The sequence below is a fragment of the Drosophila arizonae genome, chromosome X (genome assembly GCF_054131065.1).
Source record: "Drosophila arizonae isolate 15081-1271.41 chromosome X, UAZ_ARI_1.0, whole genome shotgun sequence".
NCBI classification, from domain to species: Eukaryota; Metazoa; Arthropoda; class Insecta; order Diptera; family Drosophilidae; genus Drosophila; species Drosophila arizonae.
In genome coordinates, this window is record NC_142927.1 from 24,455,683 (window position 1) to 24,583,470 (window position 127,788).

At 39.7% G+C, this 127,788-nt stretch overlaps 4 protein-coding genes and 2 long non-coding RNA genes across 10 annotated transcripts; 4 read left to right on the forward strand and 2 right to left on the reverse strand.

The window, feature by feature from the left end:
- Positions 1–3,405: 3,405 nt before the first annotated feature.
- On the reverse strand, positions 3,406–65,106 carry LOC149268043 (uncharacterized). 4 transcript variants are annotated; one of them, XR_016271000.1, is made up of 4 exons: positions 65,026–65,106; positions 64,562–64,927; positions 64,214–64,482; positions 3,406–4,078 (listed from the first exon to the last, which is right to left on the reverse strand). It is a non-coding gene; the product is annotated as an uncharacterized LOC149268043 (long non-coding RNA). The 4 variants fall into 4 exon arrangements; XR_016270998.1 differs by lacking the exon at positions 3,406–4,078 and adding an exon at positions 51,527–51,904; XR_016270999.1 differs by lacking the exon at positions 3,406–4,078 and adding an exon at positions 51,527–51,904 and having other exon boundaries at positions 64,214–64,500.
- On the forward strand, positions 40,381–51,539 carry LOC149268044 (uncharacterized). Its single transcript, XR_016270997.1, has 9 exons — positions 40,381–42,021; positions 42,077–43,862; positions 43,918–45,036; positions 45,092–46,846; positions 46,902–48,274; positions 48,330–48,841; positions 48,897–50,644; positions 50,700–51,211; positions 51,267–51,539. It is a non-coding gene; the product is annotated as an uncharacterized LOC149268044 (long non-coding RNA).
- Positions 65,107–67,331: 2,225 nt separating the features above from the next.
- Prosbeta2R1 (Proteasome beta2 subunit-related 1) lies at positions 67,332–69,351 on the reverse strand. The gene is made up of 3 exons (XM_018014163.2): positions 69,147–69,351; positions 68,903–69,082; positions 67,332–68,145 (listed from the first exon to the last, which is right to left on the reverse strand). Exons 1-3 carry the CDS (start codon positions 69,221–69,223, stop codon positions 67,461–67,463), a joined length of 942 nt encoding a protein of 313 aa, XP_017869652.1. The 5' UTR covers positions 69,224–69,351; the 3' UTR covers positions 67,332–67,460.
- Positions 69,352–73,455: 4,104 nt separating this feature from the next.
- On the forward strand, positions 73,456–74,693 carry AgmNAT (Agmatine N-acetyltransferase). Its single transcript, XM_018014170.2, has one exon. It carries the CDS (start codon positions 73,632–73,634, stop codon positions 74,283–74,285), a length of 654 nt encoding a protein of 217 aa, XP_017869659.1. The 5' UTR covers positions 73,456–73,631; the 3' UTR covers positions 74,286–74,693.
- Positions 74,694–75,885: 1,192 nt separating this feature from the next.
- On the forward strand, positions 75,886–108,893 carry LOC108618136 (uncharacterized). 2 transcript variants are annotated; one of them, XM_089472909.1, is made up of 7 exons: positions 75,886–76,014; positions 76,445–76,636; positions 99,780–99,909; positions 103,027–103,141; positions 104,098–104,258; positions 104,325–104,464; positions 104,565–108,893. In XM_089472909.1, exons 2-7 carry the CDS (start codon positions 76,529–76,531, stop codon positions 106,620–106,622), a joined length of 2,712 nt encoding a protein of 903 aa, XP_089329035.1. In that variant the 5' UTR covers positions 75,886–76,014; positions 76,445–76,528; the 3' UTR covers positions 106,623–108,893. The 2 variants fall into 2 exon arrangements, with proteins under 2 accessions (XP_089329035.1, XP_089329036.1); XM_089472910.1 differs by having other exon boundaries at positions 75,976–76,084.
- On the forward strand, positions 76,647–98,407 carry LOC108618239 (surfeit locus protein 4 homolog). Its single transcript, XM_089472911.1, has one exon. The coding sequence runs from the start codon at positions 86,627–86,629 to the stop codon at positions 87,311–87,313; it is 687 nt and encodes a 228-aa protein (XP_089329037.1). The 5' UTR covers positions 76,647–86,626; the 3' UTR covers positions 87,314–98,407.
- Positions 108,894–127,788: the final 18,895 nt, after the last annotated feature.

The window sequence follows — 127,788 nt, forward strand, 5'->3', positions numbered from 1 at the left end:
TATTCGCAGTACATTCCCCATATGGGCAAAGTTGCGTTTCCGATCGCCCAGATTGGCTGCTGGCTAACTATAAGCGCATATAGAAAGATATGGAATGAGGTGTTTATTTGATAAGTAATGGAAGAAATGTACATTTAAAAAAAATCAAATTAGTTTCGGCTTCAAAAAATCATTGTATTTGGGAGTCATAGGTTCTTTTATCTCTTGCTTAAGTATTTAGATTCAAGTTGACGCAGTTTATTCACGTTCTTCCAAAATATTTACTTCTTTATTTCCATCGAAACCAAAGTCTTCAGATTCATTATTATTCGCCTTCAAAGTACAGTTTCGACATTGGAGTATATCCCACCGGAACCAGCCATTTTCAGCGGCTAGCTTGGACTCCACGCAATAGCGAACTATTCGGAGTACATTCCCCCTATGGGCAAGGTTGCATTTCCGATCGTCCAGATTTTCTGCTGGCTAACCATAAGCGCATATAGAAAGATGTAGAATGAGGTGTTTTTTTTTTTATAATGGAAGAAGTGTACATTTTTAAATTAAATTAGTTTTGGCACCAAAAAATTATTGTATTTGGGAGTCATAGGTTCTTTTATCTCTTGCTTAAGTATTTAGTTCTGATTCAAGTTGACGCAGTTTATTCACGTTCTTCCAAAATATTTACTTCTTTATTTCCATCGAAGCCAAAGACTTCAGATTCATTATTATTCGCCTTCAAAGTACAGTTTCGACATTGGAGTATATCCCACCGGAACCAGCCATTTTCAGCGGCTAGCTTGGACTCCACGCAATAGCGAACTATTCGGAGTACATTCCCCCTATGGGCAAGGTTGCATTTCCGATCGTCTAGATTGGCTGCTGGCTAACCATAAGCGCATATAGAAAGATGTAGAATGAGGTGTTTTTTTTATAAGTAATGGAAGAAGTGTATATTTTTGAATTAAATTAGTTTTGGCATCAAAAAATCATTGAATTTGGGAGTCATAGGTTCTTTTATCTTTTGCTTAAGTATTTAGTTCTGATTCAAGTTGACACAGTTTATTCACGTTCTTCCAAAATATTTACTTCTTTATTTCCATCGAAGCAGATTCATTATTATTCGCCTTCAAAGTACAGTTTCGACATTGGAGTATATCCCACCGGAACCAGCCATTTTCAGCGGCTAGCTTGGACTCCACGCAATAGCGAACTATTCGGCGTACATTCCCCCTATGGGCAAGGTTGCATTTCCGATCGTCCAGATTGGCTGCTGGCTAACCATAAGCGCATATAGAAAGATGTAGAATGAGGTGTTTTTTTTTATAAGCAATGGAAGAAGTGTACATTTTTGAATTAAATTAGTTTTGGCACCAACAAATTATTGTATTTGGGAGTCATAGGTTCTTTTATCTCTTGCTTAAGTATTTAGTTCTGATTCAAGTTGACGCAGTTCATTCACGTTCTTCCAAAATATTTACTTCTTTATTTCCATCGAAGCAGATTCATTATTATTCGCCTTCAAAGTACAGTTTCGACATTGGAGTCTATCCCACCGGAACCAGCCATTTTCAGCGGCTAGCTTGGACTCCACGCAATAGGGAACTATTCGGAGTACATTTACCCTATGGGCAAGGTTTCATTTCCGATCGTCCAGATTGGCTGCTGGCTAACTATAAGCGCATATAGAAAGATGTAGAATGAGGTGTTTTTTTATAAGTAATGGAAGAAGTGTACATATTTTTAATTAAATTACTTTTGGCATCAAAAAATCATTGAATTTGGGAGTCATATGTTCTTTTATCTTTTGCTTAAGTATTTAGTCATGATTCAAGTTGACCGCAATTTTTTTACGTTCTTCCAAAATATTTTCTTCTTTATTTCCATCGAGGCCAAAGACTTCAGATTCATTATTATTCGCCTTCAAAATACAGTTTCGACATTGGAGTATATCCCACCGGAACCAGCCATTTCAGCGGCTAGCTTGGACTCCACGCAATAGCGAACTATTCGAGTACATTCCCCCTATGGGCAAAGTTGCATTTCCGATCGTCCAGATTTTCTGCTGGCTAACATAAGCGCATATAGAAGATGTAGAATGAGGTGTTTTTGTATAAGTAATGGAAGAAGTGTACATTTTTGAATTAAATTAGTTTGGCAGCAAAAAATCATTGTATTTGGGAGTCATAGGTTCTTTTATCTCTTGCTTAAGTATTTAGTTCTGATTCAAGTTGACGCAGTTTATTCACGTTCTTCCAAAATATTTACTTCTTTATTTTCCATCGAAGCCAAAGACTTCAGATTCATTATTATTCGCCTTCAAAAGTACCAGTTTCGACATTGGAGTATATCCCACCGGAACCAGCCATTTTCAGCGGCTACTGGACTCCACACAATAGCGAACTATTCGGAGTACATTCCCCCTATGGGCAAGGTTGCATTTCCGATCGTCCAGATTTTCTGCTGGCTAACCATAAGCGCATATAGAAGATTAGAATGAGGTGTTTTTTTTATAAGTAATGGAAGAAGTGTACATTTGTGAAATAAATTAGTTTTGGCATCAAAAAATCATTGAATTTGGGAGTCATAGCTTCTTTTATCTTTTGCTTAAGTATTTAGTTCTGATTCAAGTTGACTGCAGTTTTTTCACGTTCTTCTATAATATTTCCTTCTATATTTCCATCGAAGCCAAAGTTTTCAGATTCATTATTATTCGCCTTCATAGTACAGTTTCGACATTGGAGTATATCCCACCGGAACCAGCCATTTTCAGCGGCTAGCTTGGACTCCACGCAATAGCGAACTATTCGGAGTACATTCCCCCTATGGGCAAGGTTGCATTTCCGATGGCCCATATTTTCTGCTGGCTAACCATAAGCGCATATAGAAAGATGTAGAATGAGGTGTTTTTTATAAGTTATGTAAGAAATGTACATTTTTTGAATTAAATTAGTTTTGGCATCGAAAAATCATTGAATTTGGGAGTCATAGGTTCTTATATCTTTTGTTTAGCCGCAGTTTTTTCACGTTCTTTCATAATATATCCCTCATCAGTATGTATGTGGGACTGGAAACAGGGTGAAGGCGTCGTCTTCGGCGCAATCCAGATTGAGGCGTAGGATTTATCCATTACATCCCATGTAACAGTGTCCTGTGTTATTATTATTATTATTGTTTTTGGCTGAGGAAGTTAAAAATGCTTCATCAACCGTCCATCAGGTCCGTCACACAGGCTTTTGTGGCGGACTGTATGACTGCTTACCGTTAAAAAAAAAGACACTTCGCCGTGATCGTTTCATCCAGGGGATAATTTTTTCGGTCCATCTTCCATACCTAAGCACTCTTGAGCATGGAAGTCAACCAGTATGAGTGCTACTGTCACGATTAGAGCTGCTCCCGAGAGTAGGCGGTAGATAACATCGCCTTCCGCGTTACTTCCGCATTTAATAATTTGCGAACGCATTAACGTTTGTTTCCCCAAGAATAAAAAATAAATATTAATGGGTTTTCCTCAATGTCTGAAGCAATTGAATTTTCGATTCATTAAAGTTGATATGTCCACTTCCTGATCTGAATATCAGGTTGTCAGCACTGATGGAGAGCCCTACATCTTACTCCTTTCCTTATTCTTACATGTGTTTCATTGTGGCCTAGAGGTTTCGGAATATGAAATGGACTGAAGTCCACTAGAAATAAAAAAGCGAACGAGCTGCTTTGAACATTTCAAGTAGCCTCATATGTGTTCTTGATGTATGTGTCCATCCCATCCCAATCGATATCAACGAAATATTGGACTGCGTAGTCAGAAATTCCCTCAACTCGAATAATTTTGTCATCGTTAAAAACAGTATGTCCATTAATTGTTTGAAAAACAAAAAAGTCGTACAAGAAATTCAACTGCAACTTCATATATTTATATATAGCTTCGACGAGATCATAGATAATGGATAAAATTAGATCCTGCCGCTTATTGTGTAATATTTAATTGAGTCCAATTCCTTCATAACATTTTCACCTTCCATCATCAAAGAGACATTCTTCCGAGGCATCATTTAACATTTGAGCGGCTTTAATCATATTTCTTCCGTTATCAGATGTTATGCTGCGTGTATAAATGTTAAAATCTTTAATGACATATAGTATGTATATTAAAAATTGTATGTAATTTAATTTTAAGCTGAATTATTGATTCAGATTTATTCCGTAGTCTTCTAGGACTTCAACTATTTTTTCTTTTATATATATTCCAGTGTGTCAATATTATATAGGCTAACGTGGATTATTTGCGAATCGACACCTAGAATGGCCTTATCTATTCTAGTGTCAACATCGATTTTGAGCGACACCAGCTTTCCCTTTACTAGAGCCCATATGTTGTTTTTGATAGACTGCTCTATTATAGACATACAAGTCAATACATTTCGTGACATTATTGGGTTCATGCCTAGAGAGTTGCAAATGGGATCCATTATTTCCCTTAACCCAACACTGTCGAGGAACAGAAATGGTTTTCACTCGTGTGATATGTCACTTTTCTTTTTTTTTTCACATTGTTGTACTTCCGTGCCCTCATTATTGTCCCATGCTTGAAAAATTTCAGCATGTTTTGTAGTCGAATGCTTTTTTTAAATTTCTAGCTTGAGTGCCTCAGAATTTTAATCCACACACATTACAAAGTGGCTTATTATACCCTGAACCCATTTTCAATGGGAAATCAGGGTATAATGGTTTTGTTAAATGTATGTAACAGGCAGAAGGAGGCGTGGCAGACCCCACAAAGTATATATATTCTTGATCAGCGCGACGAGCTGAGTCGATTTGGCACTGCCCGTCCGTCCGTCCGTCCGTATGTATGAACGCGTCGATCTCAGAAGATATAAGAGCTAAAGACTTGAAATTTATTTTCCTAGGTCCGTGTATAGCACGCGCATCTCGAGTTATGCTTTAAATAGCATTATCGAAAACCATCTTTAAAGCTAGAGTCTCCAAATTTTTTATGTATACTTATATTTATTTTATACAATTTCGATTTTTGTCAAAATTTACTCCCCACCTCTAATTCAACTCCTCACCCTCACATTTGTAAAAGGCGTACTTCAAATACTAGGGACTTGTGCTTTGGCAAAAACATATATATCATACAACATACATACAACATACACATACGAAAAGGATGTGGTTGGCGCCTTCCACATGCCCTCGCCCGCACCAGGGGCACTCGCCATTTTCCTCGTGACCAAAGCGCTTCAAATAGCTCCGAAAGCATCCATGGCCCGAGAGGATCTGCGAAAGATAGAAGTTAACCTCGCCGTGTTTGCGGTTAACCCATGGTTCGAGCTCCGGGATGAGCTTGTGCGTCCACCGCCCTCTAGCTGAGCTATTCCACTTCCTTGCCATCGTGCAATGCTGTTCGCCCTGATAGCGTTGTGTCGCACAGACGCGTGCGAATTCCGCTCCACGGCTTCGGCGACCAGGTACTCCAGTGGCACCATGCCGGCTATGACAAGCGCCGCATCATCGGAGATAGTCCTGAAAGCGCAGCTGACTCTGATTGCGCTCAGTCTGTAGATCGCACAAATGTCTTGACCATATTGGCGCAGCATAGAGGATGACAGACCTAATGACGCTCATTAGAATGAATAGAAGAATATGCTTTTGTGTGTATGCGTGTGTGTGTGTGTGTTGCGTGTGTCTTGTGTAAGCAGAAAGACAGGAAAAATGATTGAAACAGCTATTGCTCGAAGGGTTCAGGGGATCTCGTAGTCGGGAGGTCTTGACTACAGCTTTCTTACTTGTTTTATTGTGTATTGTATTTAAAAAATGTATGCACTTCTTTATTTAGCCCTCTTTAAGTAACTTATCTTCTAAAAATTTCCTTTAATCTGTCAGCCATGTTTTGTGCCGAATGATTGGTTGCATTTTTTAGTTTTGACTGCAAGTGATGCGGTCTTCATGAAATATTCGTTTCACATTCGCACTTGATCTCCACAAATTGCAAGTCCCTGCAACGTCGGCCACTTCCTCCAACATCTGTATAACTTATCTGCGGTTGTTTTTTGTCGTTGTAAAGATCCGGCAGTTTGTAACGTGGATCTAAAGTGTAAGAGTAGTGAGCAAATGTTTCGTCTTCAACAATGCTGTACGGTTGCACATCCTTTGCAACCATCGCAGCTAATTTGAAGTGTTTCCACTCGCCTTATACTCTTTTTGGCACACTTCCGAAAATTTGTTGTTCTTCTTTTGCTTCCATCACCCGTATTCGTTGTCGAACATGTTTGCACTATCGGTTCAGTTTACCAGTACTCTAGGCGCACCGGGCTCAAGGCGCACCGGGTTCAGTTTCCGGGTGCGCCTTGAGTACTGGTGGCTTATTGCAGTTACAATTTTAATTTCAATTTCATATAATTTTCTTATTATTATATTCTATGGAATAGTGCCCTGAATTGTAAAAACAGTATACCATAGAAAAAGGCAAGTCTTAACTTGCATTTGTTGCTCCAGGAATAAAAAAATTAATTTTAATGGATTTTTTTCAATGTCTGGGCTCAGTTGGAAATGCCGATTTTATTTATTAATTTATACATGCTACCTTATATTTTTTTATTTATAATAAAATCTACAAGTCGCTTATTTAAGAGTAGTCTGCGATGCTTCCGACTCATTATATTTAATATAAATTAATTATAAGTTAATTGAAAATTAAAATAAAATTAAATAGTAAGAATTTAGACCGGGGTCTTTGGTTTGCTGCGCCATATGTATGTATGTGTGTTTGCCGAACAGCGGAGAAAGACTGTGCATCACTGAATACTTCTGGTGAACATGCGGTATGCGTCGCTATCGATGAACGACTCTCTCGTTGTGGTTTCAGTTACGCATGTGTGTTTGTGTTTGTTGTGCATGCCTGTGTTGTGTGACATGGTGGCTGTGGTTTGTTGCGCCTTGTGTGCGCGTGCTGCTGCCAAGGCCGAAGTGCAGCTGGCTCTCTCGTCGCTGGTCGTCTCTGTCTGTATCTGTATACATACGTATCTATCGCTTTAAGTTATTAAATATAAATATTATCATGGTAATTAGTACTACTAATTTAGTATTTGGATTAAGGCTCAAAGCTAGAAGAATTTTTGAAGAATTTCAAAAAAGCTAGACCTAGCCATAAATAGGCCAAAATGGCAACACTGTGTGCGAGTGCACGCTTTTGGTACGCATGTGTGCGTGTACTGTCGTCGATAAAGAAGAGCGACACTCTCGTGTCGCTTTTGTGTCTGTGTGTAAGTGCTAATGGTGCGCATGTGTGCTTGCGTTGTCTCGCAGTGTAGACTGTACGTGTGTGTGTCACCATTGTTTCGCAGTAGCTGTGGCTGCGTCATTCGCAATGTACATACATACATACATATGTAGCTTTGCATTGTAGTTAAGCCTTCGTAAACGCGTTATTTTCAAAGTAGAGCCAAGGGAAAAGTAGTAGATCGCTCACTGGGCAGATTATAAGCATTATTAATAATCATACGAACTACTATTTCTACTTAGTATGTACATGCTATGAATCTACAAATCACAAAATTATCCTACAAACTAGCTTCTTCACAATGTGCGATGGGTCGCCAGCGACATGACATGGCCTTAATTGATCTAGCGCACGTAACAGCTCGAGCACAGCCAATTTTATCGTTACAACTTAAATTTGCTGCTTGCTATTCTAAAATTATTTTAATATTTTTAAGAGAGTTTAAACCTGTCTCCTTCGATGTCTGTATGTATATGTATATACATCATCAAAGAAATTTAAATAAATTGGACAGCTATATCATTTCAAAAATTGATCGGAAATTTAATCTTCTCTGCGCATTTGCGAGCAGAGTAATGCTTAATTTAAAAAATATATGTATATTTGTATCTTTTGAAAACACACGTTTTTCTTTCTCTGGGCTGACATCATAATTATCGGAAGGGCAAAGTGTTTTAAAATTTCTGCACCATGAATAAAATTTTACAGATAAAGGCATATAGACCTATGGGTACATATGAAATATAATATTGCTTTTTGAAATGCACAATATTTAGAGGCTGGTGCTCGCTATCTAATCACTCCTTTAAGAATTCGATGGTTTTGTTTCCATTTGCATGTAATTTTTTTTAAAGACATTTTTATTTTCATAGCAATGTTGGTGCATTGATTTTTTTTTTGTTAATTAAGGTGTGTATAACGAAGTGATGCTCATTTGAACATTGACATTGTTGCTAAGAAAAATATTTATAAATGATACACAGACTACTTTAAAAAAATCCTTGATACCGAACCCAGTTGAACCTTAAAAGTTATACTCTTCTATAGTCCAAGATGGTGTGGCTATAAATGGTGTGTGGCAACCGTATTTTCGCCCTATCTTATATCTATCGTTTATCTTTTCATTATTTGAAAAACTCCCAAAGCGAAAAACACAAGGTCCCTACACCATTAAATCAACCCTTCAAAAATCATTGTTCATTGTTCATTCCTACATTAATCACAATATTCTAATAAATCCATTTCAACTATAACTAAACAAGGGTCTCAATACTACTTATGCTAAATATTGTGTTTTCTTTAATTCGTTTACTTCATGTACCTTGGCTGAATTTCTATTGTAGTGTAGTTACTCAAATTTATTTTTATTAATTTATTTTTGTTATTTTAAATTGTGTTTTATATTTTTATATATTATTTCAATTAATTAATTTATTTATTTTATTTATGTATATCTATATCTGTTTGTTATTTTATTATAGCTGCGTATGGTTGTTTATAGTTGGCATTTAATTTTTTAAATTTAATTTATATTTATATATTTTTTTTATTTATTTATTTAAATAAATTCTTATAGTATTGCCCATACTACAACACAGCCCAAGCGCTATTGGTGTTTTCTGCGCAGTTTGCAGAGCGCGTGGCTATACAGCCAAACGGATTCTGCTATGCTTCCATGCGGGAAAAAATCTGTCTGATTTAAAATTGCATTGGAATTACAAAAAGTAGTAGCTCTACGACAATATGCCTTCGCAAAGTTGAATTTGATTTACAATAAATGGCAAATTTAACAAAATTTTAATTGAATAAGCTCAGACATTAAATGTTAGCTAAGCCGAAAAATAGTAGAAACCCTAATAAGTCATATTCTTCTTAAATTTCACAAAAAATTATGTCTGGTCTTTGAATACTGACAATTTGAAAATCGGCTACCAAAAGTTTAAATTTGAAGATACGTGCTTTTCGAAAATGTTAGCTGACTTTAACAGTGAACTGTTATTCAAAATTTTAGGTACATTACCTTAAGGTTTGGAGTTTTATTGATATGTCAACATAAAAATAATTGTAGATTTTAATACTTTAAAAAAACACGATTAAGTACCCGAAAACGCCTAAATTTCCCATAGTGCAGTGATGCGACGAGCAACTCTCTCGCCGCTGGTCGTGTCTGTGTGTCTGCGCAACAGTCGATACCGAATTTCGACTTTCTCGTGGTCGTTTCGGTGTGTGCGTGCGTACCTTTGTTGCGCATGTGTGCTTGCGTTGTGTAGTCACCGAATATATGTGTGTGTGTCAGCATTGTTTCGGTGTTACTGTGGCTTACTACGTGGTGTTGTAGCTCAGGTCTAATGTAGCTTTGCCTCTTTGCAGCTCTGCTCGAATTTTACCAATGAGTTTCAGTATAAATAAGGCTGCATGGCAGAGCCATCTCATAGTCGCATGGTCGACTTTGAACGTTCTCTCTTTGATGAGATGTTCACTCAGATCTCTATTTTAGTGAGCTTATTTTAGTGAAATAAATTAATAAACTTATTTTTCCGGCTGGAGGCGCAGGTGAATTCAAAGGTCTATCAGACATTTGGGCTGCGATACTTAAACGCTTACCCAGATGTTTTGAGTAACTACCTAATTCTACAAACGCATAATCGAAAACTCTGCCCAGCAAATCTGTGTGATGAAATACTTAAACGCTTATCCAGACAATTGAGTGACCACCTAATTCTACAACCGCTGAACTAAGAACTCTGCCCGGCAAATCTGTGTGATGAAATACTTAAGTGCTTATCCAGACTATTTAGTGACCACCTAATTCTACAACCGCTGAACTAAAAACTCTGCCCGGCAAATTGTGTGATGAAATACTAAAACGCTTATCCAGACAATTGAGTGACCACCTAATTCAACAACCGCTGAACTAAAAACTCTGCCCGGCAAATCTGTGTAATGAAATACTTAAGTGCTTATCCAGACTATTTATTGACCACCTAAATCTACAACCGCTGAACTAAAAACTCTGCCCGTCAAATCTGTGTGATGAAATACTTAAACGCTTATCCACATAATTGAGTGGCCACCAAATTCTACAACCGCTGAACTAAAAACGCTACCCGGCAAATCTGTGGTATGTAATTTTTAAACGCTTATCTAGACGATTGAGTGACCACCTAATTCTACAACTGCTGAACTAAAAACTCTGCCTGGCAAATCTGTGTGATGAAATACTTAAACGCTTATCCAGACAATTGAGTGACCACCTAATTCTACAAACGCTGAACTAAGAACTCTGCCCGGCAAATTTGTGTGATGTAATACTTAAGAGCTTATCCAGACTATTTAGTGACCACCTAATTCTAAAACCGCTAAACTAAGAACTCTGCCCGGCAAATCTGTGTGATGAAATACTTAAACGCTTATCCAGACAATTGAGTGACCACCTTCTACAACCGCTGAACTAATAACTCTGCCCGGCAAATCTGTGTGATGAAATACTTAAACGCTTATCTAGACGATTGAGTGACCACCCAATTCTACAACTGCTGAACTAAAAACTCTGCCTGGCAAATCTGTGTGATGAAATACTTTAACGCTTATCCAGACAATTGAGTGACCACCTAATTCTACAAACGCTGAACTAAGAACTCTGCCCGGAAAATTTGTGTGATGTAATACTTAAGAGCTTATCCAGACTATTTAGTGACCACCTAATTCTAAAACCGCTAAACTAAGAACTCTGCCCGGCAAATCTGTGTGATGAAATACTTAAACGCTTATCCAGACAATTGAGTGACCACCTTCTACAACTGCTGAACTAAAAACTCTGCCTGGCAAATCTGTGTGATGAAATACTTAAACGCTTATCCAGACAATTGAGTGACCACCTAATTCTACAAACGCTGAACTAAGAACTCTGCCCGGCAAATTTGTGTGATGTAATACTTAAGAGCTTATCCAGACTATTTAGTGACCACCTAATTCTAAAACCGCTAAACTAAGAACTCTGCCCGGCAAATCTGTGTGATGAAATACTTAAACGCTTATCCAGACAATTGAGTGCCCACCTTCTACAACCGCTGAACTAAAAACTCTGCCCGGCAAATCTGTGTGGTCTGAGTGACCACCTAATTCTACAACCGCTGAACTAAAAACTCTGCCTGGCAAATCTGCGTGATGAAATACTTAAACGCTTGTCCAGACTATTGAGTGACCACCTATTTCTACAACCGGTGAACTGAAAGCTCTGCCTAGCAAATCTTTGGGATGTAATACTAGCACGCTTATCCAAACTACTGAGTGATCACCTTATTCCACAAGGTCATAATCTGGCTGGCAAGTCTTTGAGATGAAATACTTAAACGCTTATACAAACTATTGAGTGATTACCTTATTCCACTAGGTCATAATCTGGCTGGCAAGTTTTTAGGCTGTAATACTTAAGCGCTTATCCAAACTACTGAGTGATCCCCCAATTCGAAAAGGGAAAATCTGTCTGGCAAATCTTTGGGCTGTAGTATTTGAACGCTTATCCAAACTTCTGAGTGATCACCTTATTCCACAAGGTCATAATCTGGCTGGCAAATCTTTGGGATGTAATACTTAGACGCTTATCCAAACTACTGAGTGATCACCTTCTTCCACAAGGTCATAATCTGACTGGCAAATCTTTGGACTATAATACTAAAACGCTCATCCAAACTACTGAGTGATCACCTTATTCCACAATGGCATAATCTGACTGGCAAGTCTTTGGGCTGTAATACTTAAACGCTTATCCAAACTATTGAGTGATCCCCAAATTCGACAAGGGAAAATCTGGCTGGCAAGTCTTTGGGCTGTAATACTTAAACGCTTATCCAAACTATTAAGTGATCTCCGAAATCAACGAGGGAATATCTGACTGGCAAATCTTTAGGCTGTAATACTTAAAAGCTTATCCAAACTACTGAGTGATCACCTTATTCCACAAGGTCATAATCTGACTGGCAAATCTTTGGACTGTAATACTAAAACGCTCATCCAAACTACTGAGTGATCACCTTATTCCACAATGGCATAATCTGGCTGGCAAATCTTTGGGCTGTAATACTTAGACGCTTATCCAAACTATTGAGTGATCCCCAAATTCGACAATGAAAAATCTGGCTAGCAAGTCTTTGGGCTGTAGTACTTGAACGCTTATCCAAACTATTGAGTGATCACCTTATTCCACAAGGTCATAATCTGGCTGGCAAATCTTTGGACTATAATACTTAAACGCTCATCCAAACTACTGAGTGATCACCTTATTCCACAATGGCATAATCTGACTGGCAAGTCTTTGGGCTGTAATACTTAAACGCTTATCTAAACTATTGAGTGATCCCCAAATTCGAAAAGGGAAAATCTGGCTGGCAAGTCTTTTGGTTGTAATACTTAAACGCTTATCCAAACTATTGAGTGATCCCCAAATCAACGAGGGAATATCTGACTGGCAAATCTTTGGGCTGTAATACTTAAACGCTCATCCAAACTACTGAGTGATCACCTTATTCCACAAGGTCATAATCTGGCTGGCAAATCTTTGGGATGTAATACTTAGACGCTTATCCAAACTACTGAGTGATCACCTTATTCCACAAGGTCATAATCTCACTGGCAAATCTTTGGACTCTAATACTAAAACGCTCATCCAAACTACTGAGTGATCACCTTATTCCACAATGGCATAATCTGACTGGCAAGTCTTTGGGCTGTAATACTTAAACGCTTATCTAAACTATTGAGTGATCCCCAAATTCGAAAAGGGAAAATCTGGCTGGCAAGTCTTTTGGTTGTAATACTTAAACGCTTATCCAAACTATTGAGTGATCCCCAAATCAACGAGGGAATATCTGACTGGCAAATCTTTAGGCTGTAATACTTAAACGCTTATCCAAACTACTGAGTGATCACCTTATTCCACAAGGTCATAATCTGACTGGCAAATCTTTGGACTATAATACTAAAACGCTCATCCAAACTACTGAGTGATCACCTTATTCCACAAGGTCATAATCTGGCTGGCAAATCTTTGGGATGTAATACTTAGACGCTTATCCAAACTACTGAGTGATCACCTTATTCCACAAGGTCATAATCTCACTGGCAAATCTTTGGACTCTAATACTAAAACGCTCAACCAAACTACTGAGTGATCACCTTATTCCACAATGGCATAATCTGACTGGCAAGTCTTTGGGCTGTAATACTTAAACGCTTATCTAAACTATTGAGTGATCCCCAAATTCGACAAGGGAAAATCTGGCTAGCAAGTCTTTGGGCTGTAGTACTTGAACGCTTATCCAAACTACTGAGTGATCACCTTATTCCACAAGGTCATAATCTGGCTGGCAAATCTTTGGGATGTAATACTTAGACGCTTATCCAAACTATTAAGGGATCCCCAAATTCGAAAAGGGAAAATCTGGCTGGCAAGTCTTTTGGTTGTAATACTTAAACGCTTATCCAAACTATTGAGTGATCCCCAAATCAACGAGGGAATATCTGACTGGCAAATCTTTGGGCTGTAATACTGAAACGCTTATCCAAACTACTGAGTGATCACCTTATTCCACAAGGTCATAATCTGGCTGGCAAGTCTTTGAGATGAAATACTTAAACGCTTATCCAAACTATTGAGTAATTACCTTATTCCACTAGGTCATTATCTGGCTGGCAAGTTTTTAGGCTGTAATACTTAAGAGCTTATCCAAACTACTGAGTGATCCCCCAATTCGAAAAGGGAAAATATGTCTGGCAAATCTTTGGGCTGTAGTATTTGAACGCTTATCCAAACTTCTGAGTGATCACCTTATTCCACAAGGTCATAATCTGGCTGGCAAATCTTTGGGATGTAATACTTAGACGCTTATCCAAACTACTGAGTGATCACCTTCTTCCACAAGGTCATAATCTGACTGGCAAATCTTTGGACTATAATACTAAAACGCTCATCCAAACTACTGAGTGATCACCTTATTCCACAATGGCATAATCTGACTGGCAAGTCTTTGGGCTGTAATACTTAAACGCTTATCCAAACTATTGAGTGATCCCCAAATTCGACAAGGGAAAATCTGGCTGGCAAGTCTTTGGGCTGTAATACTTAAACGCTTATCCAAACTATTAAGTGATCTCCGAAATCAACGAGGGAATATCTGACTGGCAAATCTTTAGGCTGTAATACTTAAAAGCTTATCCAAACTACTGAGTGATCACCTTATTCTACAAGGTCATAATCTGACTGGCAAATCTTTGGACTATAATACTAAGACGCTCATCCAAACTACTGAGTGATCACCTTATTCCACAATGGCATAATCTGGCTGGCAAATCTTTGGGCTGTAATACTTAGACGCTTATCCAAACTATTGAGTGATCCCCAAATTCGACAATGAAAAATCTGGCTAGCAAGTCTTTGGGCTGTAGTACTTGAACGCTTATCTAAACTACTGAGTGATCACCTTATTCCACAAGGTCATAATCTGGCTGGCAAATCTTTGGACTATAATACTTAAACGCTCATCCAAACTACTGAGTGATCACCTTATTCCACAATGGCATAATCTGACTGGCAAGTCTTTGGGCTGTAATACTTAAACGCTTATCTAAACTATTGAGTGATCCCCAAATTCGAAAAGGGAAAATCTGGCTGGCAAGTCTTTTGGTTGTAATACTTAAACGCTTATCCAAACTATTGAGTGATCCCCAAATCAACGAGGGAATATCTGACTGGCAAATCTTTGGGCTGTAATACTTAAACGCTTATCCAAACTACTGAGTGATCACCTTATTCCACAAGGTCATAATCTGACTGGCAAATCTTTGGATTATAATACTAAAACGCTCATCCAAACTACTGAGTGATCACCTTATTCCACAATGGCATAATCTGGCTGGCAAATCTTTGGGCTGTAATACTTAGACGCTTATCCAAACTATTGAGTGATCCCCAAATTCGACAATGAAAAATCTGGCTAGCAAGTCTTTGGGCTGTAGTACTTGAACGCTTATCTAAACTACTGAGTGATCACCTTATTCCACAAGGTCATAATCTGGCTGGCAAATCTTTGGACTATAATACTTAAACGCTCATCCAAACTACTGAGTGATCACCTTATTCCACAATGGCATAATCTGACTGGCAAGTCTTTGGGCTGTAATACTTAAACGCTTATCTAAACTATTGAGTGATCCCCAAATTCGAAAAGGGAAAATCTGGCTGGCAAGTCTTTTGGTTGTAATACTTAAACGCTTATCCAAACTATTGAGTGATCCCCAAATCAACGAGGGAATATCTGACTGGCAAATCTTTGGGCTGTAATACTTAAACGCTTATCCAAACTACTGAGTGATCACCTTATTCCACAAGGTCATAATCTGACTGGCAAATCTTTGGACTATAATACTAAAACGCTCATCCAAACTACTGAGTGATCACCTTATTCCACAATGGCATAATCTGACTGGCAAGTCTTTGGGCTGTAATACTTAAACGCTTATCTAAACTATTGAGTGATCCCCAAATTCGACAAGGGAAAATCTGGCTAGCAAGTCTTTGGGCTGTAGTACTTGAACGCTTATCCAAACTACTGAGTGATAACCTTATTCCACAAGGTCATAATCTGGCTGGCAAATCTTTGGAATGTAATACTTAGACGCTTATCCAAACTACTGAGTGATCACCTTATTCCACAAGGTCATAATCTGACTGGCAAATCTTTGAACTATAATACTAAAACGCTCATCCAAACTACTGAGTGATCACCTTATTCCACAATGGCATAATCTGACTGGCAAGTCTTTGGGCTGTAATACTTAAACGCGTATCTAAACTATTGAGCGATCCCCAAATTCGACAAGGGAAAATCTGGCTAGCAAGTCTTTGGGCTGTAGTACTTGAACGCTTATCCAAACTACTGAGTGATCACCTTATTCCACAAGGTCATAATCTGGCTGGCAAATCTTTGGGATGTAATACTTAAACGCTTATCCAAACTATTAAGGGATCCCCAAATTCGAAAAGGGAAAATCTGGCTGGCAAGTCTTTTGGTTGTAATACTTAAACGCTTATCCAAACTATTGAGTGATCCCCAAATCAACGAGGGAATATCTGACTGGCAAATCTTTGGGCTGTAATACTGAAACGCTTATCCAAACTACTGAGTGATCACCTTATTCCACAAGGTCATAATCTGGCTGGCAAATCTTTGGGCTGTAATACATAAACGCTTATCCAATCTTCTGAGTGATCACCTTATTCCACAAGGTCATAATTTGGCTGGCAAGTCTTTGGGCTGTAATACATAAACGCTTATCAAATCTTCTGAGTGATCAACTTATTCCACAAGGGCATATTCTGGCTGGCAGATCTTTGGGATATAATACCTAAACGCTTATCCAAGCTCTTGAGTGATCCCCTAAATCGACAAGGGAAAACCTGACTGGCAAATCTTTGGACTATAATACTTGAACGCTTATCCAAACTACTGAGTGATCACCTTATTCCACAAGGGCATAATCTGACTGGCAAATCTTTGGGATGTAATACTTAGACTCTTATCCAAACTATTGAGAGATCCCCTAATTCGACAAAGGAAAATCTGGCTGGCAAATCTTTGGGCTGTAATACTTCAACGCTTATCCAAACTATTGAGTGATCCCCTAATTCGAAAAGGGAAAATCTGATTGGCAAATATTTGGGCAGTAATACTTCAACGCTTATTCAAACTACTGAGTGATCACCTTATTCCACAAGGTCATAATCTGGCTGGCAAATCTTTGGGATGTAATACTTTAACGTTTATCAAAACTATTGAGTGATCCCCTAAATCAACGAGGGAATATCTGACTGGCAAATCTTTGGGCTGTAATACTTAAACGCTTATCCAAACTACTGAGTGATCACCTTAATCCACAAGGTCATAATCTGACTGGCAAATCTTTGGACTATAATACTAAAACGCTCATCCAAACTACTGAGTGATCACCTTATTCCACAATGGAATAATCTGACTGGCAAGTCTTTGGGCTGTAATACTTAGACGCTTATCGAAACTATTGAGTGATCCCTAAATTCGACAAGGGAAAATCTGGCTAGCAAGTCTTTGGGCTGTAGTACTTGAACGCTTATCCAAACTACTGAGTGATCCCCAAATCAACGAGGGAATATCTGACTGGCAAATCTTTGGGCTGTAATACTGAAACGCTTATCCAAACTACTGAGTGATCACCTTATTCCACAAGGTCATAATCTGGCTGGCAAGTCTTTGAGATGAAATACTTAAACGCTTATCCAAACTACTGAGTGATTACCTTATTCCACTAGGTCATAATCTGACTGGCAAATCTTTGGACTATAATACTAAAACGCTCATCCAAACTACTGAGTGATCACCTTATTCCACAATGGCATAATCTGACTGGCAAGTCTTTGGGCTGTAATACTTAAACGCTTATCCAAACTATTGAGTGATCCCCAAATTCGACAAGGGAAAATCTGGCTGGCAAGTCTTTGGGCTGTAATACTTAAGAGCTTATCCAAACTACTGAGTGATCCCCCAATTCGAAAAGGGAAAATATGTCTGGCAAATCTTTGGGCTGTAGTATTTGAACGCTTATCCAAACTTCTGAGTGATCACCTTATTCCACAAGGTCATAATCTGGCTGGCAAATCTTTGGGATGTAATACTTAGACGCTTATCCAAACTACTGAGTGATCACCTTCTTCCACAAGGTCATAATCTGACTGGCAAATCTTTGGACTATAATACTAAAACGCTCATCCAAACTACTGAGTGATCACCTTATTCCACAATGGCATAATCTGACTGGCAAGTCTTTGGGCTGTAATACTTTAACGCTTATCCAAACTATTAAGTGATCTCCGAAATCAACGAGGGAATATCTGACTGGCAAATCTTTAGGCTGTAATACTTAAAAGCTTATCCAAACTCATGAGTGATCACCTTATTCTACAAGGTCATAATCTGACTGGCAAATCTTTGGACTATAATACTAAGACGCTCATCCAAACTACTGAGTGATCACCTTATTCCACAATGGCATAATCTGACTGGCAAGTCTTTGGGCTGTAATACTTAAACGCTTATCCAAACTATTGAGTGATCCCCAAATTCGACAAGGGAAAATCTGGCTGGCAAGTCTTTGGGCTGTAATACTTAAGAGCTTATCCAAACTACTGAGTGATCCCCCAATTCGAAAAGGGAAAATATGTCTGGCAAATCTTTGGGCTGTAGTATTTGAACGCTTATCCAAACTTCTGAGTGATCACCTTATTCCACAAGGTCATAATCTGGCTGGCAAATCTTTGGGATGTAATACTTAGACGCTTATCCAAACTATTAAGTGATCTCCGAAATCAACGAGGGAATATCTGACTGGCAAATCTTTAGGCTGTAATACTTAAAAGCTTATCCAAACTACTGAGTGATCACCTTATTCTACAAGGTCATAATCTGACTGGCAAATCTTTGGACTATAATACTAAGACGCTCATCCAAACTACTGAGTGATCACCTTATTCCACAATGGCATAATCTGGCTGGCAAATCTTTGGGCTGTAATACTTAGACGCTTATCCAAACTATTGAGTGATCCCCAAATTCGACAATGAAAAATCTGGCTAGCAAGTCTTTGGGCTGTAGTACTTGAACGCTTATCTAAACTACTGAGTGATCACCTTATTCCACAATGGCATAATCTGACTGGCAAGTCTTTGGGCTGTAATACTTAAACGCTTATCTAAACTATTGAGTGATCCCCAAGTTCGAAAAGGGAAAATCTGGCTGGCAAGTCTTTTGGTTGTAATACTTAAACGCTTATCCAAACTATTGAGTGATCCCCAAATCAACGAGGGAATATCTGACTGGCAAATCTTTGGGCTGTAATACTTAAAGGCTTATCCAAACTACTGAGTGATCACCTTATTCCACAAGGTCATAATCTGACTGGCAAATCTTTAGACTATAATACTAAAACGCTCATCCAAACTACTGAGTGATCACCTTATTCCACAATGGCATAATCTGACTGGCAAGTCTTTGGGCTGTAATACTTAAACGCTTATCTAAACTATTGAGTGATCCCCAAATTCGACAAGGGAAAATCTGGCTGGCAAGTCTTTGGGCTGTAGTACTTGAACGCTTATCCAAACTACTGAGTGATAACCTTATTCCACAAGGTCATAATCTGGCTGGCAAATCTTTGGGATGTAATACTTAGACGCTTATCCAAACTACTGAGTGATCACCTTATTCCACTAGGTCATAATCTGACTGGCAAATCTTTGGACTATAATACTAAAACGCTCATCCAAACTACTGAGTGATCACCTTATTCCACAATGGCATAATCTGACTGGCAAGTCTTTGGGCTGTAATACTTAAACGCTTATCCAAACTATTGAGTGATCCCCAAATTCGACAAGGGAAAATCTGGCTGGCAAGTCTTTGGGCTGTAATACTTAAGAGCTTATCCAAACTACTGAGTGATCCCCCAATTCGAAAAGGGAAAATATGTCTGGCAAATCTTTGGGCTATAGTATTTGAACGCTTATCCAAACTTCTGAGTGATCACCTTATTCCACAAGGTCATAATCTGGCTGGCAAATCTTTGGGATGTAATACTTAGACGCTTATCCAAACTACTGAGTGATCACCTTCTTCCACAAGGTCATAATCTGACTGGCAAATCTTTGGACTATAATACTAAAACGCTCATCCAAACTACTGAGTGATCACCTTATTCCACAATGGCATAATCTGACTGGCAAGTCTTTGGGCTGTAATACTTAAACGCTTATCCAAACTATTGAGTGATCCCCAAATTCGACAAGGGAAAATCTGGCTGGCAAGTCTTTGGGCTGTAATACTTAAACGCTTATCCAAACTATTAAGTGATCTCCGAAATCAACGAGGGAATATCTGACTGGCAAATCTTTAGGCTGTAATACTTAAAAGCTTATCCAAACTACTGAGTGATCACCTTATTCTACAAGGTCATAATCTGACTGGCAAATCTTTGGACTATAATACTAAGACGCTCATCCAAACTACTGAGTGATCACCTTATTCCACAATGGCATAATCTGACTGGCAAGTCTTTGGGCTGTAATACTTAAACGCTTATCCAAACTATTGAGTGATCCCCAAATTCGACAAGGGAAAATCTGGCTGGCAAGTCTTTGGGCTGTAATACTTAAGAGCTTATCCAAACTACTGAGTGATCCCCCAATTCGAAAAGGGAAAATATGTCTGGCAAATCTTTGGGCTGTAGTATTTGAACGCTTATCCAAACTTCTGAGTGATCACCTTATTCCACAAGGTCATAATCTGGCTGGCAAATCTTTGGGATGTAATACTTAGACGCTTATCCAAACTACTGAGTGATCACCTTCTTCCACAAGGTCATAATCTGACTGGCAAATCTTTGGACTATAATACTAAAACGCTCATCCAAACTACTGAGTGATCACCTTATTCCACAATGGCATAATCTGACTGGCAAGTCTTTGGGCTGTAATACTTAAACGCTTATCCAAACTATTGAGTGATCCCCAAATTCGACAAGGGAAAATCTGGCTGGCAAGTCTTTGGGCTGTAATACTTAAACGCTTATCCAAACTATTAAGTGATCTCCGAAATCAACGAGGGAATATCTGACTGGCAAATCTTTAGGCTGTAATACTTAAAAGCTTATCCAAACTACTGAGTGATCACCTTATTCTACAAGGTCATAATCTGACTGGCAAATCTTTGGACTATAATACTAAGACGCTCATCCAAACTACTGAGTGATCACCTTATTCCACAATGGCATAATCTGGCTGGCAAATCTTTGGGCTGTAATACTTAGACGCTTATCCAAACTATTGAGTGATCCCCAAATTCGACAATGAAAAATCTGGCTAGCAAGTCTTTGGGCTGTAGTACTTGAACGCTTATCTAAACTACTGAGTGATCACCTTATTCCACAAGGTCATAATCTGGCTGGCAAATCTTTGGACTATAATACTTAAACGCTCATCCAAACTACTGAGTGATCACCTTATTCCACAATGGCATAATCTGACTGGCAAGTCTTTGGGCTGTAATACTTAAACGCTTATCTAAACTATTGAGTGATCCCCAAGTTCGAAAAGGGAAAATCTGGCTGGCAAGTCTTTTGGTTGTAATACTTAAACGCTTATCCAAACTATTGAGTGATCCCCAAATCAACGAGGGAATATCTGACTGGCAAATCTTTGGGCTGTAATACTTAAAGGCTTATCCAAACTACTGAGTGATCACCTTATTCCACAAGGTCATAATCTGACTGGCAAATCTTTAGACTATAATACTAAAACGCTCATCCAAACTACTGAGTGATCACCTTATTCCACAATGGCATAATCTGACTGGCAAGTCTTTGGGCTGTAATACTTAAACGCTTATCTAAACTATTGAGTGATCCCCAAATTCGACAAGGGAAAATCTGGCTAGCAAGTCTTTGGGCTGTTGTACTTGAACGCTTATCCAAACTACTGAGTGATAACCTTATTCCACAAGGTCATAATCTGGCTGGCAAATCTTTGGGATGTAATACTTAGACGCTTATCCAAACTACTGAGTGATCACCTTATTCCACAAGGTCATAATCTGACTGGCAAATCTTTGGACTATAATACTAAAACGCTCATCCAAACTACTGAGTGATCACCTTATTCCACAATGGCATAATCTGACTGGCAAGTCTTTGGGCTGTAATACTTAAACGCTTATCTAAACTATTGAGTGATCCCCAAATTCGACAAGGGAAAATCTGGCTAGCAAGTCTTTGGGCTGTAGTACTTGAACGCTTATCCAAACTACTGAGTGATCACCTTATTCCACAAGGTCATAATCTGGCTGGCAAATCTTTGGGATGTAATACTTAAACGCTTATCCAAACTATTAAGGGATCCCCAAATTCGAAAAGGGAAAATCTGGCTGGCAAGTCTTTTGGTTGTAATACTTAAACGCTTATCCAAACTATTGAGTGATCCCCAAATTCGACAAGGGAAAATCTGGCTGGCAAGTCTTTGGGCTGTAATACTTAAGAGCTTATCCAAACTACTGAGTGATCCCCCAATTCGAAAAGGGAAAATATGTCTGGCAAATCTTTGGGCTATAGTATTTGAACGCTTATCCAAACTTCTGAGTGATCACCTTATTCCACAAGGTCATAATCTGGCTGGCAAATCTTTGGGATGTAATACTTAGACGCTTATCCAAACTACTGAGTGATCACCTTCTTCCACAAGGTCATAATCTGACTGGCAAATCTTTGGACTATAATACTAAAACGCTCATCCAAACTACTGAGTGATCACCTTATTCCACAATGGCATAATCTGACTGGCAAGTCTTTGGGCTGTAATACTTAAACGCTTATCCAAACTATTGAGTGATCCCCAAATTCGACAAGGGAAAATCTGGCTGGCAAGTCTTTGGGCTGTAATACTTAAACGCTTATCCAAACTATTAAGTGATCTCCGAAATCAACGAGGGAATATCTGACTGGCAAATCTTTAGGCTGTAATACTTAAAAGCTTATCCAAACTACTGAGTGATCACCTTATTCTACAAGGTCATAATCTGACTGGCAAATCTTTGGACTATAATACTAAGACGCTCATCCAAACTACTGAGTGATCACCTTATTCCACAATGGCATAATCTGACTGGCAAGTCTTTGGGCTGTAATACTTAAACGCTTATCCAAACTACTGAGTGATCACCTTATTCCACAAGGTCATAATCTGACTGGCAAATCTTTGGACTATAATACTAAAACGCTCATCCAAACTACTGAGTGATAACCTTATTCCACAAGGTCATAATCTGGCTGGCAAATCTTTGGGATGTAATACTTAGACGCTTATCCAAACTACTGAGTGATCACCTTATTCCACAAGGTCATAATCTGACTGGCAAATCTTTAGACTATAATACTAAAACGCTCATCCAAACTACTGAGTGATCACCTTATTCCACAATGGCATAATCTGACTGGCAAGTCTTTGGGCTGTAATACTTAAACGCTTATCTAAACTATTGAGTGATTCCCAAATTCGACAAGGGAAAATCTGGCTAGCAAGTCTTTGGGCTGTAGTACTTGAACGCTTATCCAAACTACTGAGTGATCACCTTATTCCACAAGGTCATAATCTGGCTGGCAAATCTTTGGGCTGTAATACATAAACGCTTATCCAATCTTCTGAGTGATCACCTTATTCCACAAGGTCATAATTTGGCTGGCAAGTCTTTGGGCTGTAATACATAAACGCTTATCAAATCTTCTGAGTGATCAACTTATTCCACAAGGGCATATTCTGGCTGGCAGATCTTTGGGATATAATACCTAAACGCTTATCCAAGCTCTTGAGTGATCCCCTAAATCGACAAGGGAAAACCTGACTGGCAAATCTTTGGACTATAATACTTGAACGCTTATCCAAACTACTGAGTGATCACCTTATTCCACAAGGGCATAATCTGACTGGCAAATCTTTGGGATGTAATACTTAGACTCTTATCCAAACTATTGAGAGATCCCCTAATTCGACAAAGGAAAATCTGGCTGGCAAATCTTTGGGCTGTAATACTTCAACGCTTATCCAAACTATTGAGTGATCCCCTAATTCGAAAAGGGAAAATCTGATTGGCAAATATTTGGGCAGTAATACTTCAACGCTTATTCAAACTACTGAGTGATCACCTTATTCCACAAGGTCATAATCTGGCTGGCAAATCTTTGGGATGTAATACTTTAACGTTTATCAAAACTATTGAGTGATCCCCTAAATCAACGAGGGAATATCTGACTGGCAAATCTTTGGGCTGTAATACTTAAACGCTTATCCAAACTACTGAGTGATCACCTTATTCCACAAGGTCATAATCTGACTGGCAAATCTTTGGACTATAATACTAAAACGCTCATCCAAACTACTGAGTGATCACCTTATTCCACAATGGAATAATCTGACTGGCAAGTCTTTGGGCTGTAATACTTAGACGCTTATCGAAACTATTGAGTGATCCCCAAATTCGACAAGGGAAAATCTGGCTAGCAAGTCTTTGGGCTGTAGTACTTGAACGTTTATCCAAACTACTGAGTGATCACCTTATTCCACAAGGTCATAATCTGACTGGCAAATCTTTGGGCTGTAATACATAAAGGCTTATCCAATCTTCTGAGTGATCACCTTATTCCACAAGGTCATAATTTGGCTGGCAAGTCTTTGGGCTGTAATACATAAACGCTTATCAAATCTTCTGAGTGATCAACTTATTCCACAAGGGCATATTCTGGCTGGCAGATCTTTGGGATATAATACCTAAACGCTTATCCAAGCTCTTGAGTGATCCCCTAAATCGACAAGGGAAAACCTGACTGGCAAATCTTTGGACTATAATACTTGAACGCTTATCCAAACTACTGAGTGATCACCTTATTCCACAAGGTCATAATCTGGCTGGCAAATCTTTGGGATGTAATACTTAAACGCTTATCCAAACTATTAAGGGATCCCCAAATTCGAAAAGGGAAAATCTGGCTGGCAAGTCTTTTGGTTGTAATACTTAAACGCTTATCCAAACTATTGAGTGATCCCCGAAATCAACGAGGGAATATCTGACTGGCAAATCTTTGGGCTGTAATACTTAAACGCTTATCCAAACTACTGAGTGATCACCTTATTCCACAAGGTCATAATCTGACTGGCAAATCTTTGGACTATAATACTAAAACGCTCATCCAAACTACTGAGTGATCACCTTATTCCACAATGGCATAATCTGACTGGCAAGTCTTTGGGCTGTAATACTTAGACGCTTATCGAAACTATTGAGTGATTCCCAAATTCGACAAGGGAAAATCTGGCTAGCAAGTCTTTGGGCTGTAGTACTTGAACGCTTATCCAAACTACTGAGTGATCACCTTATTCCACAAGGTCATAATCTGGCTGGCAAATCTTTGGGCTGTAATACATAAACGCTTATCCAATCTTCTGAGTGATCACCTTATTCCACAAGGTCATAATTTGGCTGGCAAGTCTTTGGGCTGTAATACATAAACGCTTATCAAATCTTCTGAGTGATCAACTTATTCCACAAGGGCATATTCTGGCTGGCAGATCTTTGGGATATAATACCTAAACGCTTATCCAAGCTCTTGAGTGATCCCCTAAATCGACAAGGGAAAACCTGACTGGGAAATCTTTGGACTATAATACTTGAACGCTTATCCAAACTACTGAGTGATCACCTTATTCCACAAGGGCATAATCTGACTGGCAAATCTTTGGGATGTAATACTTAGACTCTTATCCAAACTATTGAGAGATCCCCTAATTCGACAAAGGAAAATCTGGCTGGCAAATCTTTGGGCTGTAATACTTCAACGCTTATCCAAACTATTGAGTGATCCCCTAATTCGAAAAGGGAAAATCTGATTGGCAAATATTTGGGCAGTAATACTTCAACGCTTATTCAAACTACTGAGTGATCACCTTATTCCACAAGGTCATAATCTGGCTGGCAAATCTTTGGGATGTAATACTTTAACGTTTATCAAAACTATTGAGTGATCCCCTAAATCAACGAGGGAATATCTGACTGGCAAATCTTTGGGCTGTAATACTTAAACGCTTATCCAAACTACTGAGTGATCACCTTATTCCACAAGGTCATAATCTGACTGGCAAATCTTTGGACTATAATACTAAAACGCTCATCCAAACTACTGAGTGATCACCTTATTCCACAATGGAATAATCTGACTGGCAAGTCTTTGGGCTGTAATACTTAGACGCTTATCGAAACTATTGAGTGATCCCCAAATTCGACAAGGGAAAATCTGGCTAGCAAGTCTTTGGGCTGTAGTACTTGAACGCTTATCTAAACTACTGAGTGATAACCTTATTCCACAAGGTCATAATCTGACTGGCAAATCTTTGGACTATAATACTAAAACGCTCATCCAAACTACTGAGTGATCACCTTATTCCACAATGGCATAATCTGACTGGCAAGTCTTTGGGCTGTAATACTTAAACGCTTATCTAAACTATTGAGTGATCCCCAAATTCGACAAGGGAAAATCTGGCTAGCAAGTCTTTGGGCTGTAGTACTTGAACGCTTATCCAAACTACTGAGTGATAACCTTATTCCACAAGGTCATAATCTGGCTGGCAAATCTTTGGGATGTAATACTTAGACGCTTATCCAAACTACTGAGTGATCACCTTATTCCACAAGGTCATAATCTCACTGGCAAATCTTTGGACTCTAATACTAAAACGCTCATCCAAACTACTGAGTGATCACCTTATTCCACAATGGCATAATCTGACTGGCAAGTCTTTGGGCTGTAATACTTAAACGCTTATCTAAACTATTGAGTGATCCCCAAATTCGACAAGGGAAAATCTGGCTAGCAAGTCTTTGGGCTGTAGTACTTGAACGCTTATCCAAACTACTGAGTGATCACCTTATTCCACAAGGTCATAATCTGGCTGGCAAATCTTTGGGATGTAATACTTAGACGCTTATCCAAACTATTAAGGGATCCCCAAATTCGAAAAGGGAAAATCTGGCTGGCAAGTCTTTTGGTTGTAATACTTAAACGCTTATCCAAACTGTTGAGTGATCCCCAAATCAACGAGGGAATATCTGACTGGCAAATCTTTGGGCTGTAATACTGAAACGCTTATCCAAACTACTGAGTGATCACCTTATTCCACAAGGTCATAATCTGGCTGGCAAGTCTTTGAGATGAAATACTTAAACGCTTATCCAAACTATTGAGTGATTACCTTATTCCACTAGGTCATTATCTGGCTGGCAAGTTTTTAGGCTGTAATACTTAAGAGCTTATCCAAACTACTGAGTGATCCCCCAATTCGAAAAGGGAAAATATGTCTGGCAAATCTTTGGGCTGTAGTACTTGAACGCTTATCCAAACTTCTGAGTGATCACCTTATTCCACAAGGTCATAATCTGGCTGGCAAATCTTTGGGATGTAATACTTAGACGCTTATCCAAACTACTGAGTGATCACCTTCTTCCACAAGGTCATAATCTGACTGGCAAATCTTTGGACTATAATACTAAAACGCTCATCCAAACTACTGAGTGATCACCTTATTCCACAATGGCATAATCTGACTGGCAAGTCTTTGGGCTGTAATACTTAAACGCTTATCCAAACTATTGAGTGATCCCCAAATTCGACAAGGGAAAATCTGGCTGGCAAGTCTTTGGGCTGTAATACTTAAACGCTTATCCAAACTATTAAGTGATCTCCGAAATCAACGAGGGAATACCTGACTGGCAAATCTTTAGGCTGTAATACTTAAAAGCTTATCCAAACTACTGAGTGATCACCTTATTCTACAAGGTCATAATCTGACTGGCAAATCTTTGGACTATAATACTAAGACGCTCATCCAAACTACTGAGTGATCACCTTATTCCACAATGGCATAATCTGGCTGGCAAATCTTTGGGCTGTAATACTTAGACGCTTATCCAAACTATTGAGTGATCCCCAAATTCGACAATGAAAAATCTGGCTAGCAAGTCTTTGGGCTGTAGTACTTGAACGCTTATCTAAACTACTGAGTGATCACCTTATTCCACAAGGTCATAATCTGGCTGGCAAATCTTTGGACTATAATACTTAAACGCTCATCCAAACTACTGAGTGATCACCTTATTCCACAATGGCATAATCTGACTGGCAAGTCTTTGGGCTGTAATACTTAAACGCTTATCTAAACTATTGAGTGATCCCCAAATTCGAAAAGGGAAAATCTGGCTGGCAAGTCTTTTGGTTGTAATACTTAAACGCTTATCCAAACTATTGAGTGATCCCCAAATCAACGAGGGAATATCTGACTGGCAAATCTTTGGGCTGTAATACTTAAACGCTTATCCAAACTACTGAGTGATCACCTTATTCCACAAGGTCATAATCTGACTGGCAAATCTTTGGACTATAATACTAAAACGCTCATCCAAACTACTGAGTGATCACCTTATTCCACAATGGCATAATCTGACTGGCAAGTCTTTGGGCTGTAATACTTAAACGCTTATCTAAACTATTGAGTGATCCCCAAATTCGACAAGGGAAAATCTGGCTAGCAAGTCTTTGGGCTGTAATACTTAAACGCTTATGCAAACTACTGAGTGATCACCTTATTCCACAAGGTCATAATCTGGCTGGCAAATCTTTGGACTATAAAACTTAAACGCTCATCCAAACTACTGAGTGATCACCTTATTCCACAATGGCATAATCTGACTGGCAAGTCTTTGGACTATAATACTAAAACGCTCATCCAAACTACTGAGTGATCACCTTATTCCACAATGGCATAATCTGACTGGCAAGTCTTTGGGCTGTAATACTTAAACGCTTATCTAAACTATTGAGTGATCCCCAAATTCGACAAGGGAAAATCTGGCTAGCAAGTCTTTGGGCTGTAGTACTTGAACGCTTATCTAAACTACTGAGTGATCACCCTATTCCACAAGGTCATAATCTGGCTGGCAAATCTTTGGACTATAATACTTAAACGCTCATCCAAACTACTGAGTGATCACCTTATTCCACAATGGCATAATCTGACTGGCAAGTCTTTGGGCTGTAATACTTAAACGCTTATCTAAACTATTGAGTGATCCCCAAATTCGAAAAGGGAAAATCTGGCTGGAAAGTCTTTTGGTTGTAATACTTAAACGCTTATCCAAACTATTGAGTGATCCCCAAATCAACGAGGGAATATCTGACTGGCAAATCTTTGGGCTGTAATACTTAAACGCTTATCCAAACTACTGAGTGATCACCTTATTCCACAAGGTCATAATTTGACTGGCAAATCTTTGGACTATAATACTAAAACGCTCATCCAAACTACTGAGTGATCACCTTATTCCACAATGGCATAATCTGACTGGCAAGTCTTTGGGCTGTAATACTTAAACGCTTATCTAAACTATTGAGTGATCCCCAAATTCGACAAGGGAAAATCTGGCTAGCAAGTCTTTGGGCTGTAGTACTTGAACGCTTATCCAAACTACTGAGTGATAACCTTATTCCACAAGGTCATAATCTGGCTGGCAAATCTTTGGGATGTAATACTTAGACGCTCATCCAAACTACTGAGTGATCACCTTATTCCACAAGGTCATAATCTGACTGGCAAATCTTTGGACTATAATACTAAAACGCTCATCCAAACTACTGAGTGATCACCTTATTCCACAATGGCATAATCTGACTGGCAAGTCTTTGGGCTGTAATACTTAAACGCTTATCTAAACTATTGAGTGATCCCCAAATTCGACAAGGGAAAATCTGGCTAGCAAGTCTTTGGGCTGTAGTACTTGAACGCTTATCCAAACTACTGAGTGATCACCTTATTCCACAAGGTCATAATTTGGCTGGCAAGTCTTTGGGCTGTAATACATAAACGCTTATCAAATCTTCTGAGTGATCAACTTATTCCACAAGGGCATATTCTGGCTGGCAGATCTTTGGGATATAATACCTAAACGCTTATCCAAGCTCTTGAGTGATCCCCTAAATCGACAAGGGAAAACCTGACTGGCAAATCTTTGGACTATAATACTTGAACGCTTATCCAAACTACTGAGTGATCACCTTATTCCACAAGGGCATAATCTGACTGGCAAATCTTTGGGATGTAATACTTAGACTCTTATCCAAACTATTGAGAGATCCCCTAATTCGACAAAGGAAAATCTGGCTGGCAAATCTTTGGGCTGTAATACTTCAACGCTTATCCAAACTATTGAGTGATCCCCTAATTCGAAAAAGGAAAATCTGATTGGCAAATATTTGGGCAGTAATACTTCAACGCTTATTCAAACTACTGAGTGATCACCTTATTCCACAAGGTCATAATCTGGCTGGCAAATCTTTGGGATGTAATACTTTAACGTTTATCAAAACTATTGAGTGATCCCCTAAATCAACGAGGGAATATCTGACTGGCAAATCTTTGGGCTGTAATACTTAAACGCTTATCCAAACTACTGAGTGATCACCTTATTCCACAAGGTCATAATCTGACTGGCAAATCTTTGGACTATAATACTAAAACGCTCATCCAAACTACTGAGTGATCACCTTATTCCACAATGGAATAATCTGACTGGCAAGTCTTTGGGCTGTAATACTTAGACGCTTATCGAAACTATTGAGTGATCCCCAAATTCGACAAGGGAAAATCTGGCTAGCAAGTCTTTGGGCTGTAGTACTTGAACGTTTATCCAAACTACTGAGTGATCACCTTATTCCACAAGGTGATAATCTGACTGGCAAATCTTTGGGCTGTAATACATAAAGGCTTATCCAATCTTCTGAGTGATCACCTTATTCCACAAGGTCATAATTTGACTGGGAAGTCTTTGGGCTGTAATACATAAACGCTTATCAAATCTTCTGAGTGATCAACTTATTCCACAAGGGCATATTCTGGCTGGCAGATCTTTGGGATATAATACCTAAACGCTTATCCAAGCTCTTGAGTGATCCCCTAAATCGACAAGGGAAAACCTGACTGGCAAATCTTTGGACTATAATACTTGAACGCTTATCCAAACTACTGAGTGATAACCTTATTCCACAAGGGCATAATCTGACTGGCAAATCTTTGGGATGTAATACTTAGACTCTTATCCAAACTATTGAGTGATCCCCAAATCAACGAGGGAATATCTGACTGGCAAATCTTTGGGCTGTAATACTTAAACGCTTATGCAAACTACTGAGTGATCACCTTATTCCACAAGATTATAATCTGACTGGCAAATCTTTGGACTATAATACTAAAACGCTCATCCAAACTACTGAGTGATCACCTTATTCCACAATGGCATAATCTGGCTGGCAAATCTTTGGGAAGTAATACTTAGACTCTTATCCAAACTTTTGAGAGATCCCCTAATTCGACAAAGGAAAATCTGGCTGGCAAATCTTTGGGCTGTAATACTTCAACGCTTATCCAAACTATTGAGTGATCCCCTAATTCGAAAAGGGAAAATCTGATTGGCAAATATTTGGGCAGTAATACTTCAACGTTTATTCAAACTACTGAGTGATCACCTTATTCCACAAGGTCATAATCTGGCTGGCAAATCTGTGATCACCTTATTCCACAAGGTCATAATTTGGCTGGCAAGTCTTTGGGCTGTAATACATAAACGCTTATCAAATCTTCTGAGTGATCAACTTATTCCACAAGGGCATATTCTGGCTGGCAGATCTTTGGGATATAATACCTAAACGCTTATCCAAGCTCTTGAGTGATCCCCTAAATCGACAAGGGAAAACCTGACTGGCAAATCTTTCGACTATAATACTTGAACGCTTATCCAAACTACTGAGTGATCACCTTATTCCACAAGGGCATAATCTGACTGGCAAATCTTTGGGATGTAATACTTAGACTCTTATCCAAACTATTGAGTGATCCACTAATTCGACGAGGGAAAATCTGACTGGCAAATCTTTGCGCTGTAATACTTAAACGCTTATGCAAACTACTGAGTGATCACCTTATTCCACAAGGTCATAATCTGACTGGCAAATCTTTGGACTATAATACTAAAACGCTCATCCAAACTACTGAGTGATCACCTTATTCCACAATGGCACAATCTGGCTGGCAAATCTTTGGGAAGTAATACTTAGACTCTTATCCAAAGTATTGAGAGATCCCCTAATTCGACGAGGGAAAATCTGGCTGGCAAATCTTTGGGCTGTAATACTTCAACGCTTATCCAAACTATTGAGTGTTCCCCTAATTCGAAAAGGGAAAATCTGATTGGCAAATATTTGGGCAGTAATACTTCAACGCTTATTCAAACTACTGAGTGATCACCTTATTCCACAAGGTCATAATCTGGCTGGCAAATCTTTGGGATGTAATACTTTAACGTTTATCAAAACTATTGAGTGATCCCCTAAATCGACGAGGGAAAATCTGACTGGCAAATCTTTGGGCTGTAATACTTAAACGCTTATGCAAACTACTGAGTGATCACCTTATTCCACAAGGTCATAATCTGACTGGCAAATCTTTGGGATGTAATACTTAAACGCTTATCCAAACTTTTGAGTGATCTCCTTATTCCACAAGGTCATATTCTGACTAGCAAATTTTTGGGATGTAATACTTAAATGCTTATCCAAACTATTGAGTGATCCACTAATTCGACAAGGGAAAATCTGACTGGAAAATCTTTGGGATGTAATACTTAGACGCTTATCCAAACTACTGAGTGATCACCTTATTCCACAATGGCATAATCTGACTGGCAAGTCTTTGGGCTGTAATACTTAAACGTTTATCCAAACTAGTGACTGGCAAGTCTTTGGGCTGTAATACTTAAACGCTTATCCAAACTACTGAGTGATCTCCTTATTCCACAAGGTCATAATCTGGCTGGCAAATCTTTGGGATATAATACTTAAACGCTTATCCAAACTATTGAGTGATCCACTAATTCGACAAGGGAAAATCTGACTGGAAAATCTTTGGGATGTAATACTTAGACGCTTATCCAAACTACTGAGTGATCACCTTATTCCACAAGGTCATAATCTGACTGGAAAATCTTTGGGATGTAATACTTAGACGCTTATCCAAACTACTGAGTGATCACCTTATTCCACAAGGTCATAATCTGGCTGGCAAATCTTTGGGATGTAATACTTAGACGCTTATTCAACCTATTGAGTGATCCCCCAATTCGAAAAGGGAAAATCTGGCTGGCAAATCTTTGGGCTGTAGTATTTGAACGCTTATCCAAACTTCTGAGTGATCACCTTATTGCACAAGGTCATAATCTGGCTGGCAAATCTTTGGGATGTAATACTTAGACACTTATCCAAACTACTGAGTGATCACCTTATTCCACAAGGTCATAATCTGACTGGCAAATCTTTGGACTATAATACTAAAACGCTCATCCAAACTACTGAGTGATCACCTTATTCCACAATGGCATAATCTGACTGGCAAGTCTTTGGGCTGTAATACTTAAACGCTTATCAAAACTATTGAGTGATCCCCAAATTCGACAAGGGAAAATCTGGCTGGCAAGTCTTTGGGCTGTAATACTTAAACGCTTATCCAAACTATTAAGTGATCCCCGAAATCAACGAGGGAATATCTGACTGGCAAATCTTTAGGCTGTTATACTTAAACGCTTATACAAACTATTGAGTGATCCCCAAATTCGACAAGGGAAAATCTGGCTAGCAAGTCTTTGGGCTGTAGTACTTGAACGCTTATCCAAACTACTGAGTGATCACCTTATTCCACAAGGTCATAATCTGACTGGCAAATCTTTGGACTATAATACTAAAACGATCATCCAAACTACTGAGTGATCACCTTATTCCACAATGGCATAATCTGGCTGGCAAATCTTTGGGCTGTAATACTTAGACGCTTATCCAAACTATTGAGTGATCCCCAAATTCGACAATGAAAAATCTGGCTAGCAAGTCTTTGGGCTGTAGTACTTGAATGCTTATCCAAACTACTGAGTGATCACCTTATTCCACAAGGTCATAATCTGGCTGGCAAATCTTTGGACTATAATACTAAAACGCTCATCCAAACTACTGAGTGATCAACTTATTCCACAAGGGCATAATCTCACCTAATTCTACAAGGGAAAACCTGAGAAGCAAATCTTTGGACTATAATACTAAAACGGTTATCCAAACTACTGAGTGATCACCTTATTCCACAAGGTCATAATCTGGCTGGCAAATCTTTGGGATGTAATACTTAGACGCTTATCCAAACTACTGAGTGATCACCTTATTCCACAATGGCATATTCTGACTGGCAAGTCTTTGGGCTGTAATACTTAAACGCTTATCTAAACTATTGAGTGATCCCCAAATTCGACAAGGGAAAATCTGGCTAGCAAGTCTTTGGGCTGTAGTACTTGAACGCTTATCCAAACTACTGAGTGATCACCTTATTCCACAAGGTCATAATCTGGCTGGCAAATCTTTGGGATGTAATACTTAGACGCTTATCCAAACTTTTGAGGGATCCCCAAATTCGAAAGGGGAAAATCTGGCTGGCAAGTCTTTTGGTTGTAATACTTAAACGCTTATCCAAACTATTGAGTGATCCCCGAAATCAACGAGGGAATATCTGACTGGCAAATCTTTGGGCTGTAATACTTAAACGCTTATCCAAACTACTGAGTGATCACCTTATTCCACAAGGTCATAATCTGACTGGCAAATCTTTGGACTATAATACTAAAACGCTCATCCAAACTACTGAGTGATCACCTTATTCCACAATGGCATAATCTGACTGGCAAGTCTTTGGGCTGTAATACTTAAACGCTTATCCAAACTATTGAGTGATCCCCAAATTCGACAAGGGAAATTCTGGCTAGCAAGTCTTTGGGCTGTAGTACTTGAACGCTTATCCAAACTACTGAGTGATCACCTTATTCCACAAGGTCATAATCTGGCTGGCAAATCTTTGGGATGTAATACTTAGACGCTCATCCAAACTATTGAGTGATCCCCAAATTCGAAAAGGGAAAATCTGGCTGGCAAGTCTTTTGGTTGTAATACTTAAACGCTTATCCAAACTATTGAGTGATCCCCGAAATCAGCGAGGGAATATCTGACTGGCAAATCTTTGGGCTGTAATACTTAAACGCTTATCCAAACTACTGAGTGATCACCTTATTCCACAAGGTCATAATCTGGCTGGCAAATCTTTGGGATGTAATACTTAGACGCTTATCCAAATTACTGAGTGATCACCTTATTCCACAAGGTCATAATCTGACTGGCAAATCTTTGGACTATAATACTAAAACGCTCATCCAAACTACTGAGTGATCACCTTATTCCACAATGGCATAATCTGACTGGCAAGTCTTTGGGCTGTAATACTTAAACGCTTATCCAAACTATTGAGTGATCCCCCAATTCGAAAAGGGAAACTCTGGCTGGCAAATCTTTGGGCTGTAATACTTGAACGCTTATCCAAACTACTGAGTGATCACCTTATTCCACAAGGGCATAATCTCACCCAATTCTACAAGGGAAAACCTGAGGGGCAAATTTTTGGACTATAATACTAAGACGGTTATCCAAACTACTGAGTGATCACCTTATTCCACAAGGTCATAATCTGGCTGGCAAATCTTTGGGATGTAATATTTAGACGCTTATCCAAACTATTGAGGGATCCCCAAATTCGAAAAGGGAAAATCTGGCTGGCAAGTCTTTTGGCTGTAATACTTAAACGCTTATCCAAACTATTGAGTGATCCCCAAAATCAACGAGGGAATATCTGACTGGCAAATCTTTGGGCTGTAATACTTAAACGCTTATCCAAACTACTGAGTGATCACCTTATTCCACAAGGTCATAATCTGGCTGGCAAATCTTTGGGATGTAATACTTAGACGCTTATCCAAACTATTGAGTGATCCCCGAAATCGACGAGGGAATATCTGACTGGCAAATCTTTGGGATGTAATACTTAGACGCTTATCCAAACTACTGAGTGATCACCTTATTCCACAAGGTCATAATCTGGCTGGCAAATCTTTGGGATGTAATACTTAGACGCTTATCTAAACTACTGAGTGATCACCTTATTCCACAAGGTCATAATCTGACTGGCAAATCTTTGGACCATAATACTAAAACGCTCATCAAAACTACTGAGTGATCACCTTATTCCACAATGGCATAATCTGACTGGCAAGTCTTTGGGCTGTAATACTTAGACGCTTATCCAACCTATTGAGTGATCCCCAAATTCGACAAGGGAAAATCTGGCTGGCAAGTCTTTGGGCTGTAGTACTTGAACGCTTATCTAAACTATTGAGTGATCCCCAAATTCGAAAAAAAAAAAATCTGGCTGGCAAGTCTTTGGGCGGTAATACTTAAACGCTTATCCAAACTACTTAGTGATCACCATATTCCACAAGGTCATAATCTGGCTGGCAAATCTTTGGGATGTACTACTTAGACGCTTTTCCAAACTATTAAGTGATCCCCAAATTCGACGAGGGAAAATCTGACTGGCAAATCTTTGCGCTGTAATACTTAAACGCTTATGCAAACTACTGAGTGATCACCTTATTCCACAAGGTCATAATCTGACTGGCAAATCTTTGGACTATAATACTAAAACGCTCATCCAAACTACTGAGTGATCACCTTATTCCACAATGGAATAATCTGACTGGCAAGTCTTTGGGCTGTAATACACAAAGGCTTATCCAATCTTCTGAGTGATCAACTTATTCCACAAGGGCATATTCTGGCTGGCAGATCTTTGGGATATAATACTTCGACTCTTATCCAAACTATTGAGTGATCCACTAATTCGACGAGGGAAAATCTGACTGGCAAATCTTTGGGCTGTAATACTTAAACGCTTATGCAAACTACTGAGTGATCACCTTATTCCACAAGGTCATAATCTGGCTGGCGAATCTTTGGGATGTAATACTTAGACGCTTATCCAAACTACTGAGTGATCACCTTATTCCACAAGGTCATAATCTGGCTGGCAAATCTTTGGGATGTAATACTTCGACTCTTATCCAAACTATTGAGTGATCCCCTAAATCGACAAGGGAAAACCTGACTGGCAAATCTTTGGACTATAATACTTGAACGCTTATCCAAACTACTGAGTGATCACCTTATTCCACAAGGGCATAATCTGACTGGCAAATCTTTGGGATGTAATACTTCGACTCTTATCCAAACTATTGAGTGATCCACTAATTCGACGAGGGAAAATCTGACTGGCAAATCTTTGGGCTGTAATACTTAAACGCTTATGCAAACTACTGAGTGATCACCTTATTCCACAAGGTCATAATCTGGCTGGCGAATCTTTGGGATGTAATACTTAGACGCTTATCCAAACTACTGAGTGATCACCTTATTCCACAAGGTCATAATCTGGCTGGCAAATCTTTGCGATGTAATACTTAGACGCTTTTCCAAACTATTGAGGGATCCCCAAATTCGAAAAGGGAAAATCTGGCTGGCAAGTCTTTTGGTTGTAATACTTAAACGCTTATCCAAACTATTGAGTGATCCCCAAAATCAACGAGGGAATATCTGACTGGCAAATCTTTGGGCTGTAATACTTAAACGCTTATCCAAACTACTGAGTGATCACCTTATTCCACAAGGTCATAATCTGGCTGGCAAATCTTTGGGATGTAATACTTAGACGCTTATCCAAACTATTAAGTGATCCCTGAAATCGACGAGGGAATATCTGACTGGCAAATCTTTGGGATGTAATACTTAGACGCTTATCCAAACTACTGAGTGATCACCTTATTCCACAAGGTCATAATCTGGCTGGCAAATCTTTGGCATGTAATACTTAGACGCTTATCCAAACTACTGAGTGATCACCTTATTCCACAAGGTCATAATCTGACTGGCAAATCTTTGGACCATAATACTAAAACGCTCATCAAAACTACTGAGTGATCACCTTATTCCATAATATCATAATCTGACTGGCAAGTCTTTGGGCTGTAATACTTACACGCTTATCCAACCTATTGAGTGATCCCCAAATTCGACAAGGGAAAATCTGGCTAGCAAGTCTTTGGGCTGTAGTACTTTAACGCTTATCTAAACTATTGAGTGATCCCCAAATTCGAAAAAGGAAAATCTGGCTGGCAAGTCTTTGGGCGGTAATACTTAAACGCTTATCCAAACTACTTAGTGATCACCATATTCCACAAGGTCATAATCTGGCTGGCAAATCTTTGGGATGTACTACTTAGACGCTTTTCCAAACTATTAAGTGATCCCCAAATTCGACGAGGGAAAATCTGACTGGCAAATCTTTGGGCTGTAGTACTTGAACGCTTATCCAAACTACTTAGTGATCACCTTATTCCACAAGGTCATAATCTGACTGGCAAGTCTTTGGGCTGTAATACTTAGACGCTTATCCAAACTATTGAGTGATCCCCGAAATCAACGTGGGAATATCTGACTGGCAAATCTTTGGGCGGTAATACTTAAACGCTTATCCAAACTACTTAGTGATCACCATATTCCACAAGGTCATAATCTGGCTGGCAAATCTTTGGGATGTACTACTTAGACGCTTTTCCAAACTATTAAGTGATCCCCAAATTCGACGAGGGAAAATCTGACTGGCAAATCTTTGGGCTGTAGTACTTGAACGCTTATCCAAACTACTGAGTGATCACCTTATTCCACAAGGTCATAATCTGGCTGGCAAATCTGTGGGATGTAATACTTAGACGCTTATCCAATCTACTGAGTGATCACCTTATTCCACAAGGTCATAATCTGACTGGCAAGTCTTTGGGCTGTAATACTTAGACGCTTATCCAACCTATTGAGTGATCCCCCAATTCAAAAAGGGAAAATCTGGCTGGCAAGTCTTTTGGTTGTAATACTTAAACGCTTATCCAAACTATTGAGTGATCCCCGAAATCAACGTGGGAATATCTGACTGGCAAATCTTTGGGCTGTAATACTTAGACGCTTATCCAACCTATTGAGTGATCCCCCAATTCGAAAAGGATAAATCTGACTGGCAAGTCTTTGGGCTGTAATACTTAGACGCTTATCCAACCTATTGAGGGATCCCCCAATTCGAAAAGGGAAAATCTGGCTGGCAAGTCTTTTGGTTGTAATACTTAAACGCTTATCCAAACTATTGAGTGATCCCCGAAATCAACGTGGGAATATCTGACTAGCAAATCTTTGGACTATAATACTAAAACGCTCATCCAAATTACCTTATTCCACAATGGCATAATCTGACTGGCAAGTCTTTGGGCTGTAATACTTAGACGCTTATCCAACCTATTGAGTGATCCCCAAATTCGTCAAGGGAAAATCTGGCTAGCAAGTCTTTGGGCTGTAGTACTTGAACGCTTATCCAAACTACTGAGTGATCACCTTATTCCACAAGGTCATAATCTGGCTGGCAAATCTTTGGGATGTAATACTTAGACGCTTATCCAAACTATTGAGTGATCCCCAAATTCGAAAAGGGAAAATCTGGCTGGCAAGTCTTTTGGTTGTAATACTTAAACGCTTATCCAAACTATTGAGTGATCCCCGAAATCAACGTGGGAATATCTGACTGGCAAATCTTTGGGCTGTAATACTTAAACGCTTATCCAAACTACTGAGTGATCACCTTATTCCACAAGGTCATAATCTGACTGGCAAATCTTTGGACTATAATACTAAAACGCTCATCCAAACTACTGAGTGATCACCTTATTCCACAATGGCATAATCTGACTGGCAAGTCTTTGGGCGGTAATACTAAAACGCTTATCAAAACTACTGAGTGATCACCTTATTCCACAATGGCATAATCTGACTGGCAAGTCTTTGGGCTGTTATACTTAGACGCTTATCCAACCTATTGAGTGATCCCCAAATTCGACAAGGGAAAATCTGGCTAGCAAGTCTTTGGGCTGTAGTACTTGAACGCTTATCTAAACTATTGAGTGATCCCCAAATTCGAAAAAGGAAAATCTGGCTGGCAGATCTTTGGGCTGTAATACTTAAACGCTCATCCAAACTACTGAGTGATCACCTTATTCCACAAGGTCGTAATCTCACCTAATTCTTCAAGGGAAAACCTGACTGGCAAATCTTTGGACTATAATACTAAAACGCTTATCAAAACTACTTAGTGATCACCTTATTCCACAAGGTCATAATCTGGCTGGCAAGTCTTTGGGCTGTAATACTTAAACGCTTATCCAAACTATTCAGTGATCACCTAATTCCACAAGGCCATAATCTGGCTGGCAGATTTTTGGGCTATAATACTTATCCAAACTACTGAGTGATTACGTATTTCTACAAGGATAAACTTTGTCTTGCAAATTTTCGGGCTGTATTGCTTGAACATTTATCCAAAGTAAGTAATACTTAGACGCTTATCCGAACTATTAAGCAATCAATTAATTCCACAGGGGAAAATCTGACTGTCTTTTCTTTGTGATGTTATACTTAAACGCTTATCCAAACTTCTGAGTGATCACCTTATTCCACAAGGTCATAATCTGGCTGGCAAATCTTTGGGATATAATACTTAGACGCTTCTCCAAACTACTGAGTGATCACCTTATTCCACAATGGCATAATCTGATTGGCAAGTCTTTGGGCTGTAGTACTTAAACGCTTATCCAAACTACTGAGTGATCACCTTATTCCACAAGGTCATAATCTGGCAAGTCTTTGGGCTGTAATACTTAAACGCTTGTCCAAACTACTGAGTGATCACCTTATTCCACAAGGTCATAATCTGACTGGCAAATCTTTGGGATGTAATATTTAAACGTTTATCCAAACTATTGAGTGATCCCCTAATTCGACAAGGGAAAATCTGACTGGAAAATCTTTGGGCTGTAATACTTAAACGCTTTTCCAAACCACAGATTGATCACCTTATTCCACAAGGGCATATTCTAGCTGGCAGATTTTTGGGCTGTAATACTTAAACGCTCATCCAAACTACTGAGTGATCACCTTATTCCACAAGGTCGTAATCTCACGTAATTCTTCAAGGGAAAACCTGACTGGCAAATCTTTGGACTATAATACTAAAACGCTTATCCAAACTACTGAGTGATCACCTTATTCCACAAGGTCATAATCCGGCTGGCAAATCTTTGGGATGTAATACTTAAACGCTTATCCAAACTATTGAGTGATCCCCAAATTCGACAAGGGAAAATATGGCTGGCAAATCTTTTGGATGTAATACTTAGACGCTTATCCAAACTATTGAGTGATCCCCAAATTCGACAAGGTCATATTCTGGCTGGCAGATCTTTGTGCTGTAATACTTAAGCGCTCATCCAAACTATTCAGTGATCACCTAATTCCACAAGCTTATCCAAACTATTCAGTGATCACCTAATTCCACAAGCTTATCCAAACTATTCAGTGATCACCTAATTCCACAAGCTTATCCAAACTATTCAGTGATCCCTTAATTCGACAAGGGAACATCTGACTGGAAAATTTTTGGGATGTAATACTTAGACGCTTATCCAAACTACTGAGTGATCACCTTATTCCACAAGGTCATAATTTGGCAGGCAAATCTTTGGGATGTAATACTTAAACGCTTATCCAAACTATTGAGTGATCCCTTAATTCGACAAGGGAACATCTGACTGGAAAATTTTTGGGATGTAATACTTAGACGCTTATCCAAACTACTGAGTGATCACCTTATTCCACAAGGTCATAATCTGGCTAGCAAATCTTTGGGATGTTATACTTAAACGCTTATCCAAACTATTGAGTGATCCCCAAATTCGACAAGGTCATATTCTGGCTGGCAGATCTTTGTGCTGTAATACATAAGCGCTCATCCAAACTTTTCAGTGATCACCTAATTCCACAAGCTTATCCAAACTATTCAGTGATCACCTAATTCCACAAGCTTATCCAAACTATTCAGTGATCAATAAATTCCACAAGGCCATAATCTGGCTGGCAGATTTTTGGGCTCTAATACTTATCCAAACTACTGAGTGATTACGTATTTCTATAAGGAAAAACTTTGTCTTGCAAATTTTTGGGCTGTATTACTTGAACGCTTATCCAAAGTAAGTAATACTTAGACGCTTATCCGAACTATTAAGTAATCAATTAATTCCACAGGGGAAAATCTGACTGTCTTATCTTTGTGATGTTATACTTAAGAGCTTATCCAAACTACTGAGTGATCACCTTATTCCACAAGGGCATAATCTGGCTGGCAAATCTTTGGGATATACTACTTAGACGCTTATCCAAACTATTGAGTGATTCCCAAAATCAAAAAGGGAAAATCTGACTGGCAAATCTTTGGACTATAATACTAAAACGCTCATCCAAACTACAGAGTGATCACCTTATTCCACAAGGTCATAATTTGGCTGGCAAATTTTTGGGGTGTAATACTTAAACGCTTATCCAAACTATTGAGTGATCCCTTAATTCGACAAGGGAACATCTGACTGGAAAATTTTTGGGATGTAATACTTAGACGCTTATCCAAACTACTGAGTGATCACCTTATTCCACAAGGTCATAATTTGGCTGGCAAATCTTTGGGATGTAATATTTAAACGCTTATCCAAACTATTGAGTGATCCCTTAATTCGACAAGGGAACATCTGACTGGAAAATTTTTGGGATGTAATACTTAGACGCTTATCCAAACTACTGAGTGATCACCTTATTCCACAAGGTCATTATTTGGCTGGCAAATCTTTGGGATGTAATACTTAAACGCTTATCCAAACTATTGAGTGATCCCTTAATTCGACAAGGGAACATCTGACTTGAAAATTTTTGGGATGTAATACTTAGACGCCTATCCAAACTACTGAGTGATCACCTTATTCCACAAGGTCATAATTTGGCTGGCAAATCTTTGGGATGTAATACTTAAACGCTTATCCAAACTACTGAGTGATCACCTTATTCCACAAGGTCATAATCTGACTGGCAAGTCTTTGGGCTGTAGTACTTAAGCGCTTATCCAAACTACTGAGTGATCACCTTAATCCACAAGGTCATAATCTGACTGGCAAATCTTTGGGATGTAATATTTAAACGTTTATCCAAACTATTGAGTGATCCCCTAATTCGACAAGGGAAAATCTGACTGGAAAGTCTTTGGGCTGTAATACTTAAACGCTTTTCTAAACCACTGATTGATCACCTTAGTCCACAAGGGCATATTCTGGCTGGCAGATCTTTGGGATGTAATACTTAAACGCTTATCCAAACTATTAAGTGATCCCTTAATTCGACAAGGGAACATCTGACTGGAAAATTTTTGGGATGTAATACTTAGACGCTTATCCAAACTACTGAGTGATCACCTTATTCCACAAGGTCATAATCTGACTGGCAAATCTTTGGGATGTAATATTTAAACGTTTATCCAAACTATTGAGTGATCCCCTAATTCGACAAGGGAAAATCTGACTGGAAAATCTTTGGGCTGTAATACTTAAACGCTTTTCCAAACCACAGATTGATCACCTTATTCCACAAGGGCATATTCTGGCTGGCAGATCTTTGAGCTGTAATACTTAAACGCTCATCCAAACTACTGAGTGATCACCTTATTCCACAAGGTCGTAATCTCACGTAATTCTTCAAGGGAAAACCTGACTGGCAAATCTTTGGACTATAATACTAAAACGCTTATCAAAACCACTTAGTGATCACCTTATTCCACAAGGTCATAATCTGGCTGGCAAGTCTTTGGGCTGTAATACTTAAACGCTTATCCAAACTATTCAGTGATCACCTAATTCCACAAGGCCATAATCTGGCTGGCAGATTTTTGGGCTATAATACTTATCCAAACTACTGAGTGATTACGTATTTCTACAAGGATAAACTTTGTCTTGCAAATTTTCGGGCTGTATTACATGAACATTTATTTAAAGTAAGTAATACTTAGACGCTTATCCGAACTATTAAGTAATCAATTAATTCCACAGGGGAAAATCTGTCTGTCTTATTTTGTGATGTTATACTTAAACGCTTATCCAAACTACTGAGTGATCACCTTATTCCACAAGGTCATAATTTTGCTGGCAAATCTTTGGGATATAATACTTAGACGCTTCTCCAAACTGCTGAGTGATCACCTTATTCCACAATGGCATAATCTGACTGGCAAGTCTTTGGGCTGTAGTACTTAAACGCTTATCCAAACTACTGAGTGATCACCTTATTCCACAAGGTCATAATCTGGCAAGTCTTTGGGCTGTAATACTTAAACGCTTATCCAAACTACTGAGTGATCACCTTATTCCACAAGATCATAATCTGACTGGCAAATCTTTGGGATGTAATATTTAAACGTTTATCCAAACATTGAGTGATCCCCTAATTCGACAAGGGAAAATCTGACTGGAAAATCTTTGGGCTGTAATACTTAAACGCTTTTCCAAACCACAGATTGATCACCTTATTCCACAAGGGCATAATCTGGCTGGCAGATTTTTGGGCTGTAATACTTAAACGCTCATCCAAAGTGAGTGATCACCTTATTCCACAAGGTCGTAATCTCACGTAATTCTTCAAGGAAAAACCTGACTGGCAAATCTTTGGACTATAATACTAAAACGCTTATCCAAACTACTGAGTGATCACTTATTCCACAAGGTCATAATCCGGCTGGCATATCTTTGGGATGTAATACTTAAACGCTTATCCAAACTATTGAGTGATCCCCAAATTCGACAAGGGAGAATATGGCTGGCAAATCTTTTGGATGTAATACTTAAAAGCTTATCCAAACTATTGAGTGATCCCCAAATTCGATAAGGTCATATTCTGGCTGGCAGATCTTTGTGCTGTAATACTTAAGCGCTCATCCAAACTATTTAGTGATCACCTAATTCCACAAGCTTATCCAAACTATTCAGTGATTACCTAATTCCACAAGCTTATCCAAACTATTCAGTGATCACCTAATTCCACAAGGCCATAATCTGGCTGGCAGATTTTTGGGCTGTAATTCTTATCCAAACTACTGACTGATAACGTATTTCTACAAGGATAAACTTTGTCTTGCAAATTTTCGGGCTGTATTACTTGAACATTTATCCAAAGTATGTAATACTTAGACGCTTATCCGAACTATTAAGTAATCAATTAATTCCACAGGGGAAAATCTGACTGTCTTATCTTTGTGATGTTATACTTAAACGCTTATCCAAACTACTGAGTGATCACCTTATTCCACAAAGGCATAAACTGGCTGGCAAATCTTTGGGATATACTACTTAGACGCTTACCCAAACTATTGAGTGATTCCCAAAATCAAGAAGGGAAAATCTGACTGGCAAATCTTTGGACTATAATACTAAAACGCTCATCCAAACTACTGAGTGATCACCTTATTCCACAAGGTCATAATTTTGCTGGCAAATTTTTGGGATGTAATACTTAAACGCTTATCCAAACTATTGAGTGATCCCTTAATTCGACAAGGGAACATCTGACTGGAAAATTTTTGGGATGTAATACTTAGACGCTTATCCAAACTACTGAGTGATCACCTTATTCCACAAGGTCATAATTTGGCTGGCAAATCTTTGGGATGTAATACTTAAACGCTTATCCAAACTATTGAGTGATCCCTTAATTCGACAAGGGAACATCTGACTGGAAAATTTTTGGGATGTAATACTTAAACGCTTATCCAAACTATTGAGTGATCCCCTAAGTCGACAAGGGAACATCTGACTGGAAAATCTTTGGGCTGTAATACTTTAACACTAATCCAAACTACTGAGTGATCAAATTATTCCACAAGGTCATAATCTGGCTGGCAAGTCTTTGGGCTGTAATACTTAAACGCTTATCCAAACTACTGAGTGATCACCTTATTCCACAAGGTCATAATCTGACTGGCAAGTCTTTGGGCTGTAGTACTTAAACGCTTATCCAAACTACTGAGTGATCACCTTATTCCAAAAGGTCATAATCTGACTGGCAAATCTTTGGGATGTAATAATTAAACGTTTATCCAAACTATTGAGTGATCCCCTAATTCGACATGGGAAAATCTGACTGGAAAGTCTTTGGTCTGTAATACTTAAACGCTTTTCTAAACCACTGATTGATCACCTTAGTCCACAAGGGCATATTCTGGCTGGCAGATCTTTGGGCTGTAATACTTAAACGCTCATCCAAACTACTGAGTGATCACCTTATTAAACAAGGGCATAATCTGGCTGGCAAGTCTTTGGGCTGTAATACTTAAACGCTTATCCAAACTATTAAGTGATCCCCTAATTCGACAAGGGAAAATCTGACTGGAAAATCTTTGGGCTGTAATACTTAAACGCTTTTCCAAACCACAGATTGATCACCTTTTTCCACAAGGGCATATTCTGGCTGGCAGATTTTTGGGCTGTAATACTTAAACGCTCATCCAAACTACTGAGTGATCACCTTATTCCACAAGGTCATAATCCGGCTGGCAAATCTTTGGGATGTAATACTTAAACGCTTATCCAAACTATTGAGTGATCCCCAAATTCGACAAGGGAAAATATGGCTGGCAAATCTTTTGGATGTAATACTTAAAAGCTTATCCAAACTATTGAGTGATCCCCAAATTCGACAAGGTCATATTCTGGCTGGCAGATCTTTGTGCTGTAATACTTAAGCGCTCATCCAAACTATTCAGTGATCACCTAATTCCACAAGCTTATCCAAACTATTCAGTGATTACCTAATTCCACAAGCTTATCCAAACTATTCCGTGATCACCTAATTCCACAAGGCCATAATCTGGCTGGCAGATTTTTGGGCTATAATACTTATCCAAACTACTGAGTGATTACGTATTACTACAAGGATAAACTTTGTCTTGCAAATTTTCGGGCTGTATTACTTGAACATTTATCCAAAGTAAGTAATACTTAGACGCTTATCCGAACTATTAATTAATCAATTAATTCCACAGGGGAAACTCTGACTGTCTTATCTTTGTGATGTTATACTTAAACGCTTATCCAAACTACTGAGTGATCACCTTATTCCACAAGGTCATAATCCGGCTGGCAAATCTTTGAGATGTAATACTTAAACGCTTATCCAAACTATTAAGTGATCCCCTAATTCGACAAGGAAAAATCTGACTGGAAAATCTTTTGGCTGTAATACTTAAACGCTTTTCCAAACCACAGATTGATCACCTTTTTCCACAAGGGCATATTCTGGCTGGCAGATTTTTGGGCTGTAATACTTAAACGCTCATCCAAACTACTGAGTGATCACCTTATTCCACAAAGTCATAATCCGGCTGGCAAATCTTTGGGATGTAATACTTAAACGCTTATCCAAACTATTGAGTGATCCCCTAAGTCGACAAGGGAACATCTGACTGGAAAATCTTTGGGATGTAATACTTAAACGCTTTTCTAAACCACTGATTGATCACCTTAGTCCACAAGGGCATATTCTGGCTGGCAGATCTTTGGGCTGTAATACTTAAACGCTCATCCAAACTACTGAGTGATCACCTTATTCCACAAGGTCGTAATCTCACGTAATTCTTCAAGGGAAAACCTGACTGGCAAATCTTTGGACTATAATACTAAAACGCTTATCCAAACTACTGAGTGATCACCTTATTAAACAAGGGCATAATCTGGCTGGCAAGTCTTTGGGCTGTAATACTTAAACGCTTATCCAAACTATTAAGTGATCCCCTAATTCGACAAGGGAAAATCTGACTGGAAAATCTTTGGGCTGTAATACTTAAACGCTTTTCCAAACCACAGATTGATCACCTTTTTCCACAAGGGCATATTCTGGCTGGCAGATTTTTGGGCTGTAATACTTAAACGCTCATCCAAACTACTGAGTGATCACCTTATTCCACAAGGTCATAATCCGGCTGGCAAATCTTTGGGATGTAATACTTAAACGATTATCCAAACTATTGAGTGATCCCCAAATTCGACAAGGGAAAATATGGCTGGCAAATCTTTTGGATGTAATACTTAAAAGCTTATCCAAACTATTGAGTGATCCCCAAATTCGACAAGGTCATATTCTGGCTGGCAGATCTTTGTGCTGTAATACTTAAGCGCTCATCCAAACTATTCAGTGATCACCTAATTCCACAAGCTTATCCAAACTATTCAGTGATTACCTAATTCCATAAGCTTATCCAAACTATTCCGTGATCACCTAATTCCACAAGGCCATAATCTGGCTGGCAGATTTTTGGGCTATAATACTTATCCAAACTACTGAGTGATTACGTATTTCTACAAGGATAAACTTTGTCTTGCAAATTTTCGGGCTGTATTACTTGAACATTTATCCAAAGTAAGTAATACTTAGACGCTTATCCGAACTATTAATTAATCAATTAATTCCACAGGGGAAAATCTGACTGTCTTATCTTTGTGATGTTATACTTAAACGCTTATCCAAACTTCTGAGTGATCACCTTATTCCACAAGGTCATAATTTTGCTGGCAAATCTTTGGGATATAATACTTAGACGCTTATCCAAACTATTGAGTGATCCCCTAATTCGACAAGGGAAAATCTGACTGGAAAATCTTTGGAATGTAGTACTTATCCAAACTATTGAGTGATCACCTAATTCTACAATGGAAAATCTGACTGGCAAACAATTAGACGCTTATCCAAGCTATTGAGTAATCGCCCAATTCTACAAGGAAAATCTGGCTGGCAAATCTTTGAACTGTAATACCTAGACGCTTATCCAAACTATTCAGTGATCACCTAATTCCACAAGGTCATAATCTGGCTGGCAGATTTTTGGGCTGTAATTCTTATCCAAACTACTGACTGATAACGTATTTCTACAAGGATAAACTTTGTCTGGCAAATCTTCGGGCTGTATTACTTGAACATTTTTCCAAAGTAAGTAATACTTAGACGCTTATCCAAACTATTAAGTAATCAATTAATTCCACAGGGGAAAATCATACTGTCTTATCTTTGTGATGTTATACTTAAACGCTTATCCAAACTACTGAGTGATCACCTTATTCCACAAGGGCATAATCTGGCTGGCAAATCTTTGGGATATACTACTTAGACGCTTATCCAAACTATTGAGTGATTCCCAAAATCAAGAAGGGAAAATCTGACTGGCAAATCTTTGGACTATAATACTAAAACGCTCATCCAAACTATTGAGTGATCACCTTATTCCACAAGGTCATAATTTGGCTGGCAAATTTTTGGGATGTAATACTTAAACGCTTATCCAAACTATTGAGTGATCCCTTAATTCGACAAAGGAACATCTGACTGGAAAATTTTTGGGATGTAATACTTAGACGCTTATCCAAACAACTGAGTGATCACCTTATTCCACAAGGTCATAATTTGGCTGGCAAATCTTAGGGATGTAATACTTAAACGCTTATCCAAACTATTGAGTGATCCCTTAATTCGACAAGGGAACATCTGACTGGAAAATTTTTGGGATTTAATACTTAGACGCTTATCCAAACTACTGAGTGATCACCTTATTCCACAAGGTCATAATCTGGCTGGCAAATCTTTGGGATGTAATACTTAAACGCTTATCCAAACTATTGAGTGATCCCTTAATTCGACAAGGGAACATCTGACTGGAGAATTTTTGGGATATAATACTTACACACTTATCCAAACTACTGAGTGATCACCTTATTCCACAAGGTCATAATCTGACTGGCAAGTCTTTGGGCTGTAATACTTAAACGCTTATCCAAACTACTGAGTGATCACCTTATTCCACAAGGTCATAATTTGGCTAGCAAATCTTTGGGATGTAATACTTAAACGCTTATCCAAACTATTGAGTGATCCCTTAATTCGACAAGGGAACATCTGACTGGAAAATTTTTGAGATGTAATACTTAGACGCTTATCCAAACTACTTATTCCACAAGGTCATAATCTGGCTGGCAAATCTTTGGGATGTAATACTTAAACGCTTATCCAAACTATTGAGTGATCCCCTAAGTCGACAAGGGAACATCTGACTGGAAAATCTTTGGGCTGTAATACTTAAACGCTTATCCAAACTACTGAGTGATCACCTTATTCCACAAGGTCATAATCTGGCTGGCAAGTCTTTGGGCTGTAATACTTAAACGCTTATCCAAACTACTGAGTGATCACCTTATTCCACAAGGTCATAATCTGACTGGCAAGTCTTTGGGCTGTAATACTTAAACGCTTATCCAAACTACTGAGTGATCACCTTATTCCACAAGGTCATAATCCGGCTGGCAAATCTTTGAGATGTAATACTTAAACGCTTATCCAAACTATTGAGTGATCCCCAAATTCGACAAGGGAAAATATGGCTGCAAATCTTTTGGATGTAATACTTAAAAGCTTATCCAAACTATTGAGTGATCCCCAAATTCGACAAGGTCATATTCTGGCTGGCAGATCTTTGTGCTGTAATACTTAAACGCTCATCCAAACTACTGAGTGGTCACCTTATTCCACAAGGGCATAATCTGGCTGGCAAGTCTTTGGGCTGTAATACTTAAACGCTTATCCAAACTATTAAGTGATCACCTAATTCCACAAGGTCATAATCTGGCTGGCAGATTTTTGGGCTGTAATACTTATCCAAACTACTGAGTGATTACGTATTTCTACAAGGATAAACTTTGTCTGGCAAACCTTCGGGCTGTATTACTTGAACATTTATCCAAAGTAAGTAATACTTAGACGCTTATCCGAACTATTAATTAATCAATTAATTCCACAGGGGAAAATCTGACTGTCTTATCTTTGTGATGTTATACTTAAACGCTTATCCAAACTTCTGAGTGATCACCTTATTCCACAAGGTCATAATTTTGCTGGCAAATCTTTGGGATATAATACTTAGACGCTTATCCAAACTATTGAGTGATCCCCTAATTCGACAAGGGAAAATCTGACTGGAAAATCTTTGGAATGTAGTACTTATCCAAACTATTGAGTGATCACCTAATTCTACAATGGAAAATCTGACTGGCAAACAATTAGACGCTTATCCAAGCTATTGAGTAATCGCTCAATTCTACAAGGAAAATCTGGCTGGCAAATCTTTGAACTGTAATACCTGGACGCTTATCCAAACTATTCAGTGATCACCTAATTCCACAAGGTCATAATCTGGCTGGCAGATTTTTGGGCTGTAATTCTTATCCAAACTACTGACTGATAACGTATTTCTACAAGGATAAACTTTGTCTGGCAAATCTTCGGGCTGTATTACTTGAACATTTTTCCAAAGTAAGTAATACTTAGACGCTTATCCAAACTATTAAGTAATCAATTAATTCCACAGGGGAAAATCATACTGTCTTATCTTTGTGATGTTATACTTAAACGCTTATCCAAACTACCGAGTAATCACCTAATTCTACAACTGCTGAACTGGAAACTCTACTTGGCAAATCTTTGGGCTGTAATACGTAAATGCTTACCCACTGATAACTTAATCGCAGGAAGTTTATTAAATCAGTATAAATCAAATAATAATATTCATCATATAAATTTTAATAAATTGATTAAAATCATATTTTCATCTAAAAAATAATTCCCGTGTACAAACCATAGGCCCAGGTGATAAATTCACTGTCAGATATGAAGGTAATTAGTAAAGGCAAGTGTCATCGTTTTTGGTAGTGGCATTATGGTCATTCCGTCACACCCATGCACGTGTCAGCAGAAAAACGGCGGAAGCTGGCTAAGCGCCCTCAAAGCTTCACATATAGACATAGGCAGGAAAGCGGGGGGATCTGTGTATGTTATGTCTTGACGCACGGAGGCTAGGTTAGGGCTTGCATTAGAAGAAGTAAACACTCCAAACCATTATTTCATTTTACTGCACTAAGCTAATGACGTCTTCTAGCTGTCACATCCCCTCTTAGAATTAGTGCTTCAAAACCATCAATGGAAATATCGATAGTATCGATAGGGTTTCTGTTGAGAGACAGATCGATGTCGATATGTCACTACAGACGCCAAGCCAACAACAACAACAATACAAATTACAATATATACAATTAACAATATTTAAATCTAATGTACACAAACAATTTGTTATATTTTACACTATATAGTACCACTGACCAAACAACGGTTTGTCGTGCCATATTTTGACTGCCTGAGCCTATAAAGACAGAGCAAATACGAAGTTGGCATTTTTTTTACGTTGAAACAGTTTGCTCTACATAAAATAGACAAAACTGTGTCCGATTCATTGTTCGCGGACTCGAGCCGCGTTCCTGTATTCGCAAGTCTACCGCAGCGGCTGTTTTCCGCTCTCGTGAGCTCTCACCACGCTGGGCAGGGCAACTTCATTGTTTGGCTAACTTACTAGTCTCTACTGAATAAACCACTATTCTTTTACGTACTAGTGACCTGGCTTACAACTTTTAACTTAACTGCTACCAAAGATAACTTATGTATATGACTACAAATGGCTACTTGCATGACTACAAAATTATAACTACTAAGAAACAAGGAAAATCTTAACAACAACTGCTAGATTAATTATATGACTAAAACATTATGACTACGGAGACTATTCTACCTGCTCCTTATTGGATTACCACGTATGGTGGCTCGTGAGCGATAAGGAAACGACCATGGCTCCTAAAGCCGGCGAGTCTGTCGGAGCCGCCGCCTGAACGCCGCGACTTCTCTCTTCATGTGCTTATGTGCTTTATACTCTTCTTTGAGGCCTACATATACAAATGTATATTATTGTCGACAGTATTTCCTACTTGGGAATAATGTTCGCAAAGGTGTTGGCACTTTCAGAAATTGCAGAGAAAGTTTCGATTGTACGGATGAGGAAGACATTGATGATCAAGATCATGATCATGAACGTGCTCGCGTTGATGTAAGCATTGCTTCAAATAGCACTGTTTCGTCCAATATCAACCGGAAAATATGTCTACTATGTAGACAACGCAATTTACTTTCGAATGAGGGTCAACTACGGCTTCTCGCGAGTACTGCCTTGCCTTCTGAAGTATGGAGCTTTCGAACCCCAAACAATTCTTTTCATATCTGTTTCCAAATCACCTTTTTGAGCATATTTGAAATGAAACCAGTTTTTACATTCGTCAAAAAGACCCCAATGGAATTTTAAATTTCACTTTGATGGAGATTCGACAATTTGATAGAATTGTATTGTAGAATATGTTGCTGATTTTGACGGAGTTGTCATATCAGTAACCTCATAGGTGGATAATAAAATCGGATCATTGGCATCCAACTATGCTCAAGGACAAAACACGTCGATTCAACAAAGCCAAAAACGAATACGTAGAGATTGACCGACCCTTTGCAGTAGTTGTGACAGCATAATAGGAAGAACTAAAATTTTACTAAGAAGTAGACGTTGATAAGCTTAAATTTTTACTATCTACCCGACTTGACAGACAGCAATGCTTGGCTTTGTGCAAACGCGCTCATAAGGCGAATGTATCAGGCACTGAGCTCTTAGGATCTTCGGATCTTTCGGATAAATATTGCAGAGGGGCTACCAAATCAATAATGGGAAAAAAGAGTTGTATTCTAGAAAACGAATTACAATAAAAATTACAGAGGTGTCCTACTCAACGCGTGCCAAATCAAATGGTACAGCAAAGTGAATTTGTACATTGGCCTTTCTGGGGTGAAAAAGTACCCAACGTGTACAGGCCTCTCACAAGTAATGTGCGGAAAATAAACAAGTAAGAAAGCTCTAGTCGAGACTACTCGACTACTAGATCCCCTGAACCCTTGGAGCAATAGCAATAGGTTGAAATACCATTGTTCACGTCTTTCTACTTACACAAGAAACACGCACCCACACACACACAGGAATACATACACACACGCATATACACACACGCATACACAAACATTTACACACATACCCAAACACATACACACACAAGCATAAACACGCATGGTCTGCAGTGTGCGCTTACTATGAGAACTTAATTGTTTAATAACTTGTTTTGTGGACATACGATCTTCATGAAATTTCAGATTATGATTATATATATAATATGCATGTATTTGCCAAAGCACAAGTTGAATAATTTCTTTTGTAGACATACAATCTTAATATAACTTTCAGAGCGTAATTATATGGTTAAAATGTGTGTACATTCCAAAGCACAAGTCTCTAGTACTTGAAATGCGTTTTTTGCAAATTGAGGGCGAAGGGGGCGTGGTATCCAAAATCTGCAAATTACAAAATCTTTGTATCCATTAACTTTATATACAACGCAAATTTAAAGTCTGCAGGTCTAAAGTGTTCAAATTAGGCTGAAAAAACAATGTCGATTTTTCGACTATTCTCGATAAAAAATTTATCGGATGAGTTATCGAAAAATATGACAAACTTGTACTGCGTATGGTCACTGACCAGAGTGGTACTGGTCAGTGGTATGGTACACACGAGTATGCATGCCAAATTTCAGCTCTCTAGCTCTTATAACTTCTGAGATCGACGCACTCATACGGACGGACGGACGGACAGACAGACGGACAGGGCCAAATCGACTCAGCTCGTCACCCTGATTAAGAATATATATACTTTGTGGGGTCTGCCACGCCTCCTTCTGTCTGTTACATACATTTCAACAAAACCATTATACCCTGATTTCCCATTGAAAATGGGTTCAGGGTATAAAAATCGCCGACGCTGCAGCCTACAGCACCACCGCGTCGTTTCGATCAACGGTAGTTAAAACAAAATCATATTATTGTTATGACGCCACATAGCAAGAAAAGTCAAGTGTAGCGGCTGGAAATTCAAAAACAATGCAAAGACAAATCAATAGCAGCGAGATTCTTAGAATATGCTAGAGTACGCATTTATGTGTACATACATACACACATACAAATGAGCGCGTGTATAAGGCTGGAATGCTTGATGCTATGCGTGCAGACTTACACTTATACATATATACATATGTATGTATTTGCGTATATGTATTGGAGGGCTATTTAAGAAGAAACAAATTTAAACTTATAAAATTATTCGACTAAGAAAACGAAAAGTATTATGTGCCATTCAGTCAAGCTCGCACCTTCCCAATAAAATATCTATTTTATAAAAAAAAGAAATATGTATGAAAAAAAAAAAAAAAAATCAACAAAATAACACCGAAGAGGTGTTCGAACCTCCTACTCTAACGTTACTTTACCTTTAGCAGCCGCACCACTGCTTTGCTTGACCATCGAGTTGCTAAAATAGAATAAGAGAGAGCTTCATCCGACAAAACTACAGTAATCAATCGAAATTCTTAGAATGTGAGAAAAGGCGCGTTTCTGTCGGTACGCATAGAATAGACGATGAGTGTGTGCACATGTATAGGAAAATCGCTGCTGCTAGCTTGAAGCCGGTATCCAATATATGGATATAAATATACATATGTATGTATAATAAAAATCAAAATTGTATAAATTATATATGTATGTAGTTTGATTGCAATGATGCGATGATTATAGCATCGATAGCTATTGATGATTTTCCAATTTTAATGGGATCATGCCCCGTTTTTTGTTGCACTTGTACACTGGTTGACAGCGTTTGTGCTGTGAATGAGTCTTCTGCAATCGGTATCGCCCGACTGCAACTTTCTTACTTGTTTAGTTTATAGTTAATATGTATTTATTAGTAGATTGTGAATAATTCAGCAATAAATAAGGAATAATGAAATGAGTTGTTGAAGGACGGGTTGATGTAATGGCGTAGGGAGTTTGTGTTTTTCGCTTTGTGGATTTTTCAAATAATGAAAAGAAAAACTTTAGTGGGGATAGGACGAGAGCAATCCAGTGGGTCCCAGACAGAGTTTCACCTCAGTGTGTGTACAATTTTAAATAATAGGTCAAGCTGATGGAGAGTATGCCATATTTAGGTACAAATCGTTAAGCTGCATAGTTGTTTACATCCTTTTTGACAGAAGAATACAATTTTAGGATATTTTAATTTGTTTTGAGCAAACTTGAAGTGGCTAGAGATTTTTATGATGAATTAGTTGGCTGAAGCTTCTACGTCTAGAACCAGCTGTGATTCGCCCATTGATTGGTTGTTTCCACCTAATAAATACATATATTAGCGCTATAACTTTTGAAAAGCATAGGGAAATTTGGTATAGCTTTACTTATTATTTTTATACCCTGAACCCATTGAAAATGGGAAATGATCAGGACGACGAGCTGAGTCGATATAGCCCTGTCCGTTCGTCCGTCCGTCCGTCCGTATGAGCAAAAGAATCTCAGAAGATGTAAGAGCTAGAGAGCTGAAATTTGGCATGCATACTCGTGTATACCATAGGCAGTACGAGTTTGCTTTATTTTTTCGATAACTCATCTGATAACTTATTTATCGAGAATAATCGAAAAATCGACATTGTTTTTCAGCCTAATTTGAACACTTTTAGACCTGGAGACTTCAAATTTGCGTTGTATATAAAGTTAATGGATACAAAGATTTTGTAATTTACAGATTTTGGATACCACGCCCCCTTCGCCCTCAATTTGCAAAAAACGCATTTCAAGTACTAGAGACTTGTGCTTTGGAATGAGCACACATTTTAACCATATGATTACGCTCTGAAAGTTATATTAAGATTGTATGTCTACAAAAGAAATTATTCAACAAATAAATTGTCATAATATTGCCCACATTGCAGCGCAGCCCAAGCGCAGTTGCTGCTTACTGCGCAGTTAGCAGAACGCAGGCATATGCGTGCGTGTGGATGCATGTGTATGTATGTGTACGTAAAAGAAGTGCAGAATGATTAGAATATCAGCTTGGAGGGTTCAGGGTATCTCCTAGTCGAGCAGTCTCGACTGGAGCCTTCTTACTTGTTTTTTTTATACCCTGAACCCATTGAAAATAAGAAATCAGGGTATAATGGTTTTGTGAAAAAGTATGTAACGGGCAGAAGGAGGCGTGGCAGACCCCACAAAGTATATATGTTCTTGATCAGCGCGACGAGCTGAGTCGATATAGCCCTGTCCGTCCGTCCGTATGAGTGCGTCGATCTCAGAAGTTATAAGAGCTAGAGAGCTGAAATTTGGCATGCATACTCGTGTGTACCATACGCAGTACGAGTTTGCTTTATTTTTTCGATAAATCGTCCGATAACTTTTTTATCGAGAATAATCGAAAATTGATTTTGTTTTTTAGCCTAATTTAAACATTTTTAGTCCTGGAGTCTTCAAATTTGCGTTGTATATAAAGTTAATCGATACAAAGATTTTGTAATTTACAGATTTTGGATACCACGCCCCCTTCTCCCCCAATTTGTAAAAAACGCATTTCAAATACTAGAAACTTGTGCTTTGGAATGCACACATATTTATCATATGATTACACTATGAAAGTTTCATTAAGATCGTATGTCTACAAAAGAAATTATTCGACAAATAAATTCTTATAATATTGCCCACATTGCAGTTCAGGGTTCAGGGTATTTCCTAGTCGAGCAGTCTCGACTGGAGCCTTCTTACTTGTTTAAATTGCAGTTCATAAAAATATGCGTAAGTCCATCACAAATCCAGTTGTGCCCATAAAAATATTGTCAGTGGAAGCAGGACGATCGCATAAGGCCGCTCGCATTCGGATTGCGCACATGATTAAAAACAGTTCGTTGCCAATATTCGACCAACGCTGTTAAATAAGTATCAGTACTTGACTCACCATAGCGCACGTCGACACATATCAATTCGCAAAGAGGTGCAAATATAGGGAATACAAGAAGAAATTACGACTTGACTATACACAATAATTGAAGTCATAGTTGTGGGGAGTTGTTTTAATTCCAAAATTAATTTAAAAGAAGTGCAGCGCCGAACATACTAACGAAACACGAATTTTGCTAAAATACAAAGAACTTGTTTCAGTATTCAAACTAAAATACACCAAGATAAGCAGAAGCTTTTTCTAGTAGCGAAAGCCCAGTTGGCGTGATTAACCACGGCCTTATATTAAAACGCCAAACGGTCAATTTTCCTTGAAAATCAAATTTAATTTGGCGTATCGAATATCTTCAAAATTTCCGAGAGTTTTTGAAGTCTCATAATTTTGTTAATTGAGCCTAAGACGAAACGATGCGAACAGATCACTTTAACGCCAGCCAAATGCCCGCTTCCTGTACCTCCTGCTCTGGTGATTTGTTGCTCGACAAAATTTTCAACGTACGGCAAATGGCCACAAAGCTACATTAGACCTGAGCTACAACACATCAGTGTTACCAATTTTTGTTGAGCAAAAAAAGCTGTTTTTAGTGGGAAAATACTTTTTAAAAAAGCCGAGATTTTTTGAACACGCTTCTCAACTCAAAACTTTGTAGCGTCTTGAGTAGTTTCCTACTGAATTGGGTAGATGTTCTTATATTGGGGTTCAATACTATCAATGTTCTCCAAAAATATATATGCATGAAAAGGAATCAACATTTTTCACTACAGGTTGAATCCCTACAGAAGAATTGCGCGTTATGTAAATCCGCGTTGTCTAAAACATAGTTTTCATATATGTTTGGGGGTTAGGTTCCAAAAAGTTTTTTTTTTTTTCACTTAAATACATACAAAATAACAGATGCACATATATTTCAATTCAATCAAGATATGAATAATACATACATATGTACATACTTTTGTCTGTATTTCAAAATTCAAAAAACAAAATTTAAATAATTATGTGCACATTAAAAAAAAATTAAAAACAAACTAAAACAAATTAAAGGTTTATTAAAAACTTTATTGTTATTCTTCATACGGTAATTAATCTGTTTCACTGTTCAAAGATCTTTGCACGTTATAATTATGTATTTTCCCCTTCGCGGGAATTTTGCGTTGTACTGAAACCTAGTTTTTCCAAATCGCGTTGTATAAGACCGCGTTATACGAGGGATACCTGTATTTCAAAATTTATCGGCAACCTTAAACACATAAATTCTTGTACTACACGCTATCAAAAGAGTTGCATACATTTTTTAATCTTTTCGTTTCATTTACATAGAATCAAAAAGTTCGATATTGTTGTTCACAATAAGTTGTTCTGTGATTAAATATAAATCATATCTTAGTTAGTTAGTTTGTTCCATATTATTACCGTTTGGTTCGTTCATTGAAAATTTAATTACTGAACTATTTGGTTTTAATTTAACTACAATGAAGAAAACTTCATTCTTCATACGAATTATCCATACAAAATACGAAAATTTCTTCAATAAAAAAAAAGAAGCGGAAATAAAGCAAATTATTCTTTAAAAAAATCCAGAATTCCCGCAGCCCGCTGTTTTGGAATTTTTCCCGCAATCGGCTTTTCAAAAAAGCCAGATTTGATGTAAAAAAAGCTGATTTGGCAACAATGAGCTACAGCCACACCGAAACAATGCCGACACACATACATGTACACGGCGACCACAAAACGCATGCACACATGCGCAACAAAAGTACGCACGTACACACCGAAACGGCCACGAGAGAGTCGAACATCGACTATTGCGCATGCACACAGAGACGACTAGCGTCGAGAGAACTGCTCGAGTCTCGAGCTGCTATCATTTTGCTATGTCATGACTTATTTATCATGAAATATTAATTTAGAATTTAATCAAGAAAATATTTTTTTTGACTAATTTATTCTTGAATTTACCTAGCTCTTTTTAGCTTGTTACACGAAAAATTATGGCACCGATGTATTGGTAGTACCGCATGTACATATGTATGCGCATCAAAAGTAAGCATACACACACACACACAACCCAACAAAGAAACCACGAGAGAGTCATTTTGCGGCGTCGGTTATGCGCACGCACACAAATAAAGCATGCGCGAAGCTACAAATTCGAATTCGGTCTGTAGTGGTTGCTGAAAAGGGCCGAAGAATTCAGACAGCGACGCTGGCGCAGCGAGCATTCTATGCCGCTTTTCCTCATTGCAGGCAACTGGCGAATTGAACAAACTTAGTTCCCGATTCTGCCTCAGTTTATTTTATTTCTTTATTTTTATTATAGTTTGCATTTTATATATTTTGTATTGGGTTTGTATTAGGTTTGTGTAATATACAATTTGCAGCATTGTTTGGGTGATTAACTAAATGTATACTATATTCGCACGTCGTATTACGTATTCCTTGTTACATGAATCAATATAAATATATCTCGATTAAGTAACATACTTTGTTAACAAATTATGTTTAATTTACTTAGCACTATTTTATACAAATATCTGTTCGAAAATTCTTTATCAACTAAAGAGGTAAAATTGACTTTTTATACTCATTCACGAAAGTGAATCATTATACTCATTCACGAAAGTGAATCAGTATATTGGTTTTGTGCAATGTCCGTCTTGCTGTCCGTCCGTCTGTCCGTCTGTCCGTCTGTCCGTCCGTCCGTCTGTCCGTCTGTCCGTATGAACGCAATCTATTTCGGCGCTATTGAAGCTAGAGACTTGAAATTTGGAACACATACTCGTGTATATCTCCGATTTATAAAGTGTTAAAATTTTCCCGATCCGCCCACTAGGGGCGTGGCAAATCGGAAAATGCATTTTCCGATATACCAGAAATCATGTTTGTTGAAGAGCTAGAAAGCTGAAACTTGGTATGTAGGTCCGCGTTGACCACCTAAGATCACGAGCTATGGCGGATATATCTACGCCCATTGGGGGCGTGGCAAATCGGATAAAACTGTATCTCCTAAAGTTGTAAACCTAGAATGCTGAAATTTTGCACGTCAGCTAATGGTATGATTCTATAAAGTCTGAAGATAAATTATAAGTCTACGCCCGTTGGGGGCGTGGCAAATCGGACCTGAAGATATAGTGATTTTTTAAATTCTCCTATATTTTGGACACTATTGATGGCAGAGACCTCAAATTTTGTATATATACTCGGACTGATCACCCAAGACCAAAAAGTTTTGTCGGATATATGTCCGCCCACAGGGGGCGTGTCAAACCGCAAAAGTTTATATCTCCTAAAGTATAATAGCTAGAAGCTTCAAATTTGGATAGTTGAGTTACTGGTAGCCTCCTCTATCGATTCCCCAAAAATAATTTTTACGCCTCTTTAGGGGCGTGGCATATCGAAAAATACCCTGTAATTTTCACATTTTTTTAGGGTAAGCATTCAAACTTTGCAGTTAGGGTAACGTTATCTCTTTCTAAAAACTGACTGAGGTGTCTACGCCCAGTTGGGGCGTGGAAAAACCTGTATATTCTACAGTATTAGAACGAAACTTAACTACTAAATTGTTGATGGGATGTGAATGAGTATTCCGCAGTCGGTAACGCCCGACTGCAACGTTCTTACTTGTTTTTAGTTGTAGACACATTTTTCAAATGTGGGACCCCATTTATGTTTTTTTTTTTTTTTTTTTTTTTTTTTTTTTTTTTTTTAATTCATTAAAACGATTTAAATAAATTAGCATACTATTTTTGTAGCGTCCCACCATATCAGGAGGGATCGCATCCCAAACGTCGCTGGATCAATATTATTTATTGGACGGATTAATAATAAATGAAGAATCTGAATGTTTGATTTTCCTTCTTGTATTTCATTTAAAGCAAATATAAAATTCTATTGTGTCGAAATAGTTTTGTTTTCAGTCAAAGAATTCAAAATTTAATCACTACATCAGTCACTGGGTAAAAATAATGCAGAGAAAGTGATTAAAATATTAAAAAACAGCAATGTGTGGAGGAAAAAAAAACAAGTATAATGTAAAAATCCAGATCTCGCTGAAAAAATAAAATCAGAGAAAACTGCAACTAAGAACAAAAATCAGTTTTTATACCCTGAACCCATTGAAAATGGGTCCGTCTGTCCGTATGTATAAGCGCTTCGATTTCAGAAGATATAAGAGCTAGGGACTTGAAATTTTTTTCCTATTCGTGTATATAAATATCGGTACCTTGTCCTGTTATTTTGTTATCGATTAAAAACATTATTAAAAGCAAGTAATAAATTTATATCTCCTACATCTTTAAAGCTAGAGCTTAAACCTTTAATGTAGATTTATATGTGCTTTATGGGACTTCGATCAGGGGATCTCGTAGTCGGGCAGTCTCGACTACAGCTTTCTTACTTGTTTATTTTATTTTTTTTTTGTGTGTGGCGAGGATCAAATTCTTTACTTTTAGGGCGTCTTACTTGTCTGTCCATCGCTAAATAGGATAATACGCCACTTTTTCTTTCAGATCCTTTCCATGTGATGTGGTCTTTATTAAAATTTTGCCGTAGCATCAAAGGGACCCTTCTTGCGTTACGTCTACGTGTTTCCTTTTTATTGTGCACCTCTAAAGCATTTTCCACAAAAATATGAGATCTGCTCATCAGTTTCGCAAAGATTTGCCTTTTCTTCTAAAGCTTTAAGCAATTCTCCGTTCCTCATACGATATTAATAGGTGTTTTTCTACTTTTAACATCTGTATGAAGAATACTTACTATATTATGACAAGAAAAGAAACATTTCGTATTTTAAAGTTTTTCAGGCCGAAGAAGTTGAGTGTACCTATTATTTTCAGCAAGCTCTTTACAATGAACTATGACTACTATATATTTAGGGGGAAATACAATTTATTTTTTTTTGCATATGTACATCACATTGCCAGATTGCGTTCTTAAAGTTACCATCCTGATTTTTTATTTATTTATTTTTTTTTTCAAAATACCCAAAAGTAATTAGTTATGAAAAAATCTCCAAAATTATTTTGGTGTGCTCATTGTTTTCATCATGAGGGCTCTTACTTACTTGTTTACTTATACAATAGACCTTTTAAAAAATAGACTTGTTTGAATGCTCAAGATGTGCCCCAGTGGGCTATATCCGCCTATTTTACGCCCAGTACACTTGGTTCTTCTTAGCTTACTTTTCGTGCACTATTCGGTGCGGCTCAAAATAATCTGTTGAGCGTTACTCTTGACGAGTGAGCACTGTACTTAGCAACTGTGTGCATTGTGTAACAGATATACCAACCATATTCTACGCTGACATTAATTGTGGCTGATGCAACTGTAATGTAATACCACCCACTGAGCCAGATGGCCACTGAACCAATCCACTTAGCCGCCCCCAAGCTGGCCGCAGACGATTTGAAATCATGCAGATACGTATTGCTTTGTGGTTGGGTGGTTGCTTAACCACAGCGCCAACTGTGAGCCGTGTGGTTCAGTGGGCATAGCAGTGGCTGTGGGTATCTCTCTAAGTATGTGTGTGTGTGTGTGTGTGTGTGTGTGGTTTAGGTATCCAGCAATTACTCATTGCGTATATGTCGCTAATTAGGCGCAAGTGTTGTCGATAATGAAGTGGCGCTTTGTGTCCAGCGAAGGCATTATGTGGGCAGGAGCACAAGGACAATCAGAACGACGATGACGGCGACATATGTCGGTACGCTGTTTAAGCTGTAAAGCACGTCGCCAGACGTGGAGCTCGCATTTCACAGTGCACGTCCCGCCGATAGCTTCTGCTGGTGCGCGTGCTCCATTGTCCTAGCGCCGGCTAAATGGCTCTATGTGATAACTTTTTTGTTCGCCAAGTAAGTGTAACAAAACGATGCCACATACCCAGCCATCCAGCCACCCAGTCACCCAACCACCCAACCACCCAGCCACCAGCCAGCCCAACGTCCGACACACGTGAAAAATAGAAAACAAGTAAGAATTCTCTAGTCGAGACTGCACGACTGCAGGATCCCCTGAACCCTTCGAGGGACTGAGCAGCGTGGACTTACTATGGGAACAGCTTAATCATTTTTCTTTTAGATTGACTATCTAGCATTAAATGTGCATATTAGCCAAGACTCAAGTCTTTAGTATTTGAAATACGCTTATTGCAAATTTGTAGGAAAGGGATGGCCCATCCCGGATGGGATTTGTGAGTCATATCCAAAATAGAACAATGATCGAAATCCCATAAATTTAAAATTGAAATTTTTAATTATTTATTTATTATGTATTAGTTAATTAATTAACTGCATTTTGAAATGCGTTTAAATCGATTACACTAGACCGAAACCATATCAATAGACGGACATGCTAAGAAAATTTCAAGTATCTCCGTCCGCATTAGGACAGGCGGACGGACGATGAGACAGATATGACTATATCGACTCAGCTCCTCGCATTCACCATGAATATATATACCTTACGGTCTCTGTCACTCGTGTTTTCTCCCTCTAACGTACATTTAAGAAAACCATTATACCCTGGTTTCCCATTTTCAATGGGCCCAGAGCATAGTAAATGAAGAGAAAACAAAAACTTACCATGGGAAAACCGTCCAACAGGGCCACACGAGGACAATGCGACAGAGGCACATCCCTCCTTCACTCCCCCTCCACGCACTTCCAATCAAGCAACGTAAATGGCTGCTCAATTGCGTGCCTAGCTCCTTGATATCCAGGCAACTTGTGGAGCATGCGCGACAATAGTTTTTGGGGATTACCAGATACTCGGGTGGATCAAGCAGGCATACAAAATAGAGATGGCACAGTCGAAGAAGCACTGAGAATTCCAGTGAAGAGACATCCTAGATCTGACGTGAATTATTTTACTTGAATAACAGCTATCAGTCAAACAGAGCTATGTATAGAGTCTCCTACTAAGCTACTCACTTCAGGGCAGCGGAAGCTGCCTGTAAAATATCCACAAGTAATTACAATGTTATAATGATAGCTCTGCTGGTTTATCCCTCGGTCTACGGCTGCCTGTCTGTCTGCCTGTCTGCCTGCCTGCCTGCCTGCCTGCTCATGCAAAGCTGATAAACAGCCCTCGTATTTCATCTCAGCCTCATTTTTTCGGCCATCCAGGGCGCTCCTCTGTCCGTTCGGCTATCCTGTCCGTATGCCAGCTCACGTGCTCTGTTCCCCTTCTGCCCGGGGTCGGCGACAAACATGAACATCATCCGCATCTCGAATCTCGCATCTCCCGTCCACACGACTGAGGCAAATGGCGTGCACGAAATCTCAATGCGTGACGCCCTGTTGCGAAACAGAAAGAACAAAAAAAAAAAAAAAACCCCGAAAGAAAATAAATATTTTGATAAAATTAAAACGAATAGCTACGGATTTTTATTTACTTGCCAGCACAAAAAAAGGGAAGCAAATGATGAAATTTCGTTTCTGAAAAATAAAAACATTTTTGGCAAAGCTTCCTACATTTTAAAACCGAATATGAATAGATTCGCCTTGAAACGAATTTTAAATGAAAGCGTTTTTTTAAAAGATAAGCTGGGGGAGCTATAATGCAGGTGCTTTGATTAAGATATCTGCCGTAAGAACCAATTATCTGTATTCAGATATAATTATATATGAGTATCGTTTTATTTTGATTGACCCTAGCATGGGACAGTGGTTACGTTAGTATAATCCTATGTAGAATACATCTGAAATATTCTCTTTAACTTTTGCTTTATATGATATAAGTATATGATTTCAGAAAAACCTCTTATGGTTAGATTTTATAGGATATAATTTTACTATATATGTATTAATAAATAAGACTAGCCAAGTTCTTATCCGTAAGTTTCCATATGAGTTTTGTATACACTTATAAGCGTATGTATGCATAAAGCTCTTCTGAGATAAAAGATAAAAGATCGTGTCTAAGAAGTCAAACACCCAAAACTTGAAGACTATAAGCTTGGCTCTACTTATTAAAGAGGTTTGAGTCGATAAAGTGGTTTCAAAATTATATTATATTATTATGTTATATGATGTACATTATTGTATTATTATTATGATACGAAAAATTTCAGATATGAGATAGCCACTCACGTTTCACTTCCTATATGAAGTCCATTTCTCTCCGTCAATCGTTTGGTTATGTGCACGGTATCTAATAGTCGAGCAGGCCACACGCGCTCGTACCGCTTTGCTTGTTTCGGATTGTCCTTTTGTCGGCCGCTGGTGTCGCCTTTTGTAGTTTTTATTGCCCGTCTGTCAATATCCGGCGGCAGATTTCGCCTCAGTTGGAGCTACAAATTTGGCTGGATTCTCGGCGCTCGCCCTTTGATTCCATTTCCCGTGCGGCACATAAGTAATGCAACAGAATGGAGCTCCCAGACTGCTGGCTGTAGTTGTAGCCGTGGCTGTGGCTGTGGCTCTGGCTGTGGCTCTGGCGCTGCTTTGCATGTTACAACTTTAAGGATATGTGGCCATAAACAACTGAACGTAAAATGCCAGCTGCCAGGGCATTGGGGATGCGACCCATCAACTGCCTCCCTCGCCCGTGCGTCCGACGGCTAGCTGTGCGAGTGTGCGGATATGTAAAAAGGGATAACGCCAGGGATGAGAGGTGCCTGAGAGGTGTGGCAATTGGGATGTGTCGCTGGGAATGTAACCGTAACTGTAACCGTTGCCCTTGGCTACGCACAATTTGAATTAAATTGCACTCGACGCATTCTGTGTGCCTGCAAGGACATCCAAAGGACTCGCACTCCAGCAACGACTTAACCAACATGCCAGGATTCAATTAATTCGAGGACTCTCGAGCCACCTGCTACTGCCGGTACTGTAGCTGCTGCTGCTGCTGTTGCTGTTGCTGTTGCTGTTGCCGTTGCTCCTCCTCCTGCTCCTGCTCTTGCTCCGTGCTCCTGCCATTTGTACACAAATAATCAAGTTAGCCACGTTAAGAGCTTCAATTTAATATGTTGCCAAATTGGCTTTTACAAGACAGCCAATGGCTAAATAAACACACACAGATGTCCTTCGTCCATTGTCAGCTTAGTTTCCAACAAATTCTTGAGCAAATGCAATCACAGTAAGCACAAATTGCAAAAAGTTGCCCAGGCTCTGCTGCAGCGTCCGAAACTTTGCTAATTAAGTGCACTCGAATAGATACGATGCGATGCTAAGCGAATTACGGATTAACAAAATGTATTTTAAAACCTTGCTGACAGTCGTCGAAAGCTCAGTCCTTCGATTATCGATCCACGAAAATAGTTACTTGCTCTTGATGTTAATAATAATCCCTTGCTGAATCTCTCGCATTTCATCTGATAGTCATCATTATATAGATATACATATATATGTATATAAATATATATATACATATATAACCAGCTATTTTTTGTGCTTTCTTTAAGGTCTTTAAACTCTTAGGTCTAACGTTGAGCTCTACAAAATATTGTGAAGTGAATTCAAGCCTCAGGAATCATGGCTAGCCATATCATGCTCCATAAAAAGTTTTATTAATTGGAAATAAAATATTTTGTGAGGTATTCTTGTCGGAGCAATTGTTTTGTTTAAACTTTTAGTTTTAGAATGTTTTCAGAGAACAGGTTAGACTCGATTATATACAAACTTCCACACTCTAGCTCAGAGCTGAATATTGGCTCATGCTATCCAATTCAGTCCTGTTCAAGTTTCAAAAACAAATACCCGAAACGCTACCAAACTGAACTTTTATTGGAGACTACAGAGTACAATACAGAAATGGCTTCACCTGTGTCTGGATTTGTGCAATGCTCGCTAATCACTCATAAACAAATATATTTATTATACTATTAGATACCTATGGACGGCCTGAGGATGGATATGTCGAGCTGGGCTTCGGCTTCGGCTTAGGCTTTGGTTGTGGGCTCTCCATTTGCGACTCGGACTGGCTGATGGAGGGCAACTGGGAAATGGAATAGGTGGGGCGGTAGATGCGCTCGCCGACTATATCGAGGTCCCGTATCGAGATGCTCTTCACCAACGTCGTATTGGGCAGAATGGAATACGCGCCCATCCGCTCGCCACGCTCGCTGGCGATTGTCTCCGTGCGGAGATGCTTGGCTCCATCGCGCGTTATCACGCACAGGTCGATGTTGGAGCCGGAGCCCAGATCGTTGAACACACCGGCGCTAATTGCCTTGCGCACCAGCTGCTTGCCATCCTCCAGCCCCAGCTCGGGATTCCAGCCCTGCTCCAGCACAGCCATGGCCGCCAGTGTGCCAGAGCCCATAGCTGCATAGGGTATCTTGTCGATGGAGCCGCACGGATGAATGCAGTTTATGTGCGGCCCATATTTGTCCACCCCACCCATGACTAGGGCGGCGCTAATGTGACCCTGGTAGCGGAACAGTGTACGGCGGAGCATCATGCTAGCACAGATCAATGGCACCTGGCGACCCGTGTTCAGCCCGTGCAGATCTAGTTCAGCGGATGTCATCAGAGTCATCTGCTCAGTATCGGCCGCGGTGCCTGCCCCGCAGCAGCTATGGAGAGCAAAAGTAAGACTGGGAGTGACCTGACTGGAAGATACTCATTATACCCTGAACCAATTGAAAATGGGAAATCAGGGAATAATCGTATGTTACAGGCAAAACGAGGCGTATGTAACAGGCAGAAAGAGGCGTGGCAGACCCCATAAAGTATACATATTCTTGATCAGAGCGATGAGCTGAGCCGACTTATATATTTGTATGTACGCTTCGATCCCAGAAGATATAAGACCTAGAGACTTAATTTAATTAATTAATTTTATCCTAGGTCAGTGTATATCACGCGCATATCGACCTTTTCTCCAGATGTCGATAAAAAGCTTATCGAAAATCAGTTCATTAATTATATCTCCTACACTTTTAGAACTGGAGTCTCTAAATTTGAAATGTAAACTCATATTAATTTTTTAGAATTTCGGTTTTTGTTATAGTTAATTCTGTTAAAAATAGTTTGAACTGTACAAGAAACTAAATGAAAAATTTGCCAGTTCAAACTCTTCACACTTTTGAGATAAGACCAGGATTACTGAAGAGATTATTCGAATTAAATGTGTTATCGATGGCATCAAATATCAAATTTGTCTACTTCTAATTCGTATAGGCTATACGAATTAGAAGTAAGATCTTAGAAACAGACAAGACTCATCTCGTCCCTTCCAACCAATTACAAATGTTTTAAAAGAAAACCTATTCCCATTTTTAGTGGGTTCAGAGTGTAACAAGACAAAGATCCAATCGTTAGTTAGCTTACTAAATGTGATCCTGCAGACGATGTATCTTCGAACAGTTCTTGTCTGACACAATGGGTCCCTCGGTGGCGCGCGTATCGGCACCGAGTATGACCCCGTCCTGGTAGATGATGCCCACGATGGAAGTGCCCGTGCGCACTGCCAAAGGTGGCTTATACCCGTCCAGCAGCAGCTGTGCATTGCTGTAGAGTTAGGTCGAGTGATAGTACGTAGAAATAGTTAGAGGAATAGCTGCTATGGATTTACCGTCTGGCATTAACGAAATTGAATGCGCATCGTATGTCCTTGTCCTGAAAGTCCTGAGCCTCCAAATACGACAACATCTTGTGTGGTAGACAATAAAATTTTTACTCAATTTTTGACTCTATGGAAACTGATGTGGATGATATAACTTGAGCAATTTGTGTGCCTAACGGTAGTAAATAGTAACAGGCAAAGCCTACTAATTGCTTCAGTTCTCATTTTACGGCTGATGAAGCAGCGTAGCAATCGAATCGAATTTTCCCTGGATTCCAACTGTCTTCCCAGTTGATAAGTATGCTTGCCTAGTCACATGGTATAGTACAGTCTACCCATCTTTACGACTCTCTCCATCTTTTTCTCTCTCTCTCTCTCTATAGCTGAAGCTGTTGTTGGTAAGGAACAAGAATGTTTCTTGTGTGGCGTTGCTAGAGAGAATGATGGAGCTGTGTCCGGAAAAGGAATGCACAACGTCGACATATTCAGGGGGGAATGCTTAAAGACTATAATTTAAGGACAGAATATGAAGGCTGAATCGATTTCAGACGACTGGCAACTCACTTGTCGAACGAAATACAATTAGGATTAATTAGAGTCCGGTTATATTTTAATTAGCATTTGGACAGCCCCGCCCCCAGTCTCTCCCCTCAGTCTCTCGTAGTGCTGCTACGCAAATAACAAACACTTTGATTGGCAGCTAAGGGGGTTTGGGCGAGGCGAAAGGCGAAAAGCGAAAGGGGGCGAGCGGTGGGCGGAAGGCGCATAGGGAATGGGGCATTGCAAATGGTAAATGGTAAATGGCAAATGGCCGAGCTGCAAAAATGACTTCCAGTTGCAACTTGACGACAACTTTGCTGCAACTTAATTACGAGGGGAGAGGTGCGGCAAAGGGACCTGAGATGCCGGACAACAACTGCTTTTTGGGACTGCCAGCTGGCGGCGGACTCACAACTCGCAGCTCGCAGCTCGCAACTTGCAACTTCGAAGTTTGCTTAAACAATTTTGCGCTGCATTTGGCCAAGAAATGAAAACTTTGCAGCTGCTTATGGCACAACAATAGCAACAACAAGGATGCAAAAACCAGATCCCAATCGCAGTCCCAAATCCAAATGCAACTTTCGTTGTGCCATCCGCAAATTCGCTCTTGGCCAGCTGTGCCTACTGCATCAAGAGCGACGTCCACACAGGGGACAGCGCTGGGGGGCTGTGCAGGATGACGTATTAAGGCATTTACTTTGTCCACCCACAGCCACAGCTCGAGATGAAACACGAGAAATATTGATATCTATCCATGTATATTTTGCTTTGCTAACATTTCCCAAAAACTGAAAGCTCTTCAAAGGGTGGCGAGGGCTGCTTTCCTTTCATCGGTGCATAAGACAGACGGATTCAGGATAAGACGTTCATCGAATTACGACAGGGAGCTGTGTGGTGTTCGTCAAGAAAGCCTTAGAGTAGAGAAAGGCAGGTCTGATGAGCTAGAGCGTAGCTTTCTTTATAAATGATAAATTTTCTATGTTCGACATTAGTGTTCTGGCTTAAGACTGCATAACTGTTTATATATGTATGTGTGTGTTGTATATGTACTCATCATTCGGAATATGATGATCTTAAGTGCGACGATTTGGCAACGGAAAAGTTGTGAATCTCAATGCTTCGGGGGGATGCAGAGGGTAGAGGTGTTGGCTGATAACTAATAGAGGTGCCAAACTATCTATGGCACTATCGTCACCATCGATGATAGGGTACTATTGAGCTACTGAACTATCGATGATTAAATGGCTCGATAGTTTGACGATAGTATCGTCAAAGCTGCGATTTACACATCACTAAGCTAAAATATCAATTCATATAAATATATGTATATGTAAATGGATCGCTTTCTTAAAAGCGGTAATACATTTTTCAAATAATTAGTAGAATTGTTTAGAACATTATTGTCTAATTTTATTATTATTGTCTAATTTTAAAGAGGAAAATGAGAACGTTTTTCTGTTTTTGAACAAAAATCTATCGCTACAATAAAAAAAACATATTTTAATACTTTTTAAGTTTTAGCTTTTAAGTCAATTTGCCTTTTGTCTTAAAATGCAATTTCACTAAAAGGAAATGTGCATATAAGTTCAAATAATTAATGATAAGAATCACTGTTTTTTATTGCGACTATCGACCACTATCGATGGTTTGGAAACTGCTATCGTCCTCAATCGATGGCGCCCACCATCGATAGTTTAGCACCTCTAGTAACTAACGCCTCGGTAAAAACAACAAAAACGTGTTGAGTGTTTGATCAGTTGCTTAAAGGCTTACCAAAACCTCTTGGAATACAGGAGTGCATATATGTATGTATATGTAAGTGCGTCAAAGGGAAATGAAAGTATTGCTGGCAGCTCAGAGCATTCAAAGTGTATGTATATGAAAACAAGCATCTTAGATGTAAATCAATATCAATATCAATATCAATATCAGAATGAAATGTAACCAATTTATTCTATGGCAAGCTGTTGAGGCAAATGCTAATTGAATTGTTCGCAAAGTAAAAACAATGCCAGGCGCCTTGTCAGGCGTGCGACAGAGCGAGACAGCTGCTGCCCTGCGCCCGGGTACTTAGGTATTACGGTTCCAGTGCTCCGCTGTCAATTAGACTTACGAAACGTTTGCATTTGCGCTCGTGTGCAGAAGTGGCAGAAAATTGCTTAATTAAATTGGTCAACTACCAGCTACAAGCGGTATTATGTCATGGTTACCTAGAGCAAACTCTGATTGCTAATTGCAGGTGAGCAAAATGGAAAGCGGGGGAAAAATCAAGAGCATAAGTCATGAGAGAAGCTGCAACTGGAGCGTATTGTTGCCTAGTAACACCGCCCCCGCCCGCCCCATCTCATCCTGGCGCCCGTAGATGCTGTCGACAGCACATGTGCAGCTAATTAAACGGGACATTTGACACGGTTCGCTAATTATTATGAAATCTGCGTCGAACAGCGGTGAGAGCTCGACGAAGGACGGAAACTTATTCAATTGTGCATCGTATCCTGGCAACGAAACAAATTGCACTTGCACACACAACTCCTTTGCGATTATCCACACCCTCCTCTCGGCCAAGATGCTTATCGAGGAGTTCCCTTTGACTTTGCTCGGATTATTTGGTGTCTGATGCACTTGAAATCTTATTCACATATGGACAATCGCTTGAAAGGAATATCTCTTAAATACTGTTAACAAGTCGATTCCTTTATTTACATTAATGGTAATATTCGTTATCCTCCAGGTAGCGGGCTTGGAAGTGATTGTGAAAGCAATTAGATCTATGAATGACTATATTACATCTAAGGAAAGCAAATCAAATAAAAATATCAAAGAAATATGAAGTCTATGCTCAATTCTGACCATACAGAGCGTCAATTGATTCTAAATTTCAGACATAGATTATACATAATATTAATAATATACAAATTATGTACATGGGAAATCAAAGTATGTCGTCTATCCGTCCATTTGTCTGTCCATCCGTATCAACCCAGAGATCTCATACCACAAGCGGATAGAGTATATAATTTGCTATCGATAAGTCTTCAAATTCCTTTTTAACGATAATAATCAATCCTTTGACTTTGTATCTCATCGTAATTTGAATAATTTTAGAGCTACATACATAGATAGAGGTATTTAAAATTCGTATGCCTGTGTATGTATGTATGTGTGCCTATGTATGTATGTATTTACATATTCATGTACATATGTATGTATGTGTGCATAAAAGAAGCGTATGATTCCAATATCAGTTCTGTAAAGAGTCTTGGCATATTTTTGATTAATATTCTCCGATTCCTACCTCCGAAATATCCAATAATATTAGTAATATTACCTATTTAAAATGCTTAGAGACCGTAAACTCTGTTATTCGATTTGTTCGCACACGGTAATCATTTTTATAACGCTGCCTCGTCCTAAAAAAGGAGCTGTTTTAATATTTCAATTTTACACTTGGCTCAACTGTGCCTTCAATTCAACATTTTTTTGTGCATAAAAAATTTATAAAACATTAAATTAATAAATTAAGAAAATGTGTATAAGCATTTGAATGAAAAGACATATGCATGGATATAATTGATAAGATAACGATTTTATTTTATTTATTTATTTATATGGGTATACAAAAGAGCTTTACATTTTTTAAATTTAAGAGGACATATCCTTTTCTACCTAAACATAATATTTTATACAATGGAAATTGATTTATTAGAATTTAACACAAGTATTTTATTAAATTCTATTTTATTTTCAAATTTGATTCCGGCATCGAATTAACTGAAATGGGGATTTGAAATGGATTTTCGAATTGGGCTAAAAAATACAAAAATTAATATCAGATTCGTGCTGATATTGCCAGCATTAGAATAGTTAGAATTTTGGTGCACAAATATGCGGTCACACTGCGCGGCGATCTTTTGATAAAAACAGCTGTTAGAACTTGGCTGGTAAGTGTTCGCCATGAGCGCTGCAACGAGAGGCGACAACTTTGAGATTCGTGTGTGTGGTGTGGAGGATGGCGACAGAATGATGGAGTTCCTCCTGGAGCACTACTATCGGGAGGAGCCACTTACTGCCGGCTGTGCGCCCCCCGAGCCAGATGAGAAGGATAAACAATTTCTGCTCTCCAATTTACCACATGGCACCTGCCTTCTAATGCTACACAGTGATCGCATTGTGGCCGCCGCCGTCGCTGGTCCCAAGGATGCCGGCGCGGTGGATGAACTGTTCGAGCAGGCCGCACAGCTGGCCGGCACCAAATGGGGTCGTATTCTGGGCATTTTGGCCATTGCAGAGCGCGATGCGAACGTCTTCAAGCGCTACGGCGTGGACAAAGCTCTACACCTGCACGCCATTGGCGTGGACTCGCGAATGCGTGGACGTGCCCTAGGTGAGCGACTCATGAACGCCCTCATTGCCCTGGGCAAAGAGCTGGGCTATCCGTTGCTTACCGCCGACTGCTCCAGCCTCTACTCCAGCCGCCTGCTGCAGCGACTCGGCTTCGACGTGGTCAACAGAATACCCTACACAGACTACGTGGACGACGCTGGGGAGCAGATCATTCGACCACCTGAGCCCCATCTGGCCTTGGAGACGGTCGCTCTGCGCTTATAGCTCTATTTGGACTGAGCGGCAAAGGGCGACCTTATCTAAATTATAAATGAGAAACATTTGCCCAAGACATCATAAATATTTGACACTGAACCAAATGCTCGGTTATTGGACATATACACTATATACACTATATACCTGCAATCGTATATTTATACATAAGTTATATGTTTATATGTTCATAAGTAGAAGAGATTATGTAACTCGAGATTTTATATGTATATGTATGTGTAAGCAGTGCGACAACAAGAACTATGCAGTCATATGTATGTATGCATGTGTATGTGTGTACATACATGTGTCTGGCTTTAATGGGTTCGTTACTCAACTAGATTTACGACAGCTACGCCCATAGAAGCTATAGATTGTAGTAAACCGATAGGCATTTGAGTTATTAAAACATAAACTAGAGCTAATATGTGTATCTACTTTTAGTAAGAACTGTTAAGCGCTATGTATTATTACAGGTGAGAGACAAAGCGCCGTCTAGCGAGGGAGGCTAATGAACTTGACCTGGGCTTCAAATATTCTCAAAGCGTCCTGCTCTCTTCTGACTGCCTTCAAATTAGCAACATTGTTGACAGTCAAAAGATGTGCGTGATTTTCATAATTGAGCTCAGATTACTCAGATTACGTCGTAAGTTGCTGGCAACGAACTATTTATGGCGATGGTGAACAGCAAGGCGTCCGGCAGGATGCAAATTAGACGGCGAAGGCAACCGTGAGACTTGTTAGTAAAGCAGAATGGTCAATAATAAAGTGTAGAGAATGGTTAATATGTATCCGTATCGAGTTCCATTGTTACGTTGGACACACAGATTGACAATGGGTCGGCGGACGGCCGTATATTGCAGCGCCAAATGTATCTGGGATCAGCAGCAAGTGTAATCCGTAAAAAGGACAACGCAAAGGGAAGCGGCAAGGAAATGTGGCATTCTCGGTGGCATTGGTCAACGGATTATGGCGCTGCTCTTGAATCCTGTTCAAGTGAAATCGAGCGCGTGAAGTTTAAGTGCCGGCCATTGTCCAACGAAATTTGGCGTAATTGGAGCAAAGCTGATGGAGGGCACTGCGCCGCAAAGCCGGACGGGGTGGTCCAAGGTCAGCGCTACCAAAAGGAATAACCGAAAACGAAAAAAAGAACAAACTAACCGAAATTGTTCAAACAAATCAACTAAAAATAAAGAAATGCTGCACAATAAAAGCATTAGCACTGTGTGCGAGGGAGACAGTGATAGACAGTGGGGGGACAGAGTGTGAGCATGGGTGCGAGTGTGTGTCCTTGAACATTGTGTGCCAAATGCATGGGCATCTTGGACGCGACGGAGCGAGGAAGCGAGGGAGCGAGGCGACAGGCAGCGACAACGGCAACGGCAGCGGCAGCGGCAACGCCAGCGTAGCTTAACACACACTTCAAGCGCGAAGCGAGCCACAGTCACGTACATTTTATAAACTTGATGGCACGTCAGACCCTTTGTCCATAGCTGGCCTAGTGCCTGCTCGCTCTCGCCTGTTGGCTAGCCTTTGGCTGCGCGCCTGCTTGCGTTCGTCAACTACTGTGCCGTGCTGCGCTACCAATTCGCCGCAAATCTTGCCATTTTCGCCGCACACACCATTTGGCCGTCGCCGCTGCTGACGCTGCTGCTGCTGCTGCTGCTGCTGCTCCTGTTGTTCAAAAGCAGCCTTCAATGCTGCCGAAACGCCAGAACAATTCGTGCCGCGTGCGCGTTCGGTTCGTTTCCTTTAACAGCGGCTCCACTTGCTGCTGCTCAGTTGCTCAGTTGGCGTTGGCAGTGCTTTTGGTTTGAACGTGTTGACTGTGCTTGTGTGTGCGTGTGTGTGTGTCTGTGTTTGTGTTTGTGTTTGTGTGTGGGTGTGGGCTGTTGTGTTGTATGTTTGCATGTGAGCGTGCTGTAGTGAAAGTAAACAACAAGCCGCATGGCGCCGGCAAATCCAAGAACCACTCAAATGTGAAGCCAACCAGCACTGCATAAAAAAGAAAGGAAAAAAAAAAACAGAAAATGGCGCTGAGCAGCGGCAGCGGCAGCGCAGCCAAAGTCGAAATCGAAATTCATTCATTGATTGAAATTCGCGCGATTTACTTTGCACGGCCATTTTTCAAATTTGTTTTGGTTTTTTTGTTGTTTGTCTTTTTTTTACAGTGCCATTCAACAGTAAGCGTTACCGAAACTCTGAAAAACCTCAGCGAAAAGGCGAAATATCTCAAAGATACAAATCAGCTAAAAATGCCGCGTGAACTGTTGCAAAAACGCGTCCGACTCAGCCGGCTGTGGCTGCTTCCGCTGCTGGGCCTGTGCTTGGCCAGCTTTGCTTTGCGCTGCGATGCGCGTGCGGTAAGTGCCTGATGCAGTCCCAATCCCTACACTCCTGCTCCTGCTCCTGCTTCTGCCAGTGCCTACTCAAAAGCTATTCATGGCTTGCCACACATTCCACACGAAGTTGCGCCGAAAATCCTTACCGCTCAACCTCGACCGCCATCGCGATTGCTTTGTTGCGCCAAGCTCGTTTAAGGATGTCGCGCACAAAGCGCAATTGATAGATTAAGTGCTCTCCCTTGCACGAGCATTGAGCGTTTAGCGTCTAATTCACTTTGGCAACCAAAAAGGAATTTATTAATGGAACTCGATTTCTAGGGAACCACTTTACAGCGCCTTAGAATGCGGCCCACTAATTACCAATTAACAAGATTCGACTGTACTAGCTTTTCAGACGTGTAGTCTGTTTACTGCTCACTGCAATTATGGTTGCTTGACAACAAGAAAAGGCGACGGAAGCTTGTCAGCTCCATTGCATAGTTTATGCCGATATTCTACAAATTACATATGGGCTTGTTTAATCTGTTGAGAACTCAACTTGGGAACTTTACAATACTGCGAAATACTAAAGAAATATTACCGCGCGGTATTGCGTGTGAATGATGACCCCGAATCGTATTTCAAAATCTTAAAGTATATTCAATAGTACTTAAGTACGTATATCTATAATTATAAACATATTTTAGTTTTATCATTTTACGTATAAATCTAATTAAAATAAAGTACAAGCGAAATTTATAGATATAATTATTTCACTTGATGAAATGGGTGATTAATATAGCTGGATACTTCTACTACAGGTGAAATCTTATTATACAATATTATATTATCATTAAGCAGAGTTCAGACTGTTCATACTCAAAACTTAAATGAAGTTCTAGGCTCCATGCTTTATAGTAGAAAAGATTCTTCTCTTTCTCATAACATAGCTTAATAATATAATTAATTCATATTTATTATAATATAGATAAATTCTGATTGTTATTCATATGGAATATTTGAAGTAGTACAAATTTGCATATCTCTTATATCCTTTTGTAGGTAAAGGTGATTTCTAGTGCGAGGGCTTGAGTGTAACCAACTCTTACGAGAGATTCGAGCCTTTGTTTTGCATTGTTTTATTTGATTAAATTGAAGCAATTTAAAGATCGATTTCTTATAGAGAATACATATTACATCTCCTATAGGTCTCTTATATATCTCTTGTATGTCTGGTTAGGAAAACGTCTACTTGCGTTCCATTTAATATTCAGTTCAATTTCAGTTGGCTTCCCACAAATGGGTCTTTCCGAAGAGCAGTTATATGCAGATAAAGTGGAGCGTAAATGGAACGATTTAAGTGATGCTTAACAAAAAATTGTTGCCTCCGACAAGTCGGGCGCCAACAAGTCGTGGGCGTGGCTGGTGCCTGATGGCTGGGTATGGGGTGTGTCCTCTGATTCTGGCAGCATTTCAAAATTCGAATTGCCCAATTTATATGCGCAAAGTTCTAACTCTCTCCGCCCCTTTATCTATGTGTGTGTGTGTGTGCGTGTTTTTTTTTTCCTTTTTGAGTAAATCAAAACGTGAACTCTTGGCTAGCCAAGTCAAAAGTTGTTGTTGGTTTATATATATGTATATATATTTTTTTTACTTTTTATTTTCATTTTGTTTTGTTTCTAGGGGTAAGCAACGGCGCGACGAGGCGACGTCATCGTCGCCATTGTTGTCGTCTGCCTGGTAACCGACTCTACTAGGCCTCGCCTCTGCCTCGAGTCCCTGTTCCCTGCGGCAGCCCCTCGCCTTTGGTCAGTTGAAATGCCTCCTGACTGGCGACTTGTTTTGGTTGCGGGACTTATCCTTTCGACTGGCTTGCCCTTGCACCCCCCTCCCCTCCCTTCCCCTTCTCATTTCCTATGGCCTCCAGACTTTAGTTACCAATGCCAATTTTTCTTTTGTTTGTTTTGTTGCTGTTATTGCTATTGCTATTGCTATTGTTGTTGTTGTTGTTGTTCTTGTTGTCGTCCAACCAGCCGTAGGGGCGCTACGAAATGAATAATTTCAGTGAATTTACTAGAAAATTTTATTCATATAAATCACAAATTAAATAAGTTTTTACGACGTTGTTCAGCGGTTGTGCGAGGCCACTACAAAACTTATTTGTGTTCTCAATTCTTGTGCTGTGAATACCCTGTAAATGTCAAGTGTAGTCCAAAGGGACGCACAGCATTCGAACTGACTGTTGAAGAACTTTTTCCCTTTATCTTACGCTGGGCCTTGGCCGCTCTTCATGTGTGGGAGTTAACTACTCGAATATACCCTTAGTTAAAGTTGGGTCTTATAAAGATATAGAGGGGTTCACTGAGCTTCGTCTGCTTGCTTTAGCTATTAGAAGTAACTGGAATAGATAGGGAGTGAAGGGAGTTCGGCTTGTGGCTCGGCACGTCATGTTTCATAATTTTTACCCAACTTGTTGTTAAACGTATACGTAATATAAGGGAACAAATCTTACAAATCTTATCTTACAAACTCTATCCAAATTAAAATGTAGGCAGACATTCTCTGCAAGTTCCAGGGTATGTCCCAGTCGAGCTCATTATGGCTAATGCCTTTCAGCTTGCTACGGTTCTTGTTGTTGTTGTTGCTTCGTCCACAGCATTTTGGAGTTTTGCCTTGCGGTGCCCTTTTTTTTTGTAGGAAGTCAAACTGACCTCCCATTCGCCTAGCCCCTCGTCTCGCCCACTTTTGTACCCCTTGCTGCTTTGCCCCGCCCACTCGTCTAGCCTTTTTGCCTCGCTGCTTGCCCTTTTTTATGGTCGTGTAATTTTTTGTTGGCCTTTTTATTTATGCTTATTATCGTGATTGCTTTCGCCCGTAACCCGGAGTCGAAGCCAGCAGCCAAAGCTGTGGAAAGGAGCTAACACACACACACACATACACATACACAGAGAGATGCTGAAACTGTCTCTTTTAGCCGCTTTGGTGGTCATTTTGGCTTTTGGTCTTGTTGCTTGATGCGCCAAAATGTTGCAGCTAGGTTTGGGGCCATGTTGCAGCTGCATTAATAATGCAACATTAGCCAAGTACATGCGGCGCAGCATTTGAAGCTGCCACATCGGTCGCTTGGCAAGCAATTTACGCTGTGACCGCAGCAACAACATGCAATTAATCATAGCCGCACTCAATGCCACAGCGGCTGTCCCACATTCAGTTCGTTCAACCAGCCGTTCGAACCAGCCACCCACTATCTATCTATGTGTGTGTGCCGTGGCAAGGACGAAACCTGGCAAAGGACAGCGAAAAAAAAAGAAAAACAAAAAAGCAACAACAACAAAAACTGAAGAATGCTGTAAAACTAAAAAGGAAATGAAAATGGAAATTTGGCAAAAAGTTTTCTTCGTTTTTCCTCTCTGTTCTATATGTTTTTTATTTTACTGTCCCTGACCTTGCAACTATTTCGCACATCAAATCATAATTTATGATGGCCCAAGGAGCGGAGACACCAGCAGCAGCAGCAGCAGCAGAAGCAGAAGCAGCAGCAGCAGCAGATGATGTGGGCTCGAATTGAGAACAAAAGGCCGTCCCGCCCACCGCCTACTGCCTGGCGCCCACATAATTATCGCCTTGATTTATGGCAGCATTTTCGCAGCCAATTACAAAGTGAAAAAAAAATATGGAAACGGAAGCGGAAATCACATGGCATGTGCTGTATATGGCACACACACACACACACGTACACACAGTATAAATGCCTTTGATTGAGGCCATCATCAGATTGCGTGCCATGCAAATTACCTTCGTACTCACCTTCAAGGCAGTCAAATAGTTGAACGTAATCCAAGCAGAAGACGAGGAAGAAGAAGAAGAAGAAGAAGAAGAAGAAGAAGAGGAAGCACGCGCAAGGTGAGCGCAAGGCTCAAGGCTGCTTAGAAAATCTACTCAACTTCAGATTGGTTTATTAACCAGCTAGAATTTCCGAAAGTAAGCTAGAAAATAACTTGCGAAATAGTTGAAGTGCCTTTCGTTAGGGTATATACAAAGGGTATATACATGGGTATGTCAACTGTTTGAAAGTAGGGCATTTAAGTTAAGTTGACTTGGCTTAGTTAGCCAATCATTTTATACATATATTTATTTATTTTATTTTACTTGATTGTATTGTTAATAATTATAGACATCTGAAGTTCGAAATTCCAAGTGAAATATTTGAGCCTCTCTTGGATAAAAGTCTAGAATATCTTGCCTGATCATAATTATATATATTTATTGCTAAATGGCAGAATTTGGTTACGTGAAATGATGCCGTGATTAGACCGAAGAAATATTGAGATATCCTTGTAGGTTTCAAGGGATCCCTTAGTCGAGCAGTCTCGATTAGAGCTCTCTTTGCTTTGAATATATTCATGTGGTTGCATATCAGCAGCTAATGTTATTGGGCTATATTCCACCTTGTCAATTGAATCAAGAACAGTCTGTAAGGGTTTCAGAGAGAGAGAGAGAGAGAGAGAGATGGGGGTGGGGAGGGAGGGTAGCAGGGGGTAGGGCAGAGCAGAGAGCGTGTGCCAATTGCATTTAGCATTTGAAGCGCCATTTACTGCTGTCTGGCACATCGGGCAACAGCTAAGAGCTAACAGCTAACAGCTAACAAGGAACCGTTAACAGGGAACAGCCAACAGCAATGAGCTATCAGCTTTGTCTTGTGTGTTCGTCCTGACAGCCGGTAATCAACTCAGTTGCGCCTCGTCCTTTGACCCCGTGCGGGAGGTCCTTAGCGCTGCGTATGCGGGTGCACTGGCATTTGCAGTTGGTTTATTTCGCTGCGCGTGCTGCCAAGCCTGACACAAAGCTATCGCGCTACCACTTGCCACTGCCTCCGACCCGCGCACTCTCTGCAGCCCGGACGGAAGTCCCTTGGCGGCGCCTTTGAGCGACGAGGTCCTTTGTTCAAATGCGCTGCACGCCTCGTTATGCACAAACAAAGCGCTGCGCTTCAATTTGGCAGCAAATTATAAAAGGCAGCGCCAACAACTTTGGCTGAAACTTTGGCTACAACTTTAGCTGCAACCTTAGTTGCAGCTACGGCCAGAACTGTAGCTAGAACAATAGCTAGAACTGTGGCTCTAGCTAGTTGGCTATAGTTATGTTAAAACTCTCACGTGCTGCTCTGATTGATCGATAGATAGATATTTCAAGCAGTGCTTCGATTGAACCTTAACTGACAGGCGAGACTATTAATCAATGCCAGATGAAAGAACAATAGGTGAAAAGGATTCGAGCGACAGTTATTGACTGGGCGTTGCTCGCTCGCTAAGCAACATGATCCATCAATCAAAATGGGAGAGAGAAATTAATTAAAGAGGAAGAAGGAGAGAGAGAGGGAGAGAGAAAGAGAAAGAGAAAGAGAGAGAGAGAGGGAGAGGGAGAGTAAGAGAGAGTGATAGAGAGAGAAAGAGAAACGCCCGAAGAGAAAAAGACAAAAATCTTGGGAGAGATAGAGGTATATACAGAAAGACAGAGAGAGAGAGAGAGAGAGAGAGAGAGAGAGAGAGAGAGAGAAAGTAAGAAGATTGCGTAATATAGAAGAAGAGGGAGAACAACTTATAATTGCAAGAATTTGTAGAGACCGAAAGAGATAGAAAGCATTAGGGCGAAACACAGAGAAAAAGAGGAGAGTAAGTTCGAACGACAAAGGGATCAAGTTTCTCAATTTTAATTGAATTTAAAGTTATTAATCCTAATTCAGAAATTCTATCAAACTGACATAGATATAGATATCCTCATTGTAATCCTCTTAAAATGCTCAAAGCTAAATGATAATTAATTCTAATCTAATCATAGTTACTAATAGTTTAAAGACTCAAATGAATACCCAACATACATAGATGTATATATTTTAAACTGAGTATTGAGATGTCGTTCACTCAGATCCTTTCTCCCTGGACACTACAGTTGAAGCTAATAAAGACGTGTGCCACAACATTCCGGACTGAGAAACTTTCCAATCGTAAAGTTTATTAAAAAGTCCATCAAATTAAGCGATACGAAAATACAAAAATAAAATAAAATAAAACACTTTGCATTTAAAAGGGATTAGATTCAGAGGAAAAGTGCTAAGGTTTCCCTTGTCAAAAGTTTTTGTACAAACTTCCCAAAACTTTTCCATGGCAAAAAGTTTATTTTTAAAAATTCTATCAAAAGTTATCCAAAAATTCAAACAAAAAGATATATTGATGGAAATTTGAAACCAAAAAATAAGAAAACCAATTGGATGATGTTGACTGGAAAACTTGAAGTTTTTTACATGGAATCCATGTATACGGAAGTGAATCTAGGTACCAAATAACGAACCTACATATATTAAAATTCGATAATTATCGATTTGTTGATCGATAACCATAAAAGCTACAAATTGAGATGCAGATTTTCCAGATGGAGCATTAACTATACGCTGCTGATTACGTTTGTATACCTCAGATCGTCTCAACTGCTTTACAAAATCAAAACACACTTCCATTTAACAACAATTTACAGGGTATAACAACGCTCTTTAAGCTTCGATTGTATGTACAAGGAAGCTGTCAGGAAAGAATTTCTTGTAGCGCTGCACAGAGTATGTCTACACCTAGGCCAATTAGGGGCGAGAACGAGAGAGACTGTTAGAGAGAGGGAGAGAGCATCTGTTGTTATTGCTGAAATGGAGCAGCAATAAAGGCAAAGGCAAAGGCAAAGGCAAAGGCAAATTAATTTGCGGACATTTGAGACGGTCAAAGTTCGAGCGTAGAATAAATGCGGCTGATGATAATGAGGCCTAGTCGGAGTTTGCCTTTAACCATGATGAGGCCATGGACCACACTGATAATGATGATGAGATGATGTTGATGGCTGCTGGGCATTACTGCCCGAGGGTCCTTGACTGCAGCCAGTTTGGGCAAATGGAGGCAATGTTAAGCGATGAAACGTTATCGTTCGCTTGGGCTCCATTGATAACTAATGTGGGGCCATTAATCGGGGCAGTCGGCAGTCGTTGTTGTTGCTGAAACTGCTGTTTGCCAACAACTTGGCCAAGCAATTGGGCCGAAATGCGTGTTAAACATTTTATGCTAACCGACCCGGCTGCTTAATAATTGAACAATAAAAAATGGCGTTAAGTAATTTGTGTATGTGGAGCTCATAAAACTCTCACTCACTCTGCCACACACACACACACACACGCGCCCGTGCACACGCACACATGTGCATTAATTGTAAATTTAGTGTTCGTTTAAGTTTAATGATTCGTGGTTATAAAATTTTAAAGTTTATTACCAAAGCGCAGAGCCAACAAATTACGAATGCAAAGACTTGTTCCTCTGCCCGCCTACAACGCGTCTCCTGCTACGCACACACTCACATACAGACATATATCAAAACAAAGAAAGGAAGGAGAGCGAAGGAGCGAGAGAGACAGAGCGAGCTCCCCTGGCAACAAGAACCCACTGATTCATGTTAATTAAATGTGACACAAGTTTAACAACTTTTCTTTTGGCACGCCTCGTTTCATTGTCGCTTAAATACCCTGTATGCTTGTATAGCAGGTGGGGTGTGCTCGCACAGAGGGAAGAAATGAGAGCTTGTTGTTGTTGTTAACCGTAGATGGCGATATTGAAATCCTTCTTTCCAAAGAGTTGCCTAATGAGTATCATAACGGTACTTTCCCTATCCTGTTTAGTTCGTAGTTTCCAGCGTATCTGCTAGTCGATCATGCTGCTGGCTTCTCTTCGCGCAACATAGTGTTGCAGCTGCGAGCCGCACAAATTCGTTTGCCATTGTTGCGGCGATTACACGTCTGCCTGCCCCCGGGCCAGAGAGTCAGTTGGCTCCCCCATGCCACTCCCCATGCCACTCGAAATTCGGACCTCAATTTCGATTCCGAGTTCGAGCTCGAGTTCGAGTTCGAATTCGATTTCGATCAATGGCCAAAAGTTTTGCGCTTTTAATTAGAATTTTAGTTCACAGGCTGTCCGTCAACGTGTAGCTGTGGGCGTGGCACATTGAAAGTTTGTCAATGTGCCAAAAGGCAAGTCCGTGAGTAGTGTCCAAACACACACACACACACGTACGCTGCCACACACAATGACATCCAATATGAAGATGTTTCAATATTAAGCACCTGGACCTGCTGCTGCTGGTCCTATTTGTGGCTGAGCAAAGTTTCCAGTTGGCCGTTTAGTTGCACTGCCAGAGTTCGATAAGACGTGTGCGAGCCCAAAGTGTTTAGAAAATTGGAAAAAAGTTTATTGAAATGGAGAGCGAGCGAAAACTGGCACACGAAGACTGCCTTAAATAAAAGCATTCATTTGACTTCTGCTTGGCCACACACAAGGAGCACATGGACTGTGGACTATGGAAACTGCCACACATAACAATGATCTGGTCACACTCTTGGCATGCATGCATTCATGACTGTCATATTGACAAATAGCCATAGCCAAGCATGAGAGCCGAAAGACATTAACATTCTTCTGCTTCTGCTTCTGCTTCTGGTTTTGCATTGGCTTTTGCTTTAGCTTTTGCCTTTGCCTTTGCTTTTGAGTCTCCAGAAAACAACCGTTGCAATTGCTCGTCCACCGTCTTTGCTCAGTCTCGCTGGCTCTCGCTCTCTCTCTCTCTCTCATTCTTTGTCTTAATTTTGAATACAAATTTAACAGCAGCCATCAGCACCCCAGCGCTCTCTTTCAATTTCAATTAGAAACTTTAACTGCACACACACACACACACAGAGGCATTTAGATGGTCGAACAGACAGAGACAGACAGCAAGACACACCCACACAGTCTCACAGTTGTGCTGCGCTGCTTTTCAAATTGTCGTCAGCAACTGCAGCGACTGAACAGTCGAATGGTTTCTGCCGTTACCACTGCCTCAGCTACTGCCTCTGCCTCTGCCTCTGCCACTGCTACTGCTTCTGCCTCTTCTTCTGCTTCTGGTCCCACCCTGTCAGCAGCTGGCTGCACATTGCTGTGCGTTTCTATTCCACTGCAATGTTGGGTGAGAGCAATTTAATTTCTTTTCAGCTGCCATTCGTAACGTCTTGTGATGAAGCTGCAACGACTTGGCATGCCCCTGCACCGCAAGTATCCCTTCGACGAGCCAAGCTGACTGTGTATAAGTAAGAATGAATGTGTGCAACTATTAAAGTAAATCACTTAAGCTGCTTGCAAAAATAAAAGCAGAACCTCACTGTGGATTTCTTTCGCACACACACACACACACACATACACACACGCACGCACGCATAAAATGTGCCCGTCATATACTAAGAGAAATGACTTGAGTCTATGCTAGATGGAGGCACATACATACGTACATACACACATGTACATACATACATGTGTACATGTGTACATGCTTAAGTGCGGCTGTTAATATTTTGCGTCTTTGAGTGCATTATTCAGCATTGGCTCGACCGTATGTAGCGCAAGGATTAGACTATTTAAAGAAAATTACGTAGTTATCCTTGGGTCCAAAATGCATGTCAAGTGCAGCGCAGCGACACCGTCACCAGAGAGCGAAAGCGAATTCGAGAGAGGGCGGCCGTATAATTGAACGGTATTAAATCTGAGTAAGAGCCAGCTGTCTCGCTCGCACCAAGGCAATAGGACCTGCACGGCGCTTAAATGAGTGAATGTGCGACCCCAACTATCTCTACTGCTTACTTATACTATTTATATTCAACTGAAATTATGCTACCATGAGATCAAGGGTGCTAAGCCGGAGCTTTCTGAACTGAATTCTCTCAAGAGACTAAAACACTTAAGATGTCAGTCAGTTTTACAGCTTTTCATTCTGTTCTAACATAGTAAGCGTTCATTTTAGCTTAATGCAATACATTAGAAATTCTATTATTACTGCATCACGTCTAACTGAATCTGTCTCGATTTTTCCTTAAAAAAAAAAAAAAAAATAAATGAAAAAAAGATTTACAAGAAATTAAAGTCTTGAAAATAAATTACTTACTAAGCCGTAAGAAGCAAACCGAAACCAATTCAAATGGATCCCATCTCAGTGGATGTAAAGAGCGTAATGGAAGTCTTTGCCAGATTGTGTATCATATGCAACTTTCTGGCCGATTCGGTGCATTTGCTGAAGGACTGGACTCTGGAGCGTGTTCTGCTCAATCTGAACTGGCACTGCGGCGACCTCTTCGCCAACTTCTATATAACAACCGTCGTGGCCATCCAGCTGATGGCCTGCAGTCTGGTGTTCTTTGCCAGTAAACGCCAACTGGCAGCAGGCCTACTCGGCCTGTTGATCAACTTGCGCATTGCCTCGAACCCCATGCTATGGAGCCTGGAGATGTATGCTGATATGTGCGCCCTGATCCTAACCATCGTGTTGGCCACCGTACCGCACCATCGTTTTCTTCGCGGCGGATTTCTCATTGTGGCCTATATGACCTACAAGAGCATCAATGATGGCTTGTTCTGGCGATTTTTCCATCGCTACGGGGTCAAAATGATGATCGCTGTAGTCCTGAGCGGCTATCAACTGAAATGGTCATCGGCCTTGTTGCTTACACTGCTCGTCGCTCAGAGCTTCAAGGCCTATGCTTGGTGGGTGCTTCCCTATTCCCTCTCCAATATGCCCATCATATTCTACTTACGTTTTAAGTTCTGGCAACTGATCTCGTTGCTGGGCGGCCTAATATTGACCGCCGTCAATATCCAGGAGCTTTGACTGTTATACTACAAAGCTATTCTATTTATACTCATTTTTAATTAATTAATTAATAATGCAGCTCTACCAATAAAATGTACCGCTGCACTACTAAAACTGGAAAACAAATTGTCAACATATATTGTTATATTGGTTGCAGTCATCGTTCCTCCTATACTAGTTAACGTAGTTAATAGTTTACTTTTTCACTGACAACACCTGAGGGGTATTCCAATAATTATTGTCGTACCGCTTATTCACTATACCATTAAAACTGTCATATATTTAACAACCGATAATGATATACTATTATACTATACTATTAAACTCTTGTACAGTTATGTGCTATGCAGATGGATTGTTATATCAGTATAACACATTGTTATACATTGTTACCAATACATTGCTATGTAATGAAACTGTTATACTGAGTTGCTATAAGCTGTTATACGGCCATATTAGTATACTGTTATACTGTTACACAAATATATTATTGTTATGCTATACTTTTATACCATCATATTGTCATACTGTTATACTTTTGATTATCTCATATAAACAATTTTACATCAAGAATTTTTAGTATCTAGTAATATGCAATTTCCTTAAGCTTTTACATGCGCTTTACCAACACACCGGGGTAGGAGATACTAAAGATTAATGGGAGATTACTCTGATTACGACTTTATACCATATGCATACATATAAAGTCTTGATTAGCATCAATAATTAAGTCGGTAAAGTACCTGCCCTGTTGGCTTTCTCACTCTCATTGCTGAATGAACTTGTAGCGCTACGGTGTATAAACTTCTTTCATGCAACTTTCATATATTACTTACCTTATCTGGGCAACATAATTCCCTGTAGTGGCGCTTTTGGTTTTTGTTTAGGGACTGTCAACATTTTTCATTTTTTGCTGTATGTCTTAAAGTGATTTTCCATGCACTTGCCTCGTAAGTGCTTAAATATTCCTATGCACACACACACACACACTTGCACACACACACTTGCACACAATGTACTGCATAGTTGAGCAACCCTTGCCTTGTTCTCACACCCTGTGCGGGTGAGTGACTGTCTGACTAACTGGCTGACATTCGAGTTGTCTTCTATTTTAATAAATTTTTGGCGTCATGTACTCGTATGCAAGCAAGCGCGACACTTGACAGCAACACGAGCGAGAGGACTCCGAGAGGGGGCCGCGCGGGCTGGGAGTGGCTCGGTGTTATTACTGCTGGCGCCACAGTCGGTGTCGACATCGATGTGACGTCACTTTGCGCTGGCGACATTGTTGCCACGTTGCAGTTGCTGCGACTCTTTCTCCATTTGCAGCACGAAAGGCGGGTCACATCAAGGACAATGCAGCTATGTGTGCGTGTGTGTGCGAGTCGCTTTATTTATAAGTCTGGCCACGCCCCAAGCATTGGGCAACCCACCTATGCGCCAATTTCATTTATTTTTGCTACATTTCTCTTCAAAGCGTCAGCGCTATTTATCATTTGGCATCTGTGGGCCAAAAAAAAAAAAAGACAAAAAAAAAATAACCACCAGAATCACCAGAGCTACCTGAAGCCACCCACACCTGCTCAAGCTGCCTGTCGCTGTGTCCGTTTGTCGGAATCGTTCTAGCGTTTATCAACGCTGCTTCAGCCAAAAAAATAAGAAATAAATAAATAAAACAAGAAACTGAAAACAGAAAAGACAACAACAAAAACCCAAACAAATTGAGCGTTCCAGACCAAAAAGCTGCTTCAGCTTCATGAGCTCGAAGCTTGAAACTCTCAAATGGATGTAAATGCTCGCGCATTGGCAGAGGAAACTTTTCCAGATAACTTCTTGTTAAGATAATCGCTATATTGTGTCCATCGACACGAAACAAATGCCTTCTGTTTGATTTTTTAGTTGATTTAGCCCGGAGAAGATGTTCGAGCAAATATTCTAAATAAATAGAAATTAAATTTGTTCGTACTAGTGCACCCGGGAAAGTGGTTAGGGGGGATGGTGATGGGGATATAAAGATGAAAAGAGAGAGTCATTAATTTAATGGAATATTAATGGAGTTGCATTTGTAAATATTTTGTATTAGTTTTAATATTATTTTTGATATGCATATACTTTTCAAATTGACTGTATAAAATTCATCTGATTATTATTTTAATCAAGAGAATTGATTCAAGACTAGAATATATAATATAATATATATTTTAATGTCTATATATAACAGTTTAGCAATCTCTTTAAGATTTTTGATACTTTATATTATAAATGAATCAAGTTTAGTTTAGATAAGCAAAGTATAATTTCTCCTGGCTTAAAGTCTGCACAAAATAAATCTTTTATAAAGCATTTAAAAATCATAAGAAAGATAATATGCTTGTAGCTTCTAATTTATGAAGATAATTCAGCTGAGCTTGCAATTGGAAAATAAAATATATGTATATACTTTTAGACATATATATAGTTAGAGACTTGGTAACTGTTATACACGTGCCTATGCCTACGTTTTAAGCGCTGTTATATTGATGTTTCTGCATCTATAGGTTTTTTCACATACTCGTAATGGCTTTTACTATGCAATTATAAATTGATTACGTTTAGATCCCCAGCAAAGGACAATATGCACCGTATATGTACAGTCTGCACAAAATATGTCTGTTATAAATCATTTAAAAATCGTAAGAAAGCGAGTGCGCTTGGGGCCTCTACTAATTGCATTCATCAAGGAAATTGAGCTCAACTTGAAATTAAAATATAAAATATGAATGGCTTGGTTTATATACATACACATACATATATATGCCTATATGCATACATCTATATAGTTATATATGTATAAGATATATGCATGCAGCTAGTAACTGTTATACGCTCTTGGATGCCAGCTGAGCAAGTGCTTCGTTTTGCGATGCAAAGTGAATGCTGAAATCGAGTAGATATATTTTATTCAGAGCCTCGCGCAGCGGCATTTGGGCCACATTTGCCTTAATGGCCGTAAGAAGCACTCAACAATCAAACCGGGCTGGCTCAAGTCAACGAAAATCTAACGACAGGTGTGTGCGTCTGTGTGTGTGTGCTTGTGTATTTGAAGATATGCTTTTTCTTTTTGGCAGATGCTTGTGTTGGGGAGCCTGTGAATGACATGACATTTGACATAGTTAAGTTCACCTTTACACACGCGCAAGCAGGTAAAAAATATGCCTATTCTGGTAAAATGAGCAAACGGCGCTGGCATGCATAAAATATTACAATATATCAAAAGGATTGCTAATACATGGGGTGGCTGTGCCACCCCTAACTACCCTTAGCCGCCCTCGTCCCCCACCCGAGGAGAAGACGAGAAGAAAAATGGAAAAATGAAACCATCGCAGGTGTCTGTCTGCCTGTCTGTCTGTCGCTCCGTATCTATCTGCGGCATCTAGTGACAAGGATGCTGCTGCACACTTTTGATTTTACACGCTGCTTACCTGTGTGTGTACCTGTGCGCCGGCGTCTGTCTGCGTGGGCGTGGCTGGCTGCCTATGCATAAAGTGTGCTCCATTTGAATATGGCAAGTGGCATTGGATCGAGCAATCGAGCACAAGCCGGGTGGCACACACACACACAGACACACACACACTTATATTCGATATGATTGCCACTCGTGTATGCGGGGCACGCTTATCGGGCATGCCACACAATTATTGTGGCTTAATTCAGACATTATTAATCGACAATCGTGTTGCAGGCAATTTATTTGCCACTCAAGCAAAATGCTGAATGCCTATTAGAGTGTCCATTTATTTACTTTTTGCTGTTGATAGATGTAGAGCGCGACATTTGCGTGGCATAGAGAGTGTGAGATGGGACTGCTCGACTACCAGATACCCTAGACTCAAGGCAGTTTCAAACATCTGCGCCTCTTCTAGCCGAAATCGAAAGAATAAATAAGTTTTTATACCCTGCACAGTCCAAGCAGGAAGCTGTCCATGGTAGGCACTGGCGAGGCGGTGTCGGGGCGTGTGGCAGAGCTATTACTCAGCATTATGCAAGTGCATGGCAACTAAACCGACAAACAAATGCAAACTTATCAAAATGACAGCGTAACAAAATAGAAATGAGTCGGTGATAGAAAAAAGTCGTTCGTTCCTCTTATTATTTTCATTATTATATTATGTTGATTAAAGTCTATTAATAGGCTGCATATCATATATGCGAGGGTGGTCTTAAGAGTGTCGGATCAACTTGGAAATCATTAACAAGCATGACTTAGTTAATGAGATTTCTGGGCTTAAACTTTCAGCAGGGAACAGACCCAATGGACCATACTTTTGATGAGGAATACGAAAAGAGTTGATTTGAATAACATAATAAACATCATTAAATTCCTCAAACACAATCTTTGGCTATGAAAGCTTTATAAGCTGAGTAGAGTAATGGAAATGGCAGGTCTTCATAGGGTGGCTCTTCCTATATCTTGGCCCACAGATTTTAGTTTTTAGAGGATTTCGTAAGAAGAAGCACAGGAGCAAGTATTAATGCGTAATATAGCAAGTATATATAGTCTATAAATCCAAATCAAGCTACAAACTTAAACGATTTATTCTCTGAATTCAGGGTTTAATGAGTGGGTACAAGCGTCTTAATTCCATTCAGTAATCTCTTTTCTTTTTTTTTTATCATAGATACCGATTTATATATGTATATATATATATATATATATATATATATATATATATAGCGTATATATTGTCTATGAATAGGGGCATTATGGCGCTCAGTTGCTGCCCAGATTTAAGCCAGCTAGCCAGACTCTTAGCCTGGATTCCCTGCAGCTTCAGCAGGACACAAAGAAGAAATCCTTTGACTGCAGTTAGCATTGCATTGTCCTTTTCAGTCCATTCCTTTCCCTTCATTTTGTTCTTCTTTCCTTGTCTTGCGCCGACTCTTGAAAGGCTGCACAAACACAAAGCGGACGCACAACTTGTCCTTAAGTGCAGGGCAAATAGTGTTGGGGCACGGGACAGAGTGGGCGAAATGCAAATGCCGAAATTATACAGCAAAAATCAAGTAAGCGAGCTCTAATTAAAATTCACATTTAGATACCCTGCCGAAAGGAATGTTGGAGCATGTCTTAGGGACTTCTTGGTGGGAATGAAGGAATCAGTGAATAGCAGAGATATACCAGAAGAGTTCTGTGTGGAGAGAGAGAAAGATAGAGAGAAAACGAGAGCAAGAGAGGAAGATGTAGAGCGAGACAGAGAGAAGGGCAAAGAGGAGAAATGAAACAGCGAGATAGAGAGGGAGAGAGGGTGTGAAGGAGTGAGTGTGAAGGCGAGGATGAGATAGAGACAATAGCAGAAAGATTTTCAGAGAGAAATACACAAGGAGATATATGGTAGCATCAAGCGTTGAAAGCGAATTAAGATTCACAGTAGTTGGAACCATAATATTTTTTACAGATTTTTTCATAAAAAAACAAGAAAGAACGTTGCAGTCGGGCGTTACCGACTGCGGAATACTCATTCACATCCCATCAACAATTTAGTAGTTAAGTTTCGTTCTAATACTGTAGAATATACAGGTTTTTCCGATTTGCCACGCCCCAACTGGGCGTAGACACCTCATTTTTGGTCAGTTTTTAGAAAGAGATAACGTTACCCTAACTGCAAAGTTTGAATGCTTACCCTAAAAAAATGTGAAAATTACAGGGTATTTTTCGATATGCCACGCCCCTAAAGAGGCGTAAAAATTATTTTTGGGGAATCGATAGAGGAGGCTACCAGTAACTCAACTATCCAAATTTTAAGCTTCTAGCTATTATACTTTAGGAGATATAAACTTTTGCGGTTTGCCACGCCCCCTGTGGGCGGACATATATCCGACAAAACATTTTGGTCTTGGGTGATCAGTCCGAGTATATATATAAAATTTGAGGTCTCTGCCATCAATAGTGTCCAAAATATAGGAGAATTTAAAAAATCACTATATCTTCAGGTCCAATTTGCCACGCCCCCAACGGGCGTAGACTTATAATTTATCTTCAGACTTTATAGAATCATACCATTAACTGACGTGCAAAATTTCAGCATTCTAGGTTTACAACTTTAGGAGATACAGTTTTATCCGATTTGCCACGCCCCCAATGGGCGTAGATATATCCGCCATAGCTCGTGATCTTGGGTGGTCAACGCGGACCTACATACCAAGTTTCAGCTTTCTAGCTCTTCAACAAACATGATTTCTGGTATATCGGAAAATGCATTTTCCGATTTGCCACGCCCCTAGTGGGCGGATCGGGAAAATTTTAACACTTTATAAATCGGAGATATACACGAGTATGTGTTCCAAATTTCAAGTCTCTAGCTTCAATAGCGCCGAAATAGATTGCGTTCATACGGACAGACGGACAGACGGACAGACGGACAGACGGACGGACGGACAGACGGACAGACGGACGGACAGCAAGACGGACATTGCACAAAACCAATATACTGATTCACTTTCGTGAATGAGTATAAAAACAAAAATATGTTTAAGCAAGTATTTTCAATTGTACAAAAATCATACAAAACTATCAGAGAGAGAAAGAGAGAGAGAGAGAGAAAGAGGGGGATACAGATAGAGAGTGTAAGAGAGAGAGACAGGAAGAGTGAGGGATTCCGAGACAATTGTGAAGTAGACTAGACTAGATTATGATAGATTTGCACATATTTACAAGTCTGTTATACCCGCAGAGTATGCCATCAATTTGCATAATAGTCTAGGGTATATGAGAGCATTTTATTGTTTCTATGTTTTCACTTATTCTTTTGTTAAAATTGTAACAGGCTCGTCAGTGGAAAGACCGGCCCCGGTCCTTGGGCGTCTTCATCATAACTACAAACAAAGAATAACGAGGCAAACAGTCAAACAACTGAAGAACCTGAACTGTTTGCACTCCAAGTTGCTAAGTGCCCCCCTTGAAAGGAAAAAAAAGCTACAAAAAATATAGAAAGGAAAACAATAAAATGTGTAAAAATAAAAATAAAAGGCACAAAAGTGTCAGCAAACTGTGCCGCTGCATAGCCCCAGAATAGCGAATGGGCTTCTCTTTCAATTTCCCATTTTATGATTTGCTCTTTGTATCCTTTCGCTTTGCGGCAAAAAGAAAAAAAAAAAAAACAAAAAAAAAAAAAAAAAAGAAAAAAAACACAATAAATTAAATTCAGTTTCACATGAGAAATGGAGATTTTATGGTAAATACGCAAATACACGTATGCATATATATGTAAATACGTGTACACGTGTATGTATACATATTTGATACACTGTGTACTTGTTATTTTGTTTCGCATTGCAATTGCAATTTGTTTGGGGCAAACGCGGCGTATGCTTTATAATTATTTCAGTTAATATATTGTAAAGCTAGCAAATAATTCATATAAAACTTGTGCAAATAAGTCATTGAATAATTATGAGCACATAATGGTATGCATACATTCCTCACCCCCCTTCCCCTCATGTAGTTATTTAGATTATAAAAATGCTACATTTAATTTGCGTCTGTCAACATTGTGAAGCGAAGCGCGAAAAAACCGCGCCAAGCTCTGTGGAAACCAGCAGCCGGCAAAGGGAATGCAAATCATGCAAAAAACAATGCAATCTAGTGTATATACAGTGGGAGTGGTTCATGGAAATAATAGAGAAAGAGGAAGAGAGACAGCGATAGAGCGGGAGCGGGAGCGAGAGCGAATTGCCAAAGGCAATTGTTGCATTAAATAGCAACATCTCTATTGTTACCAGACCAAATAGTATAGCATACGATTGGGCGATAAATATGATTGATTTACGAGCTACGTAATATGTAAATTTATTAGACATATATACACTATGTAAATATATGTATGTGGATAATATGATTTAATGAGAATTGTAATTAAATCTTATCTAAAAGACTGCATCTGCATCTGTATCTGTATCTGTATCTGTATCTGTATCTGTATCTGTATCTGTATCTGTATCTGTATCTGTATCTGTATCTGTATCTGTATCTGTATCTGTATCTGTATCTGTATCTGTATCTGTATCTGTATCTGTATCTGTATCTGTATCTGTATCTGTATCTGTATCTGTATCTGTATCTGTATCTGTATCTGTATCTGTATCTGTATCTGTATCTGTATCTGTATCTGTATCTGTATCTGTATCTGTATCTGTATCTGTATCCCTGATACGGCGGATATATCTACGTTTATTTATGTGTACCAATTTAACATATGCAAATCATAGTACATTTTTTTTTTTGCAGAGCCCTCAATTTATATATGCATTCATTAAATATTTCGCATATTTCGATACAAATTCAATTAAGTATGAGCATTTCTCACGCAGCTTTGCACGGAATTTCTATCAGGAAGAATATTTTTTCTTTCCTCATTACACGGGCAATCGATAGTAGTCATTATGAAATTTGTGTGGCAGATGAACAATTAGCGTAGAAAAAATATACCTTCTCTCTCGCTCCCTCTCCATCTATATATCCATCCCTCTCAAAGCTTATAAAATCCACGTTGTACAAGGAAATTAAAAGCAGTTCCGACACCAAATGAATACAAATATAGTTATTTCATATACAAATTGGCATCCAGATGGCGGGAGGAAGAGACAGGCAGGCACAGAGAGAGACACCGATAGACAAAGTGAGTGGGAGGATGATGGAGAGACTATGCTGAGTGAATGTGAGTGCATTGCGCATACGCCGTGCTGGCAAATATAATTTTTTTGCGCTTCACATTTCGCCTCAGTGCGGAACAACAATGTGCAAAGCGAGCCAAAAAGCATTTCATTAACTTAATTAACTTTTAATTGAAATTGTTTGACAGACGCGAAGAGCATGCGCCAGCGTACTTTCATCTTTTAATTGCAATTTGAAAACGACAAAAATGAAAAAGTATAAATACGAAATACTTATGGAAACACAATAAAGCAATAACACGAATTTATGAAACATTAATCAAAAAATATGCTGTGGAATGTTCCATATGAAATAACTTCGAAAAAAATAATTGAGTTAAGAATTTATAATTTATCAGCGGGAAAAAAGTTTATGTTGCTGTTAAAAGCAACATGTCATTTGCCTGTCAGGTTTAACTGAGAGTTAAACATGGTGAGCACACACACAAATATATGATATATGATATATGATATATGATATATGATATATGATATATGATATATGATATATGATATATGATATATGATATATGATATATGATATATGATATATGATATATGATATATGATATATGATATATGATATATGATATATGATATATGATATATGATATATGATATATGAAATGTAACTCTAATTGTTTAAAAGTTCTTCAGAATTTTAAAGTGCTACTCTCATCATATTCCTCGGTAAATTAGTTGACTCGATTCTTCCTGCATAATTAAACTGCCTGGTAAATATTTGCGACTCAGCTTGCAGCCCGATCCATTACATATTTCTGCGGAGCTCTCGCAAGTGTGAGTTGTTTTGTTTTTGTTTTGCTTAATGCATTTGTGGCCAGCTTAAGTACTTTTAAATAATGCTCGACATTTTTTGCTGGCCGTATGGGGGAGGGGGGCATGAAAAGATTTGATGCGCGCTTTATTCACGTCTGGCTTCTGTTTATATGCATATTTATTTTCGCTTTAGTCTTCGCTCCGCGTCTCCGCGTCTCCGTGCATTCGTAATTAGTTAATGTGCCGCCGCAGTCAGTCTCATTCGCATTACAGAGCCTAAGCGTCGCAACGGTTTCACGGGTGGCTGACTGACTGCTGCCCTCCCCGCCCCTTCCTCCAGCCCGAATCGCGCTATGTCCTTGTTGGTTATTAAAAAGAAGGAAAAGAAAAGAGCTTGCTGCCTGGGCGGTGTGTGCGTGTGTGTGTCAGGCCCTATGCCTCCTGTTCGGCTGTTCTTGGCCGTTATTCACCTGCTCCCAGCTGCTGCCTCGGCTAATGAAGTACATATATTTATATATAAAAATATATTTACATATATGCATGCCGAGCCCCCACATATGCCGGTCCTCAAAGCAACATTTCTCTTTTTATACCCTGAACCCATTGAAAATGGGAAATCAGGGTATAATGGTTTTGTTGAAATGTATGTAACAGGCAGAAGGAGGCGTGGCAGACCCCACAAAGTATATATATTCTTGATCAGGGCGACAAGCTGAGTCGATTTAGCCCTGTCCGTCTGTCTGTCTGTCCGTCTGTCCGTCTGTCCGTCTGTCCGTCCGTCCGTCTGTCCGTCTGTCCGTCTGTCCGTATGTTTGAACGCGTCGATTTCCGAAGATATAAGAGCTAGAGACTTGAATTTTTTTTTAAAATGACCGTATATACAGCGCGGACGTCGAGTTTGCTTTTAAAATTCGATAAATCATCCCGTTATGTTTTTATCGAGTAAAAACATTCAAGTTCAAATCAGGTGCCTCTATAGCTAATTGTGAATGATTTTTCTTTTTTCAAATTTCTCAAATATTCAATATAATATGTAGATCATATGCTGAAAGTTTCATTAAATTCCGTTCAGTCAAAAATTTATAAAAAATATTCAAATATTTGGCCAATTAACAAACGCACGTGCAGCAGCTACAACAAAAACATTCGTTGAATCACATCAGCTGTTAGTTTCGTTTAGTTTTGGTAGATGGCGCTGCAGCAGTGAATCTATTTGAGTTTTGCCAGCACCACCAGCAGGAGTGGGGTGGCCTAGTGTGTTAGGTGCATGACGCTCGATCAAGAAGTCGCGGTTCGAATCCCGATCGGTGCAACACTGATGTTAATTTTTTTTTAATTGTTTCAAAATATTTTTATATTTTCATAAATACGTTTTCTATTTAATTTATATTTTTAAATACACCGAAATTGAAATTTTAACTATACTTTATGTGCGTTTTTAATAGTTTGGTTATTCTAGCAGATTCTTAGAATCACATCAGCAGTTAGTTTCATTTAGTTTTGGTAGATGGCGCTGCAGCAGTAAATCTATTTGAGTTTTGCCAGCGCCACTAGCAGGAGTGAGGTGGCCTAGTGTGTTAGCAGCATGACGCTCGACCGAGGAGTCGCGGTTCGAATCCCGGTCGATGCAACTGATGTTAATTTTTTTTTAATTATTTCAAAATATTTTTATATTTTATTAAATGAGTTTGGTATTTTATTTATATTTTTAAATACATCGAAATTGAAATTTCAGCCATACTAAATGAGCATTTTTATTTGTTGGGTTCAGGGTAGTATCTAGTCGAGCACTCTCGACTAGAGTTTTCTTACTTGTTTATATTCAACTAATATTTTGCTCTGCCACTCTGCTTGTACACATAGGCACGCACGCACACACACACTCACACACACACACACACACACACACACACACATTTGCATGCATAATATGTGAAAGCGTGTTTTTATACCCTGAACCCATTGAAAATGGGAAATCAGTGTATAATGGTTTTGTGAAAAGTATGTAACAGGCAGAAGGAATCATCGCAGACCCCATAAAGTATATATATTCTTGATCAGGACGACGAGCTGAGTCGATATAGCCCTGTCCGTCTGTCCGTCCGTCCGTCCGTCCGTCCGTCCGTCCGTCCGTCCGTCCGTCCGTCCGTATGAGCAAAAGGATCTCAGAAGATATAAGAGCTAGAGAGCTGAAATTTGGCAAGCATACTCGTGTATACCATAGGCAGTACAAGTTTGCTTTATTTTTTCGATAACTCATCCGATAACTTTTTTATCGAGAATAATCGAAAAATCGACAATGTTTTTTCAGCTTATTTTGAACACTTTTAGACCTGGAGACTTCAAATTTGCGTTGTATATAAAGTTAATGGATACAAAGATTTTGTAATTTACAGATTTTGGATACCACGCCCCCTTCGCCCCCAATTTGTAAAAAACGCATTTCAAGTACTAGAGACTTGTGCTTTGAAATGTACACACATTTAAGCCATATGATTACGCTCTAAAAGTTTCATTAAGATCGTATGTCTACAAAAGAAATTATTCAACAAATAAATTCTCGTTATATTGCCCACACTGCAGTGCAGCCCAAGCGCAGCCGCTGCTAGCTGCGCAGTTTGCAAAGCGCGTGCTTATACGTGCATGTGTATGTATGTGTGCATAAAAGAAGTCCAGAATGATTAGAATATCAGTTTGGAGGGTTCAGGGTATCTCCTAGTCGAGCAGTCTCGACTGGAGCCTTCTTACTTGTTTGATATGCTTTTCCCTCAGTCTATGTGGGTGTGTGTGTAGAACAACATTTAAAATGTAAGCGTTTTACGTGGCGTATACTTAATGCATTAAGCATTCGCCGCGTAGCCCGTCACAGAGCTGCGCCACTGACAACCTAAAGACGGCACGCAAAAAAATAAAATAAAATAAAAAACCCCTCTCCTTCGGTTTCACCTGCCTCTGGTATTTGTAGTCGTATTCGTTTTCGTATTCAACCCATCAACCCTCTACTCCGCCTCATTCACAGGTGAACGTGAGCAACACCTGGACCATGCCGCAGGAGGGTTTGAATGTGTTCTATCGTTTCTTCCGTGATCGCATCTCCTGGTTTGAGGCTGATGCCGTTTGCCAGTTCCATCATGCCAATCTGGTGACAGGTAAGTGAGACACGGAGTGGGCAGTGGCCACCAGACAGTTAGCCGCAAAGCCAAGTCAAAGGTGCAGCGTGAGGCTTTAGTTAAGCTATCTGCACAAGTAAAAAAAGCAACAGCAAAAAAAAAAAAAGCAAAAAAAGTAATAAACATGAGAAGGAAACGGAAAAATATTTGCCATGCATGGACATAGTGGGGCAACAGCAGCAGCAGCAGGTGCTCTGGCTGCAGGGCCAACGATAACAAAGAGTGCATATAAAGCAATGGTAAATGCCAACAAAATGTGAAATGCAAATAAGCCCAATCACAACACTGAAATTGGGAGGAGCAGAGCGTGCAGCTGCTAGCAAGTGGGTAACAGGGGCAGGAGGCGGGCGAGGGGGGGCAGTGGGCTATTGTAAATGTCCGGCAGCTGTTGTCACAGTGCTGCATGGAACGGGCTTCATCTGACAACCAGGCGGCTGCAACTGCAAAATGACGCAGTCGAAGGTCCTGAGAGTCAAGAGTGAGGCCTCTTGGAAAGGGTAGCCAATGTCAGTGCCTGTGCCAGTCCTCTGTGTGCCTCTGACTAAGCCAATGTCTAACGGCCAGCCAAAGGATCTCGTACGACAGGCTTTATCATGTGGCTGCACCACATACAGCACAAACATAATAAATCCCTTTCACAAATACCGGACACTGCAATGCGGGCCAGACGTGGGGCAGGGTCGGTGCAACTAAATCAACAATAGGTCGCTTAACCGGCTCATGTGCATGCGGTCCTCGTAAATAGCTAAGTAGATTGTTGATAAATTGTTCATGCCACTCAAAGACAATGCAAATTGTGCGACTGCCATCGAAAATATGCCGCAAAATCTGCTAGGTCCGATCAAAGCTGCAAATCTGATAAACAGGCAAATTGCAATTGATATCTATATGCATATACAGATATAGCATATATATCTATATATGCTTGCGGTATTTGGCGCACGGAATGTAAGAGAGAGAGAGAGAGATGGGAAATGGGTCGAGGGAAGAGCAAATTTTATGCAGTATTTGAGACTCTGTAGATTGGTAGCCTCAAATAATATGAAAAATATCTGGAAATACCAGATCTAACGAGATAGTAAAAAAGTCACAGCAAGTCAGACTGCAATTGAAACAACAATTGTGTCAATATGAATCAGAATCTTAACTAGAGCGAAGGGTTAAGGAAAACTTTCATGAAAGGGATATATGTAGAAGTTAAATTAGAATTTTCACCGATGATAAATATGTTATATGCAAATACATTCAAAATAAAAATATTTCTATATGGAGGTAAATCTGATGTAGTATTTAAAGCAGGAAAGTTTCTCTTTTACAGACATATGGTTAAAAGTATAAGCCTTCGATTAGACATACTACAATGGATTGCCTAGCTGCATACTCCAGCTTTACCTTTAGAGTTCGCGCCATGAATAGGATAACCTTCCGTCGTTCGTGGCTGTGAAGTACCATCCCGTTCAATACATACAAAGATGTACAAAGTTATTCAAGGCAACGTAACGGTGCTCACAAATCTGACTTGAATACTAAACCGGTTGATTGGATTGCATTGTCCTTTATCCTTATAAATAGATTCATATGCTTCACTCATAGTTTGCCTCAACTTGTGTACAACACCAAAAGTTCATTCGAGCGCACAATTGTCCCCGGGTCAGCTAGCTATCTAGGGGTGGGGCGTGGCAGGGCGGCAGGCGTGTCGTGGGCGGGTGTCAGTGTGCATAAACAATTTGAGAATCAGGGATGCATGTAAATGTGTGAAACAGAAACAAGGATAATAAAAAATGTAGCACAAAGCGGAAAAATGTGGAAGCTGAAGAACAACCAGGAGAGTAAGAAGAAGAAGTACAAGCAGCAACTACGCCGTACAAATACACAGCCAAACGACAGAGTGAGGCAAAAGGACACCAAACTAAAGTTGAAATAAGAAACTGGAAAATAAACGTTAGTGGACGACCAACAAACGCCCTGTGGGCAGAGCCAATAGACAGGCATAGACTTGTTAGACGTATATTAATCTGAATATAGACAACTATATATATATATATTTTTTTTATGTGTATATTCATCAGATCGATTGTAGCTCATATTCAAAGGGAGATATATCGAAGTAAATGTTTTAGGGATATAATCTTAAAAGTTTTAAGCGTATTTTTATTATGAATATCCAATATCAAAGAGTGAAAAGCGACTAAAAGATGCCCTGTAGATCTTAATTTATTATATAGCTAAGCCTTTCCGATATTAGATATCCCTTATCTCATATATTAGTCCTCTTCCTATGGGTATTGAGTTGCTTATATCGATGTCCTTAATGTAATGATAATAAGTAATAATAATGATAGTGCCAACTGGTAGACACTCATATACCGCATATGCAGGTCTTTATCTGCTCATATAACTCCAAGTGGCTGGCAGATACACTGTACTCGGGATTAGCCTAGCATCTACGTGTGTTAACTGTAACTATTAACTAACTAGCTATCGGTTACTAGATGTTATCCCGCATCCAAGGCTAAACTTGTTTGTTAACTAACTTTGTCAGGGATGTCCGATTTTGTCCAACAATTTCCTCTCTCCCTCTGAGCTGTATAAATTTCTATGCACACAGAGCCGAAGCCCTTCCACACCCAGTTTCATTTTCGATTTTATTTTTTGCTTTCGTAAATATTTTTAGTATGAACACAAGTTGAGAACATGCATTGGATTAGACCAGCCGCTGCCCTGGCTGTCTGTCTGCTTTTTTTGTTTGAATAGAGGGAGTGGGCGAGGGGGAGTTGTGGGCGGTAGGGGCCTTTCGGAGTGGTTTCTGTGGTCGCTGTTGCTGGCAAATGTGCCGTATGCCCGGCACAGGGAACGGAACAAAAACAATACGCCGGACAAATTAAATAGAAATATTCGCATTGAACAAATAAAAACCATTTGTTTCTCTTTTCAAACCCTTCGGTTCTCGTTCTCGTTCTCTCATTCTTATTGTTTTTACTTTTGTTGGTTTTTGTCGCATGTGCTGTTGTTGTTTTCCTTTTCCCTTTTCCCTTTTCATTTGTATTTTTATTGTATTTGTATTCTATTTTTTTTTCTTTTGTGTTTTGCTGGCAGTCGACAACAGTTTTCAATTTGATGCAACTCGCGACCTGCTAAGGGAATTGGATGTGAACGACATCGTTTGGATTGGACTCATGCGGCCGCAGAACTCGGATCGTTTCATGTGGTCGTAAGTACAACAGCAACTGCTTCAATAACAACAATAGCTACACAGTATTGTAATTGTGTTGTTCGTGTTGATATGTTTATTTTTGGACTGCGCGCTCCGATGTGAGAGCTCTTTAATACTTAGAAGTTTCAATTTCAACTCGTTAGCTGCGAGTCAAATAGAAAGTTATGGGGGAACTTTATAAGCCAAAAGTTGTGCGTAGGAGGAGAAACGCCCTCGGATTCAAATGAATCAATCATCTATTCATTATGTTAATTGGCACAGCTACATGTAAATGCTTAACATTCTGTTACTGCGACTGTAACAAGTTGTCTACAGCTTCTCTGTTTCGAGTCCGCAGTTAATTTAACAGCAACTTTAACATGAAGACCAACTGATTATTAGCTTACTCTAGAATATTCGGTATAATTTAATATATATCTTTAACATTTAAATAATGAAAATAAACAAGTTTTGATCCATCCATCCATCCATAACCATTTGATATAAAATATTTGGGCAGTAAAAATTAACATGAGCTCTGATTTATAGTTTAATCATTAACAAATCTGAGTTAAGCTCCAGTTATATAATCCTAGAAGGCATAGCTACATGTAAATGCTTAACATTCTGTTACTGCGACTGTAACAAGTTGTCTACAGCTTCTCTGTTTCGTGTCCGCAATTAATTTAACAGCAACTTTAACATGAAGGCCATCTGAATGTTAGCTTACTCCACAATATTCGGTATAATTTAATATATATTTTTAACAATTTAAATAATGAAAATAAATAAAATAGAATATTTGGATAGTTCTAAATTGTGCTCTGATTTATAGTTCAATCATTAACAAATCTGAATTTAGCTCCAGCTGTATATAGCTCCTAGAAGGTGATATGACCTCTGCTTAGCTTAGCTTTAGTTGTTTGCATAGCACCTAGTCATACCTATATACATATGTATCTAAATATATATAGCAACTCACGCCCTCTGGTGGCGGATACTGGCTACTGGGCAGAGTCTTTGCCGCTAATGGATGCTCCGCTCTGCGCTGTTATCGATCCCATACGCGACTATCGATGGCATGCGCTGCGCTGCGGCGGACCGGAGACAGCCTCGTTCCTCTGCGAAATGCCAGGTAAGTTTGTGTGCGTATGAGCTGGATGGGGGAGGGGCTAAAGCCTTCTACTCTTGTGCCGTGCAGTGCCCAGCTGGGCAGACGCCTGCATTCTGAAGGAGATGCCCAATTTGACTATGCAGTATATGGCGGACACGGCCAGCATTGAGCTCATTAGGAACTGCCAGGAGGAGGGCCTACTGCGCCACACCTGCAAGGGCAAGGAGGTGAGTGGACGACAGTGTGGAGGTAGCTGAACCATGTGCCAAATTCTTTGCCTATCTCTCTTTCGGCCCCGTCTCTTTGTTGTGGCAACTCTCTTTGCAGGACCGCGAGCGGGCCGTACGCGAGCTGATCTGTCCCAAGGAGCGGCTGGAGGCTCAGCGGATCAACGACATCACAAACTCGCACTTCAAGTCTCTGCAGATCATCAAGAGCATCCGGACCGACAACAACGAGAACAACGACATCGAGTTGCTGCCCCTGGTGCCGCGCTATGCTGCAGCAGGTGTGAAAATCGAGGTGGACACCGTCGCGCCAGCTGAACGCTTCAGCCTGGACCGACTCATGATGGCCGATGAGCCTGTGCCCGTGGTCCACTACAATATACCCGACCAGGTGCCAATGCCCGTGAAGAAGTCCGCCAAGAAGGTGAACATCAACGAGGAGTACGACAAGAAGCTGCGGACCCAGTATCAAATGCAGCTGCGCAAGGCAACGCCCAAGCCCCTCGCCCACCTCGACATGATGATGGGCGATCAGCCGGCCCTGAGCGAGGAGCAGCTGCCGGACGATGTCAGCGACAGCGACGTGTCCAACGAGATATTCGAGCCGCTGCCACACAAGAAGAAGGTGTTGCCACAGGACCTGAGGACCATGCCGACCATTGTGGAGGCAACAACCGCTGCTGCAGCAGCAGCAACAGCAGCAGGCAGCGAGCCGGCAACAACTGTCAGGCAGTTGGCGACATCAACTCTGGCGCCTACAGCGACAGCAGCAACGGCAACAACAACCACAACAACAACAACAGCACCAACGACGGCGTCTACAGTGGCAGCAGCAACAACAACTACAACAGTAGCTCCGACAACAGCAGCGGCAACTACCACAGCGGCAGCAACAACAATGGCAGCAACATCAACACTAGCAACAACAACACTGGCAACAACAACAACCACTGCAGCACCTACAACAACAGCAGCAGCTACAACTACAACCACAACAACAAAAGAACCAGCAACAACAGCCCATGGGAGCATTATGATAACAACAACGGGAGCAGCAGCAACAGCAGCAACAACAACAACGGCAACGGAAGTGGAAACGGATACAGATACAACAGTTGTTGCCGCCACCGGTAACACGCCCAATTTATATAGTAGCAACACTGACACCACCAACATCCCAGCAGCAACAGCAACTGCAACACCAATGCCAGCCGCAACAGCAAGAGCAACGACAGCAATACCATTGAGCACGTCGACAACGGTGGGCATCGCACATCCCATTCATCCGGTGCAGCAGGCACGCGATGAGTTGTCCCATCCGCATGTCAAGGAAACGGCCGACAATTCGCACTTCATACCGCCAATGCTGCTGGTCAAGTCGCACTATGTGCCGCCGGCGAAGCACGCTGGGGAGCATGGGGAGCATGGGGAGCATTGGGAGCATGTTAACAACGGTCCGCTAGCCACAGTAACTGCAACACCAACAACAACAACAACTACAATTGCTGCGGCATCAACAACAACAATTATGCCAACAGCAACAGCTGCAGCAGTCGAGCAAAAGAGTCGCCAACATGTTGTTACAGCAGCAGCAGCAGCAACATCAGCAGCAGCAGCAGCAGCGCCAGTTACAATCGTGACGCCAACAGCTAGCGCAACCGGGGCAACAGCAACCGCAGCAACAACAACAACAACAATCAAGGCAACGACGAAAACAACAGTACCGACAGCAACAAAGGCATCCAGCAGCAGCAAAGAGATTGCTACGGAGGCGCCTCAGCTGCAAGAAATAACCGCAACAAAACAGCCAACAGCTAATGAAAACAGTTCAAATGCAACCACAGCAACAGCAACAGCAACAGCAGCAACAGCAACAACAACGGCAGCAGCAACTACTGCAGGAGCAGCAACAGCAACAACAGCTGTGAAGGCCGCCGCAAAGTTGCATTTGGAAAGCGAAAGTGTTGCTATTGCCGGCGCTCATCCTGAATCGGAGCCGGAGCATGAGGGCGTGGATGTGGATGAGCTGGAGCTAACGAGCGCCACAACACGGCGCAACTTCCTGCAGGAGGAAACTGAGGCGCCATTCAAGCCAAATCGACGACGCTCGCTAACTAAACCGGAAACCGTTAGCTATTTCAAGAAGATCTTGGGCTAAACACCAGCAGCAACTGTAATTGAAGCGACTTTTACAGTTAGCACACATTTCCGACACTGTCACACACCCACAACCACACCTCCGCCACTTTGTACCAGGCCAACCCCTTAGCCCTCTGCTATATAATTGGTATTCAAGAGACGAGAAATCAAAGCTGCATTGCTGGCAAATTGAATCAGTTGACGTCGTTGCCTGATTCAAAGCCACCAAAAGCACCTACTCAACAGCAACAGCAGCAACAACAGCAGCAACAACAGCAGCAACAACAGCAACAACAACAGCAGCAACAACAACAGCAGCTAGCATATCCACATTCTCGCCAAAGTTTGTAAAACTTGGCTATGTCCGCCCCCCACCCGCCCCAACTCCAGAGCGGAAACTCAAGCTGTTAGTCAACGCCAAACGGAAACGCAAAGCAGCCGAAAGAAAACTCAAGAACTTGACAGAGAGAGATAGATAGTTAGACAGTGAATAAGAGCGAGACAGAGATAGATAGAGAGTGAGAGGGAGTGAGAGTGAGAGGAAGGGAATGTGACAGCAGCAGCTTTCAATGGGGAGCATCAAAAATGTCAATTCTTTGCAGCACAAACCACAAAGTAACATCACACACACACATATATATGTACATATATACATATATAATACACACACTCTCAGACATAGACACAGCAAAGGCCATAGAACAGGAAAATATCGAAATCAGGTGCGCAGTGGGAAAGGTGGTTGCAATCCAAAGGCCAAATCTAAAGTATGATAAATACTACTATAAATGTTTACAGAGCTACTCGTAATATACACATAAGATACAAACAACCATTAGGAGCGTCTGTTTCGTCAAATTTCGTTTCCTCAATAAGAGACAGAAGACAGAAGACAACACACACACACACGCACACGCACATGCGAAAACAACATAAAATAAAAGTAGATTTTGCAGATCGGATACGACCGACTGCACAATACTCGTTCGCATATTCAAAAAGCTAGCTCTCTATAGAGAGATAAATATTAAGATAAATTGAATTATAATTACAATTTGCCAAAACAAAGCAAATATATTTGAGTATTTTAACAAACTTACCTTCATTCAAATTCCCAATTTGGTCACCCTATAAAAAAAATAAACTTCGTCTTCACGCTGAATCTGTTCACCCTAACTCGGGACCTTCATTAAGATTGTATGCTGCTTCCTTTTTTATTTTCCAATTATGGTCACTCTAGATCTTCAATCTGCGAGATGTGCATAATTGAAATATGCCCAAGTGGCGTCAACTTCCAATTCCAATTTACAAATCTCTTCCTTAGGTGTAGTCAACATTTAGTCAAAATATGGTCACCCTTTGTATAAGTCTTCTTCATGTAAGAAGAAGTCCATTCTCAGCTGGAATCCAATTGTAGTCAAACTACCCATCTAGACTTATCCAACATGCCAAGTCAAAAGTATTCCCATACACATTTCAATGTTTCAATGTTCAATATTCAATCCCAAAAGCCAATATACTCCACTTGAGCTCCGGCGAACCGAGTGTCGCCGAGGTGCAAAGTAAATAAACATATATTTATGATCTGTGCACATTATAATATAATTGAACGGGAGTCATAAACATTCAAGTATTAAACATAAGTATTATGCGCCCATAGACGAATTGCGAAACAGGCCTCATCAAATATGAATACACAAATTACACACACGTTGTAAAAGTCGATGTCTATACATATATATATTTTTTTTGTGTCCAAATAGTGAATACGTATCTACATATATACACACATACGCATATTGTAAGATGGAAAGGCAAAGCTAATATCGAGTGTGGAGCAGCAGCAGCAGTGGTAACGGTAGCGGTAGCGGCAGGAGCAGATGGAGACATACCTTAGATTAAGATTAATGAACCTAAAAGTAAGAAATATGAAGCGAAACCAAATGCTTCTCCTACTCCCACTCCCCACCTCCACTCCCCCCTCCAATCACATTACACAAACAAATTGAATGAAATACCCAATTCCAAAGCACTTCAAATGACACTTGAACTAGAAAATTATGTACTCACAAAGAAAATTCAAAAAGGAAAAGGAAAAGCATCAAACAAAGATGGATAATGAGAGTTTGCTAATGTCGATGTCAATGGAAACGCGAACAATTTTTTCTGAATTCTAGCAGCAAATAGTAAGATATGCGTATATAGTATAAAGATATACAAAACAATTAATTCAATATGAATAAAATTACATAAAAACAACAAATAAAAATACAAAATAAAAAACCACAAACACACTTTAAACTTTTTGCGAATTCGTTTGCCTTTGTGGAGGGAAGTGAAGAAATCTTTTGATCTTTTTTTTTTTTTTTGTAGCGAGATGAGATGAGATTTAATGAAGCTAAATTTAAAGTAAGTTTGCACTACTGATTGGAGCTTAAGCTTTAATGAGCTTTCATTCTTCTCTAAGTAAGCTTTTAATATATTAAAGCATGCATATATCTAACATTTCTAGAGTCAATTAAGCTTTATTAAGACTTGTAGTAGCTTTCTAAATGAATTTTCATATGTAAGCGAGATTTATAGAACTGCTTTAATATGCTTTCATTTTTGCTGGGAAATTCGGAAATCTCGTAACTAACTCAAATGCAGACTAGCTCGAAAAAAACGTAGTGAATATTGGCTTGCATGCTAGCTGAATACAAATTGGAGCATTCATCAATATTACATAGATGCTGCATTGAAATCTATAGAGCTCTACGGTTTATCAAAGGCAACGCTTGGAATGTTCTAGCTGAGCGCTCACAGAGGTCAGGTTAAATTTGGGCATAGTCTGCAGTTGAAAGCTGTGCTAACGCCAACATTGCTTGCCGGTGGTCCGGTGTCCCATGCCCCTCCCCCTGCCACATACCACATGCCGCATGCCACATGCCCTGCTCCTGCCCCAACTCCTGCTCCTGCTCTACTGCAGCCTTGTTGCCTCGTTCGCCGCAGGCACTCTACATTTTTTTTGTGAAGCATTTCCCTTTTAGCCAAAAAGGGCAGCGATGCGGCCAGACGCGATGGCAGTTACAGTCCGACAGACACACAGATAGAGCGAACGAGATAGCCAAAGAGCGAGCGAAAGGGAGAGAGAGAGAGAGAGAGAGAGACGGGGTGGGAGAGATAGCGGCAGACGTCCTACTTATGATTGCCTAAAATCCAATGAAGCGTTGACGCTTGGCTCTGGCCGGGGCAATTGCTGTCATCGGAGAACAGTTTTCTGGATAACCAACGGAAGCTTTTGGCATACGCAGCACGGCACAGTGGGCGACCAACATCCTGACCCGTACTCCTCCCTCCGGGCGCAACTGCTCTTGATGGCTTTTTAAAGAGCGGCCGGCTTTAAAGAGCTGCAACTTAATTCGCTTGTTTGTGTTTGCTGCTGCTTTTCATTTAATTCATATGCTTAAAATTGTAATTTCTTGTGTTTACCGTTAATCCTTTGTGTGGCTGTGTGTGTGCGTGTGTGTGTCTGTGCGTATTGGCTTGGGTGTTAAGTAACATTTGACTGACGCGCACGCAGCGAATATATATTCCAAGTCTGCCAAGAGCTGCCAATCTTCTTAATACACTGCCCGGGGGCTACGTCAGCTATGCCATTAAATATGTAAAGCAGCAAATTATACGAGATGCATATTGTACATAAATGTATTTGTGTATTCTTCTTGATCCAAGCCTATAGTACCCTTGCCTCGGGGGTGTGCCATGAAAAATGATATAGGTATTGGATATTCTTTTACTTGCAGAACATCCATAGTTCTAGGCCATACTTTTCAAACAAAGTCTAGCCCCATCGAAACCATATACATAGGATACTTAAGTATATATTCATCTAACTAAGATACCTAATGGAAATCAATCACTTTAAAACTATCTACCTAGGGCGTTTCTGACTGCCATTCAGGCTTTCCCTAAAACTCTTATGACAATAATCCACCATATGCAAGCATCTCGTGTACATTTTAGAGTATTTCGTCTTCGATTTGTTGCTCTCGGCCCTGAGTTTTATTATATCAGTCGCAAACGACGCGTTTTTACAGTCAACGTGGGCCCGCAAATTAAATGCAGCTGACACAGAGACCGACATCAGCGACAGACGATAAGAACATTCAGACAGAGAGACGGAGAGACAGACAAACGAGGGCATGCGTCCAACAAATGAGAATCATTTGGCGCAAAATAAAATGTTTTATTAACAATATAAACAGGCGAACAAACAAAATAAAAAAAACGAAGAAGAGGAAAACAAACAGAAGGACATCATATGCAGGTCCAAAGTGTGTTTTATGCCCTGCTAGGGATGGGCAACTGTCGTATCACGCTGGGCACGATCTAGCCAAAGCAGCTCTGAACTGCTTGCTTTAAAGAGTTTGCTTTCATCACATTTCAATGCTCAGGTAAAAGCTTAAGGTCTGAATGGATTAAATTCTCGATTCAACTCAGAGAACTTAAACTTTAAACATAATTTGCTTTATAATTGAAGTACGAAGAATTGTGAATGAAGAAAAAACTGTACAATTTCTATAAAGCTATTAGATGTGTGTGTCTATATACCTGATCAGAGAGGAAAATCTAATCAAGGTATTTGGATAGATCTCATAGGAGCCGTAGCCCATGTTTCGACTAGCATTTCTTTTGAGGCCGACTAATATCAGCTGCCCCATGAAATGCGAGTAGAGTGCATCTTCTATTTACGCCCGAGCACTTTTCGTCGTTTGTCATTTAAGCCAAATCCTTTTTGCCAAATAGTTTGTTGAGGTGGCAACAATTGGCCCCGGCTGTAGGATTATTTTAGGCAACAGCATTTGTGCTTGCTGGCCAACATATAATTTTTGCAGTTTTAATGGCCTCCATATATTAGGGCCACATGGCGTATGAGCAACACTTTTTGGAAAGTTTTTAAATAATTCTTTCCCGTGGCCTTTCATACATAAAATTTTAACTATTTCGGGCCATTTCGGCCAGCTGAAATCCAAATGATGGCCCTTAGCCGACGTTGGCTCTGAGTTACTGTAAATTGTTGTGGATATTATGCGTATATTTAGCTTGTGAAATAGGCATAAACATTCTGTTTACATTCATAAATTATATTGTTGCCATTCATTTATATTAGAGCTAATTGGCTGAACCATCTGAAGCGTAATTTGTATGGGGCTTAAGGGCGCCGAGGTACCATCTGGAAATTGACAAGCCTGGTAGCTCTAATATAACGTTTTAAATTAGTTCATATAACAGTTTCACGCAACACATGCTTGCATATATGTATATTAAACTAAGCTTTGTATAACAGTTATCTAATAGCTTACTTGTTGTATACTCTATATAAGTATAGTACAGTAGTATAGTACAGTACAGTAGTACAGTAGTATAGTACAGTACAGTAGTACAGTAGTATAGTACAGTACAGTAGTACAGTAGTATAGTACAGTACAGTAGTACAGTAGTATAGTACAGTACAGTAGTACAGTAGTATAGTACAGTACAGTAGTACAGTAGTATAGTACAGTACAGTAGTACAGTAGTATAGTACAGTACAGTAGTACAGTAGTATAGTACAGTACAGTAGTACAGTAGTATAGTACAGTACAGTAGTACAGTAGTACAGTAGTATAGTACAGTACAGTAGTACAGTAGTATAGTACAGTACAGTAGTACAGTAGTATAGTACAGTACAGTAGTACAGTAGTATAGTACAGTACAGTAGTATAGTACAGTGTTGTATACTCTATATAAGTATATACAGTAAGCTGTATAATAATAAGATAAATAGCAGTATAACAATTTCGTTTGAGCTTTTGTATAACAGTTTTTTAATGATGGAATACAATTAAAATTAAATCACCTTTTTCAACGTTACTTCAGTAAACACTTTTTTCTTGCTCAAAACTGACAATGTCTGTATAACAGTTTTATCATAGCCAAAACCTCGCATACTATCATTTAGTACAGTTGCTTAAGAAGTCACAGTTTGAGTAATGGGTGTATAACAGTTCTTTGGAAATTGATAACTCCATTGATAGCTATATAGCCATGCTTTGAGATTGCGCATCTCTAATAATATCTATACAACAGTTCCTGGCGCTCCCACACCTCTAGTGACAGTTATACAAGAGTTCTAATTTGATTGGGAATTCCACATCTTTAATGACCAGAGTCGCCTGATAGTCGAATGATAGCCCTTGTTTCAATGGCGCATGCAGATCTTGTCTTACAGCCAGCTCGATGTTGGTGGGCGTAAGGCGCTTTTATTGCTTCACTCCGCCGGAATTCATTTGCTCTGGCAGTGCAAACTGGCCGCAATCGCTTAAGTGTAAGTAACAGATAGTCAGCGCGAAAGACAGCGCCGCAGGCAAACCGCCAGCAAAGCCCCATTTCAAATTGTGCCAAAAGCCTCGAAGAATAATGGCATTGTTATTGTCACACAAGCGCACCGAGCGGCACACAGACACACACACACACATATACAACCAGAGACAGAGACAGTGACAGAGACAGTGACAGAGTCTGACTTACTGAGCTCTATTTACTTACATTCAAGTGCGGAAGGATAAATACATTTGCAAGGACAACGATGCGCACAATTCAGCACCATTTGCGCTTTTAGTTAAATTAGTCCAAGTGACGCTCAGGCATGACGCAAGCAGAGCAACGCTTTAGATACCATCTAAATTCTCTGGAAGCATTTTTATAGCATCTATTTCATTGATTAGGCACAGCCGACATATGCCTGCATTCCTGTTTTGAACTAGGGCTTCGCTACACTCAACTTAGTCGCCAGCTCTTTTGGACAGCTCTCCTCTTATCATATGAATGGAATTTATAACTAGCCTTTAATCAAGTACAGGACATCGCCGCATTGCAAAATGTTTGGCCTCAAGCTTAATATGCGAGAGGGGAGCTTTTTTAATTGGGTTCACTGTGAAGGCCTCTATGCTAATAGTTAGTACTACTATAGAGTAGATTAGGTACATTGGCAGTGCAGAGCACCAAAATTTATACAGTCGAGTCTCGATAATTTGCACCCTGCTAAATCGAAAATCGGGTAAATCGAAAAAAAATTCTTTTGAAAGAAATTCGTTCTCAATAATTCTCGGTAATTTTAATTTCTGTGTCAATCGAAAAAAATGTCACCCTTGCCATTTGCCTATTGGGTTTCTACTGTATTTTATATTGAATACAAAATTATCAACTCTGCAAAATATCAGAGTTAGTCAATTGTTTTTGAGAGAGTAAAGAGCTTATAGTAAGTTGATCCCAAAATATAGGTTTCATCATATTGCTCAGTTTCAATATTGATGATAGAGCTAGATTTTTATTTCTCTTCTTTTCTAGTGAAAATTGGAGGATTACACGATGAGAATGGAGAGCAAGAGCAAATTAAGATAAAATTTAACAGAATTGGAAATGTTTGCAATCGAAATCGCTATTAGTTCTTGAGTATTACTGTAGAATATATGTTAGCGATATAATATATATATGATTTAACTAGATTTACACTCAAACAAAATTCTCTAATCTCAGTTTTCGGAATCCTTTCATATTCAGCGATGGAATATATATACCTACATACGTCAACTATGAAAAATACAATTACAGCCGAGTCTAAATCGAAAATCGCGATGAATTGAAACAAGTTATATACTTTTTAAAAAATTAGTTCCCGGTAATTTCTGTTTAAGTCGAAGAAAAATGAAACTTATCCTCTTGCCATCTCGAATTATCGGGACTCGACTGTATTTGAAACTCTGCCTTTTCGGAATTAGTTCGAGTGTAAACTGGGCCATTTGAGTCCAACGAATCGTTGAGAGTAGAGAGGCAACTGCTCGTTTCGAGCCTGACCCGGAATACTTTGTACCGCCCTCGCTTATTTGGTATGCAGCCTGTAAATAAACTTTAATCTAGAGAGCGCCATCTTAAGTGGCACGAGATAGCAGCCATTTGGTGAAATAACGAAATCTCATTTTGTAGCGCTGTCAATTTGATAAGTTTGCATTTTGTCCGTTTAGTTGACTGTCGAAAGTGCTCGACGCTTTGCCTTGTTTGCCATGGATTATTTAACAGATTGTTGTATTAATAATGCAGCGCCATGTTGAAATTGCATAATGCTGCAGCCATGCCAGCCCCGCACGCCCCGCACGCCCCGACACCGCCTCGCCGCTGACCCACCTGGCCCACCTTCGTTGTCAACAGCATTGCGTTCGGCGAGCGGTGCGGTGCGGTGCGGCGTGCATTTGGCTGCGGCTTTCGCTTTGCGGCTGCCCCCATTCGACTAACTGAATTATATATGAATAATATTTGATGTATTTGAAATAATCCCCATAATTTGTGGTTGGACAAACCAGATCGATGCTGAAAGAAAGGCTAAATTACATTAAATTATATCGAATGAAAATTGTGACCGCGATTGCTACATATTCATATGGAAAATGGGTGGACTAGGATGCGACAAGGGAAACCATGTTAACATATCGATATTTATCAATTTGATAGTAATGAATGAGGGCGAGGTAAGGAATATATACAGTATATACAGATGTATATCGTTCTCATAACAGCGGAGTGCATATTACTCAATTCCGATGAAGTTGGTAAACTCTATCTTTGATAGGGCTGCGACGAGCTTGCTAGCAATCGATAGTCAGCTGCATAATTACGAATCGAATAATTTGATTTTCGATTCAAGCATAAACGTGATTGGGAAAATATCACATTAGGTCACTCGTCCATATGCTCTTAGTAAACATTGTAGATTGCCATGGAAGACGAAGGCCCCATCCTGCTCTAGCTTAACGACCTGGCAGCTCAAATTTGCTTTGGCTGCAGCATGAAGTTGGCTGCGGCAGAGTTTTGCAGGCATTTTGTAATTGATTGTTGTTTGCTTTTGACGAAAAGCGATGTGTTTACTTGCTAAATACAGAATTTTATTATTTTAGGGTTAGGCGAGCACAGACATGTTTACACAATAAATAAATACCACAAATATGCATTCCAATTAGGTTCAATATGCGCTGCTAATGCTGAGAAAGCAGTATGCACACCCAGCATGAGGCGTGCACATATGTATGTATGTACATATATATTTCTGAATGAATTATAGTAATATTTTGGTATGGGCTGCTATCATCAAGTCGCATTTGCCCACTTGCCTAGTTGATTTGATGAAGCTGACTTGGAGCTATATATATACATATATATATATTTATATATTTTTTATTTCAACTAAAGAAAACTGATAGGTTATGCATGTATGTATGTATGGGTGTGTGTGTGTGTGTGTGTGTGTGCTTAAAAGCTTGATACATCCATGTTTATCACAGTTTTACATGGTCGTATTTCAAGTGCCAGACTTAATGTCCAAAATGGTTTGCTCTACGGCGGGGGGTAAGGGTAAGGGTAAGGGCAGTTGCCTTGGCCGGGCTGCCAGCACTCCGTCCATTATCTAGGGCACGTTTATCTCCGTGTGTGCGTGTGTGTGTGTGTGTTTATCATCATAAAATTCAATTAAAGTGAAACGCACACAATCAAACAACAGATCAAATTAAATGCCAGACAAGCAATTTACTATATATGCTGTTGAGGCGCTAAAATGGGCGTGGCTGGCACGTGTGCGCCAGTTCAGCCAGTGTATGACTGTACGTATGTGTGTGTGTGTGTGTGTGGTTTTATTGAATTCGAAATAAGATTCAATGTGAAATCCAGCTAAAACCAGGATACAAAACAAAGTACTTAAGAAATGATGCTCTGTTGCTGCAGTGGAGTAAAACTATAGATGGTCATACTTAAATACGGTCTCACTGCATTCAGTTGACCTCACATAGACACACAAGCACACCTGCCAAAGTTCCAGAATGAAAGGGCAGTAAATACGCTTTACTGCCATTGGAAAATCTCATTTAAGTGCCTAAGCACAAGGCGATAGATACAGAGAGTGTGCTGAAAAGAGAGACACACACCCAGAGAGAGCGAGAGAGAGAGGGAGAGAGAGAGTGAAAGAGAGGGCAGACAAATCCTGTAAAGACACATGCCGGGATACGCCGAAAATCACATAAAAGGCATTGGCACTTAGTTAAGCCAGCGATATTAACAAATGCTGCGCTCTGTTGTCCTTTTTGTGTGTCCCCACACACACATGCACACACACACGCATATACGCTCAGACAAAGGACATTGACAATAAACCAAGTCCAAAGCCGCAACGAATGTGCCCAAGCTGAACGAAGCTGTTCGCCTTACAGATATCATCGACACACACACACACACACACACACACACACACACACAGACACACAGACAACTAGAAATGTAACGCTTTTCCTATCTTTCTTATCTTTCCCATCTTTATTTCTTTCCCATTTCCAATCCGAATGTCCCAAGTATTTACTTATGTATCCACTCGCATTGTTAGAGCGTGCCTCTTGGTTTGCCTTTCATTCAACTCTACGCCCAGCCCGGCTGGACACTGTATATATTTATACACACATACATATAGGTATATAAATAAATGTATATTTGGACTACATACATGCAGTTGCAATAAAGTTGGTCCAAATCGTTGTGGGTTTTATGGCCAACGTTTAAGTTTCATGCACTCGAATCGTTCAATTTAGATAATGCTCCGGCCCTGCCAGCTTGATGATGGAGGCAAATTAATTTCAGGTTGCCAGATCGCTGAAAAGCTGTTTGTTTGTTGCATTACAAGAGTTAAAGAGTTAAGCAGAGATGGAATGCTTAACCCGAAAATTGTAGCATCCGTTTATCAATAAACATTAATTATAAATACCAGAAATCAACAACAATCTATCTCTCCTCGTCTACAGATACTCCCTCTCCCTCTCTCTTTGTACACGATATAGTGGGATTTCGAATTCTCGTTTCTCTAATTTATGATATGCTTGGAGCATTTGATATGATGTCATGGCCAGGACATTACAGCACACACGGCTTTAGGGGAACTATGCAGAGCTTAAGCCCAATCTGCTGCTCTAAACCAACCTCAACTTTAACCCGGACCATAAATATGGGGGCGAGCTGAGTGTAAACTGTTGCTGGAATGTGGCACAAAAAAGAAGCGTTGCCTACATTTGTGAGCATAAAATGTATCTTTCCCTTACACGCAGCCACGTCCACAGCGACAACAGCAGCAATAACAATAAACGCAGTGCTGGCTTTGTGGGTTACTCGCGTAATCCCCATGCCGTGGTCTCATCTCCATTCTCATTTTCTACATTTACACACCCACACACTCGCGCACACTCGCACGCACACACTCGCACACATATACATACATGCATTCATGCATAATAGCACTCAAGCTGGGGGTCCATTGTTGTCCAGCGTTGAAGCGCGCTTGTGGCGCCATCTTGCGTGCAAAACAATTATAAAGTTTGTGCGCTACACTTGAGGCGCGGCATTTAATTAGGTACAACAGCAGAGCAGCAGCAGCAGCAGCAGCCGGCGTACGCAAAATGGCTGCCAGCATTTGTTATGCACGAGTATTTACGTACTAATAGCCAAAGAAGTGCGCCGTTTAATTGAATGCCGTCGGCCAAAACATGAAGAGCAAGAAAAATTGAATAGAACATAACCAGCAGAGCTGCAGCAAAGGCTATGGAAAGCCGTAGACGTAGACGCGTATATGGTCGACTCGCGAATACGCTTGCGATGTTACACTCACCTAATATGGATTATAATAGTACTGATTATATTCAGTAAAAGAAGAGCTACTATATAGAGTATATCCAGCTATCCATTATCTGTATATTTATATAAAAAAGTAATATTCATTTATATTCCACAATAAATGTCGAGATGATCTATGATCTATGTCTATAACATCTATAGTTTAAGATTAAATAAAATACTAAACAGTATTATATGATCTACTATATATAGATCTACTATATATGAGCTACTATATATAGAAGAGCTACTATATATAGAGTATATCCAGTTATGCATTATCTGTATATTTATATCAAAAATTAATATTCATTTATATTCCACAATAAATGTCGAGATGATCTATGATCTATGTCTGTAACATCCATAGTTTAAGATTAAATAAAATACTAAACAGTATTATATGATCTCTTGCTTAAACTCTTCGTGATAAGATATTTTACTGTATAGTTTTGGTTTTCATTTTGGAAAAAGAGGAATCTCGACAATGATATTGAAAAAATTGAAGATACTAACTTGCATAGTTTACCCTTTATATATGGTATACACATATATGTATCTATAAAGGGTATCCAGCGAAATTGGAAAGAGGCTTTGTATTGTTATATCAGCTTTTGAGTTGACTGCCAGCAGCTGCTTTTTGGTAGCAACTTTTCAATGTGGCTTTCGAGGCGGCGCAGCTGCAGCCGCCAAATTGGCCATTTTATGAGCATGTTTTGCTTGAACTTTACGCTACAAGCCATGCCCTGCCATGCCCTGCCATGCCCACCCCCCCGTCAAGTGCCTCGCCCATAGCAGCGACCGCAAGCCGCAGCGCAACACAGAGAAGACGAGTGCAGAAATTATGAAATGCCAGCGGCGCACGCTGCCCACTTAGCTAGGCAGAGAAACAGAGACGGAGACAGAGACAGAGATAGAGACAGTGACGGACCGTAACTCTAACGCTAAAGGTAAAGGTAACGGTAATAGTAACTGTAACAGTAAAGGTAACGGCAACGCTGGCCGTTTGATTTCAAGCTAAAAGGAAAAAAATAATGGACAACAAAAAATGTTCATGTTTTGCTTTTGAAGTTGACAGGCAGAAAATTGACAACGCAATACCGTTACGTATAATAAATAGACTGACATAATAGACTAGGGAATACCCTGTAGTAATGCAATGTATCACATATGTACATACACATATACATATATGCATGTGGAGAGGTGCTAGGGCAAGACCTAAGACTAAGTATGAGACATGTGATCGACTAGCAGATGCCCTGTAGACACAGTAGCGAAATGAAGAGACAAATTCATATAAACTACAGTTAATACTGAAAGTAAGGAATCCAAAGTAATCATGATGGAAGTAAATCGGCTGATGGCGAGTACTCGACTGACAGTTACCCTATAATCTTCAATTCAGTGGATTAGACACAGGCACATGCACTAAAAGGTATGCATGTTTTCATATTTGTACTCATAATACAATAGCAAAACTCAACAGAAGCTTATCAACTAGTTGATACCCTGCAATCCAAGCCAAGCTGACATGTAATAAATACTTATTGTATTATTTATACATGTAAATATCTTTCTCGATCTTAACACACTTTTCATGTATTTATATATATATGTATGTATATATATATTTTTTAGATATATACTAGAAATTCTATTCGAGTTTCTATGCTATATCAGATTACTGTGATTAAACATGGGTTGTGTAATGGTCGTAGCTAATGCACCGAAAAGCTTCAGTGCCGTCATCATTAAGCCTATTGCTAATGTATTTAATAGGGTAGCTGCTTACGGACTAATGCCACCTCATCACGACTCGCTTCTTTTTTTTTTTTTTTTTTTTTGCTGCTACGCCTCAACTAAAATATGCGACGTCACTCGTCCATCATTATTCCCGTAAGCTCGTTAAAAGCTGCTCCGAAGCAAACCGGATGCTCGCACTCAAATGCTCCTTTTCAACATTTACAAGCTGTTTAGGGCTCTCGTTCTCGTCCTCGAACTGAGATGAGGAATGAAATGGGAAGCTCTTGACTGTGACCACAACTCGTGCCAGAATCTGGATGCGAAAGGCTTAGCTTGCATAGCTCTGCTTCTACTATTCACGTTGCTTACATAATATGATACGAGCATTGTATTCGGCTTGAGTCGATGTCTGATGTCGGCACTAGGCAAGGTATTATTTGGTCTATGCCTGCCTGAGTCACACTTGTCGGACTGAACTCTGACACCAGTTCAAGGGAGATCAATTGCGCAGCAGAGTTGGGTCTTTCAGCCAAGACATTTGTCCTTGGGAACAGACTTCATTAATATTTAAAGTAACTTGTTATACCCTGAACCCATTGAAAATGGGAAATCAGGGTATAATGGTTTTGTGAAAAGTATGTAACAGGCAGAAGGAATCATCGCAGACCCCATAAAGTATATATATTCTTGATCAGCACGACGAGCTGAGTCGATATAGCCCTGTCCGTCTGTCCGTCCGTCCGTCCGTCCGTCCGTCCGTCCGTCCGTCCGTCCGTCCGTCCGTCCGTCCGTCCGTCCGTCCGTCCGTATGAGCAAAAGAATCTCAGAAGATATAAGAGCTAGAGAGCTGAAATTTGGCATGCATACTCGTGTATACCATAGGCAGTACAAGTTTGCTTTATTTTTTCGATAACTCGTCCGATAACTTTTTTATCGAGAATAATCGAAAAATCGACTTGGTTTTTTCAGCATAATTTTAACACTTTTAGACCTGGAGACTTCATATTTGGGTTGTATATAAAGTTAGTGGATACAAAGATTTTGTAATTTGCAGATTTTGGATACCACGCCCCCTTCTCCCCCAATTTGTAAAAGTACTAGTACTAGTACTTTTCAAGTACTAGAGACTTGTGCTTTGGAATGTACACATATTTTAACCATATGATTACGCTCTGAAAGTTTCATTAAGATCGTATGTCTACAAAAGAAATTATTCAACAAATAAATTCTCATATTATTGCCCACATTGCACTATGGGGAATTTTGCCGTTTTTCGGGTATTTAGTCATTTTTGCGATGTATGAAAATTTATAATTTTTTTATGTTAACATCTTAATAAAACTCCAAACTTTAAGGTACTGTACCCAAAATGTTGAATAACAGTCCACTGTTAAGCCTAACAGCTGTTAAAGTCAGCTGTTATCTTCGAAAAGCATTTGCCTTCAGCTTACAATTTGTGGTAGCCGATTTTCAAATCATCGTTATTCAATGACCAGACATTATTTTTGAGAAATTTAAAAAGGATATGAATTTTTAGGGCTTCTACTATGCGTTGGCTTAAAAACCAATTGATGTTTGAACTTATTTTAATCATTTATTGTATAATTAGCAAATGTTGTCAAATTTCAATTCTTGTAAATAAAATTAAACTTTGCAAAGACATATAAAACAGCCACAAGGGCGCACCAGTGTAATTCCAATTGCATGTTATAGAGTAATCAATTGGGATCTTAGTGCCTTTGTCTCAATGTGCACTTTTGCGCACAACCGGCGCAAATCAATTTTTAGCAGGTGACTATGAGCTGACCTGTGTGATATTTGGCTCAATGAAAAAGGCAACTATAACCGAGAAATAGTAATTTAGATTTTTTTTAAGGCGAAACTAAATAAGACTAATATTGATTCAACTTATTAATGATATTAAAAAAGCAAAAGCCGCTTTTTTGCCAAAATATATATTACAAATGGAAGAAATGCAGCAGGAACAAAAACTAGCTGAGAACTATGAATGACTGCCTATGACAGCAAATGTTTATAAAATAATTGTTCATTTGAGGCAGATTATGGAAAATACTGTTCATCCTGTGGGCATTTTTGGCAAGGCAGCTTTTAATTTGCACAACCAGGTCTATAATTTCATCACGCATAGAAGGATAGCAGAATCCATAATTTCGCTGATGGTTGAATGAGCAATGGATACATCTGATCAGATTATTTCTTCAGCAAATCTTAAGAAACGAGTTTGAAAGCATATAGGTCGCTGTCTAATGAAGTTGTACGTCTTGTATTATGTAAAGTTGAAGGCACAATTAAATCAGTTGAAGAACCCGAATTTATTTAGCGGATCAATATTTCTGGCTGATCTGGAACTCGAAACTGAAGAAAACTAATTTCGATTTTATGAAAGTTCGACTGTTTTCAATTAAAATTATTATTTTAAAGTATAAACAAGCAAAATTCTTTTAAAAAAATTTTTTTTGTTAATACAAAATTTTAATTAATTTTTTTGGGTGGGCGGTGACACGCCCATTTTTCTAAAATATATTTCTGATGGTATACATATTAATAATACAAAAACCGGATCAAAAAATCTGGCTTAGTTTTCAAGTTATTAATTAATACCCGATAATTTGGATTTTTCCCCATAGTGCATTGCAGCGCAGCCCAAGCGCAGTCGCTGCTAACTGCGCAGTCAGCAGAGCACGTGCTTATAAGTGCATGTGTATGTATGTGTGCATAAAAGAAGTCCAGACTGATTAGAATATCAGCTTGGAGGGTTCAGGGTATCTCCTAGTCGAGCAGTCTCGACTGGAGCCTTCTTACTTGTTTTGTTTACGTTTTATGTATTCTTTATATATATTTATCAATACCTTTCGAATTTTCCTCATCATTGTCCTCGTCTCAAAAAGAAATCAAAATACTCAGACTCATTTTAATGCAAAGGTTAAGAAAAATGTCAAATATCGTATAGAGTACAACTTTAAACAAACTCGTATGCCACAGACTAATTTTTCATTCTACTTTTCATCAAGTTCAGCTGACTATATGAAACTCTTTTTCGTTCCATTGCAATACTTTCCATGGATTTAAATTTGATTAATTAAAATCGGAGTTTATTAATTATCTAATTATTCTAATTTATTTACAGTAAAAACTATTTTGCTTGCAGGTCGCATGATGTTCATTTATGCTGAAAGACTTATTTTGCGGAATTAATCAAAATGCAAATTTTCCCAAATGATTTGCAGTTCAATAGGGTCCATTATTACTAATCGGATAACTTTTGAGTGACTCCAAAGGGTCCCAACTGCTTCGGCATTCGATTATTGCCTTTCGATGAAGGACAACAACGAATTGTTATGCTCGTATTACATTCTGTTCCTGCATGTCTCTTGACTCCTTGTACACACACACACATACATACATATATTCGAACGGCAGCAAAACGAACAGCGGGCATTCATTCACAAATCAGATGGCCTCCCACGATGAGACGCAACTGTCCACAGATATGCACATTTGCGGGCAACCCGAGATTATCAATCAGTTGACGATGCAATTACGAATTGTGCTTGTTGTTGTTGTGGTTAGTGTGGGACACACACGCACACGCACACACGCACACGTAATAATAGCGACTGCTTTATGGGTGGTGCTGCATTGGCGGGGCGTCGGCTAGACGGATGCGAGAGAGTTTAATGGTGGCTTAATTAAGTGTTGCATGCTACGTGCGGTTGGGCAAAAACAGAGTACACAGAACACAGAACACAGAACACAAAGCACAGAGCACAGAACAGCGAAAAACTTTCAGCGCAGCCGAGGGACACAGCGTCGATGGGACAGGGTGGCCAACGCTGTCATAGACACCCGGCTGTCAATTGGAAGACATGCTATGGCGCCCAACCGCTGCCCAGTGCCAAAAAGACGTAACTAGACAGAGAGTGAAACAGTGAATGAGATGGGGAATGGGGAATGGGGGATGGGCGTTGGGGGTTGAGGGGCATTGAGCGTGGGCCGATGCGGAAGGGGGCGTTGCTGTGTCGCTGATTTTCGCCTTGTGCCTTGGAGGTGTTAACGTGCGTGATTTGTTGGCAGCGGGACGTGCTTTGGCTACAAATGGCAAATCCTGCGCGTCTGTCACTGCGCGACGTCCAAGGATACGGATACTCGGCTGCTGCTGCTGCTGCTGCTGCTGCTCCCGATGATGAAGATGGAAATGGCGCTGAAGATGGCGATTGAGATTGAGATTGAGATTGACATGGAGCGGCGCGCATTAGGCAAACTAACAATGCGCCTGCCGGGTCCAGAGCCGAGAAGAAGACGAAATAACCAAAGCTGGACGCCAAATTGAATTATTTATTACGCAACATTCAGCACAATATACCGAATCCCTCTTTTATATGCCCCTACATACGTACATATATCTCTATATGTATTTACACACTTTTATGAGCCATGCGAAGCTTCACCCAGGGCATAGGACCTTGAAAGTCCCATGAAACAAGCAGCAAAGCAAGGCCAAACTACGTTTCCCAGCCCCCATCTCAATTTTAGAGCTACGTTTGAACTTTGGCACATATAGCCTGGCGAGGCCAACAGTGGAGCCCGCAGATCAAAAGTCTTCCAATGTCTTACGCATTTTACGGGACAACTTTTCTGAAAGTTACTTCATTGATATCACCTGAGCTGAATGTTGTTTCATAGCTCGTATGGCTAGAGCTGTGCATCAATCAATCAGTCAACCAACATGCTCTAACTCTGCATGCCAAGAGAGCTTTAACAAGTTTGACTTGACGCAAAAGAGTTTTCAAGTTTACCGGAATATTTTTTTGCCTAAATATCGAATATTTTTAAAGATATTTTTCATATATTTGAGTGATAAGTGAACAAAGCGAATATGGTGATAACGAATTATTATATAATGCCTTAATAAGAACAAGTGCCTAAACACATCAGATATGTCGTCGCATATGAAAAGAAAGCACTTTGATAATTTTGAGTACCGAATACTGGAGTTAAGTGGTGCTTATCATTTAAGTAAAAAATACCTATTCTTATTATTCTCGTTTTTTTGGGACGCATTATAAATTTATTATGGGAAAAGCTAAACAAAATACAAATCGAAAAATATTGATAGATCGATATCTTAAAAGTTGAATATCAAATATCATATAGATATTTTTTTTTTAATTAAAATATCATCGATACGATATTTTAGAAATATTCGACAGCCCTAGTGATTATGGACTTGTCGGTCTTTAAGTAACATTTTTACTCATTAACAAGGCGAAGGAGCATTGCCTCTGTACCATTTCCTTCTGGCTATCTTTCCGTCTCTCCGTCAATTCATCCAAATGATTCGCTTATCCATCTGTCTGTCGGTCTATAAAAATGTTGAGACTAACCCTTATGCCCTTACCAGGAGCGTAACAAGTCGGGAAAAACTTATTTGGTATATTTATGCCATAGTATAATACCAACTAAGCTTCTTTGGGGGCGTGGCATAATAATGTATACTCTATTTAGCCCCGTCTTGCACACCTACATTTCATATACTATATAGCCACGCCTACTTAGGCGTAGCAAATCGTGAAAGACTGAATTGCATTATTGCTTATGAAAGCGAAAGAAATTATGGATCCCAATATTTTGGAGATGCAGCTCCACTGTCACTGCACTTGTGAGTCGGACGTCCTTCCCATTCTGCGCCCAGCAAACATCAATAGCTCTTGACCCTTGACCCCGAATGAATTTTATGCAATGCGAAGCGGCTGGCTGCAGTATTCGTATGCAGCCCGATAATCGAATGCCCAGTAAATAACCACATTTCCAGGCAAACTCTGAAAGATTGGAGAAATTAAATTGGATGCCTGATAAAAAGCTAAGCGTATCGCAGGGGGAAGGTAAGAAGCAGCAGAGGCGGAAAACATCAAATAACCATTTTATGCGCTCGAAGTGTTCAAACGTATATATAATATTCATTTCAAAGATTCAATTTGTGAAATGTTTCCTTTTACGCGTGATTTGCCAATTGCTATTTATAAGCGGGACAAAGTCCAACAATTTGTTGGTGCCCATTCGGGCAGCACTCAGCCGTCATTTCCGTACTGTAAATACGGCGAGGAGCCACATCCCATTCCGTCATTTCAAAACAACATGTATTTAATTTCCATTCTTTCTGTTCTTTTTCTGTTTTTTTTTTTTTTTTTTTTTTTTTTTTTTTTTTTTTTGAGTCCTCTCTTCTAGGACGCTGTTCATTTCATTGGAGCTTTGCGCGCACTGAATATGAATCACGTTCTGATTTTCCATATTGATTGAAGTGTCCCAACAAGCGTCCAGGCCCCAGCGCTGGGTCCCGCATATTTTGACATTGATTAGCGCCAGCCTTTTAAGCGACTATGAATGGTAATGATGAAGTGCTGGGGCAACGAAGTGGTGTAGCGCACGGTGGGACCACGCCCCGGCGTGGGAGGGCGCACTGAAGTGCATCTGCGTCCACAGCAGCCGCCATTCGGCATTCACAAATTACATTTCCTGTGCACTTTGGGGTCGAATTTAATTGGCATTTTGTGTGGATCAATCGATACGGAACAAGTCGTAAAGCACTCGAAGCGCCTCCATCCCTCCGTCCCCCTCTCTCTCTCTCTCTCTCTCTCTCTCTCTCTCTCTCTCTCTCTCTCTCTCTCTCTCTCTCTCTCTCTCTCTCTGTCTGCGTCACCCCTTGGCGCAGGGGACTCCAATCTGATTACCTGAGCGAGAAGGTACAAACAGTAAATATTCGCATTTCGCTGGGCTTTAACTACATTAGGCAAATTAATAATTCGCTTCAATCATAATTTATCGATATTCATTTTTCCCTATTAGCATTTTTTTAACTTCTTCAGGGAACATCCCTACTTAACAGGGTTTCAATTAAACACAAATGACTTTTTTTATGAATTCTCCAAAGTTATTGAAATTTTGAGCTTACCCATTTGCAAACATAAAGTCGCTGGATATTTCAAACTAAAACACAAGAATTCCCAAGACTTGTATATCTATGTTTCGAATCAACTGACTATAGTATAATATTCGTTTATTTTTGCACAAAATATTCCTTTCAGGCTTCAAGTTCATTTAATTTTTAACATCTCATTTTAGGCTTACAGGGTATCTTCCAGTTGTGCACAGGCCTGCTTTCGCATTAGGCACTCACTTTGTGCCGGGCTTCTGCTTGGCACAGGAAAAGGAGGAAAAAATCTGATTTCTGAGCCAACCGAACCGGCAGATGGTCGGTCTTTGCTTTCCATTCCATTCTCTTTGGCGAACTGCTCGTGTTTATGCAAATATTTGTATTCCATTTGCATTTCAAAAATTGAAATTTTTATATCTTGCGCTCTCGCTCGCATTTATTATGCGATTTGCCAGGGAAAAATTTAATTTTTGCACAATTTAGGACAAGTTGATTAAGCTTTTTGATGCCAGCTGCAAAAGCTGTTGCATAAATTTCTACCCCTCCCTCTGCCCACCTTTCTCTCTCTCTCTCTCTCTCACTCTCTCTCACAGAGCTCTGGAGTGCCCAAAACTGCTAATTTATAATGTATATAGGTATACTTGTACAAACGAGCTCTCACAAGCAGCTGGAGGCAATCAGGGCACTGCCATGCCCAAATAATGAAGTCGGAAATTAGCTTCTAGGAATGAGAGCTTAGCAGGAAACTGGGCACTTATCGATTCAAGTG

Excerpts from the sequence above, each read along its gene's own strand:
- AgmNAT (XM_018014170.2), top strand. The coding sequence starts at position 73,632 with ATGAGCGCTGCAACGAGAGGCGACAACTTTGAGATTCGTGTGTGTGGT.
- LOC108618136 (XM_089472909.1), top strand. The coding sequence starts at position 76,529 with ATGCCGCGTGAACTGTTGCAAAAACGCGTCCGACTCAGCCGGCTGTGG. Across the intron at positions 99,910-103,026 it reads TCATGCCAATCTGGTGACAG|TCGACAACAGTTTTCAATTT; the intron begins GTAAGTGAGACA and ends TTTTGCTGGCAG. Across the intron at positions 104,259-104,324 it reads GTTCCTCTGCGAAATGCCAG|TGCCCAGCTGGGCAGACGCC; the intron begins GTAAGTTTGTGT and ends TGTGCCGTGCAG.
- LOC108618239 (XM_089472911.1), top strand. The coding sequence starts at position 86,627 with ATGGATCCCATCTCAGTGGATGTAAAGAGCGTAATGGAAGTCTTTGCC.
- Prosbeta2R1 (XM_018014163.2), bottom strand. The coding sequence starts at position 69,223 with ATGTTGTCGTATTTGGAGGCTCAGGACTTTCAGGACAAGGACATACGA. Across the intron at positions 69,083-69,146 it reads AATTTCGTTAATGCCAGACG|CAATGCACAGCTGCTGCTGG; the intron begins GTAAATCCATAG and ends CTAACTCTACAG. Across the intron at positions 68,146-68,902 it reads CGTCTGCAGGATCACATTTA|CTGCTGCGGGGCAGGCACCG; the intron begins GTAAGCTAACTA and ends TGCTCTCCATAG.